General features: G+C 40.1%; 11 protein-coding genes across 12 annotated transcripts in view; 8 read left to right on the top strand and 3 right to left on the bottom strand.

Annotated features, from left to right (window-relative positions):
* Positions 1–2,195, top strand: part of chs1 (chitin synthase 1) — a 24,347-nt gene extending 22,152 nt beyond the window's left edge. Inside the window, exon 35 of the mRNA XM_086285708.1 lies at positions 975–2,195. Within this exon, the coding sequence (XP_086141834.1) occupies positions 975–1,052 (78 nt within the window). The 3' untranslated portion in view covers positions 1,053–2,195. The remainder of the gene's footprint in view (positions 1–974) is intronic.
* A 1,381-nt stretch (positions 2,196–3,576) lies between these two features.
* On the bottom strand, positions 3,577–12,971 carry ddx21 (DEAD (Asp-Glu-Ala-Asp) box helicase 21). The gene is made up of 16 exons (XM_086285718.1): positions 12,762–12,971; positions 11,116–11,352; positions 10,820–10,948; positions 10,645–10,720; positions 10,113–10,291; positions 9,904–10,021; positions 9,217–9,402; positions 8,741–8,886; positions 8,244–8,393; positions 7,975–8,136; positions 6,964–7,083; positions 6,589–6,662; positions 6,169–6,328; positions 5,760–5,894; positions 5,205–5,249; positions 3,577–5,063 (listed from the first exon to the last, which is right to left on the bottom strand). The coding sequence occupies exons 1-16, from the start codon at positions 12,969–12,971 to the stop codon at positions 4,797–4,799; spliced, it is 2,394 nt and encodes a 797-aa protein (XP_086141844.1). The 3' UTR covers positions 3,577–4,796.
* A 4,231-nt stretch (positions 12,972–17,202) lies between these two features.
* Positions 17,203–20,348, bottom strand: LOC147338870 (uncharacterized). The gene is made up of 2 exons (XM_086285697.1): positions 17,889–20,348; positions 17,203–17,843 (listed from the first exon to the last, which is right to left on the bottom strand). Exon 1 carries the CDS (start codon positions 19,609–19,611, stop codon positions 18,049–18,051), a length of 1,563 nt encoding a protein of 520 aa, XP_086141823.1. The 5' UTR covers positions 19,612–20,348; the 3' UTR covers positions 17,203–17,843; positions 17,889–18,048.
* Positions 20,349–34,369: 14,021 nt separating this feature from the next.
* Positions 34,370–37,768, top strand: mpc1 (mitochondrial pyruvate carrier 1). Its single transcript, XM_086285689.1, has 4 exons — positions 34,370–34,578; positions 35,995–36,091; positions 36,376–36,508; positions 36,853–37,768. The coding sequence occupies exons 1-4, from the start codon at positions 34,504–34,506 to the stop codon at positions 36,875–36,877; spliced, it is 330 nt and encodes a 109-aa protein (XP_086141815.1). The 5' UTR covers positions 34,370–34,503; the 3' UTR covers positions 36,878–37,768.
* A 3,988-nt stretch (positions 37,769–41,756) lies between these two features.
* On the top strand, positions 41,757–50,345 carry kifbp (kinesin family binding protein). Its single transcript, XM_086285678.1, has 13 exons — positions 41,757–42,284; positions 42,583–42,681; positions 42,835–42,914; positions 43,002–43,060; positions 43,199–43,323; positions 45,665–45,758; positions 46,018–46,130; positions 46,391–46,540; positions 46,815–46,889; positions 48,081–48,243; positions 48,351–48,525; positions 48,603–48,788; positions 48,948–50,345. Exons 1-13 carry the CDS (start codon positions 41,772–41,774, stop codon positions 49,084–49,086), a joined length of 1,971 nt encoding a protein of 656 aa, XP_086141804.1. The 5' UTR covers positions 41,757–41,771; the 3' UTR covers positions 49,087–50,345.
* Positions 50,346–55,813: 5,468 nt separating this feature from the next.
* Positions 55,814–61,938, top strand: srgn (serglycin). 2 transcript variants are annotated; one of them, XM_086285665.1, is made up of 4 exons: positions 55,814–55,976; positions 57,544–57,685; positions 60,868–61,103; positions 61,215–61,938. In XM_086285665.1, the coding sequence occupies exons 1-4, from the start codon at positions 55,922–55,924 to the stop codon at positions 61,313–61,315; spliced, it is 534 nt and encodes a 177-aa protein (XP_086141791.1). In that variant the 5' UTR covers positions 55,814–55,921; the 3' UTR covers positions 61,316–61,938. The 2 variants fall into 2 exon arrangements, with proteins under 2 accessions (XP_086141791.1, XP_086141797.1); XM_086285671.1 differs by having other exon boundaries at positions 55,815–55,976; positions 60,868–61,064.
* Positions 61,939–63,697: 1,759 nt separating this feature from the next.
* On the top strand, positions 63,698–73,198 carry vps26a (VPS26, retromer complex component A). Its single transcript, XM_086285658.1, has 9 exons — positions 63,698–63,920; positions 64,955–65,104; positions 65,765–65,840; positions 66,128–66,284; positions 66,925–67,089; positions 67,204–67,310; positions 67,538–67,639; positions 67,828–67,937; positions 70,218–73,198. The coding sequence occupies exons 1-9, from the start codon at positions 63,918–63,920 to the stop codon at positions 70,332–70,334; spliced, it is 987 nt and encodes a 328-aa protein (XP_086141784.1). The 5' UTR covers positions 63,698–63,917; the 3' UTR covers positions 70,335–73,198.
* A 5,850-nt stretch (positions 73,199–79,048) lies between these two features.
* supv3l1 (SUV3-like helicase) lies at positions 79,049–86,633 on the top strand. Its single transcript, XM_086285621.1, has 16 exons — positions 79,049–79,537; positions 79,745–79,822; positions 80,351–80,458; positions 80,553–80,667; positions 80,761–80,929; positions 81,078–81,189; positions 81,539–81,616; positions 81,701–81,792; positions 81,906–82,086; positions 82,842–82,935; positions 83,107–83,226; positions 83,318–83,417; positions 83,509–83,589; positions 84,692–84,868; positions 85,355–85,503; positions 85,664–86,633. Exons 1-16 carry the CDS (start codon positions 79,258–79,260, stop codon positions 86,082–86,084), a joined length of 2,355 nt encoding a protein of 784 aa, XP_086141747.1. The 5' UTR covers positions 79,049–79,257; the 3' UTR covers positions 86,085–86,633.
* A 466-nt stretch (positions 86,634–87,099) lies between these two features.
* Positions 87,100–103,127, top strand: LOC147338864 (hexokinase HKDC1-like). The gene is made up of 21 exons (XM_086285598.1): positions 87,100–87,327; positions 88,505–88,667; positions 88,797–88,954; positions 89,053–89,175; positions 89,311–89,406; positions 89,584–89,683; positions 90,365–90,548; positions 91,690–91,845; positions 91,926–92,159; positions 93,025–93,166; positions 93,271–93,427; positions 93,613–93,761; positions 93,962–94,081; positions 98,307–98,402; positions 98,545–98,644; positions 98,788–98,900; positions 98,991–99,154; positions 99,369–99,524; positions 99,635–99,722; positions 101,273–101,418; positions 101,562–103,127. Exons 1-21 carry the CDS (start codon positions 87,265–87,267, stop codon positions 101,695–101,697), a joined length of 2,844 nt encoding a protein of 947 aa, XP_086141724.1. The 5' UTR covers positions 87,100–87,264; the 3' UTR covers positions 101,698–103,127.
* Positions 103,128–107,735: 4,608 nt separating this feature from the next.
* On the top strand, positions 107,736–128,041 carry LOC147338863 (hexokinase-1). The gene is made up of 21 exons (XM_086285611.1): positions 107,736–108,108; positions 114,322–114,484; positions 116,840–116,988; positions 117,077–117,196; positions 117,340–117,435; positions 117,559–117,658; positions 117,798–117,981; positions 118,192–118,347; positions 118,446–118,533; positions 118,768–118,913; positions 119,092–119,284; positions 119,367–119,478; positions 120,130–120,278; positions 121,460–121,579; positions 121,815–121,910; positions 121,999–122,098; positions 122,186–122,369; positions 122,491–122,646; positions 122,868–122,955; positions 124,786–124,931; positions 126,143–128,041. Exons 1-21 carry the CDS (start codon positions 108,046–108,048, stop codon positions 126,288–126,290), a joined length of 2,757 nt encoding a protein of 918 aa, XP_086141737.1. The 5' UTR covers positions 107,736–108,045; the 3' UTR covers positions 126,291–128,041.
* A 218-nt stretch (positions 128,042–128,259) lies between these two features.
* On the bottom strand, positions 128,260–139,640 carry tacr2 (tachykinin receptor 2). Its single transcript, XM_086285589.1, has 8 exons — positions 139,176–139,640; positions 138,282–138,446; positions 136,802–137,097; positions 132,966–133,160; positions 131,252–131,402; positions 131,009–131,128; positions 130,856–130,932; positions 128,260–130,764 (listed from the first exon to the last, which is right to left on the bottom strand). Exons 2-8 carry the CDS (start codon positions 138,414–138,416, stop codon positions 130,461–130,463), a joined length of 1,278 nt encoding a protein of 425 aa, XP_086141715.1. The 5' UTR covers positions 138,417–138,446; positions 139,176–139,640; the 3' UTR covers positions 128,260–130,460.
* Between the last annotated feature and the right edge of the window lie 1,736 nt (positions 139,641–141,376).

Genomic DNA, 141,376 nt, shown 5'->3' with positions numbered 1-141,376 from the left:
GCTTTTTGTTAGTTCAGTTACTTTTGTGTCCCTGCAGGGAAAAGAAGCTATTAAACCATGATGAATTCTTTATAGACTGCAAAATATTTAAAATAGTTATTAATTATTAATAAAATGATTCGCATTTATAGAAGCATATGGCATTCGTAGACACACAAACGTGTTGTCTTATGACTTTGTTTCTTAATTAAGTGACAAAAAATGTATTTGTAAACCAGATTCATAAATTATTAAAAAAGGTGAAAGTGGGTAATAATCAGTACTATACGAGAGAAACTGGATGTAACTGTAATGCACGTTTTTAATAATGCACCATTGTGAAAAATGTTATTAATACTTGTAGAACAAACATATATGAAAGAAGTATAAACTAAACTAAATAATGTAAACTTGTAAGCAATGTGTAATTTGTGTAATATTCACAACTATTACTGAATTTTTTTTAATACTAAAGAAATCTTAAAAATCTGATGATCGTACATGATGCTGAGTTCTGACGAGTGCCCATTTCTGTTAAATTGTCTTTTTGGCATAAAGCTTTCCTTACAACCGTTACCTCTTAATAGCCAATTTGGGACGCAAAACTTTTCTAAACCAGTAAACATGAGGGGGCATTTGCAGCGCGCAGTGTGGATCATTAAAAGCATTTACTGGAGACGGAATTGAAACGTCTGGGGAGAATAACATCAGCAGATGTGGTTGAAGCAATCAGACCTTTAACTTAAGTAAAAGTAGCAATACAAGAAAGTATTAGTCCTATCAGCTACTGACACAGTCACGTTCAAGGCTAACAGTTATGCCACAGACGACGAATTTAGCGCATCAAACCATTCCAAGATTCCACCAGTGTGGTCTCAATGAAACCTGTTAACTGTCCATAACACTAATCCAGACACGGGATCTTCTCAAAGCTTAAAACATAGAGACTCCTGTATTTTGGAAAATGCTGATTGACCTTTTTCCCTGTCATCCAGGACGACACTGGTGATGACCACTTCATTATGGAGAACCCCGCACACAATGAAATTTTCCTGACAACTGAAGACCTGTAGTCAGAAACAAGAAGATGTAGCTGCAGAGACGCAACAACAAGCCGAAAGTGGCATCATTAGCAAGCTTTTTCCCACCTCAGGGCTGTTTCCTCCACTGTGGTTCATTTTCCTTAGGTTTCACTGTGCATTAAACACGGTACATTCTGGTCATGATCATAGCACACACTGTCACACAGTCCTTGTAGACATCCCATGTCTTTAGCTTTCCATCACAGGAAATAATTTACTTTTTATCTATTATGTAGCAGCTGTTTTGCCTCCCGGTATAATCCAGCAGGGGAGGCCAAATGGCACAGGGGAAATCAGTCAGAACAGATCCAATAAACTTTGTTTGTCATTGCACAATGAATTATTAACATGTGAGAATGGGACCTAACACAATAATATCAAAGGATGGAGTGATTTTAAAGATCGGCTGTTTAATTTTAATATAACTGCTTGTAAGATTGCTGTTTTTGCTATCAGAACTATAGTTGAATCCATCAGGTTTACTGATTTTGCATCTCACTATAAAACAGATTTTTTTAAAAAAGCTCTTTGAATAAGATGGATTTTAAGTTTACTGAAAAATCTGTGTAAATCCTGTTATTGTTCTTCTTCAACTATTGCATCCAAATCAATAAAACTACAATACTGGGCTAGATGTAGAGAGGAGTATAATATTTTCACCTGTCTGGGTATTTATGAAAAGTGTATATCTAAATCCTTGGTCAATATTAAAATATTGACAGGTACTTGAATGTGCAGGAAACAGTGCCAGTAATGCAATATTTGCACATAGACTGTTGTTAAGAAATTCTTTTAGTTTATTTTATATTGTGGTGTAATTAAACTGTGTTGCCCTTCCAATATTGTGTCAGTATATTGTGATTATGTTTGCCAAGTACAGCGATGCGCTAGACAAAGTGGACAAAATTGGTACAAGTAAATTAAAAAAAATATTGTGGGCAATAATATGCTTGTATTGAAAAAAATTAAATAACGATCAAACAAAATGTCAAGCTGTCTGTCAACGATATAACCTTACAACTTCTGATCTAACGATCCAATACAGTAAAATGAATATTTATGTACTGTGACTCAACTTTGTTATTTTATAGCAATGTTTGGCTCATTTAAATAATTAAACGTACATCATGCAGATTTCAGATTGTCTGTTTTTTGGTGTAATGCAGAGTTATAGTGTTGCTCTGGTTGTGTGCTGGGTAAAGGAACCGAATCAGTGGACTAACCCTGCAACGTTTAGTTCTGTGTACTTGTTTCTTCTCAGTGTGGTGTGAAAGTCTCACTGCACATAAAACACAGCAGAAACAAAACTGTTAATAATCCACCCGTGCACTTAGTATTATATTTATTTACCACATGCTTCATTAGGCCGACCTTGCTAGCACTGGGCTGGACCTCTCGGCATAGATTCAACAAGTTGCTGGAAATGTTCCTCAAAGATTATGGTCCACATAGCTGCACATCCATGATGTAAATGCACCTTTTTATAGATTCAAAGGTGCTCTATTGGATTGAGATCTGATGACTGGGGGCCATATTGAGATTATTTGAGCTTTGCGTGGTGCATTTTCCTGCTGCCGTGGTCACAAAGGAACAGAGGTAGGTTGCAGCATTTAAATGTTGCTCACTTGGCGGTCCAACGCATGCCAAAAAAACCATCACCTAGACCAGTGGTTCTTAACCTTGTTGGAGGTACCGAACCCCACCAGCTTCATATGCGCATTCACTGAACCCCTCTTTAGTGAAAAATAAAATGTGATTTTTTTACTGGTGCACAAAATGAGCCATGCATGTCATGGCGAAGGCTCTGCCAAACCCCTAGGGTTCGATCGAACCCAGGTTAAGAACCACTGACCTAGACCATTACACCACCACCCATAGCCTGAACTGTTTATACAAACTAAGATGGATCCATGTTTTCAAACCGTTTACGCTAAATGATGCATCAGAAATCAAAACTCATCAGTCTTTCAAGCTTTTGTTGCCCAGTTTTGGTTATTCTGTGCGAATTCTGGCCATTGTGATAGGAGTGGCTATCGGGGTGGTTATTACAGTCACTGCTGCCTTCCTATCAACTCTGGGCAGTTTGGGACCATTTCTCTCTGACCTAGCATCAACAAGGCATTTTCAATTGTAGAACTCACTGGATATTTTACTCTTTTTCAGACCATTCTCTGCAAATCAGAGATGATTGTGTGGAAAAGACACCAGTAGATTAGCAGTTTCTGAAATACTCAAACCAGCTTGTTTAGCATCAAAAACCACACCACATTCAAACTTATTTGAATCTCCATTCTCATGCCCAGTTTAAACTTAAACGGGTCATCTTGAAAATTTCTACGTGCCTAAATGCACTGAGATGCCTTCTTACCACTAGTTAATTAGATACTTTACTATTGAAGTGCTCAGTGAGTGTAGTTTATTGCCAGTCTGATTCTGACAGAAGACGAATGCCTTAAACTATTTCATAAGCATGTTACGTACTTATTTTACCCCTTTGGAAGGAATAAACACAACATGACTTGACCTTTTTAATGAAGAAGTCATTTCATTCAAATGAATGGAAGCAGTAGACAAAAGTTATTAAATAGAGGCGATTGCAAAGCAATCATCCAACATATTTTTGGGGAGAGAGGTTTCAGCTGAGGGTAAGGCAGCAATCTGACACTGAGCACATTTGTAAAGGTCAACACCATCGCTGTTCTCTGCGGGTGCAGAGTAGAACCATCTCAAACGTGACAGTGCAACATACTGAACAGGTTTGATAGCACTCGTACATCAAATGTGACGTGAACAAGATTGTGCATCTTCCATTTTGGACAAAAGCCTTAAGTGTGACTGCTGCCAATGTTCCCCAAACACCCATAAAAATGAACACTTTACCTAAAACCCAATAGATGACATTTTCCAACTTTAGGTCATGTTATTGAATATTGCCAACATTTCAATATAGGTTATATAACCAGTAATTACATTTGGTGCTTGTTTATTTAGTTGCAATGTCATTCCAAAAGTTTCAGCTAAAGTGCCACCTTAAAGAAATGCACATCAGGCATCGCAAAAATGGCTGCCAGTCTTAGTTTTGTATATATGGTACGGTACACAGATTTTCATTTTAAACCATTTTTAGATAACTATCTGTAAATTAAAGTAACATCTCACCCCCCCCCCAAAAAAAAATCTCCTCTGTCCTGCAGAGTTATGTATCCATCTGGAATATTTTGGTGGGATTTGCCCAACTCTGGAGATGTGTGGTGTAAAGATGTCCGTCTTTTCTTGAATATAACGGGACTAAAAGACACGTGTGCTGTCCTAAATGGGTTTTTAAAAAAATCTGAACTAAAAAACAAAAAACAAAACACTACCTACATTAAACAGCAGCCCAGATTAAATGAAATTTAGTCACATTATATTAAAGAGAAGGCAAACATTTCTGCTACACATGCCTCCAAACCTGTGCAGATGAGCCAAAAAAATAAAAAATCTAGATGGATGACATGCACAACAGACCAGAGGAAATAAATATCGAGCTTTACGGTAAACTGCACCTTTAGTATTACTCTTCCGATAGCACATTTTGTTTAAATTATGTCTCAAACTCTGTAATTCAATGAATTCTATATGAAATTACACAATTAAACTTGTTTAATGATGGAGAATGTTGACTAGCCAGCCAATAAGAACCACTGCCAGCCCAGCTGAGTGACAGTCTGTCCTATCAGTCCACACATTAGTACTTTAGTAATCAAACGCTTGGTTGAATGTGCGTTTGTGTCCCCCTCTGTTGTTGCCGTAGCCGCCGCCGCTGCCGCCGTTCCGGAACCCGTTGCCACGGCCACCGTTTCCACCGAAACTCCTTCCCCTGCCGCCTCTGAACCCTCCTCTGTCACCACGGTTACCACTGCCAAAGCCTCTGTCACCACGGTTACTGAACTGCTTCTCCTCCAGCTCTGGCAGCTCTGTGGCCACAGTGAGCTGCCAACGGCGACCGTCCTGCCATGTTTCCTAATGGAAGAACAAGTTTGGAGACAAAGGATTTCAAACAGGACTGCCAGTCTGTTGAAATATATATTTTCACTTTTTTTCACATTTACAAGAAGTCAACTACATATGTTGAACAGATGTTGGGGTTATTGTTGTTCCCACCTGAATCTCCTTGACTTTATCAGCTGGGACGTCAAAACAAACTCCCTGTTAGAAAAACAATAAGCATGAGATGGCGAGTTTTTCAATGTCTGTGTCAAACAGACATGGTCACATATGTTCACTCATACTAACAGATGTCTCTCTGTTTACATGCTGTGGATAATTAGCTTTGTGCTTATTGTGTGACCAGAGAGACTCAATTCCCATACAACAGGACAATACATTATAAAAAATTTTAAAAAAAGACATTTTACTCACTACTTCTCTTAATTTGCATTTTCATTTACCAGTGAGTTTCCAATTCACACTTCCATTTGCTATCATTCATGTGGCACGCTGGGGTGTGGTTTTTTCACTATTTTGCAAGAATGTACAATTTATAAGAAAGTAGAACAGTCGCTGAGCCCAGTCCTTTGTAACTGTACACACGCAGACATCCATCAACATACAACCTCTCCCCCTCTCACACAGATACCCATTATTTTACAAAGGTCTAGCATCTATGTATACACTAGCCACAGCTCACATATCTACATATTGAGTGTGTATACATACTGTTCTGCCTTTGAGGAAGGTCATTCTGTGAATGTGGTTCTCAATCTCCTCTCCTAGCTGCTCTTTGATGGTTCTCCAGGCGTAACCCAGATTATGCATCTCCTGGGAACACACCAACTGCATTGTGCTGAAACCCTGCAAAAAAACAAAAACAAAACAGAAACAACACATTAGGCAGAATTACAGTTATACATCACCTAAAGGCACAGCGCATTTCTAACTAGATGGAGGACAAGCACTATACTTAGTGGGTGGGCAGGGGCAACATGTTAGGCCTGCATGAGAACGCCCACGGGCTTTAAAACAAAGGGCAGACACAAATCTATCGTCTAGGAAAGCTGTATGCGAGGGTGAACGGTGCCTAGTACGACATAATAGCGAGTTCTGTACGCATGCATAAATAACTTACAGCATCAGAGTTGAGCAGTGACCTCTGCTCTAGACTTGTGGCTCCAGAAATGTGGGCCAGGGCAGCAGCCAGTGCATCAACTGCTCCTCTCTCCTCAATCAGCTTCTCAGCTGATGCTCTGAAGTACCCGATAGCCGCGACTGGAACAGAATCCAGAAACCTGGACACAGTATAGGAAAAGTCAACAATCAAACTCTCGCAGTCAGGAAAGATTTTTCACATTCAGCAGTGTCATGATTAAGGCAGAGGCTTCGTGGGACCACCAAGCTGCCAGTACTAAAGCATCGCCCTTGATTATTAATAACACCTTGTGGCTGACTGAATACAAGCTTTCAAATAGTAAACAATTAAAACTATTTCATACTCCTGTAACAAAATATAATTGCTTGCCCTTGGCTCTCACTCCCCTTAATTACCTACCTGACAGCATCCTTGCTTGATGACTTAATAATATCGTTGGCAGTAGGAACGCCAACTCGCCTGAATGTGATGCCCTGAAATAAGAGCAAATAAAAAAATGGTTAGTTTAACAGTCACATAGGAAGGCCTCATTGTCACAGATTGTGTAAAAAGCGCCTTTATTTAGCCGGTGCCTCTTAAACACCCTCCTCCTCTACCTTTCTGTTCTTTTCCCTTTGGATCTTATCCATTTCCTTCTCACACGTAAAGAGAAAAGACTGAGTAGGACTGATTGTGTTCTTTTTTCTGATTTTTTTACAGCTTCTTTTTTTAAAAAACAAAAAGGTAAGCCCGTCACTCCTGTTTGCCCAAGTGAGCATTTCAAAAGATACCTACTGCTTTGTTTTCTACGTAGCGCAACTGGTCCTCTTCTTTTCTTTGATAGAAGCAGATGCAGACTCCAGTCCTGCCTGCACGCCCTGTACGTCCTGAACGATGGATGTATGACTCCACATCCTGAGAATAAACACAAAAAAAAACTTCAGACAAAGTAAAGATTTGAGGCTTCATCATTTTACAACATTTCTCCCTTGAAGGCATGGAATATGTCAGGTCTGTTTGTTTGTTAGCAGTGTAGCATCTGCTGTTTCCAAGATATCCTGTTCAGATTTTATGTGATGTTAGGTACCAATAACAGCTGGAGCAGAATTTATTTTAGTGAAAATCTGGTCAAAGTCATACCAAATGTGAAAAATCTACAAAACTGTTATTTTTATTGAGTCGTCAAATTATATAAACTATATACAAATAGAAATGGGTTTGGAGGACACGAGTACCTAGATCAACCTTGACAAAAATTAATTTGAATTAGTTATTAAAGTTTCACAAAAAAAGGGAAAAAAAAGAAAAAGAAAAAAAAATCACACTACATATCTCTGTGTGTGTATAGCAATCATATATATCTTAAACAGCTTATAGGACCCAAAGCTTTTTTCCAATTCTACTCCACGTGTACAGATCCATAATAAAGAATATGAACAACGGAGAAGAACAAAATACACCACTTTAGTATGGAATGCTTCAAGGTCATAGGTCAAAGGTCAGACATCAGCGTGTCGTTATAAAAATCAGGCTGACTTCGGCAAGTTGTAATAAAACATTATAAAAACACCAAAGTGTTAGCAGCACCTTTGCCGTTCTGGGGCAGATGCGCTCTCCCAGTGATCTTGTTGTGTATAATCGTGTGAAAGTGTGCAGGTAACATCCATGCACCGCAACTTAATCACTCATTTTCATCCATCATCTTCACAAGTATAAAATCAACACTCTTACAATATTTAAACAAATAAATAAATATAAAAAGGCATAATTAAGGAATTCTTATAGATAACTGGAAACTCTTCTCACCTTGGGTGGAGAACACTGGACCACCAGGTCAACTTCAGGGATATCTAATCCACGGGCTGCAACATTAGTGGCAACCAGAACCTCAAAGGCGCCGTTCCTAAATCCCTTCAGCGTCATCTCTCTCTGCTTCTGGGGGATATCACCATGAAGAGACTGGGTGCTCTTAAAAAAAAAAAAAAAAAAGAAAAGAAAATTACTGAGGATTTTACCAATTTAATGTGCAACACATCAGTCTGTTAAATGTGCACCATGCAAGTATGTGCATCTACCTGTTTGATGGATGCATTCATGGAAAGCTCATTGGCCTCTTTCTTTGTCTCACAGAAGACAATGGTTCTCCCATGGCTGCCACTGTACACCTGAATCACGTCGCCTATCACTGCCGCACGCTGTGACCAGTGACATGTTATGGCTAGATGCTACAGTAGAAAAAGAAACAGAGACAAATGATTCACCAGGGCGGGGGAAAGCGGGGCGTGAGAGGAGAGAGATTTTCATTAATCCAACTGGCAGGCTAAAAACTTGTACTTTATTACAACTTCACTGAAGTGGATGATGATAAATCCAGCAATTTTTACTGCGAATGAACTTGCTGGGTTTTCCTGGTGGAGATGTATGCGAGCTCATTTTACAGTCCGTTACTTTAACTGGCCCTGCATGCAAGCATCTCTAAGCAATGTAAACCAAAGACCCAAGACTGCTGTAACGCTTGTTAAATTGCACCAGTCTCAGCCTCTACGTCTCCCTCCCACACAAACACACTTACTTCCACAGTTGTCGCAGCTTTCTGAGTTTTCTTGCCAATCAGGTCAATATGTTTGCAGTTGGGTCTCATGTATTTCTTTGCCACTTCATACACCCAAGGTGGGCAGGTAGCCGAAAACAAGAGAGTCTGTGGGTTGGTGTCGGCGTCTAAACAGGAGAGATGTGCACGACATTAAAATTTACATATATAACCAAACTAAAACAATTACTACTTCAGTAAACAGTCGTGTAAAAAGGAAAGGACTCTATGCAGTCCTGTGAGAAACTAAGTACACCCTTGCACCCTAGCAGATAAGAGGCTAAATAGCCGCAAGGTGCTGCTAATCACATTCACACTGGATTAACTGATCATCAGGAAGTGTGAGCACCTCTACAAAGGCAGACGTTTTGGCAGTTTGATAAACAAACTAAAACACTATCAGCTCATTTTGGCCTATATACATATTTCAACATACAAACCCAGAGATTGAACTTTACCTTTCTTATACGATGAACCCAAAATCTCTTCGACCTGTTCTGCAAAGCCCATGTCCAACATTTGGTCCACTTCATCCAAAACAACATGTTTGACTTTGGTGAGGTTGAGTTTATTGTTCTGGATGTGGTCCTTGATGCGACCGGGGGTTCCAACTAATATATCAATACCATTACGGATAGCATCAACTGGAAGGAAAAGGTTAATAAAAAGAGTTTTATTTCATAACAATATATAAAGCAAGCTGAAAACAGCAAACAGAAACTGCATTTAAAAATATTCTGACATCTACTTAAGAATCTATTTCTAGAAAAAACAGCAGTGAAGGAATGGTCTCAGTTACCCTGATTATCATCGACATTTTACAGTCACTGAAACTGAAGTCATGATTGAAGCAATCCCAGTTATTAAGTTAATTTGCAAATCCCATGAATCATACACTACAAAAAAAAAAAAAAAAGCCCATGCGCTGTTCCAGTATACAGTCCTGCCACCTTGTGTCTGCCCTGAATTACTGCAGTCAAAAGGTTAAAAGTAGTGCATTTGAGGCATTCAAGCAAAAAAGGTGGATAGAACCACAATTTTTGCTAAATTAAAATGTGTAATACATGTATAACATCCCTCTTTTCTAACTGGAACATCCAAAACTATTTGACTTAAAGAAAACTGTGTTGTTGTATGTGACATACTCTGTGGGTTGTAGGAGCTGCCTCCATAGAAACAGGCGATAGATACGCGCTTAGCGATGTCTTTGAAGTCTTTAGCAACCTGGATAGCCAACTCTCTGGTTGGAGTCAACACCAGAACCTATAGTTAAAAAAAAATAAATAAATACTCAGTCACACAGAATCACAGCGTCCATAAATATTCACTACCTCTGCTGTGTATGGGCGTGTACCTTGGGAGGACGGCCTCTGGCCATGTCCACTGAATCCTTCTGGAGCTTCTCCACCAAAGGGATAGCAAAGGAGAAAGTCTTTCCTGTTCCTGTTCGGGCTTGGGCAATTACGTCCTCTCCATCATAGACATGATTAAATGTCTTTACCTGAATGTCAAACAGATAAGAGACTCCTCGGGCTAAAAAGGGACAGTAATAGTGTGGAACACAGAGAAAGAAAGAGAATCAATGGTAATTAGTTATTAGTTAATTATTTAGCAAACCTCGAAGCACTTCAACAACTCCTATGCCCATGTTAGATTAGCCCTAGAAAGCTTGCAGAAGTCTATAAATATTCAAATAAATTCTGTAATTCTTCATTACATAAAAAGCTGAAGTCAGACTTAACAACATGACTACCCAAAACTATGACGCACCAAGCATGTCAAGAACTTTGCATGTGCCAGTGACCTTCTAATTCTGAGGCACTGTATAAAAATAAATAGAATTAAAAATAAATTAATGAAAATAGGGTAGAAAGTTCTGACATTACCTTTCAGTTTGTCAATAGTGACTTTAGAGATCCTAAAGTTGGAGAATGCACCTTCCTTCTGCTCTGGTGTCTCTTCCTAAACAAGAAAACAAAGTCAGTTTTGTTTTTAAAACCTGTAACTGAAGCCAGAAGATGTGCTGGGAAAAGCAAAAGACATTCTCTCTGCAGATCTTACCGTTTCTTTTTCGCTGTCACTGGCCGAATCTTCGCTCGACTGGGATGGTGTCTGAACCGGGGTGTTTGGGGTGGAATGTCCATTGGTTGCTGCCTCTGCAGTTGCCTTCTTTTGCTTCTTCTTGATTTTCTAATCCCATGAAAAGAAGTGGATCAAATATTACAAATATTACAGAGAGATCACTTTATAGGCAAAATTATTATATTCCCCTAATATAAACAGGATGTATTAATATGCCCATAAACTGTCCATTAGTTCCAAAATTAGACCTTTGGCTAAGGACAATCAACACTGACCTCTGTGTCTGTCTGTTCTTCAGTGCTCTTCTTAGTCTTCTTCTTTGATGTTTCAACACCATTGCTGTTGCCATTCATATCAGTGGCCTCATCGAGGTCTTCGTTCACTTGGTCTGCCGCAAGCTTGTCTTTTTTCTTTTTCTTTTTGGGTGCAGGAGGCTCGCAATCTGGATCCTCCTGCTCTTCCAGCTGCTGCTGCTGCTGCTTCTTCAGCTTCTTGCCCTCTTTGGTCTTGTTCTATTTTTTTTTTTTTTTTTTATTTCATTTTAAGACACAAAACAGTAAGAAATTCAGGAACCCCAAGGACTCTGTAGCTACTCAAAGTTTAAAAGTGTTCAGTTCAGTTCCTCCACACATTGTTGGCTAATGTTGTGCTTTTTGTCCTACTATCAGCAAAAACGTCATTTAGATATTGCAGTGGTTAATGTGCATCTGCTGTATCACACAACCTTTCTGCTGGCAAAATATTCAAAGACTACAGTTATTTGGGTGGTTTTTGGCATTAAAGTGGTCTGAAGCTACTTCCAGCTGCTCTCTTATTCAGTAGGGTCCACCTCAGTGGGCAGCTCTGCATGTCTGGCTGATTTTTACGCTGGATGCTCTTCCTGACAACACCAAAATAACTAGTGTCTCCTCCCTGCATCATAACAGGAATATTTTGCTTAATGTAAACCACTGGACTATGAAGCCACTTATAAAAATGAGTGACGTTGAAAACACATTAAACAAAAGACAAAACACTTCTATATGGATATCTGCGTGGTGACTGACCCCAAATATTGACATTTTATTGAATAAATTAATGACTTAATGAAATAAAAAATAAAAAAAGGAATACTACTTTAATAACCAGACATGAGCCCGCTGCTAATAAGACGGCTCCTCTCCTGCACTGCCACCCGCAGATAACATTAGCCGAACAAACTTATAATAAATCATTTCGACCAAAGAACCAGCCAAACTGTGTTTCCCAGTTTAAACGGTTGATTTATTAATCCTGACCTGAGGTTGACAATACGAACACTAATCAGCCATCCACCTTGTAAGTCTGACAAAACTTAATTCTAGGCGGCCATACAAACTTTAGCGAATTTAGTGTATTTAGCATACCAAAGTGATATTCGGCAGCACCTATAGTTATAAGTAAAGTGTTGTTTACTGTTTTACGTCGTATTTGTTTGGGGGGGGTTTTTTTAGAACGTCTGGCTATAAAGTAAACAAAACTTAGTTCGTGTTTACAGCGCGGATGTATACTCCAATGTAAACAGTTTCGTCAGACCACACGATCAACTCTCAGACACATGGGCATGCCACGTGATCTTCTCTTAGCTTAGTTAAATGGCTAACACTCGCATTGTGTGCTAACATTAACTTAGCTCACCATCGGACCACGTTGCTGCTCTTCCGCTTCATTACAAAATTTAAGTTTTAAACAGCACGGGACATGAGCGCAAAAATACGTCACTGCTAAGTTCGCTACACACTGTTATCTTATCTCTCTCAGTTTTCCTAACAGTTAAGTAGAGTTAGCTGTCTGGTTAGCTAGTTAGCATGTTCAGCCACATGCTGCCAAAACATGGAGGAGCCGAGCCGCGAGTAAAACCATTTTTCTTTCTTTCCAGGTCGAGACGACCTGCTTTGCTCACCTTTAGGGTTTTAGTTTCCACGACAGTGTCTACTTCTTCGTCCATTGCTTGATCCTCAGTTTCAAATATGATCTTTGATGGCATTTCTCTTCCCTGTTGGAAACCCTCAGCGTAGACACAGGTAAAACCCACGGGCACGCGGACGGAAAGGAACGCGCAGGGCGGCGCAACGACGCGTGTTCGCGATCCGGGTACAGAAATAGACCTCATAGACACTATATCCAGTCTCCGGATAAGCAAAAGACAAGAAAGAATATTAGTAACAATTTTCTTACGAACGTGAAATAATTACAGCAAAATCACAACGAATTATAACAATGAAAACAAAATCAAATGTTAGGTAAAAAATATTTTCGGATCTCAAGAGGGAAAACAAATCTTAGAATCAGAATCAGAATACTTTATTGATCCCTGGGGGAAATTATTTTTTGTTACAGTGCTCCACTTTAAACCAACATTAAGACAAGACAGACAATACACTAACTAAGAATAGTACAATATATACATATATATACATACATACATACATAAGTCACTTATAAATAAATATTTGGAAAAGAAACATGTGTAGCTGTAGCAGCAAACAGTGTGTTAAGTGGATGCGTTGTACAGGGAGATGGCCACAGGCAGGAATGATTTCCTGTGTCGTTCAGTGGTGCTTTTCGGTAATCTCAGTCTCTCACTGAACGAGCTCCTGTGACTGACCAACATGTCATGGAGTGGGTGGGAGGTGTTATCCAACATTGTCTTTATCTTGGACAGCATCCGCCTCTCCGACACCACCTTGAGGGAGTCCAGCTCCATCCCCACAACATTGCTGGCCTTACGGATCAGTTTATTAAGTCTGTTGGCATCTGCGACCCTCAGCCTGCTCCCCCAGCATGCAACAGCATAGAGGATCGCACTGGCCACCACAGACTCATAGAAAATCCTCAGCATTTTCTGGCAGATGTTGAAGGACCTCAGTCGCCTCAAAAAATAGAGACGACTCTGGCCCTTCCTGTAAAGTGCTGTGGTGTTTTTAGCCCAGTCCAGTTTATTGTCAATGTGTACTCCAAGGTATTTATAGTCCTCCACAATGTCAACACTGACCCCCTGGATTGAAACAGGGGTCAAGTGTTTCCTGGTCTTCCTGAAGTCCACGATCAGTTCCTTGGTCTTTGCCACGTTGAGCTGCAGATGATTCTGCTCACACCACGTGACAAAGGAGTCGACCACAGCCCGGTACTCTGTCTCATCATCCCTGCTGATGCATCCAACCACCGCAGAGTCATCAGAAAACTTCTGAAGATGGCAGGTCTCTGTGCAGTGGCTGAAGTCTGTGGTGTAGAGGGTGAAGAGGAAGGGGGAGAGGACAGTCCCCTGTGGTGCCCCTGTGTTGCTAATCACCTTGTCAGACACACACTGTGGGAGACGTACATATTGTGGTCTTCCTGTCAGGTAATCAACAATCCAGGACACCAGAGAAGCATCCACCTGCATCGCTGCTAACTTATCACCCAGGAGGGTCGGCCTGATGGTGTTGAAAGCACTGGAAAAGTCAAAAAACATGACCCTCACAGTGCTCGCCGGCTGGTCCAGATGGGTGTAGACACGATTGAGCAGGTAGATGATGGCGTCCTCTGTTCCGAGACGAGGCTGATAAGCGAACTGAAGGGGATCCAGATGTGGTCTTACTATGGGTCGCAGCTGGTCCAGGATGAGCCTTTCCAGGGTCTTCATGATGTGGGAGGTCAGTGCCATGGGCCTGTAATCCTGGGGGCCACTGGGACGGGGCGTCTTTGGTACAGGGACGAGGCATGATGTCTTCCACATCACCGGGACCCTCTGCAGACTCAGACTCAGCATAAACAGTTTATGAAAGACTCCACACAGCTGGGGGGCACAGGCCTTGAGGACGAGGGGACTCACTCCGTCTGGTCCAGCAGACTTGCCTGAGTGAAGTCTCCTCATTTGCATCTCAACCTGGTATTGAGTGAAGGTGATGGGTGGGGGAGGGGTGTGGCTCTGGATTCCAGGCTGACTGCAGGTGAGGTTGTGGGGGTGGGAGCAGACACTGTGGTGTCGAATCTATTGAAAAACAGATTCAACTCGTCGGCTCTATTCTCACCTCCCTCAGCTCCCCTGCTGTTGGTTGGCCTGAATCCAGTGATGGTCTTCATGCCCCTCCACACCTCTCTCATGCTGTTCTGCTGGAGTTTCCACTCCAGCTTCCTCCTGTAATTGTCCTTAGCCTCTCTGATCTTGTCCTTAGAATCAAGTAACTGAAATGGTGAAAAAAGTAGCCAAACAGCCCTAACAGTATTTAATTGAATTTAATCACAACCACATCAACATACTTCATATAGAGTCTGTAGTAGTTTCACATTGTACACTGTCTATTAAGCCTATCAGTATTTTTATTCGTCTTTAGGCATGAAAAGATGAATAAAAATACTGATTGAGGTTGTCATAATTCATGCATGATGGGGTTAAATAACAATAATTGCAATGAAACACGTCATACATCTATAGTAATATTAAATAACCAGTGGGTGGCAGGGTATGGAGTTACACATCAGTGTCCAGTGTAGTGGTTTATGTCCAAGTATACCATCAACACTGACACAAATGCAAGAAAACATCCTTTGAATAGCTGTCCACTGTAGTGACCACTATGCGTGAAAGGGTTAATGGCTGATAACAAGTAAACAGGTTAAAGGACTTGTCACATAATGATCCAATGCAGCTCATTTTGTTTTACTACAACATTCATGTATGTTCTGTAAAGCCAATCCCTCGTTTTGTCGCCTCTACAAACAATATTTATTATAAAATTGGGTTTGGAAAGTGAAGTCTTATTTTTTGCAAATGCTGAATTTATTTAACAGCAAGCAGGAGGTGACAGCCCTGGTTGCAAAAGCCAAGACGGTTTTTATAAAGTAATAAAGTAATAACTTCTACCTTCGGCTATAACTTCAGTTTAACTATAGTTAAAGTCTTCTTAAGTGGAGCATGTGCAAGTTATGATCCTGTTTAGGGTAAAACAGACAATAAAACAGGGTTTTTTAGGACATGACAACTTTGTCATTGAGAGATTGCTACTCCTGGGCAAAGAAAATAATGAAAATGAAAATAATTATAAATTGAAGGAAAGATGTGAAGGAGAATTAATAATTAGGCTCCTTAGGAAAAGAAAACTGTGGCGCTCAAAAATGCACACTACCCGCACATATGGGCCTGCTGTGTTCAAAGACCAGTTTTGTGAAGAGGAACTACAAAAATCAAATCCTCAAGATCATTATTCAGCTCCACTGTTTTGAAGAGCTAAATAAATATGGATATCTCAGTGGAAAATAAAACTTCTTTGCTGAGGTTGACATAAAAAAAAGACAAAAACTTGGTTGTTACAACAGTGAAGCAAGTATAAGTCATTTTTTGTCTTCAACTTTCAGTTTATTTAAATATAGCCATCTTTTTGATCAGTATTATGGTACAGACTGTTTCACACAGAGTAATCACCTTATTCCAAGCAGATTTTAAGATGCTAGTATACTGTTCACAGATTGCATGTTTGTCTAACAAATGTTTACATTTTCAAAAGATATATTTTAACATTTTGTACAGCTTTTTTTATCCCTACTGGGAGAATATCCTGTGTCCTGGTATGCAGGGTTAACCCACTGTGTGTTCTTGCACTGGAAGGAGAAACCGGAGTAATCATGTGGAGATTATATAAACAGAAGGACCTTCCGTGGTTCTGAAGCAGAAAAAGCAGCAGTAATTTACACTTTGATTTGCATTGCTTGCCAGTCATTTGTCACTTTGCTTTGTATGAACAATTACAATAGAGAGAAGAGGCCATTTTTGAAGATTAATTGTGACCTCTTACAAGTGTGATGAATAAAATGGTGAAAGACAAGCACTTATTTGTCAATTCTTTATCAGAGAAATTTTCACTACACCAGTATCGTGTTGCCAGAAACTACAGGATCCAGTCAAGAGTCCACTGGCAGAGATACCCAGTTTTACAGAGGCAGTTTTTAATGTTCTAGAAAATCAGATGCAGAAGGCCTTTATATATCCTCTCTTGGTCTCACAGTGCGCTCAGTTAAATATTTAAATTGACTTCTGGACCATCAGTTTTAAGAGATGCACTCTGAAAAAAAGAATAAAACTGCAGTAGTTTTCTTCTCTGTGCATTTTATTCCTATGGCTTTGTCCGTCTTATTTCATGCAGCTTCTTTATGACAATACCAACAAACTGAGGTCCCACTTAACTTAGTTTAGTCTATGTTAACCTGTGCTTTTAAAGGTGAGAAGAGGTGCAGTTCGATCTGACAGTACCCTAAAAAATAACCACAGACTTGACATGTTTCCTAGCAGAGCTAGAGCCAACAGTTTGATCGGGTTTGGTTTTCTTCTCATTTTGGGGGAGTGTTGGGGGAAAACTCTGCAAAAGACCCAGGAGAAATAAAGACACAATGAGACAAAGTTACTTTCTTTATCAAACGTGTACACGGGTGAGCTGCGAAGAACAACTCACCCCATGCACAGTGGCTTAGTAATTTTTATAGGCACAGAGCACAGAGACAGTGAGAACAGGATAACAAATAATAAACAGATAAAATAAAACAACTCCATATATGGTGCTAGTCTCGTCAGCAGAGAGCTAGGGAAGATAAAACAATCTAAAACAATATGTCCCAGAAACAAGATGTGTTTGCTGGGAAAGTCTAAAAAGATAATTCTAAACTAATCTAACCATAGGCAGAGGGCAGACAAAAGGCATCTTTGTACATTTAAAAGAAGGTAAAGAAAACATAGAATCATTTTTCCTGTAACATTCCCTCCTGTTTTAACTTATTTTAAATGTATACAACAATTGTCTGTGAAGGTTATTTATTAAGTATCTTAAGCAATTTTTTAATTTTCAAAATGTCAGCATAGCAGAAATGGAAGTCATTTGGTCTAAAGAATAAAACAAAAGAAAATAATAAAAAGAAAAACATAGTAAATGAAAATCATAGTAAATGAAATAACAAGTGGAATAAACAAGAAAAAATAATAAAACTAAAACTACAAAAAATAAAGGATAAAAACCTTATATTTTAAAACGAAAACTACAGAAAATAAAAGGATGAAAACTAAAATGAAAACTTTGTATTTAAAAATGATGAAAACCTAATATGTAAAATGAAAACTTCAAAAAAATAAAAGGATGAAAACCTGCATAACCTACTAATGTTTTAATCAGTACGTGATCACTTGACAAGTCATTTTTAATCACCACGTCATTTATTAGCAGCTAGTACAAGTTCTCCTCTAACAGAATTGCAACGGGATGCTGGTCTTCTTCAGGCACGGCAACATAAGCAGTCATTGTAGTTGTTATCATCTTTGAAATCATTACTCTTAGGCATGGCAACACACACAACACTAATATGAGCAGTGCTATCATGATGAGACCTAGAAGGAAAAATGGCTTTGCTACAGCAGCCAGCCATGAACCGCTGAACAGCCAGTCCAGCCAGCCTTGTGCTGTAGCTGCTCCAGGTGTGTGGTCAGTGACATATTTTTGCAGAGCGGTCAAATTCTGCAAAGCTTCATAAATGTCTCCTCCAGTTTCGTATCCATCAGGGATAAAAGTGCAACATGTTTCCCCGATCAGCTTGCAAACTCCTCCTTGTGATGCTGTTAGCAGGTCTAGTGTCAGTCTGTTCTGCAGCACCATCGTTCTGATGGCCTGCTGTTCTCCTGCTAAGGCGGTTCCCAGGGTCTTAGTCAAGTTGATGTGTCGTAGCAGAGCATATCGGTTGATTTCCACATGATCCCGCACCTCGGCAACTCCAATGCCGGGGATCAAGCTCTGTAAGAATTTCACTCCTCCTCCCCAGATGCGAAACTCTCCCGGCACTCCAGTGTCCACTGTAATGCCGAAAGAATTGGGTGAGGCGATGTCCACTTCACGTCTCTGTCGGCTGCTTGGGTGATGTGCAACACTTTGCATGAAGAAGACGTGATCTGATAATTGCACCAGGGTGCACAGACCCCCCCAACCTTCAGGGAGTGACAGATAAGCCTTATTGCCACATAGGAAGTACCAGTCAGCCAAAACTCTGGTTCCTCTACAGCTGGGTGCCGTCCGTGCACATCCTGTCTGGTACTGAGTCTTTGTTTGTAGTGGCATTCGGTAGCTGTAGTCGGAGCAACAGTTGAGGCTCATCAGCGTCGTGTTACTGGCACAGGTGGCGTTGATTGAACAGGCCATACACTTCCTCTCGTTCCTTGGTGGGCAGAAAGTGTATATGTACTTACATAGGTGAGTAGGCAGCTCCCCCACTGCCCACAATCCATTGTTCATCACACATACTGGCATGTGTGATGCGTTCAGTTTGTTCAGTAGAATTACATCAGGCAGCGGGTCTGAGACTTGGGGCCAGGTCAGTAGGTAGGTCTGTCCGGAACAGTTCACATTTGTGGGTGATGATGACCTCCAGGTTGCTTTCGCTGGGATGCTGTAGTTGGCTTTGGACCAAAGAGTACCGTAGCCTGGATGTGTTGCCAGGCCCAACAGGCACCAACTGCGATCTTCAGGTATGCTGTACGGCCACAGGCCAGACGTCTGTGAGGATAGGGGCATATGGGTACATGCATAGCAGTCAGTTTTGTTATTCAAGTGAGCTGTAGTGTTCATAAACTGCCACCAGAAGTTAGTGGCGTAGCCATGGGGAAACTTGGTGTACTTTCCTTTGTCATACAGTGTCTGCCTTTTCTCCATATAGCGTGACTTGTTGTCCCTCACGGAAGCAAAGGTGAGGAGCCCGGCCATGGTCAGGGCCGCTGCAGTTGTTAAGAGCCACCACCTCATGACGACGGGACACACCCTCCTGTCGCGAGTAGACCCCCCGGCCAGGAAAGCTGACCCCTCCACCGGGCGAGATCACAACAAGTGGGCAAGCCTGCCGTCAGCTGTGTTTAGATGGCTTCACTGACTCGCCTGCAGTGACTCTGATGGATCCAGGATGGTCGTTCCGCAATTTTGCAAGCGGTCGGTGTAGTGAGGAGGACTTGGTATGGCCCCTCCCACCTGGGTGTGCTCCAGTTTTTCCTTTGGAGCACCTTGATCAGAACCCAGTCACCGGGCTTTAGTCTGCAAGACACTGGAGAAACATCATCAGGTTGTTGATTATGTACAATGATCTCTTTGTTTTCTAACAGCTTAGACATCCATTCTGCTAATGTGTTTTCTCTGATTGCTTTGTCTATTGGTTGACTGGTGATTGGCAGTGGGAACGGCCTGCCATGAATGATTTCAAATGGAGTTAGTTTATGGGAGCCTTGCGTTAAGCGCATCCACATTTTCACTAAACCCAAACATTCAGGCCACGGCCTTCCTGTTTCTGCCATGCATTTCCTGAGCCTTTGTTTTATAGTGCCGTTAGTTCTCTCTACAAGGCCTGCGCTCTGAGGGTGATAAGCACAGTGGTGTTTTATGCTGAAACCGAGTGCTTCAGAGACCTTAGTGATGACATCATTTACAAAATGAGTGCCGTTGTCTGATCGTATCAAAGCTGGAATGCCATATGTGGGTATGAAGTGATTGCACAGGCATTTTGCTACTGAAATTGCATCTGCCTTTTTCACTGGATAGATTTCCGGCCACTTTGAGAACACATCTATAACCACTAGGGCGTATTTTGACCCTTGACATTCGCTTAGCTTTATAGTGTAGAAATGAGAGTTGACAATACAGGTCATTCCCCCCGATGACAAATGCGTACAGCCATGAGTCACTAATGCCGCCATTTTGTGGAGGAATTTTGGCAACACTGGCTTGCCATAACACATCATTAAGTCGTTTGTCAGAACTGCACCGTGTTTTAGCCATTTTGCCTGCTCTGCTGTGCTTGCTGCTTTTGTTCATTTTTCAACACATCCAGTGGAATCTGATGTGTGTTTACTGCCATCAATGTGATGTTTGTGTTTTGTGCCGCCTATTTTGCTGCTCTGTCAGCAAAATTGTTGCCTGTAGTAATGAAAGAGTCAGTAGGCTTTGTAAGAGGTTGGCATGCTGAACCGGTTTTCCAGTTGGTGTAATCATTCCTCTGTTATGCCAAATTTTTTGCAAAATGATGTACAGCAGAGAAAACATACTGGCTGTCTGTATGTATATTTATTAGTTTGTCTTTGTGTATTTCACTTTCGCGTATCACAGCTATCAGCTCAGCGCTCTGTGCAGAACATGAAGAAGAGAGTGGTTTTGCTTCTATTATTTTACTATCTGTGGTTACTGCGTAACCTACACAATTTCGGCCTGTGCTGTAAGGTCAAATAAGTTCTTAAGTGGCTGCCTCAAAACTGTTTTGCATTATTTCTCTGTGGCCTACTCCTACAATCTCGTGTGAAGTGACCTTCCTCTCCACGGTTCTAGCAGGCGTTGTCTCTATGTTATCTGCTGTTTCTGCGTGGCTGTCTGCAGCCTTGGTGTTTATGACTTTGCTCGCCTCTCTGTTCCTGATAGCCACCTGCGGATTAGTGTTTTAGTCTGTTGTCAACACGTCAGCCTTATTTTTAAGTTACAGAATGCTTCTTCTTTTTTTTCTTGGTTTGGGAGAATAGATGCAACACTACATTTTCACTTAAGGCAATTTTAAATAATTTCTAGTTTTTCAAACAATTCATGGATCTCACACATTTCAAACTTTCAAGTTAGGGTTGTTTCCCATTTATACAAATATATATATATTTAACTTTGCATTGCTCACAGCTCATAGCTCACAGCTCTAAACCTAGGCATTTTTCAATCATATGCCTAATCACTATGTGTCATTGTGATTCTCAAGTATTGTCACAAGTTCGTTTAAATTCGTTTCCAAAACCAACAAAATAATCAAACAAAAACAAAAAACATAAACGTGTCAGGACACAAAAGAAAAAGAAAAATGCTGCCACCCGAACAAGGCAGAAGTCTGCATATGTTGGCTTTAATAGCATGCAGCTTGTAACATACTAGACTAATGTGCCTGTGTTAATTCAGCTCCATATTATTGTGTGAAGTTGCACTGGGTTGGGAGTGGTTTTGTGGTTGTCACATTTTTGGTGAGCCAATGGCTGGAATGGGGTTGGACTAATTAGAGGCAGGTGTACTTGATTGCACTGATACACTGGTCTACATATAGCCCACACTACAAACACTGCTGTGTTGTTTTGTCTCTCTGTGCAGTCCAGGGCCTATTATATGCCACAGCCTAAAGGCAGCAGAGTTCCAGAGGCTTGAGTGACCACTGACTATATGCTTCCAGGGTGGTGGGTCTCCAAGGACAACTTCTAACCCTGTTAAAGGCAACATGTGGAGTGCAACTTGGCCGTGTGGCATAGCTGGCTCTGGCCTTGGGACTGTGTGTTTTTATACAATTCATAAGTGGGACACTGGACTGTTTTATCTTTTATCTCTTGATATATTTTTCGTCAATAAATTATCTTTTAGAATTTTATTGACTGACATCTTTTTGCCCACGACTGAGACGGTTGGTCAGACCTAGAGTCTTTCTTTGGGTGTGTTACAGCAGCTTCTGCTCTAAAAGAAACAAAAAGAAAAAGAAAAGAAAATGTGGAACATGCTCATCAGCTTAGCAGTGTCTACATATTTAATTCAGCTTCTCAATCCTGTAGTTTTAGCTGTTGTCTACAGGGTTTTGCTTATTGGTTGTTATTATAGGTGTGCTCTATATCTCAGCAATGTGTCATTCTAGGATGATAGGTTTCAAGCTGGTCAAGTGCCTCTATGCACTTCATTAGTTTAGTTATTCTCTGTATTGTCTTCATCTCACATGTCATTACACTGAGTTTCAGCAAACCTTAAGCTTGATGCAGACTACTGCTTAACAATTATCCACCTCACATCATAACCGATTAAGGTGCCTCTTCATATTAATATTATGTCATTGTTAATATTATCCTCTTTGTCTTATATGACAGCAATAGCATATTATAATATTTTATCAGTGTGTACCACTATACTACTACTGAGCCAATTTGATAGTTAGGATCATCTTATTCAGCAAACAGATAATTTTGAATTCATCCAATCTGCGGTCACATTTGTTCTCTCTGTTGCATGGCGGACCAGGCAGTTCTATTATATTATTTATATTTTATTTTGTATCCATCAAGGGCTTCAGATGACCTGCAGAATCATCCTTTTCCCAAGGTGGAGACAGTTACCTTTTCACACACTGTCCTTGGCTGAACAGTGACACAGCCTTAATATACTTTATTTATGTTATTAAAATATTTTCGTGTGAAGTATTTGCTTTATATTCATTTTATACATTGTGGGCATGGTCATCATGCCAACTGTGTTTCATTGATAATATCACTTTACAGGTTGTTATCCTTGCTATTATTAATTTCAAATACTCTAAAGATAATTTCTACTGTAATTTTCCCTTTGTTCATCTTTATTTCGTACTTTTTATATTTATATCTACTCAGTGGGGTCTGTTTTCAACCCTTTTAAACTACCTCAAACTACTTTGATCTCTAGTTTTCACTTAATAAGGGATTATTATGTTCTTCCTGATATGGGTGTTGCTGCACATGCGGCTGCAGGAATGAGTGATGGTTTACTAAAAGGATTGTGGGAACTGCACAGTGTCTCGTCTTCTGGTTTTACTAAACTGGCAGTTGGATTCTGTTCTTCTGACTGTTTATATTTTGTTTTCTTAAATCTCTCTCTGTTTTTGTCTGGACTTTTCTTTTCTCACCACTGCTCGTCAGCAGGAATGAGTTTTAATTTCACTTGCTTGATTACCCATCTTATTTATGTATTTACTTATTTTTGTTTATTAAGTAATATATACACGATACAGCTGCTATCACCTTCGCTGGTATTAGAGACGAGAGTGGTTGCTCACACACCCTTCTACTTTCGGACTATTTCCAAAAGCGGTGTGAACTTTACGAGACGGAACTCGACCGTTCTCTCAACTCACCAGCACGTCAGTGAATAGCAGTAAAAGAAAAACACAGTAGGAGCAGCTCAGTCTCTTATTGGACCGTGAAAATTCAGCTTGCTCCGTTAATTAAAACAATACACACACACACATTCACATTCACACCTATTCGCGCGATCGGAACCCTTATCATAAGGGGAGCTGCCAGTCTTTCTGTAGACGAGCTACTTATTCCCTAGACCCTGTCTAGACCCAGCTGGGGGAGCTACCCAGAGCTCCAAACCTAACCCACAGAAGTGGGGAGCTTCCAGTCGACGAGCTCCAAGCTACCAGCCGACGAGCTACTTTAAACCCACAGAGGTGGGGAGCTTCCAGTCGCGACGAGCTACTTTCGCTATTTTAAATTCCCTGAATTTAAAATACGCTTTTACGCAAGATTGTGTCAGTGTGTCTGTATCTACCTGGTCGGTGTCGCCGGGTCTGGTCCACCTCGATCGGGCCCCACCACGTCGCTTTCTAAGACGTTGGCCAAGACCCGAATTTAACGCTCTTGGTCTTTTTCCACACACCTGGTGTGTGGGCTGTCGACAGGCGAACAACGTGGACTGGTCACGGAGATGGGACACGATGGAGGCGCTCCGGCTCGAAGGACCAAGAAATGTTGGGGGAAAACTCTGCAAAAGACCCAGGAGAAATAAAGACACAATGAGACAAAGTTACTTTCTTTATCAAACGTGTACACGGGTGAGCTGCGAAGAACAACTCACCCCATGCACAGTGGCTTGGTAATTTTTATAGGCACAGAGCACAGAGACAGTGAGAACAGGATAACAAATAATAAACAGATAAAATAAAACAACTCCATATATGGTACTAGTCTCGTCAGCAGAGAGCTAGGGAAGATAAAACAATCTAAAACAATATGTCCCAGAAACAAGATGTGTTTGCTGGGAAAGTCTAAAAAGATAATTCTAAACTAATCTAACCATAGGCAGAGGGCAGACAAAAGGCATCTTTGTACATTTAAAAGAAGGTAAAGAAAACATAGAATCATTTTTCCTGTAACAGGGAGTTAAGTATTTCCAACTGTGCTGCTCTATTTCACTACAACTCATTATTAAGGGAATGAGCATAAACAAACAAAAACCCATATAATTTATGTCTCTTGAGCCCAATAATGCCAAAAGTAGGGCTTCAGTGGACTGCAGCACTTGCAAGAAAATATTGTTCTCTTTGGTAACTCCTTAAATGCAAGACAAGTGCTCCTAAAGAAGAATTTAATGAACACAAACATGTAAAAAATAAAGATCATCATGTTATCATATCTATAGCACACTTAAACACCGTGTGTCTTCATAGGACCCTTTATATCTACCCAGGGAATACCATGTCATTCTTCAGGTAAGTGAAGTGAGAATTGTGCAGCACAGAGCTATAATTTAATAAAACAAACACCCAGCAGGCAATGTAATATTTTAAAATGAAGCTGCACACTGAAATGTATTCATTACTGCTGTCACTGCCGAATCATCCCATGAATTTGATCAATTCTTAGAAACTGTTTAACAATTTGCTGTTATATATTTTATCAGTGACATCTTGTCATATATTAAAAAATACTGTTTCCTTTTTGAGCTTTTGCAGCTCATATAATGATAACCCCAAGCCAGATGTGAAGCAGCTCAGCAAGAAAAAAGATAAAAAGCATCGCTCAGACAATTGCAAATGGAAGATTGGAGACCTCATAATGCAAAGTAGATGAGAATCCAGAGTGTTAATAGCTGGTTGACGTACACTTGACATCCATTGTGTTGCTGTAAAGAAAATCTACATAAAGTGCTCTACCATTGTTAAATCAGGCAGTAAAATGTCTCATAAATGTATAATATGGCAAAAAAACAAAAACTGGTGCACCTCTGCTGCTGGTTTACCTTATTACAGGTTTGCACTCCACACAGTAACTACGCTCTCATGCATCTGCACACGCTGGATTCAGCTTTGCCAGTTAAATGCCCTGCTACCACACTACCCCTGCATGTGTACATGGCTGGAACTTAATCTTTGCTGGGAAGGGCTTTAAACTCCCAAATCCCTGCACAGGAATTGACAGCTGCAGTGACTGATAAAAACTTCAATCCATACGTGATAAACAGACAGCACAGTTTTAAAGCCATGATAATTTTAGAAACAGAGAACGTCTTTTGACACAGCAGCCTCACAAGATAATAATGGAAATGTTTCCCCTAATGCAGTTACAGTTGTGTTTTTTCCTTGTATTTATCTATTCCTGTTGTTTAGAGATCGCTCTGTGGGAATCCTGCATCTGAGGTATATGCTGGAACTCCTCCAGTGGATATGACCAAGATACTCCTGCCTTTTGAATACACAGTGGCAGACTTTTAAGGTTTTCAAGAGTTTAGCCAATTTTTTATTTCCAGGGTGCCATATAACTTTTTAATGAAATCTTGTATAAGCCTCTGACCAAATGAAACACTTCATTGGAACAATAAATTGAAATTAAATAATTGTTTTTCTTTGCCACCATGGCGTTAGGCTTATATATTATTAAAAAAACAAAAGTGTTGGTTTAGATTTTCTACTTGATTTGGCCGAGTGAAGGGTAGTCATTTAGCTACAATTTTGTTCTGTATACACTGAACAGCCACTGTATAGGTACATCTTGGCTTGGATTGTGGCATCTGTATGTCACTATTGTGTTAATGTGGACCAACAAGACCCGAGGACTGTTACCAGCACCTTGTTGAATCTATGCATGAACACTGAAGCCAGTTCTGAAGGCAAAAGGAGATCCAACCCCAAACTAGCAAGTTGTAACTAATAAAGTAGCCACTGAAGGTATTATTGTAAATGTTGCTAGAAGATGCATAATTCATTTGTTTGTTTAGGAATTTTTTTTATTTTTATTTTTTGTAATCACTTTAGTTTCAACTTGGTAAAGGCGAGATCTCTGTTGTCTATCTTCCCAGTGCAAACTGCTTGCACAATATAGTACTTAGCACGATGAAATGTGCCACCATCAGTACTGACAAGCAGTTTAGCCGCACGCAGCAAGAAAAGCAATAATTTTTCTAGTTTTCTAGTTACAGCACCTGATGCTTTAAACTCTTTCTTGCCCAGTTTTGTCACAATGTACACAGATTGTACAAAAGAGGGGGAAAAAATAAGCAGGTTTAATGAACAGGTGTGTAATCACTCTCTGAGATATATAAAAAACTTTACATTATGTAAATGTTTAAATATTAGTTATTGGACATTCTATACAGGCTTTTCTGTGATTTATGTAATTTCACACTGTGTTTGACATGTTTTCAGATCCATAATGAGGCAGATTATGTTTTATGATGGACAGTCTCTTCCATAACTGTTTTGAAGCTGAGTCACTCAGTCGGCTGTCTGCTGTTCTTCATCGTGGCCACTACAAGGTTTGAATTTCTTTTCCTGCATCATATGTACCTCAGGTTTATGGAAGTTGTCATTTATGTTGTTTTGTTCATGGTTTCACCTTTTATACTATGAATGATTTACCGTATCATTGTTTACCCCGATGTTCTAAAGATAATCCAAGGCTATGCTTGGACATTGCTAGCACGGGCAAAGCAGGACATGAAGCATTGCTGAATATGTTTCCAAACCAACTTCATTCTAAGCCAAAGACTAGAAAGTATGGTGAAGAATATCTTCCCTTTGGTTTCACCTGCACAAGTGCTGAGGTAGGTCTCCCCTGCTTAATTGGTTTTCCCTTTGTCGGGAGCAGCGCTGGGCTCTTCAAATCAGGGACAAACAGTATCCCACATTCTTGATTTTTAGTTCACAAACACTTGTTGTGACGACTAACTACTCCTGACATTTTGGAGATTCTAGCTCTTTATACAGTAGAGTTACAGCAGGATACAAATAATATCAGGCTGATCCTGCCACAATTTGTCCCCCGGTTCAAATCACAACAAACAGTATCCCACAGTTGTTTATGTTTTTAAACCCATTTTGCACAGAGCAGCATTTTTTGAAAAATGCATTGATAGCAATGTTGTATATTATTACACATGAAAAAAAACCCAACTACAGTAAAATAATCACATCGTGATGCCTCTGCCTTTCTAAATGGAGGGACAGTAACTGCGTGTATATGTAAGCGTGTAAAACCTGAAGATACAGTGGGGCAAAAAAGTATTTAGTCAGCCACCGATTGTGCAAGTTCCCCCACCTAAAATGATGACAGAGGTCAGTAATTTGCACCAGACGTACACTTCAACTGTGAGAGACAGAATGTGGAAAAAAAATCCATGAATCCACATGGTAGGATTTGTAAAGAATTTATTCGTAAATCAGGGTGGAAAATAAGTATTTGGTCAATAATAAAAATACAACTCAATACTTTGTAACATAACCTTTGTTGGCAATAACAGAGGTCAAACGTTTACTATAGGTCTTTACCAGGTTTGCACACACAGTAGCTGGTATTTTGGCCCATTCCTCCATGCAGATCTTCTCAAGAGCAGTGATGTTTTGGGGCTGTCGCCGAGCAACACGGACTTTCAACTCCCGCCACAGATTTTCTATGGGGTTGAGGTCTGGAGACTGGCTAGGCCACTCCAGGACTTTCAAATGCTTCTTACGGAGCCACTCCTTTGTTGCCCGGGCGGTGTGTTTTGGATCATTGTCATGTTGGAAGACCCAGCCTCGTTTCATCTTCAAAGTTCTCACTGATGGAAGGAGGTTTTGGCTCAAAATCTCACGATACATGGCCCCATTCATTCTGTCCTTAACACGGATCAGTCGTCCTGTCCCCTTGGCAGAAAAACAGCCCCATAGCATGATGTTTCCACCCCCATGCTTCACAGTAGGTATGGTGTTCTTGGGATGCAACTCAGTATTCTTCTTCCTCCAAACACGACGAGTTGAGTTTATACCAAAAAGTTCTACTTTGGTTTCATCTGACCACATGACATTCTCCCAATCCTCTGCTGTATCATCCATGTGCTCTCTGGCAAACTTCAGACGGGCCTGGACATGCACTGGCTTCAGCAGCGGAACACGTCTGGCACTGCGGGATTTGATTCCCTGCCGTTGTAGTGTGTTACTGATGGTGACCTTTGTTACTTTGGTCCCAGCTCTCTGCAGGTCATTCACCAGGTCCCCCCGTGTGGTTCTGGGATCTTTGCTCACCGTTCTCATGATCATTTTGACCCCACGGGATGAGATCTTGCGTGGAGCCCCAGATCGAGGGAGATTATCAGTGGTCTTGTATGTCTTCCATTTTCTGATGATTGCTCCCACAGTTGATTTTTCACACCAAGCTGCTTGCCTATTGTAGATTCACTCTTCCCAGTCTGGTGCAGGTCTACAATACTTTTCCTGGTGTCCTTCGAAAGCTCTTTGGTCTTGGCCATGGCGGAGTTTGGAGTCTGACTGTTTGAGGCTGTGGACAGGTGTCTTTTATACAGATGATGAGTTCAAACAGGTGCCATTCATACAGGTAACGAGTGGGGGACAGAAAAGCTTCTTACAGACGACGTTACAGGTCTGTGAGAGCCAGAGATTTTCCTTGTTTGAGGTGACCAAATACTTATTTTCCACCCTAATTTACGAATAAATTCTTTACAAATCCTACCATGTGAATTCATGGATTTTTTTTTCACATTCTGTCTCTCACAGTTGAAGTGTACCTCTGGTGCAAATTACTGACCTCTGTCATCATTTTAAGTGGGGGAACTTGCACAATCGGTGGCTGACTAAATACTTTTTTGCCCCACTGTAGTCAGATTAACAGTATTTTGTCTCTGCCATTCTGCAATTAATCTCATGTAAACAATAACGTGTGCACAGCATGACGTGAAAAAAGGCACATACCTTTGACATTGCGAGGAACTCTGTATTCCTCGTCCACACGTAAACGAAAAAAAGGAGTTTTAAAAAAATCTCAGTTTTCGGTGATTCGAAACGCCGTTTACATGTGGACAAAACAGCTGCGTTTTCGAAAATACCCGTGTAGGTGTGGACATAGCCTAAAAGAGTTAGTAGTTTATTTTATTACTACCTATAATTTATTGCAGATTACTTGCATTTGCTTAATTGTTTACTAAATGTTTGAGGTGTGAAAGAAACCGCAATGGAGCAAAATATGGGTGTGTGTGTGGTTGGAGGATGTGTTTGTGCGTGCGCGCGTGCACACGTCGGAAGGGGGGGGGGGGGGGGGGCGAACATTTTTAGCAAAAATTTTGGGAACCACTGACTTAACCTGAGGCATACTTCATACTTCCCAGTTCAAGGTCTACTAGTGATGAGATTTCCGGATCTTTTTAGAGAACCGGCTCTTTCGGTTCGGCTCACTAAAAAGAGCCGGCTCTTTCGACTCCGAACCGGCTCTTCAGGTTGTTTTGTTGCTTTAATTAATTTATTATTAACAATAATATAAAATTATGCACAAAAGGAATTACTAATGTTAAAAAAAGTGGTTTTATTTATATATATTAATATATAAATATATGCAGTGGCCCCTAGAGAGAAAACATGTATAAACTCTAAAAAGCACATACAAACTCCAAAACACATTTCTAGCATGAACTGAACTTCCAAACAGAGCTACCTAGATCACTTAAATTACACAATTGAAAGCATGAAAGCATATGTGTATTGTTTGTGTATTTATACACAAGCATTCATATATAGTCAAAAAATAATAATAAAAAAAAAGTTCATTTACCTGTTATTACCACACACCAAATCCGGTTGTTGGTACTTGCTGGCTTGTGTAGCCACTAGGTAACAAAAACTCAACACTGCCCTTAGCATCCTGGAGCACTTCTGTTGTCTTTTGTACGTGTTTTGAGTTTTTATGTGCTTCTGAGTTTTTACGTGTTTTGGAGTTTGTACGTGTTTTTACGTGTTTTGGAGTTTTTACTTGTTTTGGAGTTTGTACGTGCTTCAGGGTTTGTACGTGATTTGAAGTTTGTGTGTGCTTTGTCTGTAGGGGCCACCGTAAATATACTTTTATTTATTCACTCCACATAAAATGTAATAAATAAATCATATAATACAAAAATCAACTATTCACATTTCAACTTTTAACTATTTAAATTTTCAGCTTTTTCCTTTTATAAATTTAAAGTGAAACACACAAAACACTGCAAACCATAACACAATTAAATATAAATTATAATGTGAAAACAAAAAGAACATGCATATTCTCTGTCATATGAACCTGCATGACTAACTTTCTGAATCCTTTATCATCTGCAACTGAAAATAGTTGTGGATGATTACTATACCTTTCTAATGTGACGTTGTTGTCCCTGGCTCTCATTCTCTCTCTCTCACTCCTGCTCTGTTCCTGTGCTACTGAGTGTAACTACCGCCTCTCCCCCCTCTTCCCAGCGTAAAGCACAAGGCTCCCATGCTGAGTGAAGCGGAAAAAAAGTGCGAGAGAGAGGGTGAGAGAAAGGGGGGAAAAACCCCCCCAAAAAACCCCCAAAAAAAACCCCACGGCTCTAAGAGCCATTTCATTCGCGACTGACCCATCACTAAGGTCTACATCTCTCCTGGTGAAGGAAACTGTTATTGCATTGCAGCTGTCTGGGGTGAATACCTGAGGGCATGTACATTCTTCTCAAGTACCAAAACCCATTTTTTATTTGAATTAGACCTTTAAAGGACAAAAAGATTTGCCTTCAAAACACTGCCTGTTTTTTAAAAAATAAAAATAAACATAGTTCCTATTACATTTACAGCAATAATTTATCTGTTGCTTCCTCTTGTAATTTCTCAGAAACTGTGAAAAAACTGTTCAAACTGTTACAGAGGAGGACAAGAATCAGTGTGGTAGATAGAGTCACCTTAACATGTACAATGTCAATATTAATACTAATTTATGTGTGAAAAGAGAATCTACCTTGGAATTTCTTAACTCTCTTGACTTACACCATATCTCCACTCATACTTAAGCAGGTATAGTGAGTGCATTTTGTTTCCTCTTTTATACAAAAAGTAAACCAAGGTGCTGTCTCCAGAGGGCCTTCGATCAGACATTAAAGTCATTGGGATCTTCCAGTTGGTCAAGAGCTATGCTGAGGTGTAACTCAACCATGGACCATGATGTCAAAAATATTCAAGAACTGAAGCCAGGTGGCACCTCTTAACAGTGGGTAAATGGTTTAACAAAAGTGACTTCAAATTTAATTCAAACATTCTGAAATCAGAATTCATTACAGAGTTAATTTTTTTTTTTTATCAATTTTTTTTATTATTATTTATGGGGGGATTTCTTCATGGTACAAGTACACAGAATCTGATTTTTCATGGCAAACTCTCTAACCTTTACTTTCTTGCTTTAAGATCATGATGTTCACATACTGCCCCCTGGTGTTGTTTGAGTGCACCAACCTAATCATGAATCTAGACAACAGATAGTGTCCCCTGACTCATCACAGCAGGAAAAGCACGAGTCAGTCTCTCAGTAAGCCACGACAATGATCCGGCATGTACAACAGCAGGACCCCCCCACAGTGGGAAGCTGGCATTACTAACATACCATGAGTCAAATTGTTTTAATTCTATACACTGTGCACATCAAATAATGAGTTCATTGACCAAACTGGAGCTTATGTTTGATGTGTGATTGACAATGCCATTTCTGCTTTGTTTATGTACAAAGGTGCCCCTGAAAATGAATGGTAAATGGCCTGCATTTGTATAGCTCTTTTCTAGTCCCTAAGGACCCCAAAGCGCTTCACACTACATTCAGTCATTCACCCATTCACACACACATTCACACACTGGCGATGGCAAGCCACATTGTAGCTACAGCTGCCCTGGGGCGCACTGACAGAGGCGAGGCTGCCGGACACTGGCGCCACCGGGCCCTCTGACCACCACCAGTAGGCAAACACGGGGTTAGTATCTTGCCCAAGGATATTTGGCATGCAGGCAGGAGGCAGCCTGGGATCAAACCACCGACCTTCTGATTAGTGGCTGACCTGCTCTGCCACCTGAGCTACAGCCACCCCGGATAACAAATTAATTATGATTACATTAAAAACAGGAAAAGGAAAAGTATCAGAGTATGTGTGCAGCATGTGCAATATTAGCATGTGTGCTTTTTACATTAATGTACGTGTAACAAAAATACTGCAAAAGATTAGTTTATGTCTGGATTCAGACTCATAAATCTTGACAGATAGAGCAGATTTGAGGTTTTAATGAGAGAAAAATATTTTAATGTGAATTGTGATTTTTTTTTTATGATTGTAAATTCAAGTAAAGATAAAAACTGATATTTAAATTCAAATGGAAATCAGCGGATGTGTTTCTGTTAGGATATTTTAAAAACAACACCTGTGCATTTTTGTCATCCTGGACCAATTTTAACACACCAGCACTATGTGCTATGAAGGTTTTCAAAACACTGCCTGATTACGGCTGCTGCTGCTCATTTTTCTGTGCTCAAAACTAAATTGCTAAAACTAAACTAGAGATGAAAACCGGGTTTGGTGGACAAGTGCAACATCTTGTTCCATATGTATTCGGTTTAATCTCAAGAAAATGCACTTAATTAATAAAAGAAAAATTATATAATTCAAGATCATAACACAACCATATGTCTACAGCAGACATATAATACACATTTAGGCTTGTCCCAAACTTTGGCTGCATTCACAATGAAGGAGGTGACCAATTTTTTTTTTACATATTTGACTGGGGTGTATGGGGTAAATACAAGCATGAATATTGCAATTTTTTTTCTTTTTTAAATTCTGATTAGCGTTACTTTCATATGCATCTAAATCAGATACAGGTTAGATCTTCTACAACGTGACTCCAGTGTGAACTTCTACATCATTTAAAATAATCCAGTCCCTCTTGAGGAGGTGTGTGTCTGAACTGAGAGCGTTGGTTCTAGAGTCCCGTGGAGATACTGACAGATGTAGTTTCAAAATCAATTAAAGGTGAGCCTTAGCCATTTCGGAAGAACTCTGTTTGTGAATTCTGCCTTACACATTATACTACTTCTGGTTACTTTACATTCACCCAAATCTCCACAGAGAAGAGGAAGCTGTCTTATCATGAAACTCCTAACTAAGAAGATGTCGTTATTTTTCTTTTTTTTATTAGAAACAGCTGGCTTCTACTGCATATCACCTTGAAACAGTACTAAATAAAAATGTAAACCCTAAACTCAGTTACCTCCATGTTTACCTCATAAACTGATGTCGCCAAAAACGTGCCCCCCCCCCCCCCCCCCCCCGGAGGTTATACTTATTTTTTGTAACTGAAAAAGTTGAAGCATCTAAAGTATATCTGTCTCTGATATCCTCTCTGACTTACACATGTTTACACCAACATCTTTGCTAACTATATTTTGGTAGTCTAAAGTTCTAGAGGTCAGATGCCGTCTTCCAGCAATTCCTAAAGCGTCAGCCAACCTTTACACGGGACTGAAGAAAGGCACATTCACCACTTTTTTAGTTACTTCGCCTTACCTGGAGTAATAGTTCTGACCTGATCTTATAATTATTTATTTATTTATTTATTTATTTATTTATTTATTTGCCATAGTGGGCGTTGGTTTTAACAGGAGTGCCGGTCTCCAGTGATTGGTTGTTATGCTGGGCAGCACCCAGCCGTTTGAGGTCGAGCCACGTATTTACGTCAGCGTCGTAAAACGTAATGTTATTGGTTGGAAATTTGACCGTCCTCTGAGCGGATCTCCCAGTCGCCCTTCAGCCGACAGAAAGAAACATAAAGATCGCTCTTCTCGCCCAAGACAGACACCAGCCTAACGTGAAACCATGGCAGGGACGATTGCACGGAAAGCTATTGAACACTTGAAGAGCAAGGAGTTCAGGGACTACTTGATGAGGTCTGTGTCAGAAGCCGGAACATTTCTCTGTTAGCACGGCAGCTAAGCTAGTCATGCAGAGTTAGCTAACGTTCACCTGCCCTAACTAAAGTTATAACAAAATTTTAATGAACATTTTAAACAGTTTGTTTTTCTTTTGATATCTCTCTTCATGCATAGATTTCTACTTCGTTTTAAGTTGGTTTGTTTTCAAGAGCGACCATGTCTCCCGTATTTTCTCCACATTATCAGCTTGATTGTTAACTTATAAGGAAGCCACTAAAACAAACAGGTAACCTAGAAAGTGGGCCGAACCCTGACGGTGAAACAACGTTAGCTTCTTAAGATGGTGGTGAACGGCTTTAAAAGTCTGAATCTGCGTCAAAAGCTGGCGGAGAAATCTGCTCCTGCTACTTGTCAAGATATTGGTAAATGTGTAAGTGTGTTTACATGCCACATATTAGCCACAGGTCTGAAATTTGGAGTAAAGGCCAAATTTTTGCATCTTTGGTCAGCATTGTTTGCGTTTGTCACAAATATACACAGTTGTTATCACTGTTATCTGAAGAGCTTTGCCTGTTTTAACACTTTAAAACCATCGATGGGCAAGCGTTATGACGTCTGGTGTATACTTGTGCAATATCTGTTCTTTTAAATCAAAACTACTGTGTGTTGGCAGTCTGCACAAACGAGTTTTACTGCTTACTTTTGTTAAGGACTTGCAGCTGCCACCGAATTATGCGGGTGTTAAAATGCTACCTCGCTCATTATATCCTTACTAAGAAATGCAAAATTATATTGACATTTGCTACCTACTTGAAGTTGTAATGATGTGTGAAAGACATCGTGTCTTTGTGACTTATCTTTATTTGTTTTCTTTTTTTATGTGGAACTGAAAAAAATAAAACAAACGCCAAACAGCACAGTAAGTTACCATCTTTTCTGTTAGTATATCCTTTTCTGTGACAGGCTGTAGTTTTAACTGTACCTTACTATTTATTGATCTTGTATGTCATTTACAGTGTTAACTTAAAAAATATGACACTGAGTTTTTAGATCCTTATCTTACGGTTATGTCTGGCTTTAAGTGCACAAGCTTGACTGATTCACATATAGTTAAAACAATGAGTCTGTGCTACCTTGTGCAGCAGAAGGTGTTTGTTTTTTTTTTTTGTTTGTTTTTTTGCATTTTCTGTCCATTTGTTAAATTAAAATGAATTTTACGCTTGAAGGAGTTAAAGCCCACTTTAGAAAAAGTGGTTGAAGAAAAAAAAATTATGCTAGTTTTGATTATTTCTCCTGCTTGTGGTGTTCGAAAAGTCTTGTTTAATAGATTAAGGCTTATTTTTTCTTTTCCCTTTTTCTACTTTTATCCTTTTGATGTAATTTATTAGTAACTGTATCTTCTCTACATTGACATGACTGTTGTGACTTTTTGCAGCATTTCTGGGGTCCTGTAGCAAACTGGGGTCTTCCTATCGCTGCCATCACAGATATGAAGAAGAGCCCTGAAATTATCAGTGGTAGAATGACCTTTGGTAAGATGGTCACAGATACATCCAGTATACATGCAATATTCTAATAATTTTCTAGTTAGTATTGATATATTTTGTGAGTGGTTCTTTTATCTCAAGGCTACTAAGAAGGCTTTGAGAGAAGCCGTGATGTCTGCACTGGTCTTTTGATTTGTTTTAAGATTTTCTTTGATCTCCATGCTTTCCTGTTAAGATGCCGAAGAGTCTTATATAAAGACTTAACGTTAGAGCTGTAGTAGGTATATAAGAAAATATGGTTCTATTAAATGTATGGTTTCTCTCCTCAGCTCTGTGCTGTTATTCGCTGCTGTTCATGAGGTTTGCCTACAAAGTGCAACCTCGCAACTGGCTACTGTTCGCTTGCCATTTGACCAATGAGTCAGCCCAACTGATCCAGGGTAGCCGTCTCATCAAATACAAGTAAGAAACTTTTCTGTTCTGGGGTTGGTTTCTTTTAAAGTACATTCTAATTTTCAATCACCCGTTCATAGAAGATCATAACTCTGCAAGATATGAGGACTGTGTTTTTGGCAAAGTCTGTGCACATGATGTCACATATCAGGACTCTGATTCAAGAGCCCTGGTTCAAATTCTGACTGAGGGTACAGCTTTTGTTTACTTTGGCTATTTTCCCACTATGACCCTTAACCCAGATCAGTATTTCATCATTTAACTGCAGTGCTTTAGATTTTAGCAAACAAAAAACCCCAACAACATTAGATATGGTAATAGAAACATTAATGCCTTACGTTTCTGTATTTCAGCATGGAGAAGAAGACGGGCTCTTAGTCCCTGATGCAGATGGACTCCAGAGTGGCACTGTGCTGCTTCAACACTCACCTAAACCTTGAAATCTTGTCTCTGAACTTATCTAATTAGTAAACTGCTGCACTTCCGTTCTTTTTAGTAAAAAAACAAACTTGACGTTATCATGATTTGTACCTTAAGTTTCAGCCACTTTATTAAAAACAGGGATTAAAAACTGATGCTTTGCTCTATAAATTAAGGTCTATTGGTGTGAATAATTGTTATAATTTTTATTTTTTACTTTTTTGGCAACATTCAATATGACGCACCAAAATATAATGTGGAAGAATGTACACAAGGCTAAGCAGCCTGACAGTAAGATGTCTTGCAACCAAGATCTACTTGCTTTGGCACACTTTTAAACAAAACAAACGATTATTTGTCTAATATTGGCAAACTTGAGGTCACGCTTTTGAAATGTGTGGGGGGGTTTTTTTGTTGTTTTTTTTTTTTTTTGTTAAATTCAGAACACGCGGGGGTTAAGCTGTTTGTCTTTTGAGTTGGAAGTTATTCTGTAAATTGTATATATGAGTATATCTGTGGGAAACTTGTCAAACTAGCTTCCCACAAGTGTCAAAATACATTCAAACAAATGTTTAAAACAAAATCAATAGTTACATCTTTTCATGTGGTGAAACTGTCCACGTTATAAAGCAGTATATTCATGGTACAAACTCAGACTGGCTAGGTTATCATCTGGCATGACCAGACAAGAGGAGCTGCTGCTTCTGCCGGTGCTTTTCAAACATGCACTGTGTGTTTTTATGTGTCATTCCCATTAATTTATTGTCACTGAATAATTCACGTTATTTTCCCTGATTAATATTTGGATTCTATAAGTTTGTTAAAATAAACTGACTACGACAAAATTGATTTATTTTCTGAGTTTTGTTTGTTTTACTTTGACTTTGAACTTTTTGTTTGTCTCAGTCATGTCCTCTGTCACTCTTGGTGATCCAGTGACATTTAATTGCATCAGATATTTCTGCTATGGAAAAGTCAAGAAGTCACCTCTCTGTATTTACACTCAGCATTGCCACTGTTGAATAAACAGAAGACACTTTTTTTCCCGCAAAGATAGAAAGTACAAATCAGAATAACTACGTGAATTCTTTATGACTTTTTGTTCACATGTACACCCAAGGCTTTCAGTGAAAACAGTTGATATATACTATATTAAGCAATAACATTTTGTCCATATTTAATGCTGAACAAATAGCTTGTTTGCACTATAATAACCAGTGGTTGAAGAGGCACTCTGATCTTTTAGTTCCATTTTTATTGGTACCAAATTAAAACATACCCCTCAAGGCAATTTATATTATATGATAAAGACTACAATAATGCGGAGAAAATCTCAGCAATCAAATGAACCATTATGAGCAAGCACTTGTTGACAATGGGAAGGAAACATTTCCTTTTAACATTAAGAAACCGCCTGCATAAATAGGTGAAAGCAGTCCTACATCAGGAACGGATCTAGACTGGTGGCATGTGCCACCCTAAAATGATCCCTTGCCATCCTAGTTTTGCATATGACAGTGCTGTTTATTAAAATAAGACAGCATTAACACTTTGAGCCTGTTTATTGATCTTTTGTATGTATTATGCTTGATGTGTGTTATTCTTGTTGGCCATAAACAGGAGTGCAAAGTTGTGTTTCACCTCATGTGAATGTGCTAATGTGACAGCAAAATCCATGTTTCTTTTAAAATGATTAAAGTGAAGTGACCTTTTGATTTGACCATAACTGTAATTAAAATCTAAAGCTGCAATAGAACTCCGAAATGTAGGCAAGCAATCAGAGGTGGGACCAAGTCATTGTTTTGCAAGTCTCGAGTAAGTCTCAAGTCTTTATCCTCAAGTCTCAAGTCAAGTCTCAAGTAATGTCAGGCAAGTCAGAGTCGAGTCTCAAGTCACTGGTGTAAAAGTCCGAGTCAAGTCACAAGTCTGAAATTTTGAATTTCAAGTAGTGATGGGCAGATGAAGCCCCATGAAGCACTGAAGCTTTTCATCCAATTGGTTCACCCCAACGCGAAGCTTCATGAAGCTTCATTTGCTCTAGCAGGACACCTACTGGACGTAAAAATAATAGCTGGCATGAATTTGAAGAGTGTGGCATTTTGCACACAGCCTGTAAATGTCAACAACAAAAGGAGTGTGTAAAACATCTATATTGTAGTGATGGCAGTACACTGTGTATATTTATAGTGGCAGTATGGGAAATGATTATTTGGAAATGCTTGAAATGGAAACGATCATTTACTGTGAGGTGAGGTGTGGTTGGGGTGTGGACAGTAGTTGTGCTTTTGTAACGTTGAGGTATGGACAGCTACACACTGAGGCTTTGAGCCTCAGTCCTGCCTGTTCACATTTTATTCTGTAAAAACTAAATTTTCACTGCTTTTATGACCTTTTTAGTGGGGAGAACATAGCTGGGATTTAATGATTTAACAAATCTTTTGAATCCTTTGTCCTCCACAATGCTAAATGGCTGGGAGTCCTCAATCACCATGCTGACCAGGTCTTCATCTATTTGAGATTGTTCTCCTGAGGAAAGACAATAAAGATAAAGCACAAATATAAATATCACACACGTAACTTATAACAGTTGTATAATATTGTTATATCATTTAGTAACATTACTGCATCCTATATTATCATTGCATTTGATGGCTCACCTGGTCTTGCTCTACAATCGGTGTTCCCCTTATTCTCATGCAAAGCTCTGTAGTGCCTAAGCATGGATGAGGTGTTGTTGTTATAGCCCAGCTCCCTGGCACATAGCAAACACTTCACCTTGTACAAAAGTCAAGACAGCTCAACATAAATTGTATTGCACCATCAGTATTATGAAAATACATCTTCTGTAGAAATTTACATACCTTGTTGGGAGGAATAAAATCAAAATGTTCCCACACAGGGGAGGACATCCTCCTCTTCTTAGCTGGCTCCATTCTCTCCTGACTTTCTCTCCTCACTCTCATAAACCTCCAAACTGTCTCCAAACTCTCACTAACCGCAACTCTCCATCAAACACCCACATTTTGAATGAAGTCTGAGGGGTTTATATCGCTGTCATATCTCGCGGCAAAGTTCGAACCACTTCATGAACCAGTCACGTGGTACAGCCGGGCAGCGAGGCTTCGGACGTCATCATTTTCAGCTCCTCCCATAAATGAAGCAAGCCTCGATACGCGCTTCGCGGAAACGCCCCCTCCATTACTCGACACACGCTCCGAAGCCTCGATACAGAACGTCCCATCACTAATTTCAAGTCCTTTCGAGTCTTTAAAAAAAAAAACGAAAAAAAGCATGTTGCAGTTATATGCTAAATGTAAATATTAGACCATGTAATTTTTAAATCTGTGTTTTTCTCAACACATGACAAAATAGTGAACTTAGAAAATATACACAAATTGTGAAATTGCACCTCTTTAAAATGCAGCTCAATTAAACCTAGCTCCAAGAATAATTTTCACCGACAGTTCTGAGATAAGCTGCATGTTATTCTTGGATGCGGTTGTAGGACCAGCTTTAAAATCGCATGACAAAAATATCATACACATTAAAAAAAAACTGTATCACCAACGTAGCCTGGACAACATTTGCTAGTTAGATGAAGTCAGCTATCTCATCGTAGCATATTTATATGCATATTTATAATTATACGCTTCTTGGAGTGAGTGCATACACTCGTGAAGTTTAGTAACTTCAGGTCACTGCAACAAGCCCAGGTACAGTTTACCGACGGATGGGTGCAGGACCTTGAAATGCACCGTGTAGAACGAAAGACCATCGTACGTATCATAAGTTTACCAGTCTCACAAATCGTCTTCATAAATACACATTCGTTAACCGTTTATTAATATAACCTTTGAGCTCAACGGTAATTAATTAGCAGTGGAAATAATTTCTGGTAGCATCACAGAAATGCAGCAGTGACAATAATATTGTATGCTGTAATCGTACTGGGCAATTAGTGATACAAAACAACTGTTTTACCCTGTGAATAAAAGTATGTGTTTTTGTCAGTGTACCATAATAACAGAAGCGAAACGCAATATTGTGTCAGGACAATTCACTATTTATGCACAATAAACAAAGGAGCATAGCGCGACAATTTCTGTTCAGCGCCAGACTTGCTTGTAACCTATATCACCAATTATGTTATGAAAATGACGCATTAACTACAACAGAAGACTTGCCTTTGTGGAAATGCTTGGAGCAGACTAACCTGTGAGCTGGAGTGTTCTGGGACGTTATATTTGGTCTTTGAATGGCTGCAATCCAGGCCATCCGTCGCCTCTTTGTTACTTCGGAAACATGGCTCGAACAATTTCTCTTCAACGACGTAATCCGATAACAACCGATCTCTTTACCCGTCGGCTTCCCGTGGCTGTCATGCGACCGGCTATTGCAGTTAATAATACAACAGCTTCTTGACATTTTTGTGTTTCTTTTTATCGCTGTGTGACTGATTTCAATTGAAAGGCTGTGTGCGCTAGTACCTCTTGCCACGAGTTCCCAGAATCCTTTGCGGTTTTACCCCTGAATGACGTCACATTTTCAATCTCTATATAATATGCATGTTAAATTTTATATTTGGGGTAAAATATCAAGTCTTTTCAAGTAAACCGGTTCAAGTCCAATTCAAGTCCCAAGTCATTGGTGTAAAAGTCCAAGTCAAGTCACAAGTCTTAGAACATTTTTTCAAGTCAAGTCTAAAGTCATAAAATTAATGACTCGAGTCTGACTCGAGTCCAAGTCATGTGACTCGAGTCCACACCTCTGCAAGCAATGCTTTTAATGGAGTAAAACAGGAATAACTCAAAGGAAGGAAACTCACATGGCCAGAGAGAGCAACCTCCGGTAGATGGCAGCAACGCAACAAGAAGCACGCAGCTGCGCCAGAACGCCGAAGAGGACCAACATGGCGTCCTTCAACAGCAACGAATGGAGAGCTATCTGCGACAAATTCACGAACGCCCAAAATCTCACAGAAATAGAGTCACGAAACGACCCAGAAAATGACCCCTTCCGCTCTAAATACAAAGCCAGGGAGCTTCTCAGAGAAATATACTGCTCGCTGAAGAATTTTGAAGCGGGCGAAGGTGAAGAGGAGGGCGGCGGAGAGAGCGGCGACCAACGGCCGACAGAGCAGCCGGTGGACGGGCAGAGAGAGGACCTGTTCGGCCAGGGCTTCAGCGGTGATTCACCAGCCGGGTTGCGGGCCGCAAAACTCGGAGCTGTGGAATACTACCTGGGCGTCAACCATGTGGACACGGAGGAGCTTCCAGCCGGGCAGGAGCACCTAATGAACTGCATGAAGCTGCTGGAGAGATGCAGAGTGTCGTCCCTGAATGTGTCCCTGTTTATCCACGTTAGGGTAACGTTGATCGTTTCTTTCTTACAATAATACAAAGCTGCTATTTAAAACGCATAAATAAATAAAAATGACACTACATACAGAAGTTATGGTATGATCACTGATAAGAATATGTATTAACCCTGTGACATGTGATTATAATGCTATGGATGATTTTTGAAAACACTCCATCAGAGTGTTTGTGAAGCGTTATAAATAAAGCACTGCTACATTTTTTTAAGAGTCACACCGCTATAGTAGGAGCATCAGACGATGCATGATCATTTGATGCTCATGTCTTGTCTCCTTGTGTTTTCAGAACCAGCTGGGTATCCTCTGGGCAGGCCGGGATGAGACAGAGACTGCACAGGGCTTCCTCGAAACTGCAGAATCCATCTATCAACGTTACATGAAGGAGGCAAGGCTGATTTCCTGAATAAAAGTTTATTTTTGAAAAAATGAGGACTGAATGAAATATTAGTTTTCAGGAAGGTAATGCTGCCCCCACAGTATGGCTGCTGCAATCACAATAGGTAAATCCTCTTCATCATTTAATTCCTTCTTTTTTCAGGATGGTAGTCCTCCCACTGACATGACAGAGTACTTTGCTGCTGAGGAGAGCCTGCTGACTCACCAGGAAAGGATTAAGAGGTAACTTCCACAGCAGATTTCCAGGTTATTGCTATTTCCTTGCTTTTATTTAGTCCTTTTGTCTCTCTCTGCTTTCCTTGTGTATAGGTTTGAGTTGGCCTACACCCATACCATGTACTACCTTGCTCAAGTTTATAAAAACCTGGGTGAGTATGAGATTGTTTAAGGATAATACACGCACACAAAAAATTACACTGATGAAACAACAAGAAAATGCATCTGACCCTTAATTTGCTATGTAAATTACTTGTAATAACTATAGTAACTATAGTTTTGTCCCTCAGGTCAAACTGAGCGTGCCGCTACCTACTGCCACACAACCCTGCAGAGACAGCTACAGTTAAATCAGTTTACTCCAATGGAGTGGGCACTAAATGCTGCTACACTATCCCAGTATTACATCACTAAGGTAAGCATATAGCCAGTTTAAAGTCGTTTATAGACATTTGATCTGCAACCTAAGATATTCTGCATGTTATATAAAATGCTTTTTCTTTTAAAAGTGCTGCATGCAGTATTCACAACCACTAGATGTCACATAAGAGTTACTTAGAATGTCACAGATGATGGCAACAAGAGTAAAAAGGGAGGTTTAACAAGATGGTAGTGAGACCTGCTGTGTTTGGAGCTGATGGCAGTGCTGAGTGGAAGATGCTCAGATTTTCATCAGCAGTATGGACATGATTAGAAATTAATATAATATAGGTTTGAGTTAGAGAGGCAAGATTGAGATGCTTTGGACACGTGCAGGACATCTTAATTTATTGATTTATAAATGGTGTAGATGAAAATCAAATTTTTTAGCATCCTGGTTTGGACGCCGCCATCTTGTTTATAAAGTGCAGGGTGGGAAGTCACACTTGTCTCTTAAGAGTTCTGTGGAAGGCTAACAGGAACTCACATACTATAGTGTACACACACAGCCAGACCAGAAGCTTGTAGTAAGAAGAAAGATTGTGTCTTATCCAGCTAATTTCAGCACTAACCCTGAGTTTTCTGCACTACAAAGGTGTTTCACTTCTTACCGGAGTAACTTGTCATGGTAGCTTATACTGTAACGTCGTCTGGAGCAGGCTAAGTTCCACATTAGAGATCAACAGCTCTAAAATCACCGTCTACTGATCAGTCAGTTCTCCAGAACATAGCGTCACCATTCCTAAAATTCCTTGGATCTCTGCAGGCAGAGTAGGTTTGGTCAAAAGTTTTTCATCACCATCTAAAGTCATTGTGTTTCTGATTCAGTAATAAATATAGATTCTTACATGCAGATTTACTGTATGTATTATTTTCTTTTGACAGGGAACAGTTTTAAAACTGTTGCATTGTTGTGTAAGCATTACTGTCTGATCCTAAAGCAGCACCCCTACACTGCCCTTGGTGACATCATATCAAGTCTATGTTTCATTTCTGTTTTTATATTTAGTCTTTTTTCTCAAACCCTTAAACAGTATTGAGTCTGCAGCTGAGAGAATAATGTCCAGTTTAAGCCATCCCTTACTAGGACCACTGAAAGTTCAAACTGAGTCTCACAGAAATATGCATATGTTAATTTATTGATTTAGAAAATGTATAAATGTTGTTATACTTGATTCTAATCTGCTGCTAAGTCTCTTTTACACGGACTGAATTGCAGAGTACCTATTTGATCTGCCGAAAAAACTAAGCACATCGGCTTAATTAGGCTATAGGTCAGTAAACTTTAAGTTTCCGAGCTATAATGTGCAGCTGTCACCTAAGAAATAAACAGCACTATGAAGCCACTCGGCAACTAAAAAACAAAATGATTATTTTACTGCTCTGTGCGCTAACGATTAACTGTTAACAAATTGCTGCAACATTCATCTTTTGTTGTTTTTGCAAAAGTGTTGGATTTTACTGGCACAGTTTTTAGATTTTATTTGTTCTTTATAGCTTCTTAATCACCATTTGATAACATCTCCGGAGTAAGCAGCAGTCATAGGGACTTTTGTGGAACAAAAGTCATGTGACCTGTGAAATGTCCCTTTTAGATTAGTTCGCTGGTTAGAAAACCAAATGCAGGAGACACTGCATTCATTTTGTGGGTTGATAACTAGCCTCGTTTTTTAGCTCTTATCCTTATCGCCTGGCCAAGTAAATTCAGATAACAGAAAAATACCCTGAATATGTTGAAATACTTCGTTATACAGGGCCCAGTTAGCCAAAAATATTGACTTGATAAGCTATCCTCTTATCTATTCTCCACTCTTTACACAGCATGGTAAAATTAAGCAGCATTAGTGGCTCGCTGGTTCATATTGCGTCCACACAGCGAGCAAGTCTCCGTGTGGTGTTTCCATTATCTCCTGGTGCTTTTTCAAGGAGCTCCGATTTCTCCTGCAGACATAAAACACACCAGGTTAATGCTGCCTACCTCCACCCCGGACACCAAACGACATTCCTCATTTCAATAGCTTCACTTTCTATTTGAATAAAGATGAGTCAGTCTTCATATTTTGTAGTTGTTTGCTACTATAGAAATATCCAAGATTAAGCCTTAAAAGGAATAAATCTTGAAAGGTTTATTCTGTTCAAAGAGAATAAACCTTTACCTTGCTTTTTTTTTTTTTTTTTTTTAAATGTTCTCCAGCTCTTATGTATTTTCTTATGGTTCAGATGTACAGAAGCATATTTTAATGTCTGGTTTAATTGCCATGCCTGTCACAGTAGTTTGTTTTAGATGAAGTGATGAGAAATGAGTGTGTAGTTGTCTGTGCTTTTGTGTTTTCTAGGGCCGCTACATGGAAGGCAGACACTGCCTCTCAGCAGCTACTGTTATTTCTGATTTGGCAGGCGAGGTTCCTTCTGAGGCTGCAGCACAAGAGAGTAATTATCTATACCAACTTAATTTGAAATACTTATTAATGCTCATTTACTTTTGTACCCATCATCAGCTACACTGAGTCAAACAGGAGAAAATGCAACTGTGTCCCAAAGCGGACAACTTAAAATTCTTGTCCTCGGCACGGTCCGTGTGAACCCCTCATGCCATCCTTACATCCTTCAGACATATTTGCTCTTGGTTCTCTATCTCGTGGCATATCTCAACATCTTTTTCATCTTTTTCTCTTCTGGTCTGACCCAGATGAGGCAGAGAGTGAACGCAGGGAACATCTTAGACAGAAGAGAGCAGAGATCGCAAGATGTTGGATAAAATACTGTTTGAACCTCCTGCAGGATGCCAAGAAGCAGCTAGAGGTACTGCATAGATGTGTGTGGCTTTATTGTGTTTGTTGTGACACTAACCACAAAAACTTTATCAGCAGAATGTCATGTCTCAGTTAAAACATTTTTTAAGCACTGTCACGTCAAGTTGACCGTTCTTGGTCTTAGAGTATTTTGTCATGTGGAACATCTGTTTTTCTGTGTGTTTATCTCTTTCTGCATCTTTAATCTGCACTGGTGTTTTGTTTTTATCTTAAAATGCAGTCTGTTTGCATGTGTTTGTGCATATTCAGGACAACATCGGTGAGCTGGATACCGATCGTCAGGAGGAACTGAAGAGAGCTAGACGACGTGAGGAGGAAGAAGAAGAAAAGGGCAGGAAGAGTGCTCTGCTGTTTGGCTCTGAAGACACCTTTGACTCTATTGCTAGCATTGAAGAGAAGGTCTGAATCTTGTGCCAGATAATTCTTCTGCTGATACTAAAACTGTAAATATTGTAGGTATTATTGTTAAGAAGAATAATGCTACTGGTTCTGCATGATGCTGCAGGCCTTGTAGACAGTGTGTTTACAGAGTCTCACTCATTTTTTTTTTTTTTACTGAGGGGAGAGTTAAAAAATCTGACTATTAAGGAAGAATGAAGCATAGCCTTTTGTAAATTAATAATCGAGCTAATGCAGAAGGAGCAATCAAATTAATTAGCTTTCTTATTTGCAGGTGATGTGTTTGTTCCCCTTGGACTTCACTGAGGCCAGATCTGTATTCTTGGTAGGACAGAATCATGTCACACAGGTATGTGTGTACACACACACACACACACACACACACACACACACACACACACACACACACACACACCCAACAAGGCTGCACAATAATTCACTATAATCCCATACAAGATGTACAGATAATCATATAACTCTGTTACATAAGAAAATGCAGCGTACAGACGCACACATTTGTTTGTTTTTGGCAAGCATTTATAAGCCCAAACAGCACTGCAAGATACTACTGTATATGTCAAGGGTGTTAAACATAAGGCACAGGGGTCAGAATTGACCCTCTAAATACAGCCCAGTGGACGGCTTTGGAAAATCTGAAGAATGGCATAGCGGTGTTTTCATAAATTTTACAGCTTTCTGTGGTAAAGACCATTAATACCAAACCAAAGTAACTAAGTAATAAATAAACAATGAAATGATAAAAAGTACCTGTTTTTTCACTGTTTATGATTGAAGTATATATATATATATATATATATATATATATATATATATATATATATATATATATATGACAAACACAAACCATTCACTCATCACAGGCAGACGAACACACACATTTTTCTGTCATTTTACATGCCTATCACTTACAGTTTAGTCATAAAAAGTCATGTTAACAGATTTCTTGGATTTGCTGCAGCGATCTTTCTTCATCATGTAGAAAACCTGAAACTTTCTGTTGAAACTCTTGGATTCAATGGGGCTGTACACTGACAGAAAGGGTAGTTTCACTTGTTTCACTTAAAACCAAAGTAGGCTGGATGTGGCCCACTGTCTAAGATGAGTTTGACACCCTTACTGTATCCAATGTAATATTTCACGTTACAGTTGATCTGTCATTTTATTTCTTGCTGATGTAAAAATTAAGTGCACATCTTAAAGACTAAAAATCCTGAGTTAGATTTGATCCCAGTTTCGTGTTTACCCTTGCTCAAATATTTTCTGCTGTTCATGTGTGAGAAAGAAACACCAACCACTGAACCCACAACGTGTATTTAAAGCCGTACTTTTTGGTGGTCCTGAAATGTGTACGTGGGTGTTGTGACCCAGTGGTTAATGTGTGAGGTTGGCTTTAAGGTTGCTTTTATATTATAGAAAAAGCAATAGTTCCCCACCCAAACTCACTCATAAAGAGAAGCGTGAGGAAGGGAATTTTTTCTTTTCTTTTTTTGACTGTATCTCTATTGTTTCACTCTGAAAGGCCAAGGACTACTTTCAGATGGATGGCTATGTGACAGACCACATAGAGATTTTGCAGGATCACAGTGCTCTGTTCCGATCCCTGGCCTTCTTTGAAGAGGATCTGGAGCGGCGCTGCAAGATGCACAAACGAAGGGTGGACATGCTGGAGCCGATCTGCAACGGTACTTCTTTAAAGACACTGTCATGTCTTTTCTAATGAAGTTTAGTTGAGGAAGAACAGAGGCAAATGACCAGTTAGCTGACTTAACTTGTCTTTCCTTCTCTGTAGACTTGAACGCACAGTACTACCTAATGATCCGCAGACAGTTGATGTTCGAATTGGCTGAGACCTACAATGAAATGATGGACCTAAAACTTGCATTGGCCAACCGACAAGCAGACACACAGTCTCTAGATAACCACACCATTAAGAAATTTAACCATCTCTGCTCTGCCTCTGCCAAGTAAGTACTTTTTTATTTGTTCTCTGTGGGTCTGTTTTACTCATGTCTGAGTAATTTCTGTATCTTCTTCTCTTCAGGTACTTCCAGATGTTCTTAGACTCTCTGTGTTCTCCAGAAGGAAAATTTCCAGAGCGCCTGGAGGAGGAAGTTCTCAGACCAGCTCTGGTCGCACGCTTCAGATTGGCTCGACTACACAGCCGACTCATCAGCACCTCACCTACTGTTCAACTGGACAACCTAAACAAATCTCTGGAAAACTACAAGTACGAATATTCACCCAGCACTTTGGCAGTTAGATATAAAAATAGTTGGCAGGACTTTAAGATTGCACAAAACATAGAATAGAAAAAGACTTATTTAGATCAACTGCATCCTGCTAGTTGCCATGATGTTTGATTTTCCATCTTCCACCTGTTGTGCAGGTATGTGGTGCAGTATTGTGAGGCCAACCCTGAGGCAGGAGCCACTGTGGAGACAGAGCTGGAGCTGAGTAAGGAGATGGCCGGCCTCCTTCCTCTCAAAATCAACCGTCTCAAAGCAAGGATGGCCTCAAACAACTGAAAGAATACACTCTTTACGTCACTTGCTTACTAATCCGGTTAAAGTCATCATTTTTAGGCGCTCATCGGACACTCCCATCTAAAAACTGAATGGAAACTGACTGACTTCTGTGTTTATATTAGCTTCTTTTTGTGCAGTGGGCATGCTGCTTTCACTGTTGAATACATACCCGGCTGTAAATACCTGCTCGCCGCTGTGAAGTAGCCTTTGTGGTTAATTTACCTTTAAGTCTCATTACAAAGAAAATGCATCCTGTTAAACATTCATAAGAAAACACAAGTGTCTCTTTTGTATTGCTAAGAAGTCAAAACTGGTTGGGTATGTTATGAAAAAAACAACATCTTTGGATCAAATGGGCGACAATCTGATCTCATTTTTCACTCTAGCAGTGGAAGAGAGTACAACAAACCAAACAGCCACAGCCTTTGTAAGTTTAAAAGTAAAATATCAGATGCTGCTATTGCGAAAACAGCGTTTTGTTTTTTTATTTTGTTAAATTGTAATTTGTTTAAAATTCTTACTATCCCAGCACCCTCTGGCCTCTGACCCTAGTCTGATTAATACACGCTTTCTAATGTTAATCATATTGGTTTTAATTTATTGTGGCTTTATTTTCTATAAAGCACTCGGTGCACTACAAGTGTCTGATGGTGAAATAAGTGTGATGGCGTACTGCGACCAGCCTGAGGTAACGTTAAGAGAGTTCATCTATTTTGTGCTACTGACTGACAAGATGACCATTAATGAGTGGACCTGATCACACTGGTGTTAGCTTAGTAGACATTATAATTTGTATAACGTGAGGTTCATTTTTTTCAGACAGTTTTTTCTTCCTGTCTGAGGAACCTTATCATCCAGTTTTTATGCACAACCTATAGCGATTAGCGATATAAAACTAATGAGCTAATTCACACTTGTACCACATTAGCAACATGTTTTTGTTTTTTTGAGTTTTTGGGGGAGTTTTGGTTTGCTTTCTTTTTTCTTTTTCTTTTTTACTTGCAGTGACAACCTAAGTGTTAAACCGACTTTTTTCTGGTATGCCTTCATATAACACAAGGTGTGGCTCTGAGTAACAAACTAAAATTATCTCAATTTTGGGTGCCGATGACTTTAAGGACTATACTATTAAGCCAGATTATTCGATTGCTTAATGCAGAGAAATGTCTAAAGCTGTGTCTGTTAAAATGTCTTGACTTCACTGTGACTATGTGATCGCCTATAAAAAAGTGCATGTGCGCTTCTTTTTGTCGAGTTCATACTTCTTCTTCTTTGTTCTTCCGCCTGTCATTTGCACTCCGGTCAATTTATACCTCAATGTTACTAATTTACCTCAAGAGGTTTTACATTCTATACATGTTACAGGGCTACATATTTACCACTATGTGCAGCTAAACTAAAGTGTGTTAGGCGACACAGCTTCATTCCTAGAAGCTATTTACAGTAAACATGATGGATTTGGGGTTAACTGAAGTTGGCTGAATCCTTAGAATGTGTTGCAACAGAGGTCAGATGTGTGGGCCGTCAAACCACTGATTGCCAACCAGATATGCAGTTATGTATCTTCCCTAGCAGTGAAGCAACATGGCAGTCACAGAACTGAGGACTAACTTTTTTGTTTAAACCGTTAATCTGAGTTTAACTAAGTCATCAAATATCTTGTCCTTACTCGACATAGTTTCAGACAAATGGAAAGAAACACAATGAATAGGTTCCCTCACAGAGTGATGTATCACAAATCCATGTCGTAATGTTTCCAAAGAACCAACATCTATTTACCACATTTATTTTGGGAAATAACAAACATCGTTACATCCTTTAACCTCTGCGTCAGCTCCACATACCTGCAAACCTACTTCCACAAGCATGCAAATAAAAAATACTTTGCCATAAGAGAGTATTTGTGTTTTTATCACATTATGTAAAAGCATACCACGGCCCAATTTCTGCTTTCATGCTCTCCATTTAATACTTGTCAAAACATGCACTGGCAAACCTGCTCGGCATCACACAATTACCACTAATAGACTGTGAGCAAGAACCTGTTCAAGAGCGCTTAGCGGAAAATGCTGCACACTTACGGAGAAATATTCAGGCTCAGAAATTCCAGGTTCTTGTTTACATTCATGTGAGAAGAAAGTTTTTACAAGATTTTTTTCAGAGGAATCAAGAGGGTCAGGAGTAGCCAGGTGCTGCTAATCAAATGTAGACAAGAGTGACCAACTCTAAAAAGCAGACATTTTATAATTCTAGACATTAAAATGAAAAAAAAAAACACGGAGCAGGTATGACTCCGTCTTGATGCATGCTCAGTCATCCAGGTAAGTAAATAATCCAAGTCATCCACTCATCCAAGTGACTTCTTCAGTCTCAACCGACTGCAGGTTTCCCCAACCTTATAAACAGTACATATACAAATAACTGAAACTAGCCCACTGAATGAACAATGGACTGTGAGGTCCATTGTTCATGAGCCCACGGTTCATTCAGTTGGCTAGTTTCAGTTATTTGTAAATGTACTGTTTATAAGGTTGGGGAAACCTGCAGTCGGTTGAGACTGAAGAAGTCACTTGGATGAGTGACGAAACATTTTCCCCACTGAAAACGCTACGTCCAGATGAACAGAATCAACCTTTTGGGAGCACGTATTACTTGTTTGGAAGCCTCTTCTCTCTAAGCAGAATATGACTTTGGTGTGCAATGTTGACTCTAAACAAAGCTAAGGACTTGTGGAAAATTGTCCTGTAGACAGGTGAGACCAAAGTGCAGATGTTTGTTTGGCTATAATACACAGTTAATGCAAAATTTGGTGAGAATCAAACGGCACACATAGCAAAGGTCAAACACGATGCAGGGCAGATGATTTGAGCTTGTATTGCAGCCACGGGACCCCGTCGATTCTGAACTCCTCTGTGTACCAAAGTATTCAGTTAAAGCCTGGCTGAAACTGCAACAGCGCGAAGATCACAGCAGCAAATGTGAAGCAGAGTAGCTGAAAAAGAAAAGAATCAAAATGTTGCAAAGTCCAGACCTCAGACTGATTGAAATCCTGTGGCAGGACCTTAAGAGTGCTGTACATAAACAAATGCCCACAAACCTCAATGATCTGAAGCAACAATGCAGGCTAAAACTTCTCCACAGCAATGTGAGAGGCTGATTAAGTCAGATAGAAAATAGTTACTTGAAATTATTGTTGCTGCAGGTGGTTTTATAAGCTACTGAATCACGGGGTGTATTTAGTTTCCACAGGACTGCAAAGAGTGCTGTGGAAACATTTTTTTCACATGACTATATATTTGTAGGATTGCCAAGCATTCGAATATAACTTAAGACACCTAAAGAGGTCTGAAAGATTTTTCACTTTTTATGAAGTGGAAAGAATTTCTGTGAAAATAATTGTAGCTAATGGTTAAACATTTATACAATTAAAACAAATGTGATGCACAAAAATTAAGTAAGTTTAATGTATTTGTAATTCAAATGTATCATCCCAGTGAGTGCCTTAAACCTCTATTTTTTTTTAACATTTGATTCATTCTGATGTTTTTCTCTGGTTCTATTAGTGCGATTGAGCTTAAGACTGGCGACACTGCAAAAAGAAAGCAAACAAAAGCCAATGAGTGTGTTTTGATATGTGTGTGAACTTGCAAAATTGACGAGGACCTTTTTTGTTTTCTTTCTTTTAAACTGTTAAGTTTCAGTTTGCATTCACAGACCTGACGTACGCACGCTCCTAGGATCAGACAAAGCAGGAGGGGAAGGCAATATGGCGCTGCAGATTCTTGTCTTTGACTGTCTACGACACAGAGATGGTTCACGAATCCAGAAGCAGAAGCATTTCTATAAAGAAAATGGGTTAATTGGTTCTTATGGTTATCAGTGACTACGCAAACCCCGACTTGGACTGGTAAAATGATCCTGGTCGATTTGCGCATATGTTAATGGATGTGTTTGCATTTGCTGTCTGTCTGTGTTTGAGAGTGTAAAAATAAGACAGTCTGTGTTGCCATAAACTCTTGTCACCCAGACAATAGACTCGAATCCCACACAGTGCAATAGTGGTGGGGATAGAAACCAAGCTGACTGTAAAATATGACTGTTTACAGATATAGTTCATACTGGCTAGTGCAGGGGAACACATGCACTGCAACAAATGTTAGTGAATGTATAGACAGTGCTTTGTTTCAAATAACTCGAATATTTAGTATTGCAGAGAAGAGCAGGATTGTGTAAGCGGCTATATGAGCCTCATAAATAAGTTCATGTATGCCTGTGCGTATGTGTGTGTTTGAGGCAAGGCTGGGCGGGCTAGTGTGTCATTTCCTGAAGAAAATGATAGCAACTGATGTTACCACTTCCTACTGATGTGTCAGCTGAAACAGGCAGAAAAAGAAGAGAGAGAAGGAAAGAGTAAACTGCTGTAAAGCTGACGACTGTATACACTAAACTGAACTGAATTAAAATGATTGATCCCTTGTTTTTTGACACAACAAAGCCAAAGAAAGGAATGCAGTCTTTGTGCCACTGTGCCACTTCTGCCTTTGTCTAAGAACTTAACAAATATTTGAGTAAGACTGCTGACAGTAACATGAACGGAAGCACCCACACAGATGCTCATTGGGTCACTGGGTTAGGCTGTTCCACAAAACGTCCATCCAGACGTCACAAATTCAACCCGGTGTGATGTTCCATATAACCCACATGAAGAAATCAAATCTTTAAGTCAGCATAGTCAAGGAAGATGAAGAAATACCCCCCTTTTTTTTTGTTAATGGCGGAAATCCAGTCTCTTCATTATTTTCTTTTCTCAGATACAACTGAGGACGGTTTGTACTTTACAAGAAAACGTGTATGGGATTAGAACACCATCTGATGCAGTAAGGCGGGGTAACATGCTGATGTTGTGACACTAATGATACCACAATCATGTTATCAGTTTGTTTCATCAGGAATAATTTGAAGCTACAATAAACTTCCACGAAACCATCAATAATTTCCCCAGAATTCAAGCAAAGCATGAAAAAAAAACACAGAATTTGCTTTTACATTTAGGTTAAGTACTCAAAACGTGCAGTACATGTAGAGTATAGTATGACTTAAATAAAGCTTACATTTCTTCTTCGTGTTACGGTGTTTGAATATTGCCTTTTAACTAAAACTGATATTTAATGATTTGTTTCCAGTTTTAAATGATTAAATAACTTTAAATGTTAACAATCCCTGGTTTCACATTTAGAGTAGCCACAACTAAACTCTTCTCAGCTCTCACTACTTCTATTTTCTGACAAAGGTAAAGCTCATCCAACAAACATGTATGGTCTGAGAGCATAATTACTATTCATGATTTTAATACCTGGATTTCCCCCAAAATACCTGCATTAGAGCTACCGGACTTGCACATTTCTTATTAATGTTCTAGCATTTTTTTACTAATCTTGTGTTTACTAATCTGTGTTTCATTGTTCATGTTATCTTAACTTATCTTAGCTGTTCATCAGTCCTGAAATATGACATGACATCCTGATCCAAGATTTGTTCAATGATGTCAGCTTGTTCAAAAGAAACGACTCTTTCTTAAAATCACATGTGTTCTCCTCACAAGCTTGTGACACAAACTTTTTATATATGGCTTACCTGCAGCTCTGATTAGCTTCTGAGTCATCCCCTTATATGCTTGAGGCTAAGAAACGCACCAGATGTCAGCAACCAAAACTGTCTCAACCTGTACAGTCTTCCGTAAAGAGAAAGACAGAGTTGATCCTTAAAGTTCAAAAAGTAGCTCAATTCAGTGTTATAATGATCATCCACATGTTATCGGGACTACATCATTTAAAAATATATATTTTATTTGAATAAAACATGTATCCTCTGACATACAATGGAGCAAATTCTCCTCCTCCTGAAAAATAGTGCATCAAATTGTAGAAAACAAAACAGTGAATGCATTTAATTGCATTACTGACCAACATAAGCATCTGCCAGACATGTGAGGCACATAAAAGGCACAGAATCAAAAGAATGGCAGGCCACATTAACTCACACTGAAGGAGCCAAGCTAAACATATGAAGAGCAGACAGGTCAGTGATAATGGGAGTACTGTTGGTATCTCGGGAGATGAGGCTGTTGCTGTGGCATTTGGAGTGTAAATAATTTAACACAGCAAAAGTTCTGTTAATGGTTTAAAGCTGCTGAATGATACCTCTGTCCCCCTTTCCATTTCTCCGCTTCTGCGAAATTAGGTGAAGCGAAGTAAGGTGGGTGAAATAAAAAGTGAGAAAGAAATCTCTCACACACTTACACAAACACACGCGCGCACATAGGGCCGCCAAGGTAGCGTAAAATTACTTTTTTGGGGGTGAACTGAACTGAGAGAAGTAAAAAGAACAGAGTCAACTGAAGTGAAGGGAGTTGATCTGAAAGAAGAAGATCCCTTTGATGCTATCGTGTCCTTATCTCTACATGAAGTGGCTCGGCAGTCAATTAGGGTAAATTATCGCTTCCTTTCACATTATAAAAAATCGTACAGATCTGAATGTTTGCTGCTATCATTCGGCATTTCCTTCGTCCAAGTTTGCAGTTGCGCAAACTCAGACCTCATATCTGATGCTAATGCAAAAGTTTCCACTCAGGAAGATGTTTCAGCCACTTATTTTCTACACAAGAAGACTCAGGAAACCATGACGCACACGGAGGGCTGAGCCTCTTCAGGGGGAGTTTGGCTGTCTGAGGCAGTTTACAGTTATACTTCACAACGCAAAGAAGCTTGAGCTCAGAAAGGGACTGCCTTCAGGAGGACATTTTCCTGTTTTACTAAAGAGAGACAAATTGAGCAAGATGAAACTGATTCTTCTCCTCCTCATCTCCTGCCTCGCCTTACATAGTACAAAGGGTAAGTCGACAATTAAATCTACTTTGTGCCTCTTTTTTTTTTTTTTACCGGGATTGATGTCGCAGTATACTTTATCGGGTCAGGTTGTTGAGGAAACAACAAGTGGACATGTTTACCATCCTGACAGCTTAAGTGCTTTCCGGGAACATCCTCACATAGAAAGTCACTGGGAATCCCAGGGCCCTCGGGGGTTTCTGATTGACAAGCAAAAAAATAGGAACTGTTCCACTTCACTGGTATACAACTCTGCGTTAGCATACTGTGATTACCGTAAGTCTCTATGACTCATTTAATCAATCCAGGGTTCTCAGAGTCGATCAGCATCCCCTCAAGTTGAGCATTAGACTTCAAAACCCCTATAAAATCGAATGTATATATATAAAATAAAATACATGTACATAACATAGATGCTGCGTGCTTTACAGTAACATGCCATGATGTAATGGTAGGACTCCAGGTATCGGAAAAAAACAAAGGCGTTTCATTTTCCGAGTTAAGTTTCGACGATACTTCTTGAACACTTTTTAAATATAAATGTAGAGACGGAGAGAGAGAGAGTAGTGAAACGGAATGGACAAACCATTTTGCGTAAAATATATCCGATACTAAACAGCCACATTTTAACCCCCCTGAGGCCCCAATTAATCAGACACTATTAGATATTTTCCCGTGTACACGTGATTTTATTGTATTTATGATAGCAATAAGACTTTTATGTTTTTATCCACTGAGTTAAATACTTAAAAAGTTTGTAAGTAATTTTACAGTCATAGCAGATTTTCACGTGTTGGTCGTCTAAGAATTTTCTTTCTTTCTTTCTTTCTTTCTTTCTTTCTTTCTTTCTTTTGGCTGCATGATTATATAAAAAAAAATACTAGACTTTATTTTATTGTGGGTGTTCAATACACCCAAAAGCACTATGGGCACATGACACCATCACTTATACTCATAATTTTATCATCAGTGGCTACTGAGTGTTCACATGTATATTTACTGTGACAGCCTTATGACAGGAAGCCTGTGGTGCAAAGAACCCAGCTGTCTAACTTCCACATCTTAATTGCCTGAATAACAGATAGTGATAGATTATCTTTGCCAGTAGTATAGATGTAATAAATAATTATCAGTACAGCTTCAGCAGCACAGGCGCTTTTCTAATAAAAATTTACAAAAAGAGTTAGAGAGGGCAAACAAATCGTCAGACCAACCAAATACTTGTTACAATTTCTCAAATATTTAATATTAGTTGGAATGACTCAACTCTTAATGGTTTTAGCATCACACAACCTCCACGATCAATGTGCTGCAATGCGTGGAGAAAAAGTTGCAATACTCCTACTTCCTATTTTAACTAATTTCTTACGAAAATAAACAGCTCTGAATGCCTTTGAGAAAACCGTTACTTTATTCCATCACAGACTAATGTTGTAATCTTAAAAACGTCCAAATGTGGAGATCACGAACAGTAAATATATCCAGAAATGTTCCCCGAGTGTGTGAATAAAGGTAAAATGTACTATTAACGGGGCAAAATAATAAAATGTTATCTACACTTGTCTGTCTCTAGGAGCACCAAGGACTGCTGTGTATACGTTTATGAGATGTAACCCTGATGGTGACCAGGCCAACTGTGTGACTCAACAAAGCCCAGAGATGGAGTGGAGTCCAGATCTGCCATCAAAACTGCCTGCTTCTGCTGCAGAGTATCTGTAAGTGTTCGTGTGTCGTAGTCTGTTCACATCTGGTATGTGAAGTTTTGTTTTTTTTTTATTTGTGAGCTGCTCAGAGGACAGAGGTGGCGGCGAGTTCACGTCAATGTTCAGTTGGGTCTGAAAAAAACAAGAGAGTGCTGTTTTTAGACAAAAGCTGACTTTAAATATGAAAAATGCTGATGCTGCACTGGCTTTGTCACCTTGGTGAGCAGTGCAGGCTCTCTCTGCATGCTTGCCTGTGTGTTTTCTTATCTTGTGCGTTTGAGAGTATATAAGTGTGAGGTAGGTGGCCAAGAAAAGCCAAAATAGAAGACAACGTGGAGGGATAAAGAAAGAGAGTAACCAGAGAAAGGGCAGGGAGGTTACAGCTGGACTAAAGAAAGAAAGAAAAACACAACAGTTGATGATCTTTTTCTTCACAAGACACAGAAATATTTAGAACTTAAATGAGCTGATGTCTGATAGTCTGAAATGAATGCAAGGAATGTTGGTTCTTTCTCTGCGCAGGAAATAATTTAGATGATTTTAACTTTACCCAAAGTATACATATCTTGAAAATGTGCATACCCTGGAGGTCAGAGTTGCCAAGTGCACAAAACATTAAGACACTTCCAAAAAAAATTTATTTTATGGTATAAAGAGATACATTTGAATAAAAATGCATTCTGCATTATATCAACATAGTAACTCACATATATTGGATCATAAAAGAGACTCCAAACATGAGGTAGACTTGAGCTCTGCTTACTGCAGACTTCAGCACAGAGGAAGTGAACTCATCGCTTGTTGCAACAGGCTATTAAGACAGATGCAGAGACACTGTCCGTAGGTTTCGGAGGAAAAATGGCTCATTTCATCATTTTTATGATGAATTTCATATTTCAGCAGGATTTTAGCCCACACTTTATAAAGTCTCTTTTATTACAAATGAAAATCGCTAATGTCCTCAGTGACTTGTTCCTCTGAGTGGTGGCATCAATGGTTTTAAATGTGTTGTATGATGATAGACTTAAAAATGTAAAATGGAAGAAAAGCATCAAAAATTGAAATTTAAGGTTGTCTGTGATTTACTTCTGTGTGGATTAGCTTCCCATTCAACTTTAAAAAGTAAATAAATAAGTTTCCATATTAACAGTTTCAGATATAATCGTATCAAATATTATTTGTTATGCTTTTAAAAAAAATACAAACATAAAAAGTCTCAGCTGTGCTCCTCTCACAAGGTCCACAATGGATTGTTACGTTAACACACGAAGATTTTGTTTCACGATCGTCACAATTTTATATTGAGCTAAATAGTTTAGTATCAAATTAATTTTTAAACATTTTAACAGTTCAGTTGCTACATTGTTGCTCTTTCTGTATAAATTATCCGGCAGGTACTATAATCTTTGCTGCTGCTTTGTTAAAACTATTCATTTTTACTGTGTAATATGTGTGTATACTGTGTATCCTAGGAGGACATATGCTTATGTATAAAGATTCTAAAACATACATTAAAAACCTACTTAATGAAATTTTACTAAACTTAGAAATTTATTAATGAGCTGGTAAAAAAGCAGCATGTATTTGAATTTCTGTTTAGCATAAAATGTGTCTGTGAAAAAACGGATATTTTAATATGTGTGACCTCTAAAAAAAAAAGTAAGAGTATCACAATCTTGGTCTTCGCCCTCAGTTTCCTCTTTTAAAGTTCCTCTTAATGTCAATCCTTTCAGTTAACAAAATTATATTCAAAAATAAAGGAAATCTTTCAAAAGTGAACATGCCAGATTACATTTTTCTCAGTAAGAGTCCTTCTATCGTGTTACTGAAACATCTGTGACAACACAAACCTTCAGATAACTTAATAAAAACTTGGATGAATTTCACATGTTCTGCGTTTTCACAGGTGTGTATAGAAAACATGCCATAAACTCATTACAGACACAAAGACAAGAGTTAGAGGGTAGCAGGTAAAAAGGTTCAGCTGTTAACATTGTGATGAAATGTAAAAAACCTCTAAATATGAACAGCGTCTGGCTTGTTTGAGTCTTTTCGCTGAAGCTTGCTTATAATCACCGGAGCTTCCGCAGCAGCCGTCCTTTTTACAGCACGCCTTGAACGGGAAGTCACAAGGAAGTGTACAAAGGAAGTGGGCTGTTGCTTCTGGTCTATTGTTTTGTGTTTTTGTATGTGTCAAGCTCTTTGGATAATCCTATCTGAGAAGCACAGGATTATATATGTATTACTTGTATCATTAGTTAATATGAAGTTATTTATTTCAACAACCTGGAAAAGAAAGCCCACTGACGAAGCAGTTCAAGTCAGATTCTCAAACTAAATTTCATTTGATAAAGATATATGCAAAGCAAATACGCAAGCAAGCTCAAGCTCGACAAGACTGTAGAAATGTTCTTAATGATGCAGTCACAATGAAATTCAAGTTGTTGGTAGGAGTGTAAAAGCAGAAGAGGACAGGAAATAACGTGATTGAAGTGGTGGAGACATAGATGGCAAGTTAACAACAGCAGCTCAAAGTTGTAAAGTCGATAGTTTTGTTATCAGACACTTTGCTGTCTTAGAGATCTCAAATGCTTTTCACGCTCTCTGCTGCCAAACAGCTTCCCTCGTTCTGTGCTGGTTGTAAGAAAAAAAAATAAAGACTAGAGTAAAATCCCAAACTTTCAGCCAGGAAAATGTGGATGTTTTAGTACAGTTCAATCCCTGTTCATGGAGTTGTTATCATGCACACAAATATTAAAGTCTCAAATCAGAGCAAAGTTTGGAGATGCAAAGACAGCCGCAAGAGCAAAAGAGAAGGCTTACCAAAAAGTAGAGAGACCTACTATTATATATGTTTTAGAGATGCTGGCACTAACACAAAACAGGAGGCACAGCTGAAGAGGTGAAGGTTTCCATTGGGCAGGATTAGAAAGGAGTACATCAGAGGGACAGCTCAGGGAGAGGAGCTGGGAGACAAAGTACAACTTTATTTGTATAGCACATTTAGAACCAGAGGTGGTCAAAGTGCTTCACAAAATCCAGCCTTCCTGCAAAGTAAATGCAGGAAGGCTGAGATGGTTTAGATGTGTGGAGGCAGATGATCTGTTGAGGCGACCCGTAAAAGGAGCAGCAGAAAGAGAAAGAAGAGACATTTATCAGCTAATCTCTCTATCTCACGTCTTATGTGTTTTCAGGGAGGCAGAGCCTGTGGAGGATGAAAATTCACCAATGGAGGAGGACGATGAGGAAGAGCAGGAATACGAGGAGGAGGCAGAGGAGGAGGAATCGAAACTGAGCGAGTCACCTGGAATATTCCTGGGCGAGGAAGGTTCTGGTGGTTACGAAGGCTCTGCAGCTGAAGGTCCATACATGGCGGACAAGAGCAACCTCGGTGAGACTGGTTCTGGCATGCTCTGGAAAGAAAGTGAAGGTATTTTTTGTAGGACAGGATTCGCATGGATTCAGTAGAATCCATGTGTTTTCTCTTTTGTTTGCTCCATGTAATTTGATCTTTCTCCTTGTTTATCTTTCTCCTCTGAAGATATGAGTGACCTGAGGAGGCTGTTCGCCAGCAGGCGTACCAGCGATGAGGTAAAACCCGATGAGCGTGATTACAAAGAAGACCACCTTCTGCAGCTGTAGACTGGACTGCCAACCACTCCGAAGCACATAAACAAGGCTGGCATCTAATTTGATTCCCTGTCTGGGCTTATAGTAAACTCCACCTGCTGGGAAAAAACAAATGCCATTTTTTGTACTCTCTGTGTTATTGTTATTAATTATTTTCAGAAAGGCCAAAACAACGACTGTAAACAATGTGAAAATAATTGTGCCAGTATTGTGCTTTCCTATGGAAAAAAGCTTTCAAATGCTTTTTTAAATATAAATAAAAATATTCTTTTAAATCATTGTAATACCAGTGCAATAAAAGCATGCCTTTGTCCATGCATTGCATTACGCCAGCCATTTTTTTTAGTTTTAAGGAACGTGTTCCTTAGAAACACTTATTTAAATTATTTGATCCCTTTATTCACAAATCCTGCAACATTTTATGCCTAACCTGAGAATATTGAAAAATATTCCGGCTCAAGATTTAAACGAGATCATCTTCAAGACACAAACCCCTCAGAAATGGGTTCAGAAAGTCCTAACCAGAGTTAGAACATATTCGAAATATGTACTATAAACACACATGCATTTTTAACAAACTCTGTAATTTCAATTTGAAAAAAACTTCTACCAATAAAGTGTTTATTTTATCCCTACTACTGTGTTATCTGTTCTCATAACTGCTTTCATATATGTCAAGTTCCTCAGTAATTTAAACTGAGGTACCTTCTATTATTCAAGCGTTTGATTTTTTTATACGGTACTTGCAAGCAACATCAGGAGCTATTTTCACTAGAAAAAAGTACATATTTGCCATCTATAATTAAAAATTAAGTTTACTATCTCAAAATTTCAGACTTGTGAGAAAATAATCAAAATGGAGAAATATCTTGAAATTCTAACTTTATTCCTTTTGAGAAAATGGCCTGAAATTTCTATTCACTTCTATTCTTTTTTTCAGTGGCAGAAACAAGCTTCTGTTGTAGGTTGTCTTCAGATTTTCCACTGTTAAATTTGTGGCCAATATTAGAACACTGTTGAAATTATTTATTCGCCCACCAAGTGGCACTGAACTTAATTTACAGCTGTAAAACGGCTTCCTCATATTTTCATTTGTTTCATATGAATTCATATGTTTTTAGTCTCAATGGGGAAATCAATTTCCTTGCCATGCTATGCTAGCTTTGTACTGTACTAAAATGCCACCTTTGCACTAAGCTGTTTATTTCTTCCCTTCTGGATATGCCACGATAAATTCTAAGTGGTATTATTGGAAAGTACAAGCATTTCCTCAGCCATGAAGTGGCAGACCATGCCAAGTTATGAATGCTGAAGCTTATAGTGGATAAAAGTCACCAACACTTTGCTGACTTCATTACTGCAACGCTCCAAACCTCCTCTGGCGTTAAAATCAGCATAAAAACCATGCACCAAGAGCTTCACACTGTGGGTTTCCATGGCTTAGCAGCTCGTATTGGGATCGAGACATAGATTTCATCATCAGACAAAGATCCGTGTGGACAGGTGGGTACCACGACATCTCTGTTTTTTTTTGAGATGTCATGGAGTTGTCCGACAAGAAATTGCATTCCATCTAAACATGATGAGTATAACGCGAATGAGTTGGTCATCCAGTCTCCAGTTCGCTGTGTCAGTGTCCACAACAGAGCTAACAAGCCAACGCTTTTGTCCATGTAGCGCAGGGGTGGGCAACTCCAGGCCTCGAGGGCCGGTGTCCCTGCACGTTTTAGATGTGTCCTTGAACCAACACAGCTGATTTAAATGGCTAAATTAGCTCCTCAACATGTCCGGAAGTTCTCCAGAGGCCTGGTAACGAACTAATCATGTGATTCAGGTGTATTGACCCAAGGTGAGATCTAAAACCTGCAGGACACTGGCCCTTGGGGCTTGGAATTGCCCCTGATGTAGCGCATTTAAATGTTGCCTTCCTGTAGACATGCTACTGGCTGTGTCAGTGCTTCTGCCATGTCCACGCCGTGTAGCCCGCTTGGTTTCTAAGGTTGCATTATCTTTTGGTTTGGTTTTGCCCTTACAAAACATGCCTCATATTTGCCAGCGAATCCACACCTCGCTTTACACCACTGATACTGACTTACACACGTCAGGGTTTTTTCCAATTAAGTATAGCTGAACTAGACGTTTTGGAAACACCTGGAACGACAAGAAGCTATAGTAAGTCAGGATAATCTTTAATTAATCAGGCAAACCTTTAAGAATAGTTTTTTATAATGGGGGTTGGGCAATAAAGCTAAATCTATAGAGGAAATTGAGGTAACAAAAAACAAACAAAAACTAGAATTATGCTGCCCCCTGGTGGTGAATGTTTTAGTTAAAATGTGCAGAAAGTAACTACAAAAACTACCTTTAAAGTCTGCACCAACAGCAAATACATGAACTCAACCAGCAGCCTTACCTATACAGGTTATGGCTTTTTTTTCCTTTCTAATTGTTAGGTGGTACCGGTATTCGTGAGTGCCTTCAACCTCCAATCCTCTATATCCGTGGCCGCCCACATACACATGATTCGGGTCACATGACGGTTATCCCTAGTTCAGTGACAGACTGGCTACACGAAGCGAGGCTAGCTGTTAGCAAAACTGTCTAGACGGCCGAGATGGTAAGTGTAAAAACAAACATTGGCTGGTCAGGCTACAGTAAAATTGGAGGCGGTGTTTGGTGTTTCTTGTTCATGAAAATATAACATTAACACGAGTTTCCGTTTTTCTGAGGAAGCAATTAATTTTAATACTCAACCCTGTAAAGAAAGCTAGCTGGGCTGGTCGAATTAGCATCGCTAGGAGGCCGTCTTTCTCAATGATCGTGATGTTTTGGTTAGCTAATGGCCCAGCAGCATGATGCCAGCAGTTAAACGTGTTGATTGCTAAGGCAAGTATTTGAGTTCGGTCAAAAAGTCGGGTAGATGAGTGGTTCAAACAAATTTCACTGTTAGCAGACGTTGCTGATCGTTAGCTCAGTGAAGTTGTGCCGTCACATGCATGTTGAATTACTGCAATAACCGTAGAAATTAAGCCAATTCATTTTCTGATTAAGGGCAAAGGGTTGTTCGCTTATTGATTCGAGGGTCGGCTTTCAATAGTGATTGGGTAGCTGATAATTTGTTTTATTTGGGGGTAGGGGGTTCTATGAAGAGTTTACTTCAGTGTTGATTCTCATCTTATATAAATACTTGATGACTGAGCTCATTCTTGGTGATTTGCTGCTTCTGCATGTTGAAGCATTTGTTTGTGACTTTGTGCCAGCTCAGAGGAAAATAATGCGACTGTGCAGATAGTGACTGGTGAATTGGTTGTTATGGCAATAACAGATGCCGTAAATAAGTAGGAGGTGAGATAGTGGGTTTTAACATGTGATATTCATGTCAGAGCTTCCATCACAGATGAGGACACTAACCTGGCATCTCTCTCTATAACTGTCATTGTTATCACTGCAACATGTTGTTGGGGTTGTGTGTAAACAAAGTCATTTGTCTTTAGGGCAGATTCATGTTGATGGAAGCTACAGCACAGCTCAGGGCTTCTTATTACAGCTAGCTGCAATTTCTCTTTAGTTGTTTTAAAAGCAGCATATGTTTGATTACATAGCATGTTGATTGCTCTAAATTTCATCCTCTGAATGTTTTTGTGTTTCTAGAGTTTCCTGGGAGGATTGTTCGGGCCGGTTTGTGAGATAGATGTACTGCTGAATGATGCAGAGAACAGAAAGACGGCCGAGCTGAAAACAGAAGATGGGAAAGTGGAGAAACACTACCTGTTCTACGATGGAGAGTCGGTTTCTGGAAAGGTAAACTGTGTTTGCGTCATTTATCACATGTCACAATGTGGGTCCTGCACATGTGAAGCATAGCTTAAGTTTGTTCTCATTTTCTGTGCAGCAGATAGTTTCAGTCAGTCAGTGTATAATGGACTTCTCAGTCTATTTTGGGTTCATTGCTTTAAGTCCAGTGGGAAATTACGATTCTTTTGATGAGCGTGCAAGACTTGCTTTGGCTTCGGCTTTGCGTCTGCTGTTGCTGTGCATGAGCTCTATTGAGCAGTCTGATATGTGCCTTGTTCACTGTTGACTTCTTCTGTTATCCAGCACAACTCAAAATCAAGTAAAAGGTCAGTTAGTGTGGTAACAGCAGAAAGATATTCACCATTGATGTTGATTGTAATAAACAGTTTTCACCGTGATTACCTAACAGCTGTCAAGCAGAGAAATGTGAGATTTATTTTTGGAGAAGAAATTATTACAGGTTTGTTGAAAGTCGGCAAGCAAATAGGAATATATGTTAGTTATAAAGAAATATGCACAATAATCATAAAAGAAAAGCCCTTTAAAGGAACATTATGCTGGTAGCATGTCAGAATATTATCTTTCTGTTCAGTCCACTTTTATTCATATAGCACCAGTTCACGCAAGCAAGAAGAAACTTGTTCTCAACAAATGTTTCCTCTTCAGGTGAATCTAAATGTGAAGCAGGGAGGAAAGCGGCTGGAGCACCAGGGGATCCGCATCGAGTTTGTTGGACAGATAGGTGAGCATGGTTGATGCTAATGTTAATGTGGCTTTATCACATGGCTGAAAGGTTTAACAGGGCATGTGGTTATCATGTGCAGGTCTGCCGTAGTGCCGCTAACCCCCGCCTCCAACTGTATTTGCTTTGGGACAAAGATAATGAGTGCAGTGTGTTGAAAGAGAATGAAATGCTCAAATAAAACTAATAAATACAGATTTGGGTTTTTTTTTGTTTTGTTTGTTTTTTAAGTGAATTCAAAGCAATCAGACCTTCAGCCAGTCTGAATCCTCTCTGCTATATTTCAGAGCTTTTCTCTGATAAGAGCAACACCCACGAGTTTGTGGACCTGGTCAAAGAGTTGGCTTTACCGGGAGAGCTCACCCAGAACAGAAGCTACGACTTTGAGTTCATGCAGGTGGAGAAGCCCTATGAGTCCTATACTGGAGCCAACGTTAGGCTAAGGTGACACAACCTATTATATAATGTTTATTTTCTGTCAGATTTCTCAATAGTCTTTACTACTGAGTAGGTGCAGGGCTTGTGAGCTCGCTGTGACACAGATTACCGCTTTTTGGATGTTTTTGTTTTTTCTTCATTTACAGTTAAGTCATCAAATGTCATCAATTCAAATTGTTTTATTTTCAGTTTGCCTGTCTCTCCTCCACTCCACACTGTACTCTCCACATATAAGTGTGACTCAGATACTATTTAATTAAAAGACACACACACACATCGTGCAGGAGAGAGAAACTAATGACCCTGTATAAGATTTAATTAAAAATTAAGCAGACAGAAACAACCTTTGAGATAGAGTATGAACATGACACACATAAGTGTTCATGAACACTTATGTTAAAATGTTCAGGCCAAGTTTGTTTGAGGTGAAACTTTCATGGACAATTGTTAACAGGATATAAAACATACTAAGTGATGCCTCAGCTGGCCATCACTCTTGTGCACCAATGGTATCCATCAAGCTTTTTTTTGTTCAGCTACTTCTTTTTTTTTTTTTAATGCATTTTATTTCTAATAGAGAAAAAAAAATCTGTATGATTTCAGTCTGACTTTTATAGCTTGGTGTGTTGTCGTGTTCGACTTGCAGATACTTCCTCAGGGTGACAATAGTTCGGCGCCTGTCTGACTTGGTGAAGGAATACGAGTTAATTGTCCATCAGTTAGCCACCTACCCTGACGTCAACAATTCGATCAAAATGGAGGTCGGCATAGAAGACTGTCTTCACATCGAGTTTGAATACAATAAATCCAAGTAAGAGCAATGTGACTTTAACTTATCAAATGAACAAGTTAATGCTCTGTCACTGCAGAAAATCCCAAATCTAAATAAGAGCTGTCTTTACTTGCATTTATGCCTTTCTTATAGGTACCACCTCAAGGATGTGATTGTTGGGAAGATTTATTTCCTGCTGGTCAGAATCAAGATCCAACACATGGAGCTGCAGCTCATTAAGAAGGAGATAACAGGCATAGGTGAGAATCCAGGGCAGCCACATATAAAAATAAAGTAACCTAGATAGAGCACATAAATGACAAGTCATTGTGGACTTGGATTAACTCTGTAGTTCATCTCCTCTCAGCTTTTAAACCTGGTTTCTTTTCTTCTCTGTAAACCAACTGTGTCCCACTAAGAGTACTGGAAACTTTGCTCCACTTTAATATTTTGTCTCCGGTAGTAAAGTCCTTGTCCTCCTTTTCAGGTCCCAGTACTACCACAGAGACAGAGACGGTTGCTAAGTACGAGATCATGGATGGAGCCCCAGTTAAAGGAGAATCAATTCCCATCAGACTGTTCTTGGCTGGTAAGAGCTCATCTCCTCTTTGGCAGCTATTATGTTGAGTGCTGATCCAGACTCCTATCATCAGGATATCGCTTTTCCTGTTAACTTCCCTCGTCATGAAACAGTCAAACAGGCCAGTTTTTGTTTGCTTTTTATTTTGTTTTGTTTTTTGTTAGTGACATCTAATCGTCTCTCATGTTTCCTTACAGGATATGACTTGACACCCACCATGAGGGATGTCAACAAGAAGTTCTCTGTACGCTACTTCCTTAATCTGGTGCTGGTGGACGAAGAGGACAGGAGATACTTTAAACAACAGGTAAGTCACCACCACTCCAAATAAACGGGCTCTGTTATATATGTGTGATTGTGAAATTATATTGTGTATATTTATTTATTTCTGGAGAGAGGTGCAGGGTTTTTGATTTTTGTTATTAGAATCTGTAGTTCCATCAGGAAACTGAGGGGATCCGGTACCAAAATAATGATGCACTTGATTCCTAATGCTGTAACGCTAATTGCTAAATGAGTGGTAACCTTAGACAGCACAGCAGGGCTGTGGATGTGCAGTGCACAAAGGAAAACAGAAGTGGGCCAGAGAACAACACCAGGAACTTTTAAATCCTGCTTTGATCACAAAAAGTGATTAATGTATTTACAGCCACTGGCCACTTTATTAGGTGCACCTTGCTAGCACTATTTTTGGTGAGCTTCTCTGAATTGTAGCTGCAGTTTCCTATTCTTAGCTGACAGGAGTGGCATCCAATGCGATCTTTCTGCTGTAACCCATCTGCTTCAAGATCCGATGTGTTGTGGGTTCACGGATGTCCCTCTGCATACATTGGTTGTGACAAGTGGTTATTTAAGTTACTGCTGCCTTTTGATCCTTTCAAAGCAGTCAGTCTGTTCTCCTCTGACCTCTGACTTCAACGAGCCATTTCCAGACCAGCTGTTGCTCGCTGGATATTTTCTCTTTTTTGGGGCCAGCTGTAGAGATGACTGTGGAGCTAAATCAGGGTCAAAGGTTTCATTCATTTGAAAAAGTGATTAGAAACTGAAATTATTTTCATATTTGAAACAAAAACAAAATGTGTTTGCAAAACCTAAATTACTTTATTTTTAATAAATTATTTGTTTTCATGCAGCTTCAAAGTAATTTTTTTTTTTTTTGTTTCAAACCCTTTTGTTACGGGAATACTGTTATCTGATTGGCTGGTAGGTCGCTGAGCTAAAAGAGCTATGAATGCCATAAAGAAATCTAAGACTCGCCTGTTCATTTCTGTATATTATTTATTTCTGTCCATCACAAGATGATCAAAGACCGTGTTTCTTACCTGTTGGGTGGTACCGGCGGCATCCTGTGAACGAGCAGTGGCCATGTTCAATCAAAATACCGCTTTTTAATTTGTAACAAACGTGACACAGTAGGTGTCACTCATTAGTCTATGCCCCGCCCTTCCCCTTTGATACACGCTCACAACACATTTTTGCAACATTTCTGTTTTTGTTGTGTTTTTTTTTTTTTTTAACACATTTTTTATGTTTTTAAATATCAAAACTTAGAATTTTAGTTTCAAATAACTTTTTGACCCTGATTTCGTTCCATATGTGGGAGAATCACAGTAGATCAGCAGTTTTTGAAATGCTCAGACACTCTGGCACCAGCAGCCATAACACGTTCAAAGTCTTTTTAATTCGACCTATTTCCCCATTCTGATGCTCAGTTTGAACTTCAGCTGGACATCTTAACCATGTTTACATGCTTCCATGTGATTGGCTGAATAGATACTTGTACTATACAGTTTAATAGGCATATCCAATGAATTGGCCAGTGGATACAACATATACCAGCACTGAATCACAGTTGATTTCATTCACGTACACGTCCATAATTTAGCCCACCTTAGTTGGTATATTAACTTCACATTTGTAAAAAAAAATTTCCTGTTGCATAAAAAGATGAACTGAATTTCAATTGTGCTTGATTACATCTAGATTTCATTTCATTTCTTCCACACACACACACACACACAGTATGTGTGTGTGTGTGTGTGTGTGTGTGTGTGTGTGTGTGTGTGTGTGTGTGTGTGTGTGTGTGTGTGTGTGCGTGTGTGTGTGGTAGCAGAAGAAAATAACAAAAAATTCCTTAAAAAAAACAAAAGGCCACACTGACGACGCTCTGAACTTGGCATGAACTGATGTAATGACTTCCAGCAGCATTACTCACGCAAGTGGAAGCAGGTTTATCAGACAAGGCAAAATATGATTCCTGCACAAATTAATACTGGGGGGGGGCAAGGGATAAAGGACGTATAGTGTCTTAGGCACATTTATTAATTATCTCTTTGATGGATCATTTTGACATAATTAAAATGACATTAAGTTGAATTGGCTGCAGCCGTTATAATCTCAGCAACTGCTGTTTTTAGTTTAATGTAATTTAATTGTGGTGTGTGGCTCTGTGCCGATGTGCAATATGCAGCCCCACCCTGACCTCCAGCTTGCTTAACTTTTCCATATGATAAGTACATGAATAGTTCTACATTTAAAAACATGCATTACCGTATTTTTATTTTTGCTGCTCTGTGTCTGTGTTTAGGAGATTGTTTTGTGGAGAAAAGCTCCAGAGAAGCTGAGGAAAAGAAACTTCCACCAGCGCTACGAGTCTCCCGAGCCCCGAACCCAGCCGGTAACTGCAGAGCAGCCAGAGATGTGAGGGCCGGGCTAAGAACTGATAATACATGCAGACGCACCACAGCTCGTCACTGCTGAACAGCCAGAGATGTGAGGCCTGCCCCCACTCTCTTCCTGGACTGAGAAATGTCTGTATTCATAAATACACGTAACACACCTTCAGGCATCCCCCTTCCCCGCCCCCCGCACCACTTCACAGCTTCAGGTGTGAGCTGCCCATCATCACTCTCTTTCGCGCCCCGCCCCAGGACGTAGACACACTCGCATACAGATGCACACAGTCAGAGTCTGCTGAATGCTACATGTCAAGGCAAGCGCGCAAAACAAACCAACCCAAGTAACGAACAATGAGACAGCCTTTTTATCATCCTGACGTCTCGGACTGCAAACACACTCAAGCACACACAACTGAAGCCATACAGTCGGGTTTCATGCGGAATAAAACAGGAGCAAAGACGGAAAAGAAGAGAGCGCTACAGACCAACGCACCATTTTATCTTGTTATTCTGCAGCAGGAGCTTCTTTTTGTTTGCTTTCTGAACAGCACTGCTCTTGGACTTCCTCTTGCATCTCGCCCAGATACTCTACAAAGTGTCACTTTCTAGAGTCTCGATGGACCCAGTAAGTGAAGGTATTCATGATGTGGGGTGGGATCAGCCCGAACAAAGAATGTGAGTCAGCACCCAAGTTCTGCATTTATTCATATCAGGTGTTATTCATCCATGGAGCTGGGAAAAGAAGGAACTTCTCAGTTAAATATTTTCGTTACTGTAACTGCTTCCAGCCCAACAGAAAGGTTACCCCTTGTTTGATGTTTTACACATTTCTAGCTCCAGTCCAAAACACATTTCAATAAGGAAAACGTCATTCACCGTGGACATCAGGTTCATAAAATCATCATTTTGAACCTCAGCTAGCAGTTATTTATTTCTAAGACTACAAAGTGCCAGATGGTCAATATACAATCATACAATGGAGAAAAATGCAACAAATCCTCACACTGGAGAAGGAGAATTGATTATTTTTGATTTTTGATTCTCTGATTGATTAATGAACTAATGCCACAAGCATCATCAATACATCATTTCACACATTTCAGGTGTAACATATGCAGATCAATGAAGATGTCAGTTTTCAACAACTTGCATCAGGAATTCCTCCACAAATATCTGAAGGTGTAGTTTCTCTGTTCATGTCTTTGGCTGCTACGACACCCGTTCAGTTTGAATTTTTACTGCACTTTCTATCACTAACCTGTAATCTTAGATAACTCAAAGTTTGCTTCACCCATGTTCCAAATAAGAAAAGCTTTGTCTTTTCTCTTTAGTACTTTAGCACTATAAGGAAATTCCTCTGACCTCCTTTATTAGAGGAAAAAAGCTCAAAAGTCAGACTTGTTAAATTTAAAGAAGATATGTCTATTTGAAATTTGGGTGAATTGAACTTTTAAGCAAGGATTGAAAAAAAAATGACTGAAAAAAAACTCAGTTCTGTTACATCAAAAGACACTTTTTGTGTTTACAACTTGATTCATTAGAAACAAAGTGGTTAATGATGATCAGCAGCCTGTAGACTCGCTGTTCTTCTTTTTTTCATGCTGTTTTATTGAACCTGTTGGTTTAGTGTGCTTGAAATACTAATGTGATGAATGGCTCGCGTCAGCTGTTGTAAGCACTGGAAGAGTTGCAGTATGGTTATACTGTCAAATCCAACAATGTTCCACTGTGATGCTCAGACCTGTAGTCTAGGTCCTGCTTTAAAGACACTGTTCAGTCCCATGTGTTGGGTGATTTTTGCCCTTCAGCTTTGATCCATTTGCACTTTTCCCCTGTCATGCTTACCTTTGTACTAAAGAGGCATGGACGCTGAAAGCAAACATCACTCAAGGACAACTTCACCTCAGAGATATCCTGAGTCTGTAACACAAACTATACACACATTTATACTTCACTACATTTTTTTGTTTGTTTGCTTTGTTTGACTTTATATGTAAAATACTTGTAGCTTTAGTTCCCCATTTTTCATATATGGATCATGAAGCTGTGCTGCTTTTCACCTCAGAAAAGTCTGAATGCTGATCTGCACTCCAGCTCTTTGTTGTCCAGCCTTGGAGTCTGGTTCTCTCTTGTCTGAAAACTGTAATTTATTTGCAAAAAACGCTCTCTTCACTTCTTTTTGCTTGGCAGAAATATTTTGTCTTTCTGAATACTGTATAAATAGGGTTTCAATGGTTTTCTTTAAAGACTGTCCAAGGTCACGAGGAGAAACACTTAAAAGCCAAAACTCTCGGCCCCCGTCTTATCTACTGCATGTTTATCTTTACACAATGTCTGATCATGCCATTGTGTGTGTGTGTGTGTGCCCGCGCGCGTGTGCGTGTGTATGATAATGTGTGTATGTGTGTGTGTGTATATGTGTGTGTGTGTATATATATATACATATATAAATATATACACTAAACACAGATATCTAGCTAAAAATGAATCATAAATAAAGTTGATTTATACTGAACTTTTTTTTTTTTTTTTAGGATGACAGAAAGTGCATTTAGACCAATGAATTCCAACCAAGGGTACAAATATACCAGGGGGTAATTTACAGGATCAATCAGTAGCTTTTACGCTGATCAGAATACTAGGTTACTGTCAGTGTAATTGCTCAGCAGTAGTCCCGGCACAGTTAAAACCGCTAAAAGTAATTCTGTTAAATACTATTAAACAAGTAATGGATTCAATTTTAAATTACTTTAACCCAGTGCATTTCTGCAGAGAGATGATGAAAGAGTACCTGAGTTCATCTGACAGGCCTGTGGGGCCACATCTGTTTGAAAAAAGGATAGGATGGTTGAGAACATAAGGAAATAAAGCTTCGAAAAATCAAAGTCATGCTGTGGGCTGTCTTTGTGATCAATTTAGTGTAATAATTAATTCTTCAATTCTATCTGCAGGTAGGTTGATAATGGCTAAAAGTATACTTGATTCCCCAAATACCATAAAACAAAATGAATATTCTTTTAGGCTTCTGTCTTTGGATAAGTTGATGCATAAAACTTGTTGGAAAAACATTTTTCTTAATAAATTTAACTCTATGGATATGGAAGGAACCCAGAGGAAGAGATGTTATTTACTCGCTTGAGAATAGGACATACAGGTTTAAACTGCACTGCACTGAAGAGGGAAACACCCAGCAGGTCCACCATCCACTCATGTAGGTGGCGGTAATGCACTTGTAAGTGTGGTTTGCCAACCAGCATTGACCTCCAACGAAGAAGAAGCTAGAGCAGGGGCAGTTCAAACTGAGGTGAGGTGGTCTGCAGTAAACCGGACTAACCGACAGAAGGTCCTGAGGCGTCGTTGCACTTTTTGGGTGAATTAAATGTGTTTCTACGCTAATCAGTAACAAACGCCTTTAGCTAGCTAAGAAGAGCAGTTGGGAGAAAGCTGTTGTTCGGTAGTTAATCTGTGCACATGAATGAATTTACCCTGAATACAGAAATCACTCTCTTGTGCTTTGATGCTAATTAAAGTATCTGCTGTAGTCCAGACATTAGCTCTATTGCTTTGACTGTACGGAGCTGAAGGATGATCAAACCGGCTGCAGGTAGTTTAAGATGAGGCGTTTAGAGGCTAAAAACATATCTGTATTGGTATCAGCAATACTGACCCTGTATTACTTGGTATCAGATCAATACCAAAATTTCCAATCCTGCACACCACTACTCAGTCACAAACCAGTGTTTCCCTTAGTTCTGCAGACTCCCTGCAGAAGTCTAAATCATGCATTACTGTGACATGAGTGAGCTGGACTCTTCTACAGCTTCCTCTCTCCAAACAGTAACACTAGAACACAACAAACGTGTCATGCACTTCTACAACCTCACATGAACAGATTAAACGCTGTAATCACCAAAGATGAAATATTGAGGGGATTGAAAATATTCTCACGGTATTAATTCATTCACAAACTGCCTGTAATATCAGCTCGAGTCTCTAGCTAATATCTCAGTTTGTTGCTAACACAGTTACATGTGCCGTACTCTGTGCAGCTTACATCCTTTGAGAGAAATAATATGAATCGTTAATATATATTGTTCAATGCTAAAGCAACAGCTCAAACGTGGTCATAAAACCGCCATATGTTTCTTTGAGTTTTCCTGCAGATGACCCTGATGCAGCAACACAACTAAACCAGGATTGGAAACCTGTCCCATCAGCTCATCTTTGTAAATCAACAACTCGAAGGTGAAATATTATACTTGATAATCTGTTTATATTTATAGAGTTTTGTCTTTTTTTTTTTTTAACAAACAGTCCACCTGTTAGCTGTCAGCAAAACTGTAGACTGAAAAAAATGTAAGCTCAGAACTTATGAACCTGAAGTGTGTGAGGACTGAGAAGGATCAAACTTCATTTCAGCTTTGAGGAATAAACTTCACATTTGATTGATGATTCTTTTCTGTTTGTGATTACAGGAGCTGCCCTCAAATTCAGACTTCAGCACGATCCAGTGACAGCAGACAAATCTTCCCACATTTTAACCGTTAATGCTGAATACACTCATTTAATATTGTAGTGAATTTACTGTAAATCCAAAATTAACTGATAAAAAAGGTCAAAAGCTGTTTCAATGAGAAAGTTAAAGACAAAAACAAAGGAATGATATAATAATGTAACTGGTATCATGATGCACTCTATTGCCAAACGTATTCACTCATCCAAATCATTGAATTTGTGTGTTCCAATCACTTCCGTGGCCACAGGAAGTGATTGAAAAAAAAAGAATCAAGCATCTAGGCCTGCAGACTGCTTCTACAAACATTTGTAAGAAATGGGTCGCTCTCAGGAGCTCAGTGAATTCCAGCGTGGTACTGTGATAGGATGCCATCTGTCGAGCAGGTCTAGTCGTGAAATTTCCTCACTACTAAATATTCCACAGTCAACTGTTAGTAGTATTATAACAAAGTGGAAGCGATTGGGAACAACAGCAACTCAGCCACGAAGTGGGAGGCCACGTAAAATTACAAAACGGGGGAAGTGGATGCTGAAGCACATACTGCGCAGAGGTAGCCAACTTTCTGCAGAGTCAATTGCTACAGACCTCCAAACCTCATGTGGCCTTCAGATCAGCTCAAGAACAGTGCGAAGAGAGCTTCATGAAATGGGTTTCTATGGCTGTGCAGCTGCACCCAAGCCTTACATCACCAACCGTAATGCAAAGCACCGGATGCGGTGGTGTAAAGCACACCGCCACTGGACTCTAGAGCAGTGGAAACGTGTTCTCTGGAGTGGTGAATCATGCTTCTCTGTCTGGCAATGCGATGGACAAGTCTGGGTTTGGCGGTTGCCAGGAGAACAGTACTTGTCTGACTGTATTGTACCCAGTGTGAAGTATGGTGGAGGAGGAGTTATGGTGTGGGGTTGTTTTTCAGGAGTTGGGCTTGGCCCCTTACTTCCAGTGAACGAAACTCTTAATTCTTCAGCGTACCAAGACATTTTGGACAATTTTATGCTCCCAACTTTGTGGGAACAGTTTGGGGATAGCCCATTCCTGCTCCAACATGACTGCACCCCAGTGCACAAATCAAGGTCCATAAAGACGTGGATGAATGAGTTTGGTGTAGATGAACTTGACTGGCCTGCACAGAGCCCTGACCTCAACCCAATAGAATACCTCTGGGATGAGTTAGAGCGGAGACTGCGAGCCAGACCTTCTCGTCCGACATCAGTGTCTGACCTCACAAATGCACTTCTGGAAGAATGGTCAGAAATTCCTATAAACACACTCCTAAACCTTGTGGAAAGCCTTCCCAGAAGAATTGAAGCTGTTATAGCTGCAAAGGGTGGGCCTACTTCATATTAAACCCAATGGATTAAGAATGGGATGGGACTCAAGTTCATATGTGTGTGAAGGCAAATAGCTTTGGCAGTAATAGTGTATATATCCTTATCTTTGACCATTTACACGCTGCTCTTTACATTCAGGAGCATAAACAGTAACTGAATTTGGTGTATAAGATAGCTGTTGATCACAGACGGCTTCTGCTTTTAACACTGACATGTAGTCCCCTTCATGAAAGTGAAATGATATCTTTCTCTGACAACATTAAATAAAATCTGATAGACGGTCAAAGGTCTTCACTTGTATGTTGAACTAAAAACTTTAATGTAGAACAGTGTTTTGTAATATTTTGTTTTATTTGGCATAAGGTAATCAAGAGACAGTAATATACATTTTAATAATATAAGTTTCTACAGGACTGAATATAGCATCATTATGTAGAAGTCCAGAGCTTCTGTGCTTTATCTGGGAATCATGTGAAGTGTTTGTGACATCAGGGAGGGGCAGCCAACTGCTGCAACCAGTTGGGGGTCATGGGGAAAGTGAGAGGACAGAAGAAACACTGTGGAAGAGCATCAGAGATTAATAATAACCAATGATTTAATGCAGAGTGGTATATAAGCCCATCATGATTGAAATAGCTGAGTGAAGAAGAAAGACTCAATGCAAGCCCCAAGCAGCCTAAGCCTAATGTGGTGTAACTAAGGGAGGATTCAGAGTCACCTGATCCAGTCCTGACTATATACTTTGTGAAAACAGGCAGATCTAGAGAAGTTTTTCAAGGGTGGCATGGAAATCAAATGGGGTAACAAAATCAAAGCCTTTTTTAAACACATATGTAGGTGTTACATATGGTTATAAAGAGTAAAATGCAGTAAGTATACCCATGTTTCATATAAATATAGTCTATAACTTCTTTATTAATTCATGTAGCCCACATAATGAAACATTTCAGTTACATTAAACATGTGAATTTTAATATTGTGTAATGTATAGCTTGTATAATGAATAAATATGTACCCAATAAGTAGAACATTTAAAAGGTGTTAACACAGTTTTTCATGATTTGTTGGATTAATATTCTGAGGTCCAAAATATAATTGGCCATTTCTGGCTACTTTTGATTGTTTGTTTTGTTTTTGGTTGTTGTTGTTGTTGTTGTTTTTTACCTTGCCTTGCTTGGTATCATTCTTTTCAGCACAACCTCACATGTCTGAATTTGCAGTTATTTTTTCATTAACATACTGTATTAACACAACTGATTTGAAATCACACAAAAACATAAAATCCTAGTAGTACTTATATTTTCTTTTTACTGAAACCACAGACATGTTTAGTAAATTATTTTCATAACCTGAAATGCAAATATAAATTGTACATTTTTAAAACTAGTTAAAAGTAAAAAAAAAAAAAAAAACTACTTAATGAGAGAACAATCAGGTATCACAATAAGATGCCCCACAAATTATTTGCGCCAGTAAAAAAATAAAAATGTCCACCACAAGACAGAGAAGAACACCACAGGGAGAAACCCTGCAGGCCTGACAGCAGGAGGTGTATCACTCTTTCTGTTTTCCACCTGGAGACAGTGTTCACGTTGCATTCTGCCTATGTGACATTCATTAGTGCCCTCACTGACACACAAAACAAAACAACGACTACACAACACATTAACTACACAAAAATGACTCCACGATTCCTCACAATGTTACCGTAGATCAAGACAATGCCATTCAGCGTAAGGATCTGGTTAGATGCTAAGACAACTGGGTCAAGTGAGGACTTTTCAACTAATGGTTTAATAACTGCCACCTTAAAGGCCTGTGGTAAAGGCTGAACATAATGATACATCTGTGAGATGATTATGAATATTTTTTTCCTCTAATGGTTAAATTTTGTTTGTGAAGAAACTTGTGAAGTCAATACTAGTTAGGGTTAAAGGAAAGCTTGTTTCAACAGAGCTCTGTGACTGTGTTGGCACACTGTATTGAAGAAAGTAACAGTAGAGAAATTATATTGTTACATTTGGTTACAGCAAAAAGACATCTACTATAATAAAATGTCTTCCCCATTGCTGTGTAATCCATTAATGCAAATTTAAACGATATTAAGAAATTATCAGACAAAATTGGGTTTTCAAGGAATTCTATTAAATATTCAGTTTCTATGGCACATGTCAGAACAAGCTCCAGACTCCAATGGGTGGGCTCTTTTACATTTTGCGAGAATCCAAATAAATCTAATACTAGATTAAATGCTGTATTGATTCTGTCATTTTCATCTACATGGATAAATTCGTCAACAGTAATTATTTTACCTAAACTAAGTACTAAAGAGACAGTGAGAAGGAGAAAATCTTAGTAAAGGCCAGGTGGGGAATAGATAACAACAAATAAAATTGGTTATCAGTGTTCCCAGTTAGAGAGGACAAGGCTAAGAGTAAGACATTCACAAGAATTAAAACCGTCTGGGTCTATGGTTGATTTAAAAAAAAGAAAAGAAAAAAGAAGTGAAAACTTGCTGCCACTCCCCCTCCTCAGCCCGTGGTTCTAGGATTCTGCCAGTTAATCTAACTCTAACCCTTGATTCATTAAAATTAGCATAATCATCCTGCTGTAGCCAACTTTCTGTAAGGCAGAGCAAACCAATATGTCGATCAAAAATTAAATCATTTACTAACAGGAACTTAGAGAAGGGAGTTTAACCATCCACATTTAACAGTTTTACTGGTGGGAGGGAGCGACTTCACCCCAAACCACTACTGCGCAGACTCTAACTCCAAGTATGTGACATAATATTCCCCATAAACTGTCGATTTATTTGTTGGTTTTAGTACAGTTTGAGGAAGTGACACCATGTCGTCCATCTATTATACAATCATTAATCTCGACAGAAATTTATTTTTTTTTCTTTTTACTCAGGCACATATGTGGGGGCCTATATACGGACTGGTCCTGCAGCACGTTGTGCTACCAGCAGGTCAGGAAGAGGAGTGTGTTGACCGTCCTCTGTTGCTGTGTGAGCCATTTATTCACACTTACCTGGCCGTATGGAGTGAGCCTGGCAAACTTTTTGTGTAGTCCTTGAGGATCTCGCCCACAGCCGACATGTCGGTGAACCGCTATGTTTGTTTCATTTCTCGGCTTCAGCGTCACTTTAACTCCCGGACCCCTCGCATCACCACCAGCAGCTGTCATGCGTCCTCTGGGTCTAGTTTGTTACAGGGACAGCATCGACCCGGTACAGTGGTCTGGAGCAGGGATGTTTCATCTAACAGCTCCTCTCCGAAACCTCCGGACACCTCGTTGTTTGTCCCCGTCTCCCTGAAGGCAGACGCCTCGGCAGACGGCGGTGTGGGAATAGAGCTCACCCAGCCGCTGGATAAAAGTGAGTAAACGAAACCTAAGTTGGTCAGTTAAACTACTCTGAACTTAATAATGTACAAGATAATACTGGGTGTTGTTTTTTGTTTTTTTAACATTTTTTTTTTATTAAAGTGTATACTTGTTCTATTGGTTGCGAATGATTATAAAGGTGGGGGTTATTTTCTCAGATGATGCAACATCGTCTCTGCTGTTTGTGTCTGTGATTCAGATGAGCTGCTGAAGGTTCTGAATCGGTTTTACAAAAGGAAAGAGATGCAGAAGCTGGCAGCGGACTCGGGTTTGGATGGTGAGGGGAAAAAAAACTCATCTGTTGATCGTGTGTATTTAGCCATGGAAGGCCACAAGCCAGTGATCATATGCCAGAAAGAGATTTCCTCTGTCTAATAACCTTGTTTATATGTTGACAAATAGGTTATATACAGATGTGGTCAGAACTTTACATACACTCATCAAGGTTTGAATTTATTTAGGGTTCTCTCTAATCCACATAGGGTGAAATATATATAGACTCACTTAAATCTTTTAATAAGTGGTGCTGAAGGTTCTCCAGTGTCTTTTAACATAACATGGTCAACGCCTAGTATCTTCTCATTAGTTATCATGATTGACTACAACTTTTTGACTGGAACTTCTCTTTGTCAGCATAAAAGAATTGATTGACAACACTTAGTGGATTATCCAATACTCATAACAATGGGAAAGTAATGGAATGAATAGCTAGGAAGATAATTGTAAATTTACACAAGCGGGGAAATTTGCACAGATTTAACACCAGATATCTTTGGCTATCCGTTTTCTCTCCATGCACATGCAGCTCGTCTGTTCCACCAGGCCTTCATCAGCTTCAGGAAGTATATCCTAGAGATGACGTCGCTCCCTGCCGACCTGCACATCATCCTCAACGACATCTGCTGTGGAGCAGGTTTGTCTCTTTATGGAGTAACTGTTACTTGGTTGAAACTGTTTGTTCAGTGACCGTTATATTTAGAAATATTCCTCTGTCTGACTTTTCTCAGGTCATATAGATGACATCTATCCATACTTCATGCGTCATGCCAAGCACATCTTTCCCATGTTGGACTGTATGGATGACCTGAGAAAGATCTCAGACCTCAGGGTCCCGGCCAACTGGTGTGTATTTTAAACCCGACCAAACGCCACACACGTCGCATTAAAAGAAGCTTTCTGGCTTCCGCTACCAAACCATATTTATGTGCTCGCCAGGTACCCTGAGGCTCGTGCCATCCAGAGGAAGGTGATTTTCCACGCTGGGCCAACTAACAGTGGTAAAACCTACCATGCCATCCAACGCTACCTGGCTGCTAAGTCTGGTGTGTACTGTGGCCCCTTGAAGCTGCTGGCCCACGAGATCTTTGAGAAGAGCAACGATGCTGTATGTAACTGTGCTCCTGTGTAAACATCAGTCTTTTCATGTGTCCTAGTGTGTTTGTGTGTGGAGAAAGGTCACATTGTGTATGTTCTCAAGGTGTCTTAGTTTCTATTAATACTGACATTAATTGCACTTTCTCTGTGTGCTTCAGGGTGTACCATGTGACCTGGTTACTGGAGAGGAGAGGACCTTCGTGGACCCAGAGGGTCGAGCAGCTGGTCATGTGGCCTGCACCATTGAGATGTGCAGCGTCACTACACCGTGTAAGTGTGATAATCGTTATGTAAATGTTCTTTACATACAGTTCAATATTTTAGATACTGTTCTGATATTCTTTCTTTGACCTGAGTTTCTGTGATGTTAATAAATAATCTGTCACGGGAAACAAATATTCCCCTTATAACCACGTATGATTAAACTATAAAGGATGGCTCTGAATGAAGTTTGAAACCTTGCTCTAGAAAGGATACATTTCTTTTAATCTGAAAAAATGAATATATTTTTTAAAAAGAAAATGGAGAGGTTATCGATTCATATTAGGTAGTTATTGAAATTTTGTGTATGTTAACTGATTAAAAGGTAGATTTTGACCTCAGTTTTATGTGTTTATAGATGAGGTTGCTGTAATCGATGAAATTCAAATGATCCGAGATCCTTCCAGAGGATGGGCATGGACCAGAGCTCTGCTGGGTTTGTACAACATACTCAGAAACGTAATTATTATTTTATTTTTTTTAAACCTAAATTACTTTATTATTCTGTGCATTTGTGCAGGTCTCTGTGCAGAGGAGATCCACGTGTGTGGGGAACCTGCAGCCATAGACTTTATCAAAGAGCTGATGTTCACCACTGGAGAGGAGGTGGAGGTGAGACTGTGATGGACGCGACATCTGAAAGAAAAGATTTTGGCTGATGTTTCTAACCTCATCATTGGCGATCCCCTTTTTCTCATCTCATCTCAGTCTTCTTCTCTCTGCAGGTTCACAATTACCAGCGTCTAACTCCTTTCTCAATACTGGATCATGCTGTGGAGTCATTAGACAACCTGAGGCCAGGAGACTGCATCGTGTGCTTTAGTAAAAATGACATCTATTCTATCAGCAGGCAGATCGAGGCCAGAGGGCAAGAATGTGCTGTAATTTATGGGAGCCTACCTCCAGGTGAGTATCTAAGTGGTTTTATATTTGTCACTTGAATGCTTACACTCATTAGTCACTTCTTAAGGTACGCTTTTCTGGTTCTGGGTTGAAGCCCCGTTTGTCTTCAGAACTGTCTTAATTCTTCATGACATAGATCAAAGAAGGTGCTGGAAGAGCTTTTTATCACAAAGTTGCTGCGGATTTATTAGCTGAACATCCGAGATGTTAATCTCCTGTTCTGCCACATCCCAAAGGTGCTCTGTTGGATTGTGGACTGTAGAGGTTATATGAGAACAGTCAACTCACTATCATGTTTGAGATTATTTGAGCTTTATTTTATTCTGTTGGAAGCAGCTATCAGAAGATGGGTATCCTGTGATCATAGAAGGATGGACATGGTCAGCAGCAGTACTCAGGCATTCAAACAATGCTCAGATGGTACTAAGGGCCTAAGAAAATACCCCCCACACTATAACACGACCACCAGCCTGAACAATTGTTACAAGGCAGGATGCATCCATGGTTTTGTCTTGCTTATGCAAAATTCTGACCCAACCATCCAATGAACGTCCAAGCAAAACTGGTGACTCAAAAGACCAGATGACATTTTTAAAAATGCGTAACATGGGTAAACGCAACTCATTAATGAGCACCTGAAGAGGTCTGTCTAATGAAATGGCCAGTGAGTGTATGCCTTTGTGTAGAACTGAGCCAATAAGTCAGTTTAGTCAATTTTTAGGAGAAAAATGGTTAAATGTCAAAATTTTGATTTACAGGCACCAAGCTGTCCCAGGCAAAGAAATTTAATGACCCTGATGACCCCTGCAAGATTCTGGTTGCTACAGATGCTATAGGCATGGGGCTTAACCTGTAAGTGCAAAACATACTTTATGGAATATTTTTAGAGCCATATCAATCTTTTTTTTTTTTTTTTTTTCTCTCTTTCAAGTGGTTGCATGCTTTCTGCCATATAGGATATTGTTCATCTGTGTGCTTACCTTTCTGTTTTACTTCACCCTACCGCCCCTTCTCTCTCTCCAGGAGTATAAAACGCATCATCTTCAACAGTCTGGTGAAGCCTAACGTTAATGAGAAAGGGGAGAAACAGATGGAGACCATCAGCACTTCTCAGGCTCTGCAGATTGCTGGCCGTGCTGGGAGGTCAGCCTCCTTTGATACAACAATGCAGACAATCCCTTTGAGCTTCTGTTAGGCCACTATATTAAACTCCATCTTCTGCCACCTGTTGCAGGTTCTCCTCCAAGTTTAAAGAGGGAGAAGTTACAACCATGCACAGAGACGATCTCCCCGTGCTCAAAGAAATACTCAGTCACTCTGTCGATCCTATAGAGGTGATCATTTTACACACAAACACAAAATCTACTTTCAGCATTCCTGCAATAACACATCTTTCTCATTTTATTCTCCAATTTATTGCCTCAGACTGCAGGACTCCATCCAACTGCAGAGCAGATAGAGATGTTTGCTTACCATCTGCCCGATGCAACGCTGTCCAACCTTGTTGTGAGTAGAGCCACTCGTTTAGTGATCAGTGCGAGAATTGAAATGTTCATTATAGACCTTCAAACAGCAGAATAAAAAATAAATACATAAAAACGGGGGAAAGATTTGTAGTTTTCCAGCTACATTTCATGGTCTTCATCAGTGAGTAGAGTTTACTGAGACGGGTTAAATAGTTGGTAATGTGGTAAAATAAAGCCTGAGCAGTCTTTAGATTGAAACAGAAGCTGGTATTTTACTGTAGTGTGAATTTTTCAGGAGCTGCATGTTTTTATTTGGGACTGTTAGTCGCTGTTTTTTTTCCTCAACAGTTTGTGAAACCACCTGAAAAAGTCTGTTTAAGTCTGGTTAAGACTTAAGATCTGAAATGCCTAAATGTAAACAAATACAACTGACTGCTGCATGTATCCTTTCTATATTACACTACATGAAATAATTTGATAAAAGAACATTTTCATGACAAAACTGTTGTCATTTTTTAGTAGCATAAAAGTATTTTTACGCGTTAACGCAGATTATCCGCCATCACAGTCAACGCGATTAAAAGTTTTAACTGCATGCGCATTTTTAACCTTTGCTAAAAGATTGAAGAAAACTATTCAAATTCTCTTTTTAAGCACACATTCTTTGTTTGTTCTGCATTTACTTCATTATATTGCATAAATGTCAGTTACAAGCTTAAATATGACGTTAAAAAAAAAGTAATTGCAACCAGGCTATTGATCAAGTAATTGCGATTAATTGGTTAATTTTTCTTAATCTATTGACAGCACTAATATTTTCAGTTTCCCCTTTGTAGCAAAAATGAAAGTTAAATATTGTTTTGTGTTTCAGCGCAGACCCGCTAAAACTAAAAGCAAAGGATCGTCATTAGTTTATTTCTTTATTATTTTTTGAAGACGCTAATAGCTAACTTTCCTTTTTAAAGTCCAGCATGCGTGCTGAAATGATGAAGCAAAATGCACCCTAATACAAATGTGTTTAAGCTGTGAATGGGTACATAAAGGAAAATGCACGTTTTGTATTTCAGTTTTACTGTTCGACATTTTAAAGCCACGTCTTATTCAAGATTGTAAATGCTCTCGTTCTCTCGCCCCCTTCTCAGGACATATTTGTCAGCCTCTCTCAGGTGGACGGTTTGTATTTTGTTTGCAACATTGACGACTTTAAGTTTCTGGCAGACATGATTCAGCACATACCGCTTAACCTGAGGTCACGCTACGTCTTCTGCACTGCTCCCATCAACAAAAAGCAGCCTTTTGTATGTACTTCCTTCCTTAAGGTGAGTGAGTGGATGTAAACATTAGAAGGCTGCAGAGATTTAAGGTTAATGGTGGAAGGACAGGAGTGAGCAGTAGAGGGTGCTGATGAGGAGAGTAAAAATGATGAAACGAGGGTAAGGAAGTTGACCCAGTGAGGCATTGGTGTAATAACCCTCCTGTCACACCTGATTCTTTTTATGGTCTTATCAAACTGATAAAACAAGAGTAGATAAAATTCCCATGAATGAGCAACCTTTGAGGTTAAGGGTTAAGTTCTGCGTATTTCTATTGTTTGTGTGTGCTAAGGCTCCGAGTATTTAGTTTAGAGCAATAGCGATGCACCTATAGAAGGTAATTTGGTTCTGTAAATAAAACTGTGATCAGATAATAAATACTAAAACTGTGTTCAACACAAATAAAGTATACGTTTAACATTTACTTTATTATCTGAGTGTGTACAGCATGTCATCTGCACTGTTGATGGATCAATCATGTTTCTTCTCCAGTTTGCCCGTCAATTCAGTCGAGACGAACCCCTGACGTTTGACTGGGTCTGTCGCCACATCAGCTGGCCTCTGGCTCCACCTAAAAACATTAAAGACCTGGTTCACCTGGAAGCTGTCCATGACGTGTTGGATCTCTACCTCTGGTTAAGGTAGCTTTATATTTCCACCTTTGGCAAGTTGCCTCACCTGTTTTTATGCCTTTTTAATATGCGATCACGATGTGTTTGTTTGTATGAACTCTTCTTTGTTGTCGTAATTTCCAGTTTTGCCATATTAATCCTCTTTATCTGTGTCTACGTGCCTCCGCAGCTACCGTTTCATGGACATGTTTCCAGATACTGCCTCAATTAGAGAAATCCAGCGGGAACTTGATGATATCATCCAGCAGGGTGTGCGAAATATCACCCGGCTCATCAGAGCCTCTGACACAACAGTCACTGACCCACTGCAGGCGCAGAGCAACAGGCATGGCCAGACAGGAAGCGGAACTGGCAGCACACATTTTTTGACTGGAAGCAGAGGTCAAAGGGGACAGAGAGCCTCAGGACAGATGATGGACAGCTCTCTGGCTAGTCGTCTGGTGAGAGACGGGCTGTTGACGCCCGATTTGCTCCAGCAGCTGCAGAGGGAATGGTCTAAAGATCAGAAGCAAGACAACAGCAGTCAGAGGGCACTTGATCTGGAGCATCAGAGTAATAACAAAGGGAAAAGGAAAAAGAAGAAGAAATGAAGAACCTTTTCATTTTGCTTCAGTGAAGAGCAAAAAACTGACATCAGCATTTGTTGATGTTTTAAGCATTTAAGACAGATGTGAGAACTCCTTCTAGCACTGAAAGTATCCCAGTAAGCTTTGACCTCCAGCGTTAAAACTAAAAAAACCACCTTGTTCCTGTGCTACAGATCTAACCAAATGTTTTCTTCCATTCAACAAATGTACAAACTCACTAAAGCTGGAAAATGTTTCTAGCTCCAGTCTCTGTCTATGAAGGATCAAGTGTCTGTGAGAGATGTCCTCTTTGTGAAACCAATAACTGACAGACATCATTGTCAAATGTGCTGTTTCAGTAGAATTTTTGACACCAGAAGACACTGAAGTTCATTAAATGCTGGAAGTTTTCTCAGTCGTCAGACTCTAACACGTAATTTCTATGAACATTTCTTTAACTGAGGAAAAAAGTGAGAGCCTTAACTGGGTGCAGGCCTGTTATTCAGATGAAATGTCATATTTTTCTCTTTGTATGCTTGAAATGATATGATATTAAACAGTATTTTAAATGTGTTGATGTTTGTAGTGTTCTGTGTCAATGTGATTTGCAGCTCATGCAAGGGGAAGGAAACAAAAAGAGCCTGAAGGTTTTCTAAAATGGGGTTTTACTGCAACATAATATATACTGTCTCCTTTTTTAAAAATATATTTATTCCCAAAATATACAGTGCATACATGCAGTTTGTGTATTTTATAATATATTTATTATTTTTTGCATTATTAATTTGTCTTACAAATTTGTCTAATGAGGCCAAGGTGCATCACTTACAGTGCACCGCAGGGGGGATTTCAAATATTTTAGTTTCCTAAAATCTTCAGTTCAAAGTTTAGGAAAAGTCACTCGAGCAACTATGACGAAAACACTAAGCAAGCCTGTATCTGACACATTAAAGGAAATGATTGTAGAAAGGAGGTTGTGCTTGCTGTTAATCATTGAATTGGTGCAGAGGCTGGTATCTGCTCAGTGGACTCGGCAAGAGACAATGAGAGCACAAACGTAAAAAGAAATAACACCTAGCAGAGTGGAAAGGATTGGGGGGAAAACACATTTTTCCTTATTTTAGTGAAGTGTGTTCACCTGTCACGCACGCTGACAGTATCAAAGAATAGCTGGAAGACTTTGTGGTGATTCTTATCAGTGAAGATGTTGGCTGTTCATCTCATTTCCTTCTTTTTCTCCAAACTCCAGGAGGACCCCACAAAGAAGGTGAGTGCTACACACACAAACACAAGTCTGTTTCAAACAGTGCATATAATTAATACAGCCCTGGTAATGAGGGGGTTTGAAGCTCTACAGTTATTTAAAGTCTTCTCAGTTATGAAAGTGTAAGCTGCTAATGCACTGAATTTATGCTCTTGATTGGAAATCGTATTTTAAATGCAACTCTACTCGCTACATTAATCATCAGAGATATATTTGCCACCAATGACAAACTTACTCTTCTAATGTGTTGTTTCCTGATTTACTTCTTGGGCAGTTCTATCAGGATTTATCCAGAAAGAGAAAGTGATTAAAAGAAGGACAAATCTCTGATGATTTCTTTGAGGATTTGCAGAAATGCACGTGACTAAAATTAAGTCAACGAGACATGGCAGAAGTCAGTAGAGTAATATAAATGATCAAGGTGAAATGTGGGATCATTAGTCACTGTGTCACCATTTATCTTTATCTGAACAATCATTAACAACTTTCCCTGGCAGTGTCGCTGCTCCTCTTAGTCCACATTGGATCGCACATTTTCACCCGGGACAAAGTATGGACACTCCTACAATCACACTGTCCTCGCTCACGCTACACTCACACTCTGGCACTTATATCGTAAAACCTCAGGGTGTTGTCCTATGAGCACATGCTCCACGGCGACGGTTCAGCTGTGAATACAGCACACGGGGTGTGGCTGATGATCTTCAGCTTTTTTGTTTTGTACTACTTCCTAACTCATTTACAGAGACAGTTTGGCATGTTGAGTTACTGTTACAACATCACTGAGTTTCAAATTCAGATTATTAACCCCAAAATTCAAAACATATGTGAAAAGACATCAGATACATGAAAAAAATCCTTCATATCTGAAATACAAGAAAAAAGTTGCTTTTTTAAACTTTTTCTCTGTTGATCAGATGTTCAAATTGATTCTGGTGAATTTTGATATGTAATATTATAAAGCTGTGATGAGGCATGTAACAGTAACAGAGGATATAAAAAGAAAAGTAACTGAATGAGAGAAGCAAAACTAGTCTGACACCTAATAAGAAAGTCCACAAAATACAAATGAGAGAGAGAGAAATATACATTTTTCTCTCTTTCATCCCTTCTTGTTCGAGTGAAAATCCAGCGGTACATCTCACTTTGTTTTGCTCTCTGTGTTCTGTGTCTCTTTCAGGTCGACAGGTTTCTGCATGCAATGCGCCTCCATGATGACCAGTTAATTGATATCTCAGCTCGTTTCCAGGCTGAAATGAAGAAGGGGCTCTCAGCTGAAAGTTCGGCCGCCGCAGCTGTAAAAATGCTGCCGACACATGTCCGCTCCACTCCTGATGGCTCAGGTTACTCGTGTTAATGTCCCTTTTATTAGGGCTGCTGGGCAGATCTTAAAAAAAAGAAGAAGACTGCCATTGTTTTGAAGTAAAAGCAAGAGATTAAAGATCTTCCTTCTCTTTCAACCACTCTTGCAGAGAAGGGACAGTTTCTGGCACTGGATCTTGGAGGCTCCAAGTTTAAGGTGCTCCAGGTTAAGGTGAGAGAGGGGATGGGGGTCAGGAAGGGAGGAGTGGAGATGGAGGAGAAGATATACCCTATGTCAAAGGAGCTGTTCAATGGGAGAGCACCAGAGGTAAGAATAAAAAGATCTGAAAGTAGATTTGAGGAGGATTCAACAAGCAAGAAGAAGAGATTTGAACTTCTCCCTCTTCATTGTCTTTGTGTATGTAGTTATTTGACCATGTGTCAGAATCTCTGAAGGACTTTCTTCACGTAAAGAACATCAGTCTGGATAAGAAACATCCTCTGGCATTCACTTTTTCCTTCCCCTGCGAACAGACCCGCTTGGATAAGGTATGACTCTCTACATCGAGACATCCGGTTTTCATGAGCTGTACCTGTAGTGTGTTATACTCCACGTGCTGACATCTGTCTGTCTTTTTAGATTTAGATCCCATAATCATTCGAACCACTTTTTTCCTCTTGCAGGGATTACTGTTGAGCTGGAGTAAGAACTGCCGGGCTCGAGGCCTTCAGGGGAAAGATGTGGTCCAGGCTCTCAGAGAGGCTATTGACAGAACTGGGGTGGGTTGCCAGTGCTTGCTTCCATAATTTACCCATAAACTATCTGCAGAAACTGAGACATGATGAGAAATATAACGTAAGATGAAGTGGAAAAATAAAGAGTTGAACCCATCTGATACCCACTATGTAAACTGAACAGTATAACCTGGTTTATCTCTTTAATAACGCCCTCTGCAGGGAATGGACATAGAAGTGTTAGCGATGGTTAATGATACTGTGGCGACAATGATGACCTGTGGTTTTGATGATCAGTACTGCGATGTAGGGCTCATCATTGGTAAGTAGATTCACATAATTCAACTAGTCTCTTGTGTCCTTTTACAGAAACTATTGTTTTGTATGAGTGTGACATGTACATGAGCAGCCATCACTCTAAACTTCTTCTGTAGTTCATTTAAATAAGCATAAAGTTATCCAGTGTTCAGTAAAACAAAGCAAATGTTCTGCATTAAAACTAGAAAAAGCTTGAAACCAAAATTCTGTATTATAAATTAGGTTTTATTCTGGTTTCTTTTTTATCTAGTGAGCCTTTGGAGCCCTTACGATTGATGCATAATTATCTAAACATAGCTAATAGATATTATCTAATCAAAGATAACTGCATATTAGTGACAGGAAATAGTGCTGACTGTAAATGCAAAAGGCATCAATAACTCTGATTCTGCAAATCTACTCCAAACTTTGTGTTTTAACTTTTGCAAAACACGTTTAAATATTTTTAGATTAATTCTTATTTATGTTTTTTGTGCAAACACATGGAAACAATGACAATATTTTGCAAGAGAAGACAAAGCACACTTACCCATAGTCATCTTGCTCCCTCTGGTGGTTTGCTGTGCATGTGTGGATATTGAATTAGATGTGAAGTATAGACAGATAGAACCATTAACGTATCCTGTTTATTGTAGTAATCTTAATGGAATCAGTCTATGTATCCTGTGTGTTTGGGTGCTTACAGGCACAGGCACCAACGCGTGTTACATGGAGGAGCTGCGTCATGTTGACCTGGTGGAGGGAGACGAGGGCAGGATGTGTGTGAACACCGAGTGGGGAGGCTTTGGGGACGATGGGGCCCTGAGTGATTACATAACAGAGTTTGATCAGGATGTTGATGCAACCTCTATCAATCCTGGAAAACAAATGTAAGGAAAGCAGCTTTGTCTTTTCTTTTGATATAAAATAGTGTGTCCATTAAGACGTCCTTCATTTCTTTATGACTTCCAAAGATAAATTTGAAATAGGTGCAACTTTCTTAGGGAAGTTTTCTTGTAATTTCTTAGAGTAAGGGATAGTTCTCCAGGCTTCTTGGAGGACTTTTCTTTGGATGATGGCTGCCTTTTGTTCTGCCAAGAAGATCACACACTGCTTCAGTGATATTAAGGTCTGGGTTCTGGGGAGGCCAGTCCATGACTGATACTGTTCCAAGTGGGAGTGTGTTTGGGATCATTATCATGCTGATAATCAGACAGATGCCAATCAGAATCTTTCCTAATGTTATTGCATGGTGTCAAAATCTGATCTGATGGTATTTTTCTGTATTTGTAATCCTCAACGCAGCCTGCTGAAATGCAATCCCAAGCAATGACAGGCACCACCATATTTTACAGATGGCTATAGACACACACTGTTGTACCTTTCTTCTGATCATCTCCATCCAGCTTCACAATTAAACCAGAACTTTCAAATTTGGATTACTCACTCCATAAATCCTGTTGATACTAATTTTCAGTCCAGTTTTTGTGTATTTTGCCATACGTGACTTTTGGATAATGTTCTTCTGATGTCGATTTAGCATTCATGCTTTTTTTTTTTTGTCCTCCACTTGTCCAGTTTCCAGTTTTCTTAAGGACACACTGCACATCGTGCTGAGAAATGCCAGCTTTTCAGTTCTAGCTGTCTGGGTCTCAGCTTCTTGGTTCAATATTACCATTTTATGCTTGTCAACCTGTGGCATTTTGGGGATTTTTCATAGATTCAACTAATGAAATGGGAAATAGTTTTTTGTGACAGGCTAACAAACGGCTCAATTTAAAAGCGCCGTTTCATCCCTTCAGTTAGGTGTCTTTTTAATGCTTGAACAAATGTCCATTGTTGGCTTATCAAACTGAAAAAAAAAACATTAATTGAAAAAGTGTCTGATACAAGGACGGGACTAAAAAGTGAAAAAGCAACGAATATCTAAAGAAAAACTCTGAAGAGCTTTCAGAAATGAGTGGCTTAAGATGTTTGCTCAGTACTGTAGAACTCTGTATAAACCTTTTACCCTTTTCTGGTCTATTGTAGCTTTGAGAAGATGGTCAGTGGGATGTATCTGGGTGAGCTAGTGAGGCTGGTTGTGTTAAAGATGGCTAAACTGGGACAGCTGTTTGATGGACTCGTGCCTGATGCCCTGAGGACCAAAGGGAAGATAACCACAGCACACGTGGCAGCCATGGAGGAGTAAGCTGTCTTTATCTCTCTTGGTCACCTGGCGTCTGTCCAAAAACAGCATGAATGCCATAAATATTCATTTGTCTCAGGTACAAAAATGGTCTGAAGAACACCAGAGATATTCTCGTGGAGCTCGGTTTGAACCCATCACAAGATGACTGCGTTGCTGTTCAACACGTCAGCACCATCGTGTCCTTCAGGTCCTCCAATCTGGTGGCCGCGGGGCTGGCTGCCATCTTAACCCGAATCAAGCAAAACCGGCATTTGAGGGCATTGAGGATCACTGTGGGAGTGGACGGAACTGTGTACAAGACACATCCGCAGTAAGTCAGTGTGGAAATCACTCAAACCCATATTAGTTTACAACTACTGAGATTAATAAATATGTAACTGATATAACACAAAAAGAGCCAGTACTCTCAACAGTCCTCTTCCTTTCTAACTATGACTAATGGCTGCTGTAAAAAGTTTCTGATATTTTTAAAAAAAATCCAAAATAAATAAAAGTTTGAAGCAAAATCAATTAAACTTCACTCACAAAGAGCCTTGAGTAGAAACTAGAGTTAAGCAATGGATTAAATAAATGACCAAAGACATAAGCTGTTAAATGATTGGGGTAAATTTGTCACACGTGAGTTTAACCTAACATCAACCACACAGTACCACAGCTCAGCACTGCACTCACCACTCATACACAATGAGAATCCTCATGTGCACAATTTGACCTCAACTATAGGCTGTAAATAAAAGATGGACTATTCTGGCTCTGTGGAATTGCCTTAATCTCTCTGATGGCCAGCAGTGGATAAAAAGAAGCCTGTATAGAAGCCTATGGAAAACCTGCCGTGGCTTCTTTGCTCTTCGACCTGAGGTCTCAGTCATGGTTTTAGCATCTCAGCATCCCAATCATCACTTTCAGTGAGTGAAGAAAATCCCGACAAGGCTTGAAAAACTGAACTTTGGAATCCAGTGGATGATGTGTATGATAGTGATGCCCTGATCACCTCTGATAAAGTCAGCGAACCCAACACAACAAACAGGGCCTTGATGAAGAGTTTGGACATAACAGCATCATGTCCTCTCTTACTTGATGAGCTGCAGATCACTAATATAAATACTTCTTAACAAACATCTAAAATAGCCTGATGAAATATCGAATGTTTTGTGTTTCTGTCACTTCTATTCCAGGTATGCTAAACGTCTCCATAAGGTGGTGCGCCGGTTGCTTCCTGAGTGCCAGGTTAGATTCGTCCTCTCGGACAGCGGCAGCAGCAAAGGGGCTGCCCTGGTAACAGCAGTTGCCCAACGCTTGGCATCACGGAAGAGACAGGTTAGAGCGCTGCAAGTTGTATGTCTGTGTTTGTGTGATTCTTCACAGGTGAAATAAAAAAGAAGGGCTTAAATATCTGATAAACAGTATCTCTGGTTTTCCAGGTGGATGAGACACTGGCTCCCTTCAAACTGAGTCAAGAGCAGCTCCAGTTGGTCAAGGCCACGATGAGAGCAGGGCTGGAGGCAGGGCTAAAGAACAAAGGCCCCTCAGCAGTTAAGATGCTGCCCTCTTACGTTTACCATACACCTGATGGCACAGGTCAGAGACAAACGCTGACGTTCTTACAGGCCTCTTAATCAAACCCAAACAGCAGCTACACAATCAATACATTCAGCGTCACCTCTAGCTTTCGCAAAGATGTAACTGCTTTGTTAAAAACTTTTTTAGGAAGTTTGTATTTTTAAAATATAAACAAAGATCATAATTATTATTTTTTTAACCAGAGCGTGGAAAATATCTTGCTTTGGATCTGGGAGGAACCAACTTCAGAGCTATGCTGGTCAAATTCAAGAAAGGCCTTCAAAACAACACACGGCTTTACCATAAAATCTACACTGTACCGCTGGAGATAATGCAGGGAACAGGAGAAGAGGTGAGAAACATGCATATACCGTCAGCACCCTGACAGAAAGCATCAAACTGGGTTTAGTCATTAAGTAATTAAATTAATTATAAGAAGTTGTACACTGCTGACAGTGTTGTCTAAACGAGGTAGGGTTGAATTCTTCTAAAACAGTACTGAAAATCTAACACACAGTTTGTTTGTTTTTTTCTCTCTCTGTTTGTCTCCAGCTGTTTGATCATTTAGCGCAATACGTGAGTGACTTCCTGGACTACATGGGGATGAAGAAAGCACATCTTCCAGCAGGCTTCACCTTCTCTTTCCCCTGTGAGCAGACGGCCATTGACACGGTACGTCAAAATCGTTTGTTGCAGCCACAGAAAACCTGGCTGCACCTTATTTTACAGTGAAGCAGTAAAACACAATAAGCTAGACTTTGTATCAAAGTGGTTAAATTAGAAATAGTATGCCCTGGCCTGGTGGCCTGGCTGCCCCTGAGTGGATCGGGGGCAGGCGTGGGGGTTTGGGGTTCGGGGGTGCTTCGCCTCCGTGCTGGGGCTCTGGCTGGGCCTTGGGGGCTTCGGTCCTCGTCGGTGTGTCACCGAGGTTGTGGGCGGGTGGGTGCACGGGGGCTCAGCCCTGGCGCAGGGGGCCTCTTGTGCATCGGCCTAACTGGGGGGCTCTTCAACTGGCGGGGAGGTTGTTCCATCCTTGCAGGAGTCCACTCTGCAGGTGGGGGAGAGACATAGGAGAGGTGGAGAATAAACTTAACCTGGGTGTCTGTTGTCTTGTGTAGTCTGGGAGATGACCTGGACCTGGGCTCCCTTGCCTTGGTGGGTACCAGAGGACAGGGGTGCCTACTGGGGTCAGCGGGGGAGCTGGCCCTAGGGAGGGGCATCCTCCCCTCCCTCCTTTTCCTCCCCATCCCCGGCTACCTCCCTCTTCCCGCTCCACCACACTCACCCACACAGGTAGGGCCTTGGGGTGCGGGTGTGTCACCAGGGTGCAAGGGAGACATCCCCCCCCCCCCCCCCCCCCTCTGTCCCCTTCTGACCACCTGTGCCTCAATTTTATCTCACAACTTAGACATCCACATTACTTACACTCTCATAACACACACATATATATAGGGCCTTGAGGGTGGGCACGTTAACGGCGTACAGTGGACGGTCTGTGTACTCAAACCTACCTCTGGCGCCGGTGCCCACCTCTCAATTTTAAATCCATGTAGACATTGAGGGTTCTCGGGAGGGGCCGTGCTAACACCTGCTGCTCTCTGGCAGCAGCACCATGCTCTCCCTTGTTTTAAATGCACTTTAGAACAACACGCAGCAACACTACACATGAGCGGGAGGAGGGAGGTATGGGGTCTTCACACACCCCCGTTCTCTGCTAGCCGGCGGGGGGGCTGGGAGGAGATGTTGGCTGTCCGATTGGCCTCCCTGCTGCTGCGGAGCCTGGGACGGTCTGCTTGCCTCCACCCCGGGGGGAAGGGTAACATCTCTTGGGTCTGGGTTCTGTTTCCCCCTCTGGGGGCGAGGGTACCTGGACCCGGGGTATAGAGTATGTTTGGGGAGTGTGATTGTGTGTACATGTCCATTTATGTCAATCCTTACGTTGGGTGAGTGCTGAGTGTTTGTATATGTGTGCATGAGGGTGGGAATGCATGTTTGTGTCTGTGTGTGCCTGTTTGTCTGTGTCTATATGTCAGTTTAGACTCCACCTCTCTGGGAACTCCCAGGCCCTCCAGGGCCTATCTCCCCTCACCACACTCCCTGCCGGTGACTGATGCCCTCAGGGGTCGGTGCATTGGTGGTTCTTGGTGTCCGGGACTGGGCGCTGAGGTATGTACCAGCTCACTCCCGGTGGCTACCTGGCGCCTGTTGCTCGGTCAGGCCTCCTCCTCCTCCATGAAGCAGGCATGCCTCCATGCCTGCTTCATGCCCTGGGGGACGGGGCTATGGCTCTCTACATCCTCTTGCAGACCATTACATGTGGAAACCATTTGAATACAAGCGCGCTGATCCACACAGGTGTGCACACGGATGTTCACTGTTCGTAGACTTAAATTAAACCTTTCTCGGCTGCTACTTCAAAGCACATTGTGCGCTGTCTGTCCTGCGTGCTGCACAACAACATTGAATATTTAGTACTTACTGCTGTTTACACTTAGCTAGATTAATGTGATGGTGTTGTGTTTAGTATGTTGCTTTGGGTTTTTTTTGCTTGTTTTCTATTCTTTTTCTCTCAACAGGTGATCCAGGAGATTCCCCCCCCCACTTCTCACTGTCCCTCTCCCCTTCTGTTTTTCTTTTCCTTCCTCTTTCTTTCTCCCTTTCCTATCCCTCACTCATGTCTGTCCCGTCTGTAACAACTGAAAATAAAATAAAATAAATAATAAAAACAAAGGTCGATCAAATAGACCAATACGGCAATGCCACGATGATCGATTTGGCAAAATAAATCCATTGGGTATCCTTGTTGGTCTTCAGACAAGAATTCTGACAGCTAAAGAACCAAATGGGACAGGCAAAAAGAAGAAAAAAAAAGACATAGTATGCCCTGTGAGGGACTGGCAACCTGTCCGAGTTTGACCTGCTTTAACACACCGTGTCCCTGCTGGGACAGGCTTCAGCCCTCAGATACAGTTGGATAAGCTGTTAAGAAAACTGACCGATGGATGGAAATAATTCTTATTAGACAACCAAACCACCTTGAACCTGTTCTAAATAATTAGAAACATCATATAGTGCTGATAAAAGTAACAATATTTAGACCCGCTGTCACAGTCTGGCGAGGGCAGACTGTATGTGTTGACAAAAGGACCCAAAACGCAGACTCCAAAAACTGAACGTGGCGTGGATTTAACAAAAATCAAACCGTTTATTGAGGCTAGTAAAAAGGGTACAAACAAAAGGGCATTGGTGAAACTAAACAATAACCTAAACTGGGTGAACTAAAACTAAACATGAAAAAACCTTAAACATGGTGAACTGACATAGATTCCTGAAGTAGTGACATGGATGAGCAGACGACCTGACAAAGAATGACTGAAAGCACACGGACTAAATACACACAGGCGGATAATGAGGGAAGTGGGAACACATGGAGAAACAGCTGACACACATGAACATAACGACACAAGGAGAGAGTAACACTAAAAACATTGAACATAGGAACACAGGACCCCTTCAAAATAAAACAGGAAATATAATGAGACGCAGACCTGACAACATAAGACACACAGACATGAAACACACGAAGGGCAAGAGAGACTTCACAGGGGTTGAAAACACAAGGGGGAACTAATAAGCAAATGCACATAGGAAACTTAATAAGCTTAAACATACACTATAAACATCAAAAGAACTAAAACTCAAAACACTGGGTCATAAGACCCAGGATCGTGACACCCGCTCATTAGAAGAAAACTGTAGCTTTACACTGTCTTAAAATTACACTGGTTCACACGGTTGTTTCCCTTCCAGGCTGGATGTTGTTCAAAGTCCTGTGGAGTATATTATTTGGTATCTGATTTCCTCAAAGTGCTGCTCTCATAAAGGTTAAAGGCCACAGATTGTAGATTGATGTAGCAAACCTGACATCACTCACTGGTTTCTAAAGTCTGCATTTTGAAGCCTCAACATTTTAGCCACCAACTTGTTAGTTTTTTGGAGCCAGAAGTTATTATATTTGGATGAGAGGGTGGCCTGTTATCAGTTAACACTAGATAGCTTGGTTGCATCTGTGAACTGTATAGGGACACATAAAGACAAAACACTGACAGACTAACTGAGAGACTGATAGAAAACTGAAGCACAAACTTGTTGTTCAAGCTCATACCACACAGGAAGCCACGTGTAAGATGGATGATGGGGGGCATCACAGACATCATCATCAACTCATTCAGTTACATTCAGCTCTCTTAGATCTATAGGCAAAGATCCTTAACATGTCCCAAGGTCACGGCTCAAACAAAAAGCCTTTGTAGTCGCTGTGCCACATTTGTAGGATCATCTGGTTGTTGTTGTCATTATGTTTATTGCTTATTGTTTATGGTCCATATGTCCACCTTTGAGTATTTCAATGTAATTACACACATACATATATAGCTGTATTTAAATGTGCTTTACAAATAAATTGTACTCACTGGCTATAGTTCCATGAGAAATGCTCCAAAAGAGATGAACACTTACAAACACAGATGAGAGGTACAATTCAGTGAATCAGCACAGGTGAGGCCATTGAAATAACAGACACTCAGTCGTCTGTTAATTAAAGCGACAACATCCAAAACTCGAGCACACAGATAGACAAGTTGTTTTTTGTTTTAAATCACCTCTCAGTGCAACTGTCTTATTGCTCTGATGTTGGGCATTTTAAAATATGAATCTATGGGCACTGACTAGCCTCAAGTGGAACTAGCCTTTTTGGCACTTGATCATTCGACGTTCTCAGAATGTTATATTTACAGAACTGTTCTGTTAAATAAAAATGTAAACAGACTCCTAAAGCAGTAGCATTATTATTTCTGTAGCAGTTTGTAATCTTTTTCAACCTTTGGATGTTCTGTAGGGTATCCTGGTTAGCTGGACCAAAGGCTTCAAGGCCACAGACTGCGAAGGACATGATGTTGTTAACTTGCTACGGGAGGCCATCAAAAGACGTAACGTGAGTCAATAAAAACAACAGAGTAAAGATTTAAAATGATGGCCAGGTTTTAAACAGATGAGGGGAAGAAACATTACATCAGATTGGTACACGTCTAGGCTAACAGGAACATTACAATGCATTTGTGGGTGTGCGCACACAGGAGTATGACTTGGACATAGTAGCAGTGGTCAATGACACAGTTGGGACAATGATGAGCTGTGCCTATGAAGACCCTCAGTGTGAAGTTGGACTGATTGCAGGTATGTGGCCTCAAGGGTGAAGAAATGCTAAGTTAAGAATAAGCTTATAGTTATGATGGTTCATTTAAGAATTTTAAATGCAAAGAACAGTATTATAATATTTGACGTAATAAGGAAATAAGCTATATGAGTCTGTTTTACAGGAACTGGGTCAAATGCTTGTTACATGGAGGAACTCAAGAACATTGAGAAGATTAGACAAAAGAAACAGAAAACAGAAGGAGACGAGGAGACACCTGAAGCAGTGGAGGACAAGGTGGAAGGACTTGCTTGTTGGGAGCTAAAAACATATTGTTAAAACATAATTAAACACTTTATGTGTGTGTGTGTTTCCCTCTCTCATCAGGATGATGGGTCAAAAGGAGATAAGAAGGCGGAGACTTCTGAGACATCAAAGATGTGTATAAACACGGAGTGGGGGGGTCTGGGTGATGATGGATCCTTGGATGACATCATCACACCTTTTGATGCTGAGGTGGACCACAACTCAGTAAACTCTGGAAAACAAAGGTTAGCTACACTCACCTTACTGTGTATGTATGATGACGCCTACTTGAGGCACACACATAAAATTTGATGTTTTATGACTGATTTTTTTAAACATACTGTGACACATATGTGTCTCGTGTAGTAGTTAGTTGATGTTTTTGAGATTTATTCAGTAACTTGTAGCAAGTTGAGATGGTCACACAACATTTTTACAAGTTTATGTTCGTGTTTATAGGTTTGAAAAGCTCACCAGTGGGATGTATTTAGGTGAAATTGTCCGAGAGGTATTACTGGATCTAACAAGAGGAGGTTTGCTGTTCAGAGGACGCGTCACGGAAACCTTAAAAACACCTGGAATATTCCAAACTAAATATCTGTCACAAATAGAGAGGTAGGACAAATGATGCCTATGTTTGTGCTATTTTTTGATAGATTTAAAGTATTCATAATTTAACATGAATATTGCATTTTCTGCTGTGTAACTGTGTTGTCTCCCTCCAGTGACCGTTTGGCTCTACTGCAAGTCAGATCTATTCTCCAGCACCTGGGGCTCAACAGTACCTGCGATGACAGCATCATTGTCAAAGAGGTACAAGATAGAAAAGCAACATGCCACACAGTAACCTCCTACAGACTGCATCACAAATTCAATGTTTTCCTCTTTTACAAGGTATAAAAATTTTAACAATTAAGCCATTGTGTATGTGTTTTGACCCGGACCACGTCGCTTACTTCCAGCAGATATTTTGATCTAGTGCAAACAATGCACAGGTGTAATTTGTAATAACCTTGGCTGTTTTACAGGGTTTTTGCAAAGTGGAACACTGAGGCCAAAGACGGCTCTCAACTTTTATTTAGCCTGTTGGTATCTTAAAGAAAGACGCACCTGAAATTTTCTGTGTCTTCTCCATTAACTTGCCTCCACCAGTGTGTGAATGTGAGAGTGAATGAATAGTGGTAAAGCGCTTTGGGTGCCTAGAAAAGCGCTATATAAATGCAATCCATTATTATCATTATTATTAAGCCATGTTGGTGAGCCATCTTGCACAACAGAAAGACTAGACAAACTCTGGGTACACTAAAATAAATATTTAGTAATGTTATTGGTTACAACTTTGTTTGTGGACATCAGAAAGTCTAATTTCAGCGAGGAATTGGAGGACTGTGACTGTCAGACTTTTGAACCTTGTAAGCAACTGTTAAAACTAAGCATTGTCCTTGAAAAGTAGCATTGTTATATTGTTATTTCTGGTATCGATCCAACCCTCCAGATATTAATGGAGAGAGGAAGCCCTCAGATTTTTCTCACATCACATCATGTACATAATGCTCTAGATTTTTCTGCCATACTAGATGTGATACAGCCACCAGTTGCTAGGGGAAAGTACTGTATGTATTCCCCGACTATTTGGAAGTGGTTTCTGCATTTTGCTGGCTCTCGCTGAGTGAAACTGGCTGCAAAGAATCAGAAACCTGCTTGTGATTTCTTTAGTTGCTAGCATACAGGCATGATAGCCTCTAATTTTTCATGTTTGTCTGAAAATTCTCTTGCAGCCAGTTGGGGAATAATAATTTTTCTGACTAACAGTTAAAATGTTTGAATAAAAGTCTGGAAACTGTTTCCTAAGAGTATGGATACCTGGTTGAAATGAATGAACATAAACAGTCTTGCTAACCATAACTGATGGTTAAAAGCAGTCCAGATATCCAGATTAAAATAAGTTTAAATTAACAAACAATCAGTTGTGCTGTTGGAAAGATTCTTCATCTGCCTTTACTGTAAAAGCTTTCTGCCATTTAAATAAATTAATTTAAAAAAAATGCTGCCCATAAGTCAAAATTTTCTTTAATATCTTGAAATTCTGAGCTAAATTTTGAGATACCCAACTTGAAATTTCCACAAAATTTGGACTTATGGACAGCTTTCATTAATTTTTTTTACAGTAACAGAAATAAGGTTATCATCAGATATAGTTTGGGAAGTAGTTCAAAGAAATATGCTCTCTGCTTCAACCTTACCTTGAGGTTGGGTAATATTCTTCATATTATTTGTGTGGTGCATTGTCCGGCTGAGAAAACTGTGACGCCAGGAGACTGTTACCTGTTGCAATATTGATAAAGGTTTCCATTGTTGCTTAGGTATGTGGAGCGGTATCGCGCCGAGCAGCAGAGCTGTGTGGGGCAGGCATGGCAGCCGTGGTAGATAAGATCAGAGAGAACCGAGGACTGGACCATCTGAACATCACTGTAGGGGTTGATGGTGCACTCTACAAACTACACCCACAGTGAGTTAATTTAATAAAAATATTGTTTGTTTGTTTTGGGTGCAGTGATGTGTTGGGTGTGTGTCAGGTGTATACTGTACTTTCATTTTAACCTTTCATAATTATTCAAACAGCTTGGTTAAAACATTTTCTGTTGTTTCTAGTTTTTCTGGAGTCCTTCAAGAGACTACCAGAGTTTTGGCTCCTCAGTGTAACGTGACCTTCTTGCCTTCAGAGGAAGGCAGCGGGAAAGGTGCTGCCCTGATTACTGCTGTAGCCAGGCAGAAGCGAGATCGTTGACTTCACACACCTGGAAAAAAGAAAGATGTCCGAAGATGTTTTTTCACTTTTTGCATTCAGTTGCACTGCTGTTTCTTTGTTGGGTTTTTGTTGGGTTTTTTTTGCACTACCAAAATTCTGTATTGGCCTAAGAGAGTTTCAGACTGTGTGGATGGAAGATGGAAGCATTGCTGCCTGTGATTAAATCACTGTTTGTAATAAATTTTAAAAGAGCTGTAATTGGTTTGAATTGACTATTATATTAAGGGTGTGCCAGTCAACACTCTGACACTATGTTTGCTTCAGCTTAGTTAACTTAATCCATGTTAGTTAAGTTAAATAGAAGAAAACTTCTTCTATTATCTTTACTGCTCACAAATAACATAAAATAAAATATATGTAACTTGATAAGCCTTCTGTGTTAATCCACGGTTATCTGTGTTTGCAATAAATGGACAATGTCATTTGAACTGAAATGAAAACCTGGCATAAGACAACCCACTGTGGTTTAATATATATGCTTCAAACCCAAACCCTCCACATTCCAGTCACCAAGTTAGCTGTGGGAAAATGTCAGTCACAGCTGTGTGGTCACATGCCAAAATGAGAAAATCCCAACAATCCTATGAGGAAGTGCTTGGTGACACTGGGGAGGAAGAACATCCTTTAAACAGGAAGAAACTGCCGTCAGAACCATGTTTGGGGTGGGGCAGCAATCTGTGGGCTGTGAGGGGTAAGAGAAGTGAAGTATGAACATAGAGAGACAAGGACAAAACAAAACTTTAGAAAAGAGAAGCCAAAAATTATTGTCAGGTAGCAGAAACATATAAACACATGTGGAGAGGAAATAGGTGAGTGGAGAAGAAGCATCGCAAAACTACAGGACGCTTCAGGGTCACCTGATCCAGCACAAACACAAGTGTCAAGCTTAAAAACTAAAGAGTGTGCATGTCCCAAAACCAAACTGGGAGCTGGATCTAAAGGAGAAGGAGCTGATAGCTAAAGGCTCAGCGTCCTATTCTACTTTTAGAAACTCTAAGATCTTAAATGCTCTGATGGATAATATGATACTATGAGGTCTCAATGATGTGATGGGGCCTAATTATTGAAGACTTTGCATGTAAGGAGAAGGATTTTAGTTTCAGTTGTTGATTTTAGAGGAAGCCAATCAAGCAAATATGGGAGAAATTTACTCTGTTATTCTCCTCCCTGTCTCTCTGCAGTGTTTTGGATTAACTGGCTTTTAAGATAGATTTTTGAACAATCGAGTGTGGATTTTAATCCACACTAAATTGTGTGTCTTCCTTCTCTCACCCCAACCAGTCGCAGCAGATGGCCGCCCCTCCCTGAGCCTGGTTCTGCCGGAGGTTTCTTCCTGTTAAAAGGGAGTTTTTCCTTCCCACTGTCGCCAAAATGCTTGCTCATAGGGGGTCATATGATTGTTGGGTTTTTCTCAGTGCCTTGAGGCGACTTTTGTTGTGATTTGGCGCTATATAAATAAAATTGAATTGAATTGAATTGAGATGTTTTTCATCATTTCATCAGGTTTGAGTAAAAATAACTTCATTTTTGTCTGAATTTAAAGGTAGAAAATCATTCAAGCTTTTATTTCCCCAAGACATGTCTGGGATTTAAATAACTGATTTCATAGATAAACATGTGTATGACTGATAAGAAGTTGTAGTTAAATACATTTTGTTCCTCTCTTTTACTTAAAGATTTATAGACACTCCTTAGAATGACTTTATATTGTGTAACAGTTGTGAACCTGATGATTTATATGTAAGTGTGTGTAGAAAATATGTAATATTCCGCAAAAGAGAAAGTATACACGGTCATATCGTGTAGACACAAATCTCTTTACACACTGATATCATGGGCATCAGTCTTATTCTAACTAAAAGCAATTACCTGTGCAGCCAACTGTTACAAAATTGTGTGTGTGTGTGTGTGTGTGTGTGTGTGTGTGTGTGTGTGTGTGTGTGTGTGTGTGTGTGTGTGTTTGCTTGCTTGTGGGGGTTAGTCAGCAGTTTCTTAGTTTATTGATGGGGAGCAGGAGGAGGACTGGAATGCTGCTGACCACATTTCCTGACAATAAAAACAACCAATCCTCTGTTCAGTCACTGTACACTGATTCTCTGTCCTTGTGGTCACCCGGCTCTCTCTCTCTCTCTCTAACTGTCTCTGGCCATCTGTGCCATTTTAGTCATTCTCCTTGTCCCTTTTATCTGTCTGGCTGGAGCTTTGCCCAGTCTTTCTGTGTCTTTATCTGTATGTCTGCTCGGTGCATTAGCAGTCCAAGCAGTAACCTGAAGAACTCCAGTGATAGACCGCTGTTGAAAGTTTATTAATTAATTAATTTAAAAGAAAAAAGAAGTAAAGATTGTATGTTTTGGCATTTCTGATGAAATTTCAGTCTATGGTCAACTTTAAAATTAGTTTCATTAGGCAAAACTTACAATTTGCGTTGTTGTTTGTTTACACATTTAATCTGAAGCTATTGATCTGATGATACTGCACTGGGTTAATGAGAGGTGCGGTGATCAGTGTGAGGCTAATCCATTCATGACAGATTAGATGATGCGTTGAAGATGAAGACAGGCAGGAAGACAGTAGCGGAGTGTAATAAGTGAAGAGAATAATGCACAGGAACAGTAAATAAAGACAGAGTGCGATAACCACTGCATGACTGATGAATGATGAGGGATTAAAGTAAGGGAGGAAAAATAGTGTGCTAACGGGAGTGAAATACTAGCTAATCTCTCAGGGATTAACATGTGAGAATGCTACCAGCTGAGGGCTACGTCATCCTCACACATACACACAATAATCCCACGCTGTCCTTGTATCAAGCTACTGTCTTCACAGTACAATTTCACAGGCTGCGACACGGCAGCTTTATGTGGCACTGAATGCAAGCGCAGATAGGCTCCTCAAAATATAGCTCCTGCATCCTACAACAGAGCAGAGACTGATAAAAAAGACTGCATCCTTTCTTTTCCTCTAACATTAGGCCTACTAACATTCTTGTCCTTTCTACCTTCCTTCATTGTTTGGCTCGTTCTGTCTCTATCTTTCATTTAAAAACACTCCATCCATCATTTCTCTGATGTTTTTCCTAAAGGGGCCTGTCTTAGGGAGCAAGGCGTCTTTGCTGTGTATTTTTTATTTTATCTTTTGATCGAGGGCTCTGTGAATGTGTGTGTCTTTGTCTGCCCTACAAACAAACAATACAAGCTTTCACACACACTCAGAAATTTTCTCCAGTAGATGGGCAGAACTGAGCTATTGCAGCCTACAGTGGAGAGAGCACTGGTCTTATTCTGGATATTGTGTTGCAGTCATTAGTTTTGTGAGAAAATAGACCTTCAGTTTAGTTTCACAGCCCGACTAATTCTCTTCAAAGATACAATGAATCAACGTTTGAATCCCAGGCTTAAACCTCTGAGTGGAGTGGACAGTGGAAGAATTAGACGCCACAATGCATCAAAACATCAGTATGATGAGAGCTGCTGGACACCAGCTCTGCTGCATCATGGGGAGCCTTTGTTGATTAAGGTAACTAACTTATTTATGGTAAACTGAAAGACCTCTGAGACTGAATAAAGAGGTGACAATGAATATTATTATTATTATTCAATTCAATTCAATTTTATTTATATAGCGCCAAATCACAACAACAGTCGCCTCAAGGCGATCAATCAATAATATTATTAAGAAGAAGAAGAAGAAGAAGAAGAATTTGTTATTAAGCTTCTGAAAATCTGTATCCATTTTTTCCATGTGAAGTACGTTGGAATCAAAATTTTCTGTATATAACTTTAACTTATAATTATCTGTATTATGACTGTATCTGAAAGGACTCCTTTATTTTAGTGCATAAAAATGTTATAATACTGTACACTGATCATTAGAAGTACATTTATATTTACAAATCACAGTTTCATAATTGCACACTGGTTTCTCTAAACCTTCCTTGTTTGGTATGCATTCATTATCTGGTATAATTTGTGGTGCCTTGATGTGACCATTTTCTATAATGTTTACAATGCCAGACCTTATAACAGGCGGATTGTTACAGTGTTGTGATTTACAGTCTAAAGACTTAAATAACTGCAGTTAAACTTTTTGTTCTTTGTGTTAGTCAGAGGAAAATTTGATGTTTGACGTGGCAAGTTACTGGATAACGCACTGACCTTGGTGGTATTTTACTATATTTCATATTTGAGTGAAGTGCTTTATGAAACCTATATTTTAGGTTTCATATAGTTGGAGAAATGATCTCCAGCTCAGGTTTCTTCAAGGAAACCATATCATTGTCTAAAATATCAACAGTAAAGTTAACCAGACACTATCGTGCTCCAGTGTTCGTCAGTCTCACACAGAAAAATCCATTGTATTCGTGAGTCATGCATCCAATGCACATAAAGCGGTTTATTTTTTGTTTAAGCAGCGTGCCTCTCATGAGCATAACAAGTAAAGGCAGGCTTGCAGGCAGTGTGTCAAATATATAGTACCCCAGAGAATGAGGAATTCAAAAGCAATAGAGACAGATTGATGCAACAATTAAAAAAAAGACCACAACTGGACTCTGGAATGAATTAATAAACTTTTACAGGTGTCATGTGCTGTAAAAGGCTCAGAAAAGTTTTCCATTAACAGTACTGATACATATCTCTGTTGTCTTCAGCCTTTAAAAAGTAAAAATACAAAAAAAGATTTTTATTTTATTTTTCATGAAGTTGAACGCATGAAAAATAATTAAAAGAAGGTAGAATGAATTTAGAGCCAACTTATTAGATATACAAAATATAATAGTTCTGACCCTAGTCTATCAATGTCCTAAAAAGTGTCTAGAGGCAGCTGTTGTTGCTGCAGTGACAATGTCACATCTGTTTGAAAAGACAGTTTATGAAAGTAGCAGGCTGATGGACTGAATCTTGAGAAAGAAGGCCGAGTGAATGAATGGCCTTCATTCTACTTAAATTATGGTCAAGCAGGTGTAGTGCACAAAAGGAGCGGCAGGTGTGTGTCCTTCTGTTAAACAAAAACAAGCTGAAGCAGTACATCACACTTATCTGCATCACAAACATTCAGTTTATTGTCTAAATGCTCGGTCACGCAGAACAAATACCTTCACCCGTGGGGGAGGTGGGTCAGAAACCAGAAACCTCCATTGTCAGTAAGACAAAGACACTGTGGGACAGTAGACATGTCTTAACTGGAAGGAAGATAGCGTGGAAAAGGCAAAAAGACCATGTAACTTAAGATGAAATGGTACGAATAATAAATAAATGTCTATCCCAAAGATTAATGTGGGGAAAGTGCACTCACATTGCAGTAAATGTGTGAAATATGGCCCGAGGGGTAGCAGTGTAATAACCCCCACTCCTCAAAATCTCATTCAGATGATGAGCCTGTGCTGCTATACTTCACTATATTTCAAGTTGATGTAGATTTCAGGTTGGGGTTTGTTTGTTTTTTTGTTTTTGTTTTTGTTTTTTTTGTTGTTAATAATTTCAGCCTTTAGCCATTTTTGATTCAGTTATCTAATGTGTGTCCCTTAACTTAGTCAGTATGACCCTGAGGGGAAAAAATATTACCCATTCCTGCTGAGCAGTATCCCGTGCCCACAGGAAACACTTCGTAATGTCCTTAACTTCCTGGTATGTCCCTGAGTTTAGAGAACCAAAGAGCAATAAGTTTCCCTTGAATTTCCTCACAGCTAGCCGGCAGCAGTAACTAAAGTGGCACTTTACAGCAGTCTGAGTAATACCATAACTGTGTGGCTCATTGTCTTCCTGGCACAGGCTAAACAGAATGAAACCTTACAACTTCCTTTTGACAGTAAAGCTCAAATCCTCACGTCACCCCCTCCCTCTTCTTCCTCCATCACTGGGTTTGCCTCCAAGGCATCAGCAGGCCCGACCAATAGCAGGCCAGAGGATGTAGCAATAGTTCTGTCTAGCCAATGAGCTTGCAGGCAGTGGGCGTGTCCTTTTCTGCGGCACTCCTGCCTCCCTCTCCCCCCCTGAGTGTCTCTCTCTCTCTGCCTCCCACAGCCAAACTTGCTGTATCATTCATGCTTCCTGGCTTCACTCACATGCACAGAGAAGGAAGAGTTAGAGTCTTAGCCACACATGAAGGAGCTCCGGCTATTTTAAACCACACTGGACTAGACTCGGGATATCTTTATACCTCTTGCAGATTATATTTACGAAACAGGGGCAGAGAAAAGTCTGAGTTAACTTTCTTATCTTTGGAGTTTTTTAAATCCATCTGCAGGTTAAGGCGTGTGAGAGACTGAGGAAGCGTTTGAGTGAGTCTGTATGAGTGTGTGAGAGAGACAGAGCGAGAACAAGCAGCAGAATGATTGCGGCTCAGCTACTAGCCTATTACTTCACTGAGCTCAAGGATGACCAGGTTAAAAAGGTGAGTGTTTACCTCTTTCCTCCCTTTTTGATTCTGTTTGTTTGTCTTAGATACACGAAGAAGACGAGCTTATAAAAGATGAGAGAAGCACATGTGTTGTAGAGGTCACCGGGTTTACTAGGTATCTCCATCATAAGTTTTTCCACCACACGGGTACATTTCTTCGAGGAAGTGAAAGAAAGCTTCATCCTGTCGCGAGAACAGACCGATTTCTCGGACCCGTGTCATTTTCACAGACACGCGTTTTAAAGGGAATGACCCCGGCCTAGTGAGACGTGACAAACTGCACAGGGAGGTGTGTGTGCGTAGTAAAATGTAGTCACAACATGAGTAACGTTTTTGTCGTGATAGAAGATGTGAGGGGGCGTGGCAAAGAGCAAGAGAGGAAGTGAGCTGCAAGGATGAAAGGACGCATGAGCACAGGATGAATGGGTAGAAGTTACTTCAGGGGTCACAGAGTTTCTATTATATTCTTGTTAAAAAAATACCCACACTTTAATTTACCTTCAGTGGAGCCCGAAGGGGTTCGGTACGGCCCGGCCGAGGAGGCGGAGGCCTTGAATAGGTTGAATTATTCATGGTGTGTTCATGTGTCCCTATTTAAAAGTGATGAGTGATGTGATGTACACTTCAGGAAACTTAAAGAAGTCTGTCTGATCATTAGGACCAGATTTAGTTGTCCTCAGAGAGGTGTGTGTGAGAGAGTGAGATCAAAAAGTTGATCTTTTCCAATCAGTTTCCAGCACCTCTTCATTGAATGCACCATAAAATCTGGTCGCCATAGTTACGAAACAGTAAAACTTAGTCAGAGGAGGTTAAATTACTACCAGGCCCACTGGTGTCACAGTTTTTAGTCTTTGTGTCTAAATTTAAAATTGCCGTTTCTCATCGTGTGCTTAAATTTCACACGGCACGGTGTCCATTTAAGGTCGCTTGTCGTGTCACACACAAGCTGCAGATTCAGCAACAAGTCTGTTATCACACTTCCTTCTTCCATTCTCACTTTCCCATTCTTATTCGAGCTAATCTTTGTGGTCTGTTCACACGGGGCCCTGTCGTCTCCAGCTGTGCCTGCTGTGCTGCACTAAAGTCAGAGCGCAGTCTGTAAAGGTAAAAGACATGAATCAGCAGCCAGGATCTGATGTAATACAACACATCTCCCTCCCTTTTTACTCCTGCTCTCTTCCTCTCCCTGCTTCCCTAAAATAGGCCAGCTTTGAACCATGTGACCACAGGTGGACAGCAGGAGGAGGCTTACACCCACACACGCATACACAGACAGGCACACAACGCCAGCTATTTTGGAGCTTTTATAAGAGCAGGGTTTGTGTAGCACTTTCTCTAGTTGTGAAATTGTCAAACATGCAGTTCAATATTTGAGCAGCTATAATTAAACGTGTACACACAATCTGATCAATAATGAGTTTCTAGATGACCTGTGGTTGCCAAAGAGACTCGATCAGCTGATTGTCTCTCCGGTCAACCCAATTCACCGCCGTGTCCTTGACCGTACGTTCCCGCTGCAGCTGGTAGGTCATCCAGAGTACATCGTGCGAGTACGTCTGTGTACACGGAGTTGAAAAAGGGAAGCTGCAGCAGGGGGCATTGTAGAGGATGGTATTTTTCCACATGGTGAGGATGCGTGCGCACAATTTCTTGTGTGCGCACACGTACACACAGTGGAGTCATGTTTCAATGCTTCCCTGAGCCACCTCGTGGTGAGGAGGAGAGCAAGGCATTGTTGAGAGAAGGAATGCAAACAAAAGGGAGAATGAGAAGGAGGGAGGGAGGGAAACAGCGGCAGAGAGTGTGACCTCTTCCTGAAACTTGCACCGAGCTCTGGGCGGAGGCACAGAAAGCTGTTTTAGAGGTGTGTTGAAGGGCCTTTACAAACTCTTGCCTCCTGTCTCCTCAAAAAGGGAAACTGTACAAATAAGAAAATGAAGTTGGTCGTGAAATCTAAACAGTCTTAGTCATCACACACACCTATTTTCTCTACAAACGGCAGCGGAGATATTTTTTATTTATGAGCAATATCGTATCAGATAGTGTCCTGATACGATGAAATGCTTAGACATGAATTTTTGCTGAGTCAGAGATGTTTTTTCTTTTCTTTGAAAGGAACTGTACAAGTAATATTTAGTCAGATTTTGGAGGGGATTTCATTTAGGTTAGTGTGAAGCAACTTTTTAATCCTCCTCCTTTGTAGCTGAGCATCAGGCAGGACAGCTGAGAACACATTGTTATTTAAGTAGAGGAGAGAATGCCCCCCTATTCACTTAGCTAATTGGGCACATTGTTTTAAACAAGGCAACAGAATAAAAACAGTCTCATGCAAGTATGTTAGCCAACAGCAAACATACACCAAGGGTAGGTGGCAGAGAGTTTGAAACCTCTGCCACCTATAAGCATTCATATGTTGTATGAATGCTTATGCAATTGTTGCTTTTACCGTTACAAAGTTCCTGCCAGCAGCAGTTAAAAACGAAATCTAGAAATCAGAACATGAGGAGATCCTCTGATGATAGGAGATGTTGAAGCAGCACTGCGGGCTAACTGGCTGGGCTGCCAGCAGTTGGAAGATTAAATAGCTCAGAGCTGCAAACCTGAATGGATCTATTTACATCAGCTGACAGTCAGTGCAGTGCACAAGAGCTGCACTAAATAAAGAAATGCTTTCATTTCTCCATTCACAAAAAGTAGACTCTAAATATCAGCTTACTGCAAGCTTTCTAATGGGTGAAAGATAACTTTAAGAAGACTCCCTCTATTGGCAAGCTTGCACTCTTTTGGCCTGTGCAGTTTTCATTATTAAAAAGTGCCACTTAGCCTTTCAGCAGTTATTCATGTTCTGAATATGATACTCAAGCGAAAATATTGGGTTAGATACTAAATAAACTGAAACAGACTGCGCAGACCACCTGAATCAGTACTGATCAGTAGAGTCTAGGACATGTGCAGTATACACACATGCATAGCGAAATGGATAAAAGATGAGCTGACTTCCAAAATTGGGTGAAAAGTTAAAGATTACACTTTTTCAAAACACTGTTGGCGAAATTAGGAACCGATTTCCATCACAATAACAAAAATGTCCTTAACCAAACGTTTGACCCCCACTGCATGGACTTTCTTAAGGCCTTTTGTTGCAGCTAAAGTCTTTCATCTCTTGTTTGGGAGATTTTCCCGTGCTTCCTGATAAAGGCTTCTCGTTCTGTAAGATTTTGGGCCTGTCTTGTTATAGCTTGGAGGACTGTTCGAGCCCCACAAACCTTTAGGTTGTTCCTTTAGAGTGAGCCTGTTGTGAAATTTGAGGTACAGAAGCTATAAGCTTTTTAACTTTAGCTTATATTTGTCTTTTTAATCGATCTGTAATATGTAACTCCAGAAAACTGTAATAAAATTCATTATTCCATTTGTTGGAATAACATTTTTTGTTACTCCTCTACTCCTTGCTTAACAAAGAATTGCGTTTCGTTTGTAACCTGCAATTATTTAAATTTTGCTGGCTCAGGGGAGGCCAGGGCTGCAGAGTCAGACTATTTACAAGGCTCTGAAATATGATCCTCCTGTCCTTTCCTAAAGATGACTGTAAACAAGACATAACCCCAACAAGCTAGATGACAAGCGTGAAGCTGAAAAGAGGTCGAAAAGAATTCAAGATATTTAACTTCAAGCGTTATGGAGATCAGCCATGAAGAACAAAGACGTTTAAATAATATCAATATTTGTGTAATGCATGTAAACTGTATCAGTTCCATTTAGTTTAATTTAAAATCTCTAATCACTGTCTTATGAGTATGAAAAGCAGAATGGAAGACATGTTTGCATGCACGTGTAAATGTGTGTATGTGCACACTGTAAATGAAATAACAGATGTAGAGTTACAAAGGGAGGACGTTTGCAAGCAACAACATGTCACTGCTGTTAAACCATCCCTTCTAACTAAGGACTACATTTGGGTGTAAAATACAACCCAGCACAGGTGTGGACTTGTTTTTGGCTGTATCCAAAAAGTTTCCTGTGCCTGCATACTCTAACCCGAGTATGCAGTATATTCGGGTTAGAGGTTACATTTACTCAGCTGTGCCCTCCTGTCTGACAAGAGCTTGTGCACATAATGAGCCTTTATTCCACACACTCCACATTAGGCCCCATACAATGAATCCGTTAGACTACTTAACAGTTACTGCAGATAGGATGGTCACATACATGAGAATAGTACTATGGGTTGGAGATAAGCTTTTATATATTATTCATGAATGGCTGCAAGGTGAAACTAGCTGTTGGTCGCATCTACATAACAGTTGACTGACCATTTAAGCAGGTGAGAAAGACAAGTCTCTGCTGGTTGCACTGGATTTGTGCCTTAGTTTCACCACACATGTTTTCTGTGATATAAAATCCATGTCAGTGGCCAACAGTTTTTCCTGTTTCACAGCAGACTGCCATTGTCATGTCACAAGGGCCAGATTTATAAAGGAAGTACCGTTAACACCCCTAAAAGAGGATGTTGCGACATTCCTATGTGACAGATTTGACAATTTCTGATGCCTGTAAGCTGTCACATTTCCCTGGCTTCACATTACACTGTGACTTTTAATACTTACCAGCTACAGAAGCTTAGCCAACATTGTTGAGAGAGATCATTGCAAGATGTGACACTAGTGACGATACAAGAACAAACTGAAAGATGCGAGTTTTGTCCATGCCTGCAGTATTTTTGAGTAGTAATCACAGACTGTATAAAAGCCACCCATTGGTTCCCGAACTCCACACTTTATCGGCTGCCGTGATTAAGTTAACATTGGAAAGCTTGGACAGCAGGCTGTATAATCTATAATCACAATTGAAGTAATGCACATTCATACCATAGATACCTGCTATTTAGGGGTAAGTAACAGATGAATAAAATTTTACTTCTTGGGTGGTCTCCATATGTCCATGTCTCTTCTCTGGCAGGTAATTAACTCAATTAAAACAAATTAAAATGCTCTGGATTCCTTCAACACCACAAATAGAGGTCCAGATCAATGAGACCAGGCAAGCAGACTGACTAGCTCCCTTTGTCAGCACACCTCTCAGTCAAAGCAGCCGTGGCCCCAACTTTTATGACCCCATCTACAATTCTTTAATTAGTTTTTCCTCCTTTGAAGCCTACTAGCGTTAATTAACCCTTTTCCTTTTTTTCTGGACTGAGTGGTTTTGCCATATTTTAGTCCTGCTTCCACAACAAAATGACTGAGTGTGTATCAGAAATTAGTGAGGATGATCTCTGCCTATGCAGCTTATTAGGAAAAACCGAGAAGAACCTATTCTGATGGTCGTCAAACCAAGTCTTTAACCACATCTTTATATAATACCCATGGGGCAACATGTTGTTCATTATGTGCCATGTCTGTGTGACCATTAGGCATAACATCCAGCCTACTGTCGACTGAGGTCAAATGATTGGGACTTTTACCCACAATTGAGAATATATTCTGTTTTTGGTTTCTGAAACCACAAAAGCATCTCTTTGCTTCATCACAGTGTGTGATGTAACACTGGATTTCAGCAGATTGTTTAACGTGCTGTTCCTGAAGGGTCAGACAGTTCAGCCTTTGCACAGTTGCTAAAGTGGGAAGTTTCAATAGGGAGACTTTAGAATTTCAAGACTTGATGGTTTAAGGCAATTTAAGACAACTGGCTCTTTTTCCTGGTAAGAATAATGTCTGACTGAATTCTCGGCATACCTCCTACTTTGCCTTATCACTGTCATTCGAGCAATAAAACCACAACCCTACCCTGCTGTGCAGTGTTGCCTTTTGCTAGGACTGAGTGACACACAGTGGACTTCCTTGTTTCACTGTGTCACCAAGGTGACCCTGTGCACACATTGCGATGACTCCGATCTGAGAAATTGATCTGATTATTTTGGAATAAAGCTATATAAGAAATCTTCATTACTGGTATATTATCCAGCTACAGGTTATCTAACATTTTATGATATCGAAGCAGGTTATCTTTATGCATGAGTCCAATCATTATGAGATAGGGAGCCATATTTACGATATCCTCATGCTTGGTCATTGTCACTGTGTGTGTGTGTGTGTGTGTGTGTGTGTGTGTGTGTGTGTGTGTCAGTTAGAAGTGTATTTATTGCAGACAGATGCTTAATAGTTTAGATGGAAATAATTTCTATTTTTTGTTTGTCGTTATTTTTACTCTTAGATCGATAAGTACCTGTACTCCATGCGTTTCTCTGATGAGACGTTACTGGACATCACGCAGCGATTTCGCAAGGAGCTGGTCACAGGACTGGGTCGGGATACTAACGCCACTGCTACACTGAAGATGCTGCCAACATTTGTACGCTCAATCCCCGATGGATCAGGTTAGTCCATCTAAACCTGCTTTTATATCACTGTATCAGGGAACAGAAGCCAGTCTCCACAGGCAGTAAAGGCTTGGTAAAGTCCATGAGGTCATTTATATTTAGATCATATTTCTTCATGTTTGGTGTGTGAAAGTGTAGAAAAGCTTTACAGCTCAGAAACAGGAACACTGACCTTAGAGTTGCAGATCCAGGAATATCCTTTTATTATGCAGGTCAGTAAAATTCAGAGAAAACCTTAATGGGACAGTGTTTTGTAGAGAGTGTGTTATGCAGGAGCAAGGTGACAGACGGTCCCTTATCTTTTACTTGCTGTACTTCTGGGAGCATCGGTCCAACGAAGACTGACTTTTGTTACTTATGCACAGTCATCATCATTAACAGCAAAGCTCTTTGAATGAACACAACATTTCTGCCTTGCAACAAGTCTACTTTAGTTTACAGTGTAAGAGCTGTGAGCCCTGACACACATTACACACACAAATCAGAGATTAGCACTAATCCTGCTGCCATTGTTGGAGAAGACATCACTGTGAAAGCTGGTCCTAAACTTACAGAAATGCACATGGAGTCAATTAGAGTTATATAACAAATTCAAGGAAATTAGTTACTGTTGCAGTTGCAGACGAGGTGTAATAGCTCAGCCAGTGTTGCTTTGTAGCACAGTTTTTTACTTATTTTAATTCACAAATAAATAATTTGTGAACAGGAATTTTACTCCCTGATTTTTAAAGAGAGACAGCTTGATGTGTGGTGATTTAAAGTGAACAGATTTTTACAGCACTTGTCTATTCAGGGTTGTGGGGGGTTTGAAGCCTATCCCAGGTGTCACAGGGTGAAAGTGCAGGTACTCCCTAGGTCACCAGTCTGTTTGGGGGCTGTTTCATCACCTGCTTTTTTTAAAAATGTGCGCAGATATCACTGAACAGCTGTGGGGGAAAATGGGTACATGTAGTGGAAGATATTCGATGTTTGTTGTTTTTGTTGTTGTTTTTTTTAAATCAGGTCCAACAAAATCAGATTGCCCCAGTTGTGTTAATTAAAGGGTACGCCAAATGGGTCTGTTATTATCAACAGTGTCTCAGTCATGTAAGATAAAGAATAAAAAAAATTGTAGCTGTGTAGTTGAGCTCAAAATAAAAGCCAAGTTAAAAAATGCAGCCAGTTTTTGCAAGCTTCGTGTACTTTTAACGCTCCACATGATCTCTCTATATGTACTGTAAAAACAAAAAATTATTTTCCAAGAAGGATGTCGGCCGAGAACTCAATGGCTTCACTGCAGGAGTGACCCCATCGCAAAATTGTCCCTGGTTTGTACTTTCTAGAGTTACAGCTTGATTTGTTTGGACTGACTTGCTGCTCAGTAAGCGTTAGGAAGTGAACAGACCTTATGTGATGAATCTGAGATTACTGCCAGTTTTATCAAAGGTCAGTATGCTTTAAATTCAAATGAGCCATGATAACGCAGCCCGGTTTATCTAACTCTACTGTTTATCTAGTCAGAAAGCTATAAAGAAATTAAGTTCCTCGTTGAGATACACTAAATAAACTACTGTACCATTATTCAGCTAAATATACACATAGGACTTAAAGGGATATCGGTGGTGAGTTTAAGTAGTACTTTTTCACAGCCCATCAACAGCCTATTGACCTCTCACAAGCTTTTATTATGCAGGGTATTGTCAGGAGTTAGGATTTCACCAGCCGTATAATTGTTTCATTTACCTATGAAGCACCATTTCTGATAAGCTGTTGACCTTGTGAATATATGTCCTTGATCATAATGCCCCTGGTGGTGGTAATCATTAACCAATGAATATACAGGACAGACAGAGCAAAGTAAACCTGAGCTATTCATACACATGAACAAACATAGGCTCACAAGAAACAGTAGGAGTTTATAGATGGGAGCTTTTAAGCAAACATTAATCTTATAATCTGATTCTTTACCTCATCTTCCTTATAGGCCACTCTCACTGTATTTGTTTAAGCTTACAGATATTAGACATGCAGATGAGGCAGTGACATTGGACACATTCAATGCTTTCTGTAGGTAGAAGTCTCAAACACTAATGCTCATGTGTTGCCCCTTTCAGTGAATAAAATATTCCTGAAATGCTCTGACTCGCTTTTTAGTGTTACAAGTGAGTTTTTCCTTTCCCACATGGCAAAGTGTTCGCTCTAGGAGGTCACTCGATTGTTGTTTTCTACAGTACTGCTGGATCTTTACCTCACAGACTGTTGTTGTGAATTGGTGTTCTGTAAATGAACCTGAACTGTACTGACGTTTTTTTCGCTCTTCCCCTCTCCCACTTTTGGTCTCTCCCTGTATTCCAACTCTTTCCATCGCAACAGAGAAAGGAGACTTCATTGCACTCGATTTGGGAGGCAGCAACTTCAGAATCCTCCGCGTCAAAGTGAGCCATGAGAAGAAACAGACTGTGCAGATGGAGAGTGAAATCTACGACACGCCCGAGGATATTATTAACGGCACTGGAGCGAGAGTAGGTTTACAGAGAAATATACACATGTAAACAGCTTATTCTGAGCTCCACATGAGATAACTTCCCTCTCTTTCCACCTCCATTCCAGCTGTTTGACCATGTGGCAGAGTGTCTTGGTAACTTCATGGAAAAACACAACATCAAAGACAAGAAACTTCCAGTTGGTTTCACCTTCTCCTTCCCCTGCCAGCAGACCAAACTGGATGAGGTAAACTAAGCAGTCAACAAACTTCCCTCCACCCTTTTCCCGTAACAAGTCGTCACAGTTTGCAGACTCAGCCAAGAAAATAAACACTCAACAGAGACTTGAATCTCTTACTTTTTCCTCTGGCTTTCTTTGGTTGTCTCCAGGGCTTTCTGATAACATGGACTAAGCGTTTCAAGGCCAGTGGAGTGGAGGGGATGGATGTTGTCCAGCTGCTTAACAAAGCCATCAAGAAACGAGGGGTGAGTGTCTGCTGTCATCTCCCTTGGTACCACACTTTAGTTAATGTCATTAAACTGGGATATAGTTTAACAAAAATGGTGCTAAAAGGCTCTCTTATGTATTTTGGCTTTTAAATATTTCAGGACTATGAGGCTGACATTATGGCAGTCGTAAATGACACTGTGGGAACAATGATGACCTGCGGCTTTGATGACCAGCGCTGTGAAGTCGGCATTATTATCGGTATTGCAGATTTACTGTCCATAAAAATAAAGAAGCAAAATAAAAATTAGATGCTTATATGGGAAAAATTGAAGACAAATGGATAATTGTAGCCAGTCTGTGTAAAATCGATGTAACTGTAGGCGTATTTGTGCTTTAGGTACAGGTACTAATGCATGCTACATGGAGGAGCTGCGTCACATTGACCTGGTGGAGGGAGACGAGGGCAGGATGTGCGTGAACACTGAGTGGGGAGCCTTCGGGGACGACGGCAGGCTGGAAGACATCAGGACTGAGTTTGACAGGGAGATAGACAGAGGCTCTCTCAACCCAGGCAGCCAGCTGTAAGTCAAACCAAAAGTATCACACCTTTCCTCACATCATAAAATTAATACTTAAACTGCTCCCAGTTAATTTACCAGAAAACCATGAGAAACCTGTAAACATCCTTTCAGCTGCTACAAACACAACTACCGGCAGCTGTGAAAGAGCAGCTATAGTGAGTAGTGATGCATTTCTGAACCTCAAGCTGAAATGTCTTTTCTGTGCATTAGATTTGAGAAGATGGTCAGTGGGATGTACATGGGGGAGCTGGTTCGCCTCATCCTGGTGAAGATGGCCAGAGAAGGCTTGCTGTTTGAGGGAAGGATCACCCCCGAGCTGCTCACTAAAGGAAAGATCGAGACCAAGCACATCTCAGCCATAGAGAAGTGAGTCACACCACAGTCTTAAACCGAGTAGACAAAAAAATTGAATGATTTTTAAATGAAATTGTAAACTTTTTTTTTTATTTATCTCTTTTGTTTAGGAGCAAGGAAGGGTTGATCAAGGCGAGAGAGATTTTGAACAAACTGGGTTTGGAGCCATCAGCGGACGACTGCATTGCTGTGCAGCATGTGTGTATTGTTACTGAGAAAACACTTCAGTTATTTATTTATTTCTTTTTGGTTTCAGAGAGGGAACTTAAATCAGGAAAATCATATAAGATGAAATTGTATAGTTAAGTAGTTAATTTGTAACTTTTAGTCTGTTTAAAATATTAAGATCCATGGAACAAATGAAATCAAATATTTAAGACGTTTCTTAATAATTTGGATGGTCTTGATGCATTTTTGCTTGTCTTCCCTCAGGTTTGTGCCATTGTGTCTTTCCGCTCCGCCAGCCTTGTAGCTGCTACTCTGGCCGGCATCCTGATGAGGCTGAAGGAGAACAAAGGAGCGTCACGTCTCCGAACCACTGTAGGCATCGATGGGTCTCTCTACAAGATGCACCCACAGTAAGTGATAAGTTTAAAGATGAACCGTTTAGATTAGTGTTTACTTAAATGCTCTCTCGCTCTTTAGTTTTGTACTAGAATTGCCGTCCAGCATTTGGGAGTTAAATGTGTACCTATCGTCTTACTTTGATCTTAAGTAAAATGTGCATAGTTAAGCAGAATCTCATATGCATTTCAGATATGCCCGTCGTCTTCACAAGACAGTCAGACGTTTGGTCCCGGACTGCGATGTTCGATTCCTCCTCTCGGAGAGCGGCAGTGGAAAGGGTGCTGCCATGGTGACCGCTGTGGCCTACAGACTCGCTGAACAATCGCGACAAATCGCCCAAATACTGTCCGAGTTTTCCCTGACGACTGAACAGCTGCTGGAGGTGAGAAAAGATGCTGCAGTGTTTGTTCTGCCAATTTGCGTTTCACAATATTTAGACTCTGACAATAAAATATTAATTTTAGGTGAAGCAGAGAATGAAGATAGAGATCCAAAATGGCCTTTCTAAAAGCACACAGGACATTGCCACAGTCAAAATGCTGCCAACCTTTGTGCAAAGCACTCCTGACGGCACAGGTAATGCGCGCGCGCACACACACACACACACACACACACACACACACACACACACTTCAGCATATGAAAATATCCAACTAGATAGTCAAAGGAGCTTGCAAAGAAAAGCGTCTGGACTTCTTTAAGTTGCTAGAAGACATAGATGGACATAGTGGACATAGATGTCATAGATGTCAACCAGTATGACATAGATGGACATAGAGATAGCTCACAGTGGACATAGATGTCCACTGTGAGCGACCATCTTTGAACAGTGGCGGGGGTTTACGACACCAACTGTCTGCCATCTATAATCCAGTTCTGAGATCCCTTCCCAGACGCCTAGATAGTTTGACCGCAGATCTGTTCGGGAAGAAGGAACCGTTGGCTTCACTACTTCACACCTTTTCTTTCTGCAACTCTTGCAGCTTTAACAAAAAAAAGATGTTTTTCTTAATAGAACAGCTTCAGCTCTGTACATACACAGCAACACACATGTACCCACATAACTGTATGAATATTATGGAAAACCTATGGCCATAAGATAAAAGATTAGTCTGTTTATTCTGTTTTTCAAGCTTACATTGCCTATTAAGTCTTTTCCTAATATGTTTGAATGTTTTGACCGCTGGTCATTTATCTTTCTCTTGTTTTGTTTATCTGTGTGTCCAGAACATGGTGATTTCCTGGCTTTAGATTTAGGAGGAACCAACTTCAGAGTTCTGTTGGTTAAAATTCGCTCTGGGAAGAGGAGATCAGTGGAGATGCACAACAAAATCTACGCTATTCCTCTCGAAGTGATGCAGGGCACAGGGGAGGAGGTGAGATAAACAGCCTGTAATCTAGAGTTAACGGTGTAAAATTATACCGGCAGGTAACTGTGACGAAAGGAGGACTGGTGAATATCTCCCCGTTAAATAGAGGGTAAAGATTAGGATGGTAGATGGGGGATGTGAGGCTTGTTGGTTTAAGAGATAAGTAAATAGGATAGAAGCTGGGAGGAGGGTCAAAAGTTTAGGGACAGACAATTAGAGAGGGACAATTAGAAAAGTTGACTGGCTTAGATTGGCATCGAGTTGACAATCTCTAAAACAGAGAACTTTAAACTTAACCCTTAAGCACCAGCTTAAGCTTATCCAGTCACCTTTGACTTCTTTAGTCTCACTCCTCTGGAAACAGGACAGGAGAGTGATATTTAACAGATGCTCTTTACAATAGGATAATTTTAACACCTTTACAGCCTGTGTTATGTATTTTAGCGTTATCACATGTTTCTCAGTAAATGGTAAATGGTAAATGGCCTGTATTTATATAGCGCTTTTACTAGTCCCTAAGGACCCCAAAGCGCTTTACATATCCAGTCATCCACCCATTCACACACTGGTGATGGCAAGCTACATTGTAGCCACAGCCACCCTGGGGCGCACTGACAGAGGCGAGGCTGCCGGACACTGGCGCCACCGGGCCCTCTGACCACCACCAGTAGGCAACGGGTGAAGTGTCTTGCCCAAGGACACAACGACCGAGACTGTCCGAGCCGGGGCTCGAACCGGCAACCTTCCGATTACAAGGTGAACTCCTAACTCTTGAGCCACGATCGCCCCTATTTCTCAGAGGTCCCATTATTCAAAGCAAGTGGCCATTAATGAATCAGATTTGCCACGCAGATAATTTTAAATGTCTTTGAAATCATCTGTGTCCTAATATAACAATGCATTTCACACACAATGCATCAGATTAGTGCATGGGCAAAAAAATAATACATTTAACCACAACACTCTAAACTGCATCATTCTTGAATTCCTCTAATTGAAATTATGCAGCGTTTTGGATGTTAAGCCACTAGTAAGTATCACAGTACATGCAGAGAGAGACTTTCCTCTGGTTTCTGTGATGAGGAGCAAATACGGTCTTATGGCGTAAAGTGCTTTGAGTCATCATTAAGACTAGTGATGTACTTTACAAATGCAATTTTTAATGTGTCACTTTTTTATTTTTCCAGTTGTTCGATCACATCGTGCACTGTATCAGTGACTTCCTGGACTACATGGGGATGAAGAATGCCCGTCTTCCTCTGGGCTTCACCTTCTCCTTCCCCTGCCGACAGACCAGCCTGGACGCTGTGAGTAATACTCCTGCTTCTTCGTCTTTTATGTACAGCCCTGTACTTTCTTCTATACTCTGAGAGTCTTAAACTGGCTGTATTGCAAACTAAAGCTGTGATTTATGCATAACTTGTCCACCGTTAAGCAACATCAAGAGGGGGAAAAAAGCCAAATAACATTTCATGAACTGATGCCTGAGCCATCCATGAAGTTGTCACATGATAAACTAAACTTGTGTGCGTCTGTGTACAGGGCATCTTGGTGACATGGACCAAAGGCTTCAAGGCGACAGACTGCGAAGGGGAAGATGTGGTGGGACTGTTGAGGGACGCCATTAGGAGGAGAGAGGTATGAGGATATGAGGAGCAGCATCACTCAGTACAACATGGAATCATGGTGTTTTTGTGGCACGTCATATTGTTTGTCTGGTCTGCAGGAATTTGATCTGGACGTGGTTGCTGTAGTGAATGATACAGTGGGAACCATGATGACCTGTGCCTATGAAGAACCCACCTGTGAAGTTGGTCTTATCGCCGGTTAGTTCACCTTAAAGTAACACTTGTTTTTATAAAATATTCAGCTTTTTTGTGCTATATCTATATAATGCGTCTCTCTGATTACAGGTACTGGCAGTAATGCGTGTTACATGGAAGAGATGAAGAACGTTGAGATGATTGAGGGCGATGAGGGTCAGATGTGTGTCAACATGGAGTGGGGAGCTTTTGGAGACAACGGATGCCTGGACGACATCAGGACAGAGTACGACCGTTCTGTGGACGACTTCTCCCTAAACCCGGGGAAACAAAGGTGCCTCATACACACCATCCCATGCTTGAAAAGATACAGGGCATTCATTCCTATCTTTGAGGTGCATGTAAATACTGTATATTTATGTTTCCTTTGTCTTTGCTTGAATTCTGCATTTTAGATATGAGAAAATGATCAGCGGCATGTACCTCGGTGAAATCGTGCGGAACATCCTCATCGACATGACCAAAAAAGGATTCCTGTTCAGAGGACAGATTTCTGAAACACTAAAGACCAGAAGCATCTTTGAAACAAAGTTCCTGTCACAGATAGAAAGGTAAACAATGAACGCTATCTTTGTTTGCGTCTAATAAGAGTGTCAGTTCACCCTTCCACGAGATAAGAAGTCATCTGGACAGGAGATTATACTCCATTAGCACCGCTTGCTATCGTACCACTGATTGTGTTGTCTATTTAATGATAAGATATTGCTCCTGTCTCCTTACTAAAGTTTCATTTGTCATCTTTTAATGACTTTCTGTATGTGTCTTTGTACAGTGACAGATTGGCTTTGCTGCAGGTGCGATCAATCCTGCAACACTTGGGCCTGGACAGCACCTGTGATGACAGTATCATAGTCAAAGAGGTAAAGAAGAGTTAGTTAGTTAGTAATCAAAGTCTTAGACTTGCATTTGGACACTGAGAGAGAACCATAATACTATCTTGTTAGCCTTATTTTATGAAAGACTATGTGACACAGGAGTAGGAGAGAAACTGAAACTTAGGCTGTATTTGTTCTCAGTTTGACTGATATGTACAGTGGGGCAAAAAAGTATTTAGTCAGCCACCGATTGTGCAAGTTCCCCCACCTAAAATGATGACAGAGGTCAGTAATTTGCACCAGAGGTACACTTCAACTGTGAGAGACAGAATGTGAAAAAAAAATCCATGAATTCACATGGTAGGATTTGTAAAGAATTTATTCATAAATTAGGGTGGAAAATAAGTATTTGGTCACCTCAAACAAGGAAAATCTCTGGCTCTCACAGACCTGTAACGTCTTCTGTAAGAAGCTTTTCTGTCCCCCACTCGTTACCTGTATGAATGGCACCTGTTTGAACTCATCATCTGTATAAAAGACACCTGTCCACAGCCTCAAACAGTCAGACTCCAAACTCCGCCATGGCCAAGACCAAAGAGCTTTCGAAGGACACCAGGAAAAGTATTGTAGACCTGCACCAGACTGGGAAGAGTGAATCTACAATAGGCAAGCAGCTTGGTGTGAAAAAATCAACTGTGGGAGCAATCATCAGAAAATGGAAGACATACAAGACCACTGATAATCTCCCTCGATCTGGGGCTCCACGCAAGATCTCATCCCGTGGGGTCAAAATGATCATGAGAACGGTGAGCAAAGATCCCAGAACCACACGGGGGGACCTGGTGAATGACCTGCAGAGAGCTGGGACCAAAGTAACAAAGGTCACCATCAGTAACACACTACAACGGCAGGGAATCAAATCCCACAGTGCCAGACGTGTTCCGCTGCTGAAGCCAGTGCATGTCCAGGCCCGTCTGAAGTTTGCCAGAGAGCACATGGATGATACAGCAGAGGATTGGGAGAATGTCATGTGGTCAGATGAAACCAAAGTAGAACTTTTTGGTATAAACTCAACTCGTCGTGTTTGGAGGAAGAAGAATACTGAGTTGCATCCCAAGAACACCATACCTACTGTGAAGCATGGGGGTGGAAACATCATGCTATGGGGCTGTTTTTCTGCCAAGGGGACAGGACGACTGATCCGTGTTAAGGACAGAATGAATGGGGCCATGTATCGTGAGAGTTTGAGCCAAAACCTCCTTCCATCAGTGAGAACTTTGAAGATGAAATGAGGCTGGGTCTTCCAACATGACAATGATCCAAAACACACCGCCCGGGCAACAAAGGAGTGGCTCCGTAAGAAGCATTTGAAAGTCCTGGAGTGGCCTAGCCAGTCTCCAGACCTCAACCCCATAGAAAATCTGTGGCGGGAGTTGAAAGTCCGTGTTGCTCGGCGACAGCCCCAAAACATCACTGCTCTCGAGAAGATCTGCATGGAGGAATGGGCCAAAATACCAGCTACTGTGTGTGCAAACCTGGTAAAGACCTATAGTAAACGTTTGACCTCTGTTATTGCCAACAAAGGTTATGTTACAAAGTATTGAGTTGTATTTTTGTTATTGACCAAATACTTATTTTCCACCCTGATTTACGAATAAATTCTTTACAAATCCTACCATGTGGATTCATGGATTTTTTTTTTCACATTCTGTCTCTCACAGTTGAAGTGTACCTCTGGTGCAAATTACTGACCTCTGTCATCATTTTAGGTGGGGGAACTTGCACAATCGGTGGCTGACTAAATACTTTTTTGCCCCACTGTACTTGTGTGGCTCAAAAAGCTGTTGCAATAATGATAAATGTCTTCTTTGTTAGGTTTGTGGAACAGTGTCACGTCGTGCAGCTCAGCTATGTGGCGCAGGAATGGCGGCAGTGGTCGATAAGATTAGAGAGAACCGTGGACTGGACCATTTGGACATCACCGTAGGGGTAGACGGGACCCTGTACAAATTACATCCACAGTAAGTTTAATCCATTAATTTATTTATTATTTCATATGTTAAAAATAATTCACTGGCAACTGAAGTGAAGAGGAATATGATGACCTCATAAGCTGCTGCGTTATGTCACCATTTTCACAAAAAAGTATCTTTGTAGTTACAATAATAACGCAGCAGACAGACAAATAGAAATGATAGTAGGCTCATCGAGTTAAGAAGAGCACCAGGCTGCTAACAGAAAGGATCATTCTTTGCTACTTTTTAAAAGGTTTTGTGAAAGTATTTTTTTTCTTAGTCATGGTGATAAATTTATTTGGAAGTAAGCTAAATGAGCTAAAAGTAAGCATTTGACATTAAATAGCAGTCGCAAGATAGCCAATGCAAAAATCCTTTATGATAAATGGATGATCCCGAAGTGTCAAAGTAGCATATTAACTAAAGCGTACACATAGCACAGAGAGTCTTGTGTCAAGTTGAGTCTTGCTTCAGACCTGTTATAACTGCATATGAGATTCACTGCACAATGCAAGAGAAAAACCTCAGGTTAAGTAAATATTCTCTGCCCGTTTGTTCTTATGTCCAGTGTCACCACAAGAGCACTGCTTAGGAGACATAGTCATTAATAGGTCATTGGTTTGGACATGTTTTCGAACGAACGAATCAGTGGCAAGTTGATTTATTGTGCCTTAACCCTTGAGCTGACACATAAGCTTTCCTTTATTTATAAGATGGTGGTGCAGATCCGATTTTAAACTGTCATTAACTCTCCAAATCCCGTGTGGAAAGTCTGTGTGATGGCTGATTGCATTGTTTTGTGAAACCAGTCCAGATAATACTCCTGTGAATTCAAAGCTAGCAAGTAGCTATCTCCTGCACACCCCGAAACATCTCCACTGTGGTACTGCAGCTGATAGAAATGAGCTCCTGCTGTGTGCTAAAGCTGAGGAAGCAAAACTGCAGGCAGTGTCCGTATCTGATTCTCTGATTTCTTTTTTGGATGTGTGAAAACAACTTTTATTTTATGCTAAGCTATGCAGAAAAGCCTGTTTCCCGGTTAGATAGTAGAGGCCTGGTTGTCTTTCTTTTGTTTTTGAACATGATTCATTTTGGCGAGGAGATGGTAAACCATACCTTCGCTCCCTCTTGTGTCACTTTCACACCCATTAACCGTATCATCAGACTGGCTCTTTTTGCTTTTCTGTCTAACGTGTACATCCTCTGTCTCTGTGTAGCTTCTCCCTGATCATGCACCAGACGGTTAAAGAACTGGCTCCAAACTGTAATGTCAAGTTCTTGCTGTCAGAGGATGGAAGTGGAAAAGGAGCTGCACTCATCACAGCCGTGGGCTGCCGGCTAAGACAGGAGCTGAACAGCAAATAGAACATTTTCTACATCTCACTGTTATCTCATCCCCTCTCCTGCCCCAGTTCTCAACCATTGTCTCCTTTCCTCCTAAATCAAACAAGACCAGTCGACATATCACGCTCCGGTAGCTGCTTTAGTCCGTCTACGTGAGGCAGAGAAAAGGAGAGGTTTTCTCTCTGTTGTGGTTAGATTTATTAACAGCACCCAGTCTCTTAAGGATATTGCAAGTTTGCAATTTCTGTGGATAAAACACGCACAAGTAGCCCTTTGTCTTCTTTTTTTTTTAATGCAGGACAGTCGCATGCCTGTAAACCCCCTTTGTCTCCATCTGGAGGAATTCTCTGGTAACTGCATTCTGTTATAAGTTGCAGGTCAGCACACCAGTTGCAGAGAAACATCGCAGATTGACTTTTAACTTGTTCAGTAGAAACAAAAACATAAAAACGCTCTTTTAGACCAAAGTCTGTGTGTCTGCTGTAGATTACGCGCGTATGTACAGGAAAGCATGAAAGGGATGCGATATATAAATGTGTACTGAGATGAAAGGGAAACTTTTTTTTTTCTTCTTTTCTTTTCTTTATTTTATTTTATTGCTTTTTTTTGGTATTTGATATCTTACCCACATATAAAACAATGTTATAAATACATTGTTGTTATTTATTGTATTTTTATATATCGGGAGATGTTGAAGAAAAATGTTACTGTTGCAAAATATGATGCACACATAGGAAGCCAGCGAAGAAGTTCCCTCACATGGTACCTGTCCTGTATTTATGTGCTCAAGCATGACAGAAGAGGGACTTCTGCAGTGGCAGATTTAGAGAACCAAGTGGTGCTCAAAGTCAACGCCCACACGTCTTTTAGCATTTAAAGTTCATTCCATCCTGTTCTTTGTTCTGTTTATGTTTCCTAAAAACATTTCTCCTCTGGTCCTCTCCGGCCCACCTGCAGTTGCTCCCTGCTCCACGGTTTGAGAACCACTGGTCTTATCTCAGAGAGCAGTATCTTTTTATTGTCTGTAGTGTAAACTATGTGTCCTGTTGTTGGTACCGGTCACAGCTGCTGTTAGTGTGTTCATTTCTTAAGAAGTCCTGGCTAACCTCATCACCATGATGATACCTTAACAGCTATTTAATTATGAAACAGAAATGTGGTGCTAACACGGATGCCAGGGGAATAACAACAGCAGCCATAGTGTGTATAAACTCACATGAACATTACAGAACTTTTAAAAGAGTTTTAACATGTTGGCCAATAATAAAAGCACGTATTCTACTCGCCCCTTTAATATCACCATGTGCTCCTAAAAGCTCAGGAGGATGTCTAAGGTAACTACTGTCAGGCTCATTCATGTAGCATAACTTATGCAAATTGATATTTATTTTCATTGTGTTAAAAGCAAAAGGGAAAAAAAAGTCTCAAAGTTACGACGGCTTAGATTCATTATGAAGCAATTAAAGAGCACAAGAAGAAAATATTCTATTGTTAGATCAGTGGTGCCCGTGGAGGACGGGATATGGTTGAGATGCCACCTTTTTAAATATTCAAATGAATACCAGCTGAGCTAAAAGAATGTCATTTCCTACCTTTTAGTCATATTGTATGATTAAAGAAGTCAGGTAGCTCCTTTACTCTGCCTTCAGATTGACCCCAGAATGTCCAGTCGCACACAAACGCTTGAATCTGTGTGATTCTGCTAACAAAGGATGTATCTGTCCCACATCGTCAATCAGTCACTTAATAAAGTCAAACCTGTGTAAACATGATGTCGTGGTTGGTTTGTTTTTGTTTGTGCATTGATCATTTAGCACTCACGTAGTTGTGAATCTCTTCAGTGGTGTTACAAATGTATTCAGTGTGAGCTAAAGGTCAAAGCAACCCTGCGGTGCTGAAGTTGCACACTTAGAGCTCTGTTAACAGCTACAGCAGTTATAATTCAGGCGTTAGATGGGGCACAAATAAATGTGTGTCAGTACTTCCTGTATTGTAACTTTATTAGCACTGTCACATTATTTAAACTTTTTTATTTCAGCCACAGACGACAAAAATCCTGCTTCGTATAGACAACAAGACACTTAACACAACCACAGTGCGTGCTTAAAACATCAAAAAGTTTCCAATAATCAAACGTTTTTACTTCATCCTGAAACCTAATGCTCACAGGTTACAATATTTAAAGCGTCATTTTCTGACTCTTTAACTGTGCGACAACCACAAGTTTCATATTTACTTCTGGGTATTTTACATGAATGTCTTCAGTAGATAGCATCACTATGTTTCACATTTGATTGTACTAAGTAGCGGCACTTGAATTTTTAATGTAGACTTTATCCAGTGAACTCACAATATAAGAGGAAAAATACTGTATTAATGTGCACCATGTAACAAATGTGTGAAGGGGGAAAGAACTGCACAGCAACAAATACATGCAAACCAGACAACTGATTAATTTAAGGCAAAAATGGGAGAAGGAGGCGTATTTACTGGCGATTTTCTGACATCACTTTGAGCTTTAATTGATCTCTGAATGTTTTATGAGTAATCAATATGAGTAAAAGCCAGATTAAAAAGACTAACTACGCTGTTGCTGCCAATTCTGAATCCCAGCAAACTTAAAGAATGAGTGAATTACTTTGATTATCGAGAGTTAATATAGAAGAGAAATTAAATAAAACACCTATTTTAGCTTAATTGTTAAAGAAAGCCTTATATCAAATGAAGACGCTACACAACAACATTATTAAGGGTTTGGACTGTTTGTCCGTTCTCTGCACAAGAAAACCAGTAACCACAGTTAAATGTTTCCAGTAACACTTGAATGTCCAAGATGGAGGAAAGAGAGCATGTAGAGGTCTGGACGGCAACGGGGGGAGGACACTTTTGGAGTGGAATACACTTCTAAAAGCATGAAGGGAACACTTGATCATCACACTATGACACAAAGTCAGTTCAGCTTCAGGGAAATCAGTCTGTCCAGTTAGGATGAAAGTCACAGCCGCTGCACTGGAGGAGCATCAAGTGGCCTCAGACCACTGCTCCTTCCTTAACCCTTTTCTCTTGTTTTAATTTTTGCTAACGTCCTTGACACTACTATTTGCATGAAATTGTACCTGCATCCCATTTAGGACGCAAACGTAGTCCACCTCCTCCAGTAGATGTTTGCTGTGTATCCCAGCACAGTCCCGAGAGTGTGGAGGTGATACCAGGAGGAGACAGGCTGTGCCACAAGGAGAGCTGGACAGAGCTGTAGAAAAGCAACGACCTAGCAGCAGGACAAGTATCTGCTTCTTTGCTCTAAAGAGGGTGAGGAGGAGTACTGCAAGAGCTCTACAAAATAAGGCTACTGATGTGCATGCCCCTGACAAAACTGTTAGAATTAGACCTACAACGGTCTTATGTCCTTTAGTGAGACCTGTGCACACTGAGCAAATATGACAGCTTTTAAAGAGATTGTGGACGCCATGATAAACATGACCTTTTGGCAGTGGGTCAGTGATAGTCTGGGGAAGCATATCCTTGGAGGCTTGCACAGACCTCCACCTGCTTGGTCAGTGATACCCTGACTGCTATATGATACCAGAGAGAAATCCTCAGACTGACTGTCAACTAGCCAAATAGATTATCAAGTAACTCACTGATGCCTTGAAACAAATCTGGGAGGAGATCTTCCAGGATACTATCCAGTATCTCATCAGGAGTATATCCAGACATATCCAGTAAACATTACCGAGGCACATTATGACACAAGCTGGAACAGCCTGTGAATTTATGTTTGACTTTGGTGTGAGGATTTTGGTTTCCACTTTTACTTCACTTTAATTACACAAAGTATATCAGTAAAGGTTATCTGACCACGATGAAAACATATTTTAGTGTTCGCGTAATTTCTTGGAGCAGTGTAAATAGATCAAGGTTGGATTAATCTACACACAGCCACAAATGTTTCAGTGGCATAATTAAATGTTTTGCATGTGCTGCAATAGCTTGATAGTCACATTCATTCATCCATCGTGTATTATACAAAGTTCCTGATCCACAGGAATGAATGCCTTAGTTTGATTAACTCTGTCCAGTACTCCGCAGGGCTTCCTCTGTCTCCACCAGCTGTAGTGTTTTTATTCACAATTCAGAAAAATCCTGCTGCCTTCCCTTTGAGAATGTCCTCATCATGATGTCTGTCAGCGATCACTGGGTGTGCTCCATAAGCGCCACAGCTGGAGATTTTGTGTCGTCCAGTTTCTTCACCGGATGCGAGTTGCGTGTGTTCTTCTTAAGGTGTCTGCGAGCATCTCTCTCTGTGACCAGGTCACTGCTGGCAAGCGTGTTTGAGACGTATGTAGTGTTTGTTCTAATAGATGACATGTCATTGCGGTGGCTGCGGGTCATGGTGACTCTGAAGGTGTGTGTGTGCTGCAGTTCCATCTTGTCCTCCTCTGACACTTTGATGAAGGGACACCAAGCAAAGGCATGACGGAAACCAGCGCGAAACCTGCAGGAAAAGATGGATTTATGTCCGATTTACTGACGTTTTTGAAGCTATAATATTATTTTTAAACTCGGCACAATTACTGCCAGATCACCTTTGGTTTAGACAGCAGTAAATAATAGGATTGTACATAGTTGAACTCATTGCCAGCCAGAATATGGCCAGATACACCTGATGAAGACAGAAAATAATGAGTAAACACAAAACTACAGATTCAAGAATATAAAACAGAGAGGCATCCGTGAACCTGCTGAATGTAATGTTGCTTATAAATGTCTCTGTTAAATGATCCCAGTATGAAGTAGACATGGTAGGGCAGCCAGCATAGGGCAAACGTCACCACCACCACAACCATCATCTTCACCACCTATGGAAAATAAGAAGACATATGAGCCTGAGTAATTGCTGCTGTGTTTTTTTCTGTTAAGATCAGGTCAGCTCAGAGGATTTGTAGTCAAACTGAGTAGTAAAAAAAAAGGAACAGTGTAACCTTTCTCTTGGCATTTATCTGGCTATGGTAATGGTCTGACGCCTCTCCAGGGATGTGCCCACCCCACAGCGATCGGCCGACTATAGTGTATGTCACCAGCATCACCAGCAGAGGGAGAAGGTAGATCAGCAATATAACCGCAAACTGATAACTACATGGAGAAAAAGAGATGAGAAACGGTAACACAACATTCAACCTTTAGATTGTGTCAGCTGTTATCACCAAGCCATCACCACAAATCCGATGTTAGTGTGCCGTTTGCAAATTCAATACCATTTAAATTTTTTCAGTTTGTGCTTTTCTACATGTCTCTCACCGAGCAATAACTACTTTTTGCATTTGATGAAACCTGGAAAATTGCTTCGAAACTGTTTAGCAACATGGATATTAAATGCTTAATTTCTATGTCAGGCAGAAAACAACAACAAACATTTTAACCTTCCAGCAGTTTTAGTGCAAGAGGTCTCAGAGAAGCCAAGGCTCTGTCTTCCTGTCTGTGATTTTCTTTCTTTGTCAGGCTTTAGAGAATTAAGCTTGTTATTGGAGACCTAAGCCAATCACAGAGATCAGATGAGTACATAAAGATCAAATTGAAGGAGTCAGGCAGATGGATTTGTCCTTGGAGTTCAAAGATAAAGTTCAAAAGTAATCATGTATGAAGACACTTTCCTTCTTTTCCTTTCCTCAGCTGCCTTCTGCAGCTTGAACCTGTGTCAATAACCGACCTTTCTGCCACACTTCTAAAATGTATGCTCATTAGCAACTTATAGAGGTTTTGATGAATTATACAATAGATAAAATATGAAAGAGTCAAGTTATTGAAACTATTTTCAAGTTTTAAACTATTAAAACTTGAATAACTGAGCTTTACAAATCTTTCTGCTACCCGTCACGTGCACAGAGTTTATGAGGACACACAACACAAGGTTGATGAACAAGAATGAATGTAAACATGAATGTGAGATCTGAACAGTTTGTGTGAAGGAGAGCTTCTTAGATTTAGATTTGTGTTATCTGAAGTGCACTTTGGAAGACATATATATAAGTTAAAACATGAAAGACTTCCAAGGCTCTTTTTAAAAAAGCTTAATTTTCATGCCATAGTCTTGTTTGACCTTAAAACCACCTACACGGTGGGGAATCAAGTTTGCCGGTAGTTGAAAAGCTGACTTTTTCTAAAAAATCTGTTTAGCTTTCCAATCAAAGTTCTTAAATACCTTTATTAAATGTTGCATGCCAAAATGCATTTTGGCATGCAACATTTAATAAAGGTATTTTAAAATGTTATTTAAAAGGAGAGTGCCTTGGAGTTCTTTGATGTTTTAGATGAACACAAGATTGATTTAACCTGAGCAGTCATAGCAACATTTAACATAGCCACTCCTCGCTTGCTTTCATTGTAAATGTAAAAATCTGATCAACCTCGTTCACTTTTAAATGCTGTATTAGAAGAAATGAAGCCGAGCAGAAGAAAAACAATTTGGAGATCCAACTTGAGGTCAAAGTTTTTACCTTCTATGTAAACATTTATTTTATTCAGTTTTTGTCCAACTTTCTTTTAGATATTTTTGCCAGTGCTTAAGTAGAAACCTTTGCTCAATCCAAATAGGTAAACACACACATCTGCATTTAAAGAGTGGCACAAATAGCTCCTAAACTGACAGACCTGTTAGCGATGTCACCATCTATGCACGTGTGTGCCTCTTTATTTCACCTTAGTTGATGTGTTCCTCCATAATCATCAGGCCAGTCAACCATACACACAGTTCTGGGGTAATAAAATCTTGTCACACTGTAGTAGCACTGAGGAAACGCCAGTGATACTGCCACAATCCATATCAGGGCAATCACCACCTTTGTAGAGGTGGAGGAGAGGCGAGGCTTCAGAGGATGGATGATGGCCATGTACCTGAAAAAGACAGAAACTTTTGTATGATTACACCTTCACATGTCTTTGTCTAAAGAAACTCAGTCATAGGTGCACTGATAGGGAAAACAGGGCAATGCTTTAAAGCTTTTAGTGTGTGAAAAAAAGTGACATTTTCTTTTCATGACAGAAAACTACCCACTCATCAATCAAACCATCAGCTGCAAAACAACAGCTTCAAAGCTGAGCAGTAATCAAAAGGTTCCTGCTGAGTGTTTGTTTTAAACAACCTTTTTTCAAAGTGTTTTTCCTATTTTGAACAAACAAAAACATTTCTTTAGTAATTATTTATTTGTGGAATATATGCTAACTGTCAGAGGTCAAGTGATAAAAGCCCAGGATAATAACCATTTAAAACCCACGCAATCCTTTTAAAAAATATTCGGATACAATAAAAATAATTAAAAATCAGTGACATCCCGTAATTCAGGTTAATGATGGTATATTAAAAAACTCCTTTCCCGCCAATCTACCATATAATACAGAAGTTACCTCATTAAAAGTTGAAGGTGAAATAATGTTAATAACTGCCAATGAATGCGGTAGCTATGGTAACCCATCTCAACCAGTATGCAGTCTACTTTTTTCAACTTAGCACTATTGCATGGTATTGTTAAAATTACGGTGAAATCGGTCATCTGTGGTTATGAGTCATAAACTTACATTATTGTGGAGTGGCTTTGTCAATGTTCTGTGGATAATAACAGCTTCATGAGATCTTACATAAACGTTTCGCATAAAGATGAAAGTTTGAAAGTAGAACCTATAACAAGTTTTTATTTCCTTTTTACCGACATCTAGTTCTCACTAGATGTCGGTAGCAACCCATCCAATCCACACATGGAAAGAAATCAAACCATATATGTTATGTGTAGTGATGAGAAATGACACAGGGGAAAAGTACTGAAAACACAAAGAAAGGGAGATGCAAAAAGACATGGAAATTATTGACACCAGCTGAAATTACTGCGGTGTTACACGAAACATGATGGGTAAAACCAATGAGCTCTCTCAAGACCTTTGCAACCTTATTGTTGCAAAGCATACTGATGGCATTGGTTACAGAAGAATTTCTAAACTACTCTAGGTCCCAGTGAGCACTGTTGGGGACATTAGCTGAAAGTGGAATTTCACCATAAACCAGCCATGACCAGGTGCTCCCCACAAAACTTCAGACAAAGGAGTGAAAAGAATTATCAGAAAAGTTGTCAAAGAGCCAAGGACTGCTTGTGGAGAGCCAAAGAAATACCTGGAAGCAGCAGGTATAATTGCTTCAAAGAAAGCAAGCAATGCACTCGCCCATCATGGCCTGTATGCACGCTCACCATGCTGGAACATGACACAGACCACTGCTAAAGAAAGAGCATGTTGAAGCATGTTCAAAGTTTGCTGAACAATCCTGTGAAATACTGGAAGCATAAAGTCTGTGGGGCGGCTTTTCTGCATACATCACCCTTCATGTAACTGATCTAAGGATGAGAGTTCATAGGACCCAAGGAGCCTTTGGGATTTGAAGACTGTCTGTGAGGAAGAATAGGCCAAAATCACACCTGAGTAATTTGACTAGCATGTGACTAGTTTCTGTCATTACCTGCAAAGTCTTTTGTACAAAGTATTACATACATTTCAGTAAGCGGGTTCAATACTTTCCCCCCTCTGTCTTTTCTTATTATTACACATAATTTATGGAAATCAATGGTTTGATTTCTTTGCGTTTTTGCATTGGATGGGTTGTTACTGACATTTGGTGAGAATTTCATGTCAATGTTTCCAGCACCTTGATCAATCTGAGCCAAAAAAAACCCAGTAAGAATTAATGGATCTGCTAGAAAGATTTGGTTAATAAACTGCTTTTTTCAGAAAAAAAAAGGAAAAAAGACAATTAATTGCATCAGATTTTTAAAAAGTCACATCAAAGTAGATACTATAAGAGTAATGGAAAAGAAGAGTATTGGGAATTGATTAATACCATTTAAAAATGATTCACACTTTCAAAATTAAAATAAAAAGCTAGTCCTTCTTCCATTATCTGCTCGTTATCCAGGTCCTGAGCAACAGAGCAGCAATCTAAGCACATTTTCCAGACCTTCCTTCCCCGTGAATACTAAAGATTGCTGATTGCTGTTATAATGTTTCAGTATTTAGTCCAGCATCATTTTGCTTGCAGAGCTACCTGAAAACACTTGGACACTTGGAAAATCAGAAAGTTGCTGCGACAGCTGTGGTTTCCTTCATGTTTCAGTCAAAGCTGTCAGGTCATCCCCACTAAAACATCAATGATCTGACATTTTTCAGCAGCCCACAGGTGTTCTGTGGGATTTAGGTCAAGCCTCCAAGAGGAGGACCACACTGACTTGGATGTTTTCTAGTTTTTCTTTGCATCCCATAATGGTTTATTTTATATAAGATAGCTTTATTACAATCATAAGAGTTTATGGATAGTCTAAATCCACAAAGAGGTTTTGCTGCATCATATATATAGGTGAACAATTCTGAGTTCATCAAGTAAATCATGATGAAAATAAAACAAAAAACAAATAGTTCTTAATAACACATTTAATTCTCAGTTTGTGTTCCTGCTGTGTGTTCAAAATCATTGTACGGTTGTCATTAGGGTGAAACACCCTTCTTTGATGTTGATTATTTTTATCTTGAAGGAGTGTCATATTGCATAAGGTCGGTCCTATAAATTTGTAACTATCTTACTACAAGTATCACATACTGAGCATAGATTTTATACCTTACTCAGTATATGATATTTTATTCGGGCTGACCATTCATGCTCCAGTAAGCATTACTGGCATCTGTGTTTCATCTGTGTCCGCCTGCTGACCTATATCTCCTTCATGCAGCATTTTCATTTGTACTGCCTGCTGAGAATGAGAGCAAATCATGCTCCTCAAGGAGCTGTTGTTTGAGCTCAAATGTCGAAACCCTTATTCTTCCAGAAACTCTGAAAATGATCCGTGTTCTTGCAGAAAAGAGATGCCTTTGCCCAGATCTGCTAGTTGCTTGAAACAATATGCCACTATGTTGATTTTTTTCATTGAGTTGTGATGATTCCTTTTTTTGACTGCTTTCATAATGCACTTTCTAAATAGTGTTTGCATAAAATGGGGATCAGTCACCCCATTAGTGTCTGATTGGTAGCACAAAAGAGTCTCTGATGTAATGACTTGTTCATTTTAATAGCAGTTGACCTCATATTTTTCACATGATCCCTTTGCCTCCAGTGCTGAGTTCCCCTTTTTCCCCCTGTCGCTCATGCCCCCAGTCTCCCTCCCCTCACCTATTTAAATCCCTTTTTGTGTAGGTGTTTCTATGTTTTTGTTGCTGTTCAACTCTGTGAAGGTGGTGCTACTCCATCCCTGCCTTTTCCTAATCGCCTCTAATGACATTTAAACTACAGCTCATTAATCTGTAGACATGTTCAGACAACTAGATTTTCAAGCCTAACGCTGTGATTTTTTCACACTTCATATGCTCATATGCTGGTTTCCCTGTACTCCAGATTGCCTGCTGTGCCAGTCTGCAGCTCAGTGTTCAGTCTACCTTTTTTAATGCACAGTATAGTTCATTGTCGTTATTCACTTATTCTGAACTCTATAGGAGAGCGTTCTTACCTGTCCACTGCAATGGCAGCCATTGAGTATATGGACGAAAACATGGCAGTGATGGGGAAGAAGTTCTGAAACCTGCAGTAACCCAAGCCAAAGTACCAGTCATTGTGAAGCGCATACACAAAGTTAAAAAGGGTGTTAAAGCTCGCCATGGAAACGTCAGAGAAAGCCAGGTTGACAATGAAGTAATTGGTCACAGTCCTCATGCGCCTGTGAGCGAGGATAATCCAGATCACTGTGACGTTCCCAGTGATGGACACCAGGATGATGAGGGAGTACGCTATAGCCCAGAGAGCCACCTGGGAGAGGAGAGGAGACCTTTAATGTCAGCATCTTATACGCAGTTACAAAAAAAAACACAATAAAGGAACTCACAAATACGTATATATTTGCAAACCCCACCCTATCCCTGCACAGGATGTCTACAGCAAGTGGTATATGGACTGACACTTTTGTAGCACATTCCTAATTTATTTGAGCACTCAAAGCATTTTCTTACTACAACCCTCATTAGCCCATTTGTACAAACATCTTTTCCTGTGTCTGAGTGCTTTTATCCTAACGCTCACACTCGGATGGATACATCAGGGGAAACTAAGGGTTTAGTAGCTTGCTCAAAGATACCTCAACATAATGACAAGAGGAAAAGAGATCGAGCCACCAACCTTACAATTAGTAGATACCTCAGTCTACCTCCTGAGACGTAACAACTCTGAACAACAAACATTTTCAGAAATCTTAAGTTTCTTTACACAGGGAATTCCTAGTTTATCTCATCCCCCAAAGAGAGATAAACCGATCAAAGTCAGCTTCCAGGTAAAGTCTATTCTGTGATAAGCAACCACCAATCTTCAGCATTTTTTAATATCTGTAGACCCCGTTCCTTTCATTGTCTGACCTATAAGAAAATTAATAGGACAGACATGCTGCACTTTATCTGGGGCCAGAAATGAAAACCCTGACATCCATCACCTGTTCATACCCAGTCAACCACTGTCGCAGAAATGTAAAGCAATGAGCTACTTCAGACAGCCAAGCACAGATAGGAGGAGAGGACTGTAAACTGTGCACGGTGTGGTGCAGGTTTAAATGACTGTGGGGGAGTTAAAAGTGTTTAGAGGAATGAGCAAAAAGCCTTCAGATAACTTAACTAATATACAGTCTGTGAAGTGAAAATGTCCTTTGAATCAGCCCCACATTTTGTCCCTGAGACAAATCACATTCACCAGTAAGCCTTTACTTCATTCTGTTGAGTTTCTGTCTGTTTCAGGCACTTTACTTAGATTTCACAACAATGATGTCACTGACATATGGTTTTTACCCTTCAACATTATACAAGTAAAAAAAAGAATACACCTGTTTACTTCACTGAGTCGTCTTTCTTACTTCTTTCATTAATATCATCATCAAAATGTCATCTTTTTAAATTCTGCAGTTCTGACTTTAATCACTTTCATTTGTTATCTCAGTGTTTTTCTCTCACCTGCCAGTCGGGCTGTTGGAACTGATTCCAGGTCGTCTCGTTCCCGTCCTCCAACCACTCAGTGGTCATCGACAATGGCCACGAAGTGGTCTCTTCATCTCGTTCAATATGTTGTATCAGACTACCGGCGTCCATGTTGGCTTTCTGTCTTACCGGTGACAGAACCTGTAGATATAATTGTATATACGTTGTGCGTCATGCGTAATTATCCACAATGACCGACAAATTAAAACAAACAAACAAACAAACAAACAAACACTCTCTTGTAGGGGGATTATGAGTAAATACACTCGCGTGTGTATCATTGTGTCTATAAAATGATTTCTTCATTTTGTACGCTATAATTAGAGGCACTGAAACCACCCCAATAATAGCTTATTTTCCCACTTCAACACGCACTAGCTTTAAGCTGCATCAACTCCAAAACAAGGTGCGAATGTGTTAATCTCCTTGCTGTTCATTGTAGTAGGGCGGTTTCAATTTGTATTAAAGTTTTTGAGTCTGATTTGAGACAACCATATCAATCGTTGTGACGGCATCCGGCTTTTGATTACAAGCATTAACAACAGGATGCAAGTATTACCGTGGTAACAACTTCCAGACTCTCCCGACAGCTTAATTTTTTTGCTACAAGACGATTGTTTAAAAAAATAAAAATTAAAAATGACTTTCTTTCTTATTTTGTTTTATTATATCTTAATTCATTTATTAATTCATTAAAGGTGCTTTGAGATTAACTAAATAGATGCACGACTGAGCATGAATTACGCACATTTGTCACATACAGTGTGTTTCTTTGGCTGCCTTAACTCCACAAGTGATAAATTCATGCACTGGACAATACCCGGAGAAAACCTAAACCTGAATCATATTATTAGTTTTCATCTGTCTTACCCGTCTATTAATGGTAAAGTTGAAACTCAATCCATTGCTTTTGTCCAAAAATCAGATTCCTTCTGCGTAAAGGACAAACAGGTCCATCCAATAATCCATTAAGGTATTTCTCCGGATTCCCCGCTCACTCCTTCTCACACACGCATATATTCTGCCTCTCTCTACTGGAATGTGTGACTTGCTCGTGTTGATCTGAGAGTGAGAAGCGCAGACATTCAGGCACGCTACCGTGCGCGCAGAGTCGCGCCAAAATCCTCCACTACCAGAGGGAGAGAGATGAAGAGAGGTACGAGGTGTAAAATCCTGACAAAATAAACGTCTAACAAGAAAGATAAATGTGATGGAAAGAACTAAGAGTTAAACAGAAAATTTAAAAATTGCGAGACTTGTGAGAGCAGTGCCTGATTTACGTACTCCACCTCTAAAATAGCCGAATATCAACAAGATGATGGAGAGGGGGAAACAAATGTAAGAGCCTGGACAGAGAACGGGAAAGCTAGGGTGGTCCGAGAAGAAGGAAAGAGAGAGGTGTACCCCTGCATTTTACCGCTACTGCTGTAATTTCTTTACAGCCGTCAATTTTCACCGCTCGACAAGTCTGAAACACTTGAGATGGTTTCTTGTGAAATTGCCCGAACCCATCAGCACTACCCATCTTCTATGCCTACAAAAAAAAACAAAAAAACAAAAAACGAGGACACACATATGTGTCTATCCTGGTGGTCTCATACTGAGAGCCTCTAGAAGAGAGAATGCTGCGCTCATTCACCCTTTTTCATTGTGAATTTGAGCGTGCTAAAAATGCACAATCAGGTGAGAGCTAGAGAAAAAATGATTCTTCAATTGAGTTTTCAATAAAACTCTGAAAGCAACAGTGAAGCTCTTCTATTATTGAGGTGTTCAGCCAAGCTGCAATCACTACAAATCCATCTAAGTAAGAATGTCCCCACCAAGAGATTACATTTGTGGATTTTGGCATGACTGTAGAGAGTTTGTCCTTCTTTTTTAACTGCATTGTTAAAAGCAGCAGGATTATGAGACTCTCTTGTCTACACCTTCTGCATGCTTTTTCTAGCCTTCCAAACTGTTGTTCAATTTTGAGGAACATGGTTTGTGTCTGTGAATTTTGTTTGAGGTTCTTCATCTTGTTCTTAACACTTAGTCATTAAAAAAAATGCACAGCAGAAATCCAGCATTTACCAGAATTCAGCTCACACTGTCCCACATAGCAAGCAGGTCTGGCCCGGATCTGGTATCAAGCCTGCACTGCTGGTTGACTGCTGGCATGATAAGACGTATTTCATCCAGATATGGGCCACGGCCGGCATAGATGGCACTGTTTATGTGATGGCATGCCACATCGGGCCCGATTGTAGTTTGGGTTATGTTGCCCAGGCTGATAGAAAACAGGTCTGGCCCGGATCTGGCATCAAGCTGGCACTACTGACTGACCGGTGTCATGGCAGGGTGTCTGTCAACCACATGTGGACTAGGTCCGGCAAAGATGGCACTATTTATGTTCCTATTTTAGTTAGAAGACCCAAATGCCATGTTGTAACACTATACTGCTATAGAAGCCAACTTTTCAAGTACAGATTTGACAGGTTTTTGAGTGTACACTTTATTCAAAACCTAGTGACGGTTTACTCATCTTTGCCAGTGGGTGGCTGTAGCTCAGGCAGTAGGGCAGGTCACCTACTGATCGGAAGGTTAGTGGTTCGATCTCTGGCTCTTCCAGTGTTCAAGAATGTGAATGTAGTTAGGAAGCACCCGTTTTAGAGAAAGTGTGTCGTTGGGTGAATGTGGCATATTGTATAGAGCACTCTGAGTAATGTGGGAGAGTAGAAAAGCGCTATATAAAAATCAGTCCATTCACTGTCTGAACAGAGTTTCGTCAAGTTACTTTTGGACTGTTATGTTCCGGCACATGTTGTTATTACATGGCTTGATTAAGGTACACATTAGGCTGACATCTGGGCCAGCACGTGGCCAGCAGTGTGTCTGCAACTGGCCACGTGCTGGCCCATGTGTGGGCCACCTCTGGTAAACCTGATCTGGGCCACCAAAGGGCCATCATTCTTTGCGGTATGTGGGCCATGTGTAAGCACATTGTGTGGGCCAGATCAGGGCCATACCAATTTTGCTATGTGGAGTCTGGGAATGAGTAATTTCTCCCAATGAAAAACAAAAGAGGTGCCCAA

Source organism: Aulonocara sp. 'chitande type north' Nkhata Bay, linkage group LG1 (genome assembly GCF_057382095.1).
Source record: "Aulonocara sp. 'chitande type north' Nkhata Bay isolate Kocher_YH1m ecotype deep benthic linkage group LG1, A_spYH_male_GT1.1, whole genome shotgun sequence".
In the NCBI taxonomy this organism is placed as follows: Eukaryota; Metazoa; Chordata; class Actinopteri; order Cichliformes; family Cichlidae; genus Aulonocara; species Aulonocara sp. 'chitande type north' Nkhata Bay.
The sequence above is the reverse complement of the archived record's forward strand: the minus strand, read 5'-3'. Positions and strand labels throughout refer to the sequence as shown.

What these genes read in the sequence shown, in the direction of transcription:
- ddx21 (XM_086285718.1), bottom strand. Translation starts at nt 12,971, where the DNA reads ATGAGGTCTATTTCTGTACCCGGATCGCGAACACGCGTCGTTGCGCCG. An exon ending in TGAATGCATCCATCAAACAG is followed by an intron (nt 8,137 to 8,243) that starts GTAGATGCACAT and finishes TTTTTTTTTAAG; the next exon opens with AGCACCCAGTCTCTTCATGG. An exon ending in TCCAGTGTTCTCCACCCAAG is followed by an intron (nt 7,084 to 7,974) that starts GTGAGAAGAGTT and finishes GTTTATTCTCAG; the next exon opens with GATGTGGAGTCATACATCCA.
- LOC147338870 (XM_086285697.1), bottom strand. Translation starts at nt 19,611, where the DNA reads ATGAGGTGGTGGCTCTTAACAACTGCAGCGGCCCTGACCATGGCCGGG.
- mpc1 (XM_086285689.1), top strand. Translation starts at nt 34,504, where the DNA reads ATGGCAGGGACGATTGCACGGAAAGCTATTGAACACTTGAAGAGCAAG. An exon ending in CAGTGGTAGAATGACCTTTG is followed by an intron (nt 36,092 to 36,375) that starts GTAAGATGGTCA and finishes TTCTCTCCTCAG; the next exon opens with CTCTGTGCTGTTATTCGCTG. An exon ending in AGCCGTCTCATCAAATACAA is followed by an intron (nt 36,509 to 36,852) that starts GTAAGAAACTTT and finishes TCTGTATTTCAG; the next exon opens with CATGGAGAAGAAGACGGGCT.
- kifbp (XM_086285678.1), top strand. Translation starts at nt 41,772, where the DNA reads ATGGCAGCAACGCAACAAGAAGCACGCAGCTGCGCCAGAACGCCGAAG. An exon ending in CCCTGTTTATCCACGTTAGG is followed by an intron (nt 42,285 to 42,582) that starts GTAACGTTGATC and finishes TTGTGTTTTCAG; the next exon opens with AACCAGCTGGGTATCCTCTG. An exon ending in TGAGGCTGCAGCACAAGAGA is followed by an intron (nt 45,759 to 46,017) that starts GTAATTATCTAT and finishes GGTCTGACCCAG; the next exon opens with ATGAGGCAGAGAGTGAACGC.
- srgn (XM_086285665.1), top strand. Translation starts at nt 55,922, where the DNA reads ATGAAACTGATTCTTCTCCTCCTCATCTCCTGCCTCGCCTTACATAGT. An exon ending in CGCCTTACATAGTACAAAGG is followed by an intron (nt 55,977 to 57,543) that starts GTAAGTCGACAA and finishes GTCTGTCTCTAG; the next exon opens with GAGCACCAAGGACTGCTGTG. An exon ending in GCTTCTGCTGCAGAGTATCT is followed by an intron (nt 57,686 to 60,867) that starts GTAAGTGTTCGT and finishes ATGTGTTTTCAG; the next exon opens with GGAGGCAGAGCCTGTGGAGG.
- vps26a (XM_086285658.1), top strand. An exon ending in GAGAGTCGGTTTCTGGAAAG is followed by an intron (nt 65,105 to 65,764) that starts GTAAACTGTGTT and finishes TTTCCTCTTCAG; the next exon opens with GTGAATCTAAATGTGAAGCA. An exon ending in GAAGGAGATAACAGGCATAG is followed by an intron (nt 67,311 to 67,537) that starts GTGAGAATCCAG and finishes CCTCCTTTTCAG; the next exon opens with GTCCCAGTACTACCACAGAG.
- supv3l1 (XM_086285621.1), top strand. Translation starts at nt 79,258, where the DNA reads ATGTCGGTGAACCGCTATGTTTGTTTCATTTCTCGGCTTCAGCGTCAC. An exon ending in GTGCAGCGTCACTACACCGT is followed by an intron (nt 81,190 to 81,538) that starts GTAAGTGTGATA and finishes ATGTGTTTATAG; the next exon opens with ATGAGGTTGCTGTAATCGAT. An exon ending in ATAGGCATGGGGCTTAACCT is followed by an intron (nt 82,936 to 83,106) that starts GTAAGTGCAAAA and finishes CTCTCTCTCCAG; the next exon opens with GAGTATAAAACGCATCATCT.
- LOC147338864 (XM_086285598.1), top strand. Translation starts at nt 87,265, where the DNA reads ATGTTGGCTGTTCATCTCATTTCCTTCTTTTTCTCCAAACTCCAGGAG. An exon ending in TGGCATCACGGAAGAGACAG is followed by an intron (nt 93,167 to 93,270) that starts GTTAGAGCGCTG and finishes CTGGTTTTCCAG; the next exon opens with GTGGATGAGACACTGGCTCC. An exon ending in ACAGCATCATTGTCAAAGAG is followed by an intron (nt 99,723 to 101,272) that starts GTACAAGATAGA and finishes ATTGTTGCTTAG; the next exon opens with GTATGTGGAGCGGTATCGCG.
- LOC147338863 (XM_086285611.1), top strand. Translation starts at nt 108,046, where the DNA reads ATGATTGCGGCTCAGCTACTAGCCTATTACTTCACTGAGCTCAAGGAT. An exon ending in CACATCTCAGCCATAGAGAA is followed by an intron (nt 118,348 to 118,445) that starts GTGAGTCACACC and finishes TCTTTTGTTTAG; the next exon opens with GAGCAAGGAAGGGTTGATCA. An exon ending in ACTGCATTGCTGTGCAGCAT is followed by an intron (nt 118,534 to 118,767) that starts GTGTGTATTGTT and finishes GTCTTCCCTCAG; the next exon opens with GTTTGTGCCATTGTGTCTTT.
- tacr2 (XM_086285589.1), bottom strand. Translation starts at nt 138,416, where the DNA reads ATGGACGCCGGTAGTCTGATACAACATATTGAACGAGATGAAGAGACC. An exon ending in GCTGCCATTGCAGTGGACAG is followed by an intron (nt 133,161 to 136,801) that starts GTAAGAACGCTC and finishes TGTCTTTTTCAG; the next exon opens with GTACATGGCCATCATCCATC. An exon ending in GGAGGAACACATCAACTAAG is followed by an intron (nt 131,403 to 132,965) that starts GTGAAATAAAGA and finishes TTCTCCATGTAG; the next exon opens with TTATCAGTTTGCGGTTATAT.